This window comes from Trachemys scripta, chromosome 22 (assembly GCF_013100865.1).
Source record: "Trachemys scripta elegans isolate TJP31775 chromosome 22, CAS_Tse_1.0, whole genome shotgun sequence".
In the NCBI taxonomy this organism is placed as follows: Eukaryota; Metazoa; Chordata; order Testudines; family Emydidae; genus Trachemys; species Trachemys scripta.
Genome location: NC_048319.1, coordinates 10655352 through 10779854, shown reverse-complemented (window position 1 = coordinate 10779854; position 124503 = coordinate 10655352). Strand labels below are relative to the sequence as shown.

Below are 124503 nucleotides of genomic sequence, written 5' to 3'. Positions count from 1 at the left end.
CCCCCCCCCGACCGCCGCCGCCCCCGGGTCCCCGAGTGACCCCGGGACCCCCCCACCCCGACCGCCGCCGCCCCTGGGCCGAGCCTGCGACACCCCCGGGTCCCCGAGTGACCCCGGGACACCCCCACCCCAACCGCCGCCGCCCCCCGGGCCCCGCGTGGCCCCCGGGCCCCCCCCGCGCCTGGGACCCCTCCCCCCGCTCCCTGCCCGTCCTGCTCCCCTCCAGGCCCTGCCCCGGTTCCCTGAGTGACCCCGGGACACCCCACTCCCCAGGCCCTGCCCCTGAGTGACACCCCCAGGCACAATCCCCCCACTCTGTCCCTCGGGCTCCCCTCCTCCCAAATCCCTGATCAATTCCAGGAGAGCCTCCCCAGGAGCCCTCCCCATCTTCCCCCTCTTTGGGGTCCCCGAGAGAGGAGGTTCCTCTTAGCCACCCTGGGATGCAGGAGTGACACCCCTAAGCCCAGCCCCCTCACCCCCAGCAGGGAGAGCCCTTGCAAGCCCTCCGGGCGCCCTGAGAAAGCGAGGGTCTAGTAGGGTGACCAGATGTCCCAATTTTATAGGGACAGTCCTGATATTTGGGGCTTTTTTTATATGGGCACCTATTACTCCCCACCCCCTGTCCTGATTTTTCACACTTGCTATCTGGTCACCCTACCCTTCCCTCCTAGGCCTGCAGTGAGAAAGGCCCCGTGCCTAGTCTCTCAAGATAGGAACCTCCTGTGGGCACTTGGCTTTATGCACTGAGATCAATAAGTGCCTCTCAGAGCCTCTAGACTAGAGCAGTGGTTTTCAAACTGCGGGTCACAACCCAGTACTGGATCGCGGAATGGAAGGCACTGGGTCACGGCAGCTGTGGTCAGCACCGCTAACCGGGCTGTTAAAAGTCCCGTCGACGATGCTGCCCGGCTAAGGCAGGCTAGTCCCTACCTGTTCTGACACTGCGCTGCGCCCCGGAAGCGGCCAGCAGCAGGTTCGGCTCCTAGGCAGGGGGGCCACAGGGCTCTGTGTACTGCCCCTGCCCCGAGCTCTGCACTCCCATTGGCCAGGAGCTGGGGGGGGCGGTGCCTGTAGATGAGAGCCACACAAAACCGCTTGTGCTCCCTCCGCCAAGGAACTGAACCTGCTGCTGGCTGCTTTGGGGGCACAGCACGGTCCACGGTGCCAGGACAGACAGGAAGCCTGCTTTAGCACCCCTGCTGTGCCGCTGACTGGGAGCCGCCCGAGGTAAGCCCCAACCCCATGCCCCAATCCCCTGCCCCAGCCAGGGCCGGCTCCAGGCACCAGCTTCTCAAGCAGGTGCTTGGGGCGGCCGCTCGGGAGAGGGGCGGCAGGTCCAGGTATTCAGCGGCAATTCGGCGGACGGTCCCTCACTCCGGCTCGGAGTGAAGGACCTCCCGCCGAATTACCGCCGCAGATTGCGATCGCGGCCGCGGCTTTTTTTTTTTTGGTTTTGGCTGCTTGGGGCGGCCAAAACCCTGGAGCCGGCCCTGGCCCCAGCCCTGAGTCCCCCCAAACCCAGAGCCTCCTCCTGCACCCCAAACCCCTCATTCCCAGCCCTCCCCAGAGCCTGCACCCCAGCCCAGAGCCCTGACCCCCTCATGCACCCCAACTCCCTGCCCCAGCCCAGAGCCCCCTCCCACTTCCTGAACCCCTCATTCCCATCCCCACCCTGCAGCCCTCACCCCTGCACCCCAACCCTTTGCCCCAGCCTTGAGCCCTTCCCAAACCCCAAATCCCTCATCCCCAGCGCCGTTGGGTCACGGGCATCAACAATTTTCTTCAACTGGGTCATGAGAAAAAAAGTTTGAAAACCACTGCTATAGAGAGGAAAGAGACCCTCTAGATACCTCCAGGGGGGCTGGAACAATTTGAATAGTGGGGGTGCTGAAAGTCATTGAACCAAACTGTAAACCATGTATATAATGGAAACCACTTCAAGCTGCACCCCCCCCAGCACCCCTAGTTACGGTACCTATGGACATCTTCCATAGGCAACTGCTCAGCCTCCCTCCTCCCATTGGTGAGCGGCCCCATCTGACTGCATAGGGGCACAGTATTGCCAACTCCCACCTGTTCCAAAATTAGAATTCAGACCCCCAAAATTATGAGATTGGCATAAAAATTGAGGTTTTTTTTGAATAATAAATGCTAGCTAGGTTCTTTTTATTTGCCGTTGTGGGAGTCACGTTTTCAAGATTTTTTCCCCAACCAGAAAGGCTAGAAACTTACTTTTTAAAAAAATGAGAAGAAAGAAAAAAGAAGCTGCAATTCTCTTCCTATCCCAGGACTCCAGAAGCTGGGGCTTTAAGAAAAAGACAAAGTCTCATGCCAGATGGCAACACTGGGGAGGATAATCCTATAATCCTTCCATTGTTCAGTATATCTTGATTTTAGTAAGGCTTTTAACACAGCCCCAAGTGACATTCTCATAAGGGAAACGTGGTCTAGAACTCTAGATGAAATTACTATAAAGTGCGTGCACAACTGGTTGAAGGACCATGCTCAAAGAGTAGGGATCAAACTGGAGGGATGTATCTAGTGGGGTTCCACAGGTGTATCCTTGGTCCAGTACTATTCAGTATTTTCATTAATGATTTGAATAACGGAGTGGGGAAGATGCTTCTAAAATTTGTGGATGACACCAAGATGGGAGGGTTCCTAAAACTTTGGAGGGCAGGATTAGAATTCAAAACGAGCCTGACAAATTGGAGAATTGATCTGAACTCAACAAGATGAAATTGAGTACGGACAATTGCGAAGTAATAGGAAGGAAAAATCAAATGCACAACTACAAAATGGAGAATAACTGCCCAGGTGATACTGCTTAGGGTTACCATTCGTCTGGATTCCCCCCGCCATATCCGGCTTTTCTGAGTTAAAAAGAGCGTCTGGGGGGAATTTGTAAATGTCCGGACTTCCCCCCCATGCAGAGCGCGCGCGGCTAACAGGGCAGCCGGCCGGATGGTGCCACTTGCACTGGGCTCCGGCAGCCAGAGAGCCCCTCCTCCGCTTCCCCCTCCTCTCCCCTGCAGCTGAGATCACTCCCTCCCTCCCGTTTGGGCCTCCGGCAGTCTGGAGCTCTTCCCCCTGCCCAGCGCGCCGCTCCGCAACACTCTGCAAGGGCGGGAACCGGGCTATGCGCTGTTCTGAGCGGCACGGTAAGGGGGCCAGGGAGTCGGAGAAGGGGCAGGGAGGTAGGGGGCAGTCAAGAGACAGGGAGCAGGGTTGGATGGGTCGGGAGTTCGGGGGGAGGGGCTGTCTGGGGGTTGGGGGTGTTAGGTTTTGAGCAGTCAGGGAACAGGTAGGGGTAGGGTCCTAGGGGGGCAGTTAGGGTGGGGGGTCTCAGGAAGGGGACAAGGGGGACAAGTTAGGGGACAAGGAACAGGGAGGCTTAGGTAGGGGGTGGGGTTCTGGAGGGCAGTTAGGAGCAGGGGTCCCAGGAGGGGGCAGTCAGGGGACAGGGAGCAGAGGGGTTTAGATGGGTCGGGAGTTCTGCGGGGGGGGCTGTCAGGGGGTGGGGAGTGGTTGGATGGGGCGTGGGAGTCCCTAGGGGGTCTGTGGGGATGGCGGGGGGTGTCTCAGGAGGGGGCAGTCAGGGGACAGGTAGGGGGTAGGGTCCTAGAGGGCCAGTTAGGATGGAGGGAAGGTCTCAGGAGGGGGCAGTCAGGGGACAAGGAGCAGGGAGGCTTAGGTAGGGGGTGGAGTCCTGAGGGGCAGTTAGGGTTACCATACGTCCGTTTTTTCCCGGACATGTCTGGCTTTTTGGTCCTCAAATCCCCGTCCGGGGGGAATTGCCAAAAAGCCGAACATGTCCGGGAAAATAGCTTTGCCGACATCCCTGCCCCAGTCCCCTGCTTACCTTAGAGCGGCTCCCGCAGGCTGCGAGCTGCAGGCGGATTCCCCCATGGCTGCTGCTCCCCCCAGACACCTCAGCTCTGTGTAGCTGAAGAGCCGAGCTGCCCGAGCGCTACCGGCTTCACGGTTTGCCGGACAGCCTCCAGACCCTGCGCCCCCGGCCGGGCGCTTCCCCAGAGCAGCCGGAGCCCGGGAGGGGAAGCGCCCAGCCAGGGGCGCAGGGTCTGGAGGTCTGGGGGCTGCCCGGCAAACCGTGAAGCCGGTAGTGTTCGGGCAGCTGTTTCGCAGCTGGGAGGGAGGAAGGGGAATGCGGGGCGCTCAGGAGAGGGGGCGGAGTTGGGGCGGGGAGTTTGGGGAAGGGGTGGAGTTGGGGGAGGGGCCAGGGCCTCATGGAGTGTCCTCTTTTTTTAATGAGGAAATATGGTAATCCTAATACTGCTGAAAGGGATCTGGGGGTTATCATGGATCACAAATTGAACGAGAGTAAACAGTGTGATACAGCTGCTAAAAAGGCTAGGGGGTGAGCTAGGAATTGAATCCAGGTCTCTTAAGTCCCAGTCCAATGGTGTACCCCAGTGATCCCCAGCCTTATTACACAGGAGGGCCACATGAACCTAAGCACAGCCTTGGGTGGGTCAAACAGATTCTACATATACACCTCTACCCTGATATAACGCGACCCGATATAACACAAATTTGGATATAATGCGGTAAAGCTGCGCTCTGTGGGGGGCGGGGGCTGCGCACTCCAGCGGATCAAAGCAAGTTCGATATAACGCGGTTTCACCTACAACGCAGTAAGATTTTTTTGGCTCTCGTGGACAGCGTTGTATCGGGGTAGTGGTGTATTAATAAGATTTAAAGTCATCTGTATTGACTTACATGTTAAGTTCAGCTTGTTTCGTATGTATTTAGATAGATTGTTTCTATGTACAGTATTGTCTATTTGCACATTTGTATAAACTAAATGATGACAAAACACTAATGAATTAGCCGTTAGCGTATTGTGTTGAAGCAGGTTGCGGGCCTTATGAAATGCTCTGGTGGGCCGTGCATGGCCTGTGGGCCGTTAGTTGGCACCACAATCTACTCAATAGGCCACACTTTCTAAAAAAGAACTTGTCCCTTTTGAAAGATCCTGGATGGGAAAAGATCAGTATCTGTCTCTTAGGAAGAAATAAAAAACCAAACCCCAAAACTGAACTGACAATTGAGGTTGTGCAAAACCATGTCAACATTTTACGTGGGATGTGAACTTCCGAAGTTCTGCTGCTGGGACTTTAAATGAAGGAGATGTTTAAACAAACCAAGTGGGATTTTAAATGTCTCATTGAAACGGGACAAAACCCCTTCTTACATGACTGGAATACTTACAAATCCTGACCTTAAAGTGTACTCCAAACTAGTGAGATCTAGCAGGAATTTATGCTATTTGGAGATAATCTATGTTATTCAAGGTGTGTGGAAGGGTAGGATGAGTAGCCATCACATGAAGCTATGATAAGGAAAACGCAGGGTACAGTCCCAATCTATCTATGCACTGAGAAATGTCAGCTCCGTGGCTCAGATCCTCAGAGGTATTTAGGTTCCTAGCTTCTATTGATGTAATGGAAGTTAGAAGTCTACATACCTTTGAACAGTGGCTCTCAGCCTCTCCAGACTACTGTACCCCTTTCAGGAGTCTCATTTGTCTTGCATACCCCACGTTTCACCTCACTTAAACACTACTTGCTTACAAAATCAGACATAAAAATACAAAAGTTGTTGAGAAATTGATTATGTTCTCATTTTTGCCATATAATTATAAAATAAATCAATTGGAATATAACTATTGTACTTACATCCAATGTATAGTCCATAGAGCAGTATAAACAAGTCACTGTCTGCATGAAATTGTAGTTTGTGCTGGTTTGGCTAATGCTAGTAGCCTGTTGTAAAACTAGGCAAATAACTAGATGAGTTGATGTACCCCCTGGAAGACCTCTGTGTACCCCCAGGGGTGTGCGTACCCCTGGTTGATAACTACTGCCTTTGAGGATCTGAGCCCAGAACTCTTGGGGCTGTAATCTTCCGCTGCACAGAATGAACAAGACAATCAGGGCCTATGGTTTGCACTTCTACTTTTTGATGCATGTTTATGTCATTTTAATCTCATTTCCCTTCCTCCCCAGGCCCCATTCAGTTCATTTGCCATCATGCGTGTCAGTCTTTCCTATTCCAACTACTGGTACCTTGGAAGTTAATTCAAGGGGCAGATGAACATCTCTTGAGAGAAAAAGATTGTTTCTGTTTTACCTTGCCCCTTAGCCTTTGATTGTGCCTGCCCTTCATTAGCACAGATCCAACAGGAATGTGGAAGTTTTACCTGGCTCTGCAAAGAGAAACTCGTATACTAAAAGTTTGGAATCTGTTAAACGGTTCTGAGCTTGACGAATTGTAGCATTCAGAGCATTTCTATTTTAAATTGAGTTTTTAACGTTACTTCCCAGGGACCGCTCCAATGTCATTTTCATTTCTTTGGAATCAGAAAAGATTGGTTATTTTTTGGAATCGTCATTAAAATAAGAGATGATATTGATGAAATACGGTGATGCCACAGCCAGATAAAGGCCTCCTGCTGCTAAATGATCTCCCAGGTGAAAATGAGTCATGTTAAAAATGCATGGCAAAGTAAACCCACATTTTCTAAGCCAGAGGTGGTAATTCTATGAAAATATTCCTGATCACCATTTCTGTAATGGTCTCTGTGTTCGTCATTTCATTTGCATTCTGACTGGCTTAGAGATCTTTAATTCAGCCAATGCCATGTTCATCAAAACAGTATTACCAGCTGCCACGATATTTGCTGTTCTTGCTCAAAGCCTCAGCTCCTGGAGTCATAGGAATATGGGAGAATCTCAGCTTTCACTTTTGGTGGTTTTTTTAAAGTATGTTCCTACCCCTCGTGGTTGTATAAATACGTTCTGGAGGTTCTCTAAAGGCTCACAAAATAAGGCAAATAAAAAAACCTGCAAATGTATTATTTTTAAAAAAATCTCATGATTTTTAGGTGCCTCACTCCAGATTTTTTGAACACTTGGGATTGACAGTGCTGGAAAAGTGAAAGATTTGTCTGAAAACCAACTTGCTGTAGTTTTGAAGTGAAGCTGATTCAGTACAGAGAACTCACACAAGGCTGTTCAAATCACATAAGCCCCAAACGCAGCATTTAAATGGGTTTCAGATGAAGAGCTTTTAAACAATGTTCCTAGATTCTGTAGCCTGCACCACGGTCACTTTGAACAGAAATTTCACTGATCGTGCCTAAGTGTTCAATATTTCTAGTGACCTCAAGGCGTTCCTTGACTTCTGTTCTACATTCCCAGCTGTGGATAAGCTACATGAAATTGCAGCCAAAGTGTATGAAAAACTTGACATCCTGTTGAGTGGGAAAACGTACCAACCAGGTAAGTTAGTTGACTTGCAAAAAAGGGGATGCATCGTACAGAAGGGTTGGTGATCTGGGATGTCTGTTGCCTAGTGAAGAAGTGGAATGGGTCTCCATTGCAGGGCTTGCCGTTAAGTCAGGACGTGGTGATGACTATCAGCAGCTGGATGGAAAATAAATGGGAGAAAATATATTTAAATGGAAAAAAATAGATGTTGGGGCTTGATCTTGGGAGGTGTCAAATACAAAACTCCCACACACCTCATGGGATCAGGGCCATGTTCTGTATTTAATTTCACGGGTGTCTTTTTGTTGACCAAATATAAGCATTAGTGTTATAACTCGAATGAGGATCATTTCAGTGTGAGGGTTAATGGATGAAAAAAATGGTTTTATGCCATTTTTTATTGATGGTGTCCAAAGAGAGCCAAATAGTGTTGTTGTTGTTTTTTTAAAAAGTGTGTGTGTGTGTGTTTGTTTGTTTTAAAAGTGTGGTTTTTCACCCTGGAAAGATCAGGAATGCTACATCTGGTCTTCCCTGGTTTTGCTAGAAGACTCATGGTGATGCGTGGTGGGAGCTTTAAGGCACCTTTTCCCCAGTTATTTCTCAAGAGATTCCTTAAATAGGTTTTAGCAACAACAAAATACAAGTTTTAAACCATCTGAATAAAAATCACTTCCCCCCTAATTAATCAGATTTCATTTCTGCGTGATTTCTGATATCATAGCTTGGTCCCCCAGACATCTGTACAGTCTTCTAGGAAAACAAGATGACAAAACTTTCATGTCCAATGTTAAGAGGAAGCAGGATTTCCCCCCTTTTTTATTTTTAAAACTTTCAAGCTGCCCATCTTCATCATAAAGAGCCACAAACCCAGTTTGTGCAGGCCACCTTTAATACAGATCCAAGGCAATGCAGAAATATTTGCCATACCGGGATTAATGGAGATATAATAAATTATTATTGTAATTTACCGTAAATTATATATTAGCCTGCAGTGAAGTTCTATTTGTATTATTATGATTGTAGTGTGGTAGCACATAGACGCCACACTCATGGACCTGGGCCCAGCGTGCTAGGCGCTGTACACAGAATGAAAAGACAGCCCTGCCCCTAAGAGCTGACAGGCAGACAGATGGGGGAGCGCAAGGAAACAATCAGACAATATTGGTCACTTTCATTCTCTCACCTAACAGGGTCACTAAAAGCGACAGATTAATTGAAACAAAACAAAGCAAATTTCTGCCAACATTGTCATTGTTTCACTAGCTTTGTAAGCGTTCCTGAGAAGGACACAGCTTTCTTTCAGGGGCCAAGGATACAAGCGTAGCAGAAATGCAAGGTACTTGGCTTAGGATCTGGATGGATGGGGAATGAGGACCTGATTCTGCCACCATGTATGCATGCAACTTCTAAGCACATGAGTAGTCTCCCTGAAGTCAATAGGAATACTCACAAGCATAAAAAGAACAGGAGTACTTGTGGCACCTTAGAAACTAACAAATTTATTAGAGCATAAGTTTTCGTGGACTACAGCCCACTTCTTCGGATGCATATAGAGTGGAATAAATATTGAGGAGATATATATACACACATACAGAGAGCATGAACAGGTGGGAGTTGTCTTACCAACTCTGAGAGGCCAATTAAGTAAGAGAAAAAAACTTTTGAAGTGATAATCAAGCTAGCCCAGTACAGTTTGATAAGAAGTGTGAGAATACTTACAAGGGGAGATAGATTCAATATTTGTAATGGCTCAGCCATTCCCAGTCCTTATTCAATCCTGAGTTGATTGTATCTAGTTTGCATATCAATTCCAGCTCAGCAGTCTCTTGTTGGAGTCTGTTTTTGAAGTTTTTCTGTTGTAAGATAGCCACCCGCAGGTCTGTCATTGAATGGCCAGACAGGTTAAAGTGTTCTCCCACTGGTTTTTGAGTATTCTGATTCCTGATGTCAGATTTGTGTCCATTAATTCTTTTGCATAGAGACTGTCCGGTTTGGCCAATGTACATGGCAGAGGGGAACACAGGCATAAAGTTAAGCATATGCATGAATGTTTGCGGAATCGGGTGCTAATTTATGATACAAAGCAAGTGTAGAATATTTTTTCCCCATATGATCTGACAGAAGCAACCCTAGTCCGTAGCACTGCGAATTCCGGTTAAAGCCTGCACTTTTGGGGAGAGAATCCACATTTCTGAGGCCCACTTTCATTCAGTAATATTTTTCGTGTCCCGATGTTGACGTGCACATCGGGAGTTACAGACGTTATCGGTTTAAATGACGGCCCGAGACTGAGTTGAGTGCTCCCTTGTTGTCTAGAGGCGCTTTCTGATTACCTCTAAAAAGCTGGCAGAATAACTAAAGGGAAATAAAGTCAGCTAGAGTCGGCTGTATTGATTCAGGAACGAAGTTGAATTATAGCCAGGAATACGTGAGCCACTGGAGCTCTCACTTACGATTAGGGCCCTACCAAATTCACGGTCCATTTTGGTCAATTTCACGGTCATAGGATTTTTCAAATGGTCAATGTCATGATTTCAGCTATTTACATCTGAAATTTCATAGTGTTGTAATTGTCGGGGTCCTGACTCAAAAAGGAGTTTGAGGGGAGGGGTCACAAGGTTATTGTAGGGGCAGGGGGGGTTGTGGTACTGCTACCCTTACTTCTGCGCTGCTGCTGGGCAGCTGGAGAGCGGTGGCTGCTGGCCAGGAGCCCTGCTCTGAAGGCAGGGCCGCCGCCAGCAGCAGCGCAGAAGTAAGGATGGCCTGCAGGGCCGGCTCCAGGCACCAGGCAACCAAGCACATGCTTGGGGCGGCACCTGGTAAGGGGCAGCCAATCTTGGGGTGGCGGGGGGCAGTGCGGGGCAGCATTCCGCGGGGCACGGTGCTCGGCGCGGGGGGCTCAGCAGGGCGGGGCTTTTTTTTGCTGCTTGGGGCATCAAAAAAGTTAGAGCTGGCCCTGATGGCATGATATGGTATTGTCCTTACTTCTGCGCTGCTCCCTGGAGAGCTGGGTCCTCAGCAGCTGCCACTTTCCGGCTGCCCGGCTCTGAAGGCAGCACAGAGAAGTAAGGGTGGCAAGGTAGGGTATTGCCACCCTTACTTCTGCACTGCTGCTGGCGGGACGCTGCCTTCAGAGCTGGGCGCCCGGCCAACAGCCTCCACTCTGTCTGCCCAGCTCTGAAGGCAGCGCAGAAGTAAGGGCGGCAATAACGCAACCTCCCTAAAATAACCTTGCGATCCCCCTGCAACTCCCTTTTGGGACCCCCAATTTGAGAAGTGCTGGTTTCCCCCGTGAAATCTGTATAGTGTAGGGTAAAAGCACACACAAAAGACCAGATTTCACAGTCCGTGACGCGTTTTTCATGGCCATGAATTTGGTAGGCCCCTGTGTATGATTTAACTGATATGTTGTGGCAGCACCTACCTGCTAAGCAGGTCAGAGCCCTGCTGCACTAGGTGCCACCCAAACACAGTAAATAACAGTCCCTGTCCCACACCACTTATCTCTCTCTCTTTTGAAGGTCTTCTCCCTCAACTCCTGCAGTCCGTTTTTCAGAAGCAGATCCTGCTGCTGCAGCGAGCAATCATTGAAAGTGAGCCTCTGCCCTTTCCTCTGCATGCCACCCCCTCACCTTTGGTTTCTGCTGGTAGCACCTGTAGCTGTAGTAAAGAGGGAGTGGAAAAGAGCGCAAAGGTCAACACGGGGACACTGTAGGGTTCACGAGTGTTGCGAAGGGAGGGGGCTGGGGTCAAAGGGCTGCTGAGTGTTGACACGAGGCTGTCAGGGAAAGGGCCTGGTGGGAAGGGAGGGGTGTTATCAGACACTGAGGGCAATTTCAGAGCAAGAGCTGGAGCCTGGTGGGGAAGGGGCAGGACGGCATGTAGTAGCTGTGAATCGCCGAGTGGGCTGGGGCCGGAGGAGCTGTCAGGCAGGACGGGACTCAGCAAGTCTGCAGAAGATTCTGGGGCCTAGAAGGGAGATCTCATCCTGGGCCGTGGAGGGGAGATTTCTGAGTAGGTCTGGGATGGTCTCCAGCTTTGCGGTAGGGCTAAGGGGAAGCAGAGCTGCACTTTGAACTGCCTGCATGACACCATGAGAACTGAGACTCCAGGGAAAATGAGGGTGTTACAGTGCTTGAGGGGAGGGGATAAGTAAGATCATGGGCAGAGTAGCAGGGCCTGGTTTTCACACCAGGGAGCACTGAGGAAGCAGTGCCAAGTGGTTAGAGCACTAACTGGGGACTTCGGAGACCCAGGTTCAATTCTCTGCTCTGCCACAAACTTCCTTTGTGACCTTGGAGAAGTTCCTTAGCCTCTGGGCCTCAGTTTCCCTTCTGTACAACAGGGATAGTAGCACTGCTCCACACGGGGCGGGTAGGAAGGATATAACAAAGAGTGTGAGGCACTCAGGTGCTGCTGTGATGAGGGCCAGATAAGTACAGTGTCTGTTGTTAATGGCGATCAGTTGAAACAAGGGCTCTTTAACCCTAATGAACTCTCCCTGCGTTCCCTAGGCAGACTGGAGTGTGAACGTCACTGTGGTAAGTCAGGGGGGTTTGCGGGGTTCATTGTTAATGATTTAGCTCTGTGATTCTCAGCTCTTTCCACCTTGCAGCCCCCTTTCCAGTTAGCCATGTGGGGAGAGCAGGGTGGGTGTGACCTCTTCCAGTCCCTGTTTTGAGACCCCCGAACTAAACAAAAAGCAGGACAGTGAATCCGCCCAAATGGTCCCCTTAAAGTTAATGGCAGAACTCCCATGGGCTTCACGGGGGGGCTGGGATTTCACCCCAGACCTATAATCTCCACTGTTCCAGCAGCGACCAGAAGTTACTGCTGATATGTCTAACAGGCGACTTCCCCACGCAGTCAGTTTCACTCTTGTATGTTACAGGAATCTTTAGATATGATGCTGTCTCCTGCACGAATTGTAACTTCTCCAGACCGGCTTGCTTTGGATATAACTGCGAGTAGGGAGCACGTCTTTATATGGAGTGTGTGTGTGTGAGAGAGAGAGAACTGCCCATCAGCTCCGGCTGAGCCCTGTGGCTGTGCTGTACCCAGGCACATTGGTAACTGCCTAAGAGAGGGCAGAGGAAATATACGTCTTCTTTAAAGAGACTAGATTATTAACAGGGCTGTTGATTAACCAAGTAGCCCTACTAGAAGAGAAACATCTAAAAAAAAGTCCTTACCCCACCCCTCTAACCAGCTGCCTTCAAACTTTCCCTTTCTTCAACAGGTCATCAGAAGAATGGGAAACAGCCTTAAAAGGCCTTTTTGATTACATGTAAGTGTCAGCTCAGTGTTCGGCTTTCCAGGATCTGTCACGAAGGCTGTGTCTACACTAGGAGAAAGAGGTTAAAAACACATTTTCCTAGTGAAGACAAGGCCTTGTGGATGGTGTTGGTTTAGGTTTTTAGTTCATTACACAGGGTTTTTAAATGAGCTTTCCAAATACAATACAAGGCTCTGATCCCGGAACCTTTACTCACATGAGTAACTGGAATGGGACCTGTTTGAACTAGAGTAGATCGTTTAGAAAAACATCCACTCCTGCTTGAAAGATTGCGAGTGGTGGAGAATGAAAACCCTAACCAGTAGGGGGCAGCAGTTTGGGGGAAATGCACCGGGGCGGGAGAGGCCCCAGATTCAAGAGCTACTTTGACCCTCTTTGGTCCCTCATCTAAGAGGGCGGGCGTCGATGGGGGTGCTGTTCTGGTTTCTGTTTCCAGCATCTGCACGGCGTGCAGCGATGTAGCTGCCCTCACGCCAGGAAACCAGAGCCATGCACTGATGGCTTGAGACAGGGGGAGAAAATGATGGGCCCCGAAACGGAATGATGTTGTTACCTTTAAACCCGGTGTGGCTCTGAGATGGGAGTAGGAAGGCAGCAGCCCCGCTCAGATACTTTTGCAGGGGAGGAAAGATGTTGAAAGCACCATGCCTAGGAAAGCACTGAGCTTCCTCGCCACAGCACATGCTGGGCTGGTGTCTTCTGTCCCTATAGCAGTAGCTGTAGGAGGTAGCACTGGCCGGGTAGGCTCTGGATTTCCTCTTCTCTAGCACGCGAATGACAGTGTTAGTTTAACATTTGCTGCTGGAGACCTTTGCCCAGGTTCAGAGCTCTGCGCTCCGGGGGTTCTTCTAGTGGAACTCCACTGGAGGCCTGACTTGGCAGCCATCAGTGCACTATTGGGTTGTCTGTGTCCTGTCCAACCCTTTCACACTGAGCTCCCGCGGGCACCATGCTGGGCCGGCTCAGACCCTGTCTATAAGGTTGAGTCCCAGAGCGAGGGCGAGGTGAGAACCCACCATTCAACAGCTGGGGGAATCCCTGACACTCCTATTTCACTGTGTGTTTCTTCTTTTTCAGAAACAAAATATACCGGTAAGTGGGGCATTTTTTTCCCTTACCAGTTGGAAGGACTCCAGCATCAGTAGCAGATATTTTCTATCTACCTCTAATACTTTCCACGCTGGTGACTCCCTGTAGGGAAACAGGGACGTGAAATGCTGCAGCCCTTTCTCTGACCCCTGGGCTGATGGTTTCTAATGGGAAACTGAAGGCATCTGTGCTGCAGAAGGGGGAAGGGCTGCTACCTTGGGGTCAGATTCTCCTTTCACTGACTGTTATAAATCAGGGGTAACTCCATTGACTGCAACTGAGTTACAGCAGGCTAAGTGAGAGCTGAACTGGACCGAGCCTGGCGGTCAGGGTGTTAGCCTAGGACTTGGAAGACCTGGTTCAGTTCTCTCCTCGGGTGAATCACGTCTCTCTGGCTCAGAAATCAGTGGGAGTTGGGCCTATCCAGCTTTGAGGAGCTGGGCCTTAGGCCCTGTGCGGGTAGTAGCTGGTCTCTACCTGCATTGATCAGTGTCAGCTGGTGGAACAACCCGCCATTGATTCAGGGCTGCAGGGACCAAGGCTGCCTCTTCCAGGAGCAGTGCTCTGAACACGATGGCAGACTCGGCCCAAGTGAAGGAGAAACTCCCCCGTTTAGGGGCTCAACCCTCTGAGCCTGGATGGGGAGCTGCAACCCCTCTTCCAGCCCTTCCTGGGGCAGTGCAGGGGGCAGAGAAGGGGTGCTGAGCTGGAGTTAACCCCTTGTTCATGGGGGACCTGGTAGTGACTTGTAGCCTGGCTCAGGGATGAATTCTGGATGCTTTCCTCTGAACTGAAGGGTCTCTAATCTCATGTTTTCTCCTCAGGCAATCAGCAAGGTGGCTAGTTGCCTTGAGAAGGATCCCAGGATTCCAGTGAGTGTCTGTTCGGCTCCTGTTTGGGCTTCAGGGACCCAGTTCTTCAAATGGCCTCCCTGAAGGGCAGAGATTCCTTTCACCCAGCCTAGGGAGCCAGCTGCCACGAAGCACTCCAGGCCCATGCCAGGCCTCGGCTGCTGAGTGCTCCTCCAGTGCAGAGATCCACCCAGTTCCTTAGAAGAGGAGGACTGATCCTTCAGTTCCTCTCCTGGGCTCAGCCCTTTAACGCCTATGGATGAGAAATGAGCGGTTACTAGGCATTGGACAGCTGTATTCCCCATGCACTGCTTTGACAGTCCCCTCCCATTGCTTTGGGGAGTGGGATTAAGACCAGGCCATTCAATCCTCCAGTGACTGCTCCGCTTCTTAACTCATATGACGACTGTGCTGTGTATGGCTGGTCAGTGCAGAAGCAGCAGGCCACTGGCTGCGATTCCCAGCTCTGCCACTGGGACAGCTGGGGCAGTTCCCCCTTCCACCCAGGGTCTGTTGAGTCTGTAAGCTCTTCAGGGCAGGGACTGTCTCTCGCGGTACAGCATGACGGGGCTCTGACCTTTGTCTGGGGTCCGTGGGCTCTACCATACTGATCTGTAATCCCAGGATAACTAGACTCCATCCTATTCTGCTGAAAGCAAGCTAGCTTTCTGGCTCAGGGGCTTGGGGGCAGGGGTTGGTTTTTGACAGCAGTGCTCAGCTACCACCCAGCTCTCTAATCAGCCTCTTTGTCTTTCAGCAATTGCACATCCACCAGGTAAGTAGGCACCAGGAAGGGGACTCGTTAATTTGAGCATAAACTGTAGCCAGCTTCCTGCTCTCAGCAAAAGAGCCTCGGTATTGAGGGGAATTTTTCTGAGGGATGGGGCTATAGAAGAGCTAGATTATCATTTCCCTCCCACCTTGCTCCTGCCCTATGGGCCGCCTCCTGCCCTCAGAAGCACATTGCAACCATCCTTGGAAGCAGTGGGGGTACAGTTCCATGCAATTTTTAATAACTCTGAGAACAGACAAGCCTACTTTAGTATTGAGGTGCCATGGTGAAGCCAGAGAACTATATGCAACCCCCACTGAATTATTTCAGATTTTCCTCCCTGGCTCTTCCCCCTAGTGTAATGACCATGGCACTCCTGTCCCAGGACTGGCAAGCAGAGCAGTTTAGGTAAATGCAGCTCCCGGCCACTACGCTGCACTGCTGCCCACACCGTAGGAACCCTGGCTTTGCAGTCACTTTTGTGGCCAAAACTAGTCTTGGCCCTAGTACTTCCAGCTGAGACCAGTCACGACCCTCTAGATTTAAGGAGGTAGAAAACAATCTTCACAAATTGACTAGTTGTTGCTTTTAGTAGGGACTGTGTTTAGCGTCTTTCCTTCCACTGAGAGAGAGACACACATGCCCCTTTCAGCCCCTGCAGCATTTCATTTTTTACTAGAAAATTATTAATCTTGACTGTTTTATTCTCCCTTCCCTACAGCCCAGCAATGCTAAACTTTAAAAGTAAGTTTGCAAATAGAGGATTTCTTATAGCTTTAAGGGGCTGGGGGCTAGCTGCGTCTGCGGCTACAGTTGACATTTTCCTCCGGGTCTCCCTGGCCAATAGCAGCACTGCTAGAGATGGGAGCCGGTGTTTGCCAGCATTCTAACCATGGTGTGGCCCTGCTCACCAGGGACAGAGGAGATGGAGCCAGGGCCGGCTCTGTTGGCCCTAGATGGGGGGGTGGCTTGGGGATACATGTTTAGCAGAATCGCTAGTGTAAACACCAGAGGAAGGGCTCTCCAATCTGCACTACTGCTGGAGGTTATTGGCCTGCACAGAACAGTGGGGGATGCAGTTTGCAGACGTTTGGGGGACAAGGACGATGACTGGGGTCCCTCGTTCAGCCTCCTGGGAGGTAATGGTTTGTATGTGTTTTGCCATTGTTTGTCAGGCCTTAGCAGGAGTTGAAGTCTAAAAATGAGCGGAAGAGGGGACACAGAGGGTATTTCCTAAGGAAAAAGTGAATTAAAACTATCCAGTACGTGGAGCTGGAGCCAGCAGGTGTCCAAGTCTGAAAGGCAGAAGCTGGATTTAAAATGCCGAGTGGTTAGCAAAAGCCATAATCCTCACACCAGCTACACTCATGTTCTGCTTCAGCAGGCTGTTTCCATTTGCCCTTGGTTGCAAATGCACAAGAAGGGGCATCAGTGCTCCTCTAACCATGGGACTGATGCCAGGGCAGGCCTTCTCCATGCTGCCCCCCCGAGCTCTGCCAATGCACCTCACCTGTTAATTGTGGCTGTTTTATTAAATGGCAATTTTTCTTGAGTTGAGACTAGGTCAAACCCTTCCCTGCTGCCCTATGGCATATTGGAACAGAGTTCCGTTTTCTCTGCCCTCAAAACTGAAGCCACAGTAAAGATATACAAGCCTTTCTGCTCTCTGGTTATGAAGGCTCCAACCATTTGAGAGCAACTTTTCCTTTCTCCCAGCTTGAGTTTCATTGCAGATAGCGGATTGCAGCCCTTTGCTTCAAAATGATGTTTCCTCTACTGCCTGGGTACTCCAAGAGATTGCACTAGTTCCATTCATCACATGGGCTTAGCTGTGCTTTTCAGACCAGTCCAAGCACTGATGGGTTTTTGTTTCTTCTACCTCCAAGGGATAAAGGCCAGCATGTCGGAGACTTGGCACAACACGCTTGTGAACAGGAAGACTACTGGATGGCACAAACACAGAATCCCGCCCCCTAGAGTGATAGACTGCTGAGCTGTGATTTTTTAAATGAATACTTAGAATGTATTAGGTGTAAGGGAAATTAAACAGAAATGATCAGTGGAATGCTATGTTATACTTCTATACATCATCACGTTTCACACACACAACTCAAAGGCGATTTAATCAAAATGCATCAAGCCACTGGACAGCAGGAAATCACTTTTTACCCGAATACCTGCATAGTTTCCCTGCCACTTCAGTTGCATTAATGAGCTTCTGTATTCCACCCCAGAACTGGCTGCAATTTCAGTGACAGCTAAAATGATCTCTTGAAAATGGTTTATAAAAACCTCATCCACCACTCTTAATAAAAGGCTGTAAGACTAGAAAGGTATTACAAAAATCAAAATTAACTTTTGTTTTGAAATTTTATTAGATCATCTTGACACAAAATTGTTACAGCAGCTTGTGGTCTTTCTTCGTAAGGGAATGTTGATAGCAAATAAATTCTTTAATATAACACATCAGACAGTTTCAAAGGTCTAGAATCACTGCACAGGATTCTTTAAGAGAAGACTCTACATGCTAAAGTGACAGTTTTCATCCATTAATTTTTTAATTCCCCCACCCCCGCTAATTAAGGAACGTTATCATCCTTTAAGACAATTGTAATATGTTCAGTTTCTAATACACAAACTGGCTAACCAAGGGAGGTTGAGTGTCAATACCAAACCAGACCACTTCACCAGCACAGGAGCCTGCTGCGAAAGGATTCCGGCAGTACACAAGTGCAATCAGACAGCAGACGATGCTGGTCCTAGCAATAAAACCACAGCAGAGCCTTTTGAAAACGCCCTAACATGGGACGAGTATAAAGAGGCACAACGTGTCTAACAAAAGGTAAGATCGGGATCAGTTCTGATCTCACCCTTTGTCCCCAGGCTGTAGGGTTGTTATCAGTCTGCTGTGCAATACTGACATTTGTTGGAGGGGGGAAGTTGCCAAAAACTTAAGTGCAGACATTGTCCATGTCTATCTCCTCCACCGGAGCCCTTTTGGTAGTAGCAATTGACAGTTCTTTACCCACATCTCAAAGTAATAACCGTTTAGTGCATTCCAAGTCTGCTGGAAATAGAACAGCACAAGGAATTGAAAAAGGAGAGATTTTGGAAAGTGATGCCAGTTAGGAGTACGGTCCTCATTTGTACTTCAGTGACAGAAAACTCTCTTTCCAGTCAGTGATTCCAGGTGAACTCTCAACAGCACAGAATGGAGTCATTTTATCAGACCCTCTTTTATACCCTTGTAGTAACTCGTACCACAAACACAAGTGTGTAGTGTTCTCCATCCACTCCCGCTCGGCCCCAATTACACCTTGGCTGCTGGCAGCTGGCTATGTCCAAATCTACCTTCATGAAAGCAGGGCCAGCACAATGCTCCAGGGACCAATTAAACACATTGTCACATCTCAACATGGATAACATGGGGACAAACGTTTTGGAGCAGGAGGTATTTTAGGTAGCTATTTCTCCAACCTGCTACTGGTCAACCTCATCTGGTGAGCCACATTATAAACAAAATAAAAAACAGGAACAAAAAACCTTTGGATTTCCAGTTTCTTTGCTACATTCTAACTTTTCAGGAATGTGAAATTTCAGTGCACTTTACAAAGCACATCAGCAGAGATCACTTATGGGGAAATGTTTAATAGGCCTTGTTTTGGGGATGAACAGGAGCAGAGAGGACTAAGGAGTCAACACTTTTCAGCCCATGTTTTAGCTGTTGTTAACAGGAGGTAAGGCCCAAGGCAGCTACCATAAGCAGAAACCCAGGAGTGTCCCAAACTCTTACCAGGTGCCTACTGATTAGCTCTTACGATATCAAGGATGTTGATATTCGGGACCAAGTGAGCTTGAGAGTAGGAGGTGGTTGCCTTCAGGTCCAACACCAGCTTCTGCTAAAAATATTCACCTACAAAAGCAGACATATTCCATAGACCAGGGCCAAGGCAACCTTCTACGTTAACAATGCTACTGATAACGTTCTGCTCCATATGGGAGGCAGGGTGTATTGGATTGCTGGGAACTGCTGAATAAATAACCCCCCAAACATGTCAGGATCTCACTGGGCTGGAAAGGGTTAACATCACAGTTGGTAAAAAGATTCCAAATAAAAAAGGTAACATACAGCCTTAAAATGTCTAAACCGCAAACAAGGGTGGAGTTAACTGAAAAGCACGTGCCCCGAGATAGTACATGCGTACGAGGGAGAAACGTAACACTTGGATCTGTTTGTCTTACACTTCTTTAAGTGCATCTCCTGTAGTTGCAATATTTATAAAGACTATTCAGCACTTTGATAATGTCTCTTTCATCTCATCCAGCAAGTTGCTCAGCAGGGTGGAATCGTTACATTTTCCGTCCACGGATACTGAATTCTCTCCCTTTAAAAGAAGAGGGAGTCAGTTAAGCCCCTTCTTTAGTAAGGGCACAATTCTACTCCCAGTGGAGCGAGTGGGAGCCAAGGCAGGCCCTAGGTCTGTTCTTTGGGAGGGTCACTAGGCAGTGGCTCATTAGCCCCTGAGCCGATGGGGCCTGTGCACAACTGGGGGACGCCCCCGTGCCCCGATCCTGCTCCGCCGCAGCAGCGCCAGGCATGGGAATCCCTGGCGCCCCGACACCAGCAGAAGCCGCGGGACAGGCAGGGAGGGAGGGAGAAGCCCCAGCACCCAGACCCCTGCTGCAGCCCTAGCACTGGAGGTGCTCTCACTCCCCGCTGCACTCCAGGGATGTGGTGCAGGGTCAGAGCTTCTCTGGTCTTGGGACCGGAGGGAGGAGGGGAGGGGAAAGGAGCAAAAGGGGTTGTGGGATTGCGGAATGAGGGCGGACCCTGGGTGGAACAGGGGGCAGGGCTGCAGGCAGAAGGGGAGTGACCCCTGGTGAGCTCACTCTGCCCTTTACCAGGGCCAGGGCCCCAGAAAACCTGAATTCACCTCTGGTGATAAGGTGTGCTCTGCACAACGGCACTGGCCCCTGTTCATTCAGTCACAGGACAACATGAACAGAGGTACAGGGCAGAGGGGGCTCACCAGGGGTCACTCCCAAGCAGCTGTGCTGGCTGAATGAAGCCACCCTGAATCCCACCCTGTGCGATTTTTATGAACTGGGAATATTTCCACCTTTGCCTTAAAACGGTAAAAAGGCTCCCAGATAAGCTAGTTTCCAGCTGACTTCGCCATTGCAGAACCTTAAGGAGCACTCACCTTTTTCACCAGTAGGCAGACATGATGACCTTGGATAGAACGACTGTACATTGATGCACAAGAGTCAACTCGCTCCACAACTGCAGAAGAAAGCAGTCATTTTCATTTAACAGCTTTCTCTACCTTCTCCCAAAAGAGTAAATACAGCCGCTGTCTGGGACCATCCCGCTGACAGCGACCTGCCCCATGAGCTAAGGATGCCTTAACCGTCAATTTGATTGTTCAAATTTTTGGGCTATTTTGACATATTAAGTTTAATTATGATGTGACTTCACAAAACTGACCTTTTTGCAGCAAAGAGCATATTTATCCAAAAGCTGTTCATTTAGCCTAACAAACACTGGCCATTTTAAAAGCCACGCAGCGTTGGTGAAGAACTGCTGGGCACCAGGGTGTGGTGAAGACATTCCACTTTAGTCTAGGCATTTAGAATTTGCAATTACTCCAAGATATGAAGCTAAATTCTTCCCATTCCAATTAACTTTAGTGCTGGTGATTGACAGCACTGGAGGCTGAAGCATTCTCTCCACAGAACCAGCAGCACTGGCTCACTGAACTGGACAAATTATTTATACGGACCCAGTGGGAGCTGACTTTGAATGGTTCAGGCTTTAATTAGTTCCTTTTGGGACAGGACCGCTGGCTACTAAAACTGGGCCAAGATTCCTTCCTCCAAACTGGCTTCACCTGGACTGAATTTGAATCAATGATCTAGAGCTTAAGAGCATCTACCTTCCCTAGGCCAAGCTAGTCCCTTAAGTAGTAATTTCAGAACAAGAAACCTTGCAGCAGGTTGTGTGTTAGGAACTCACCTGAAAAATGATGATAAAAACAAATCTTTGCTAGTAGATGTTGGAAAGAAATGCTAATTCCATCTACTTTTATAGAACTCATGTGCAGATCCCCAGACTCCAGCAGCTTGGCGAAAGCATCACTGCAAAAACATGAAGGCGGGATCATGGTCTACACTTAGGCTACAAGCCCAGGCTGAGCTCGTTCGTGACAGCACCATGCAGGCTTTAATGGGTCTAATAGTGCAGCAGCTCATATACAATTAAGATCTAGCAGGAGACTCCGGTGTAGGAGTGGAACTGGGATCTAGCCTCCAGCTGTCTCAGGGTGTCCCTATGATCTCTGAAACAGGGAGAAGGAGAAAAATACGCTGCTTATTCAGCGACCTACTTTTGCTAGCCCATCACACACCACGATTCATGTTGTGTCAGGGTAAAGGGGGATGGGAGGACGTATGTTTTAAGTAAGGAGTAGGTTACGTTTTCCTCAGAACAGAAAAACTACAAATAGAAGCAACCACTGGCTGGGAAAGTCAGGAACATGCTGCACATCTGCAGAGCTGGCCCGCAGCCAAAGCTTCACGTGGGTGCCAAGGGTGCACAGGGGATGTTGGCGCCCCCTCGGGTGGCACTTACCTATAGCAAGGCGTTGTGATCAAGTATGAAGCGCAACTGAAGTGCAATTTGAAATCTAGTTTTTCGTGGGTTGAACCTTCATCGTTCTGCAACAGGTCAAAGAAAGGAGATGAAGGGGAGCCCGGAGGCAGCGAGAGAAGGTGCCTACCCCAACCTACCACACAGAGGCCTGGATGAGATTTCACTGACTGGCTCTCAGGTTAAGCATCCCATTAAGGCTCACGCCTGAAGGTGCTAGCTGGGGACTGAGGGGTGGAGTTACTGCCACGATTAGGGAATCTGACTTTGGCCACCCAGCGTATTAAGAGAGGAGTTTGGATTTTTTGTCTGTGCACGTAGAGGGGTTAAAGGACAGTTTAAACATAGTGAACCAGACGGATCTGGCCAAGTTTTAAACTCCACGTCCTGCTGAAATAAAGACTGAACAGACTGAATTTGGCCTATCACACTGTGATCAAGTTTCAGAATTTGGGAAACAACCTGAGAAGCAAACAAACATTTCCTGTTCCCCATCCTAGGAGAAGGGTGGCTTTGCAACAAAGCTTATAAAAATCGAAAATTGAGACAACAACAATGGCTCTCGCAGAGTTGGCCGTCTACTTGGATTTGGCGCTGCAGCTTTATGTTCAAATACTTTACTAATGTGACTACTTGTTGCAATGAGAATAGAAACAGCAGATTTTGAAAGGCCAGAGCTTGGTACTTAAACCTCTTAGCCAGCTCCACTCTTGCTCTCAGCATTACACCCAGTTACTATCCATTTTTCCAGCCCGTAGAGCTAGGGAGCCTAGGTGTCAGTGTAGAACTGATCAGGGAAAGCTGAAGTCATCTCCTGCTCGCCAGTGACATTGAGACTGACCTCCTCTCCTTCCCAGGCAGATGTCTCCCTGCAGTGAGCCGCTAGCTAACACCGAGCAGTGCAATCTGAAAACTGTCACACTGCCAGGAGTGACACTTCAGGACATGCTCATTTTATACTCAGGATGCTTTTTGTACATCATGTAAAATACTTCCCAGGTTGCACAATGGGCTGGTGTAGCAGAGGTGAAATGATGCTCCAGAGAAGCCCTAAAGCAGTGCCTTCTATCCACGGCAAGCTCCCCTACGCAGTTCCAAAGGAAGACAGGAGTAGAGAGTTTAAAGCTGCACTTACTTTCACTATAAAGGACAATGTTCCTTTTAGCTTCTGAGCCATAACAATGCTCTGAAGAGTAAACACAAACTGGGCTTCGTTAGAGATTCCTAGTGTGAAGAGAGGAGAGAGTGGAGTGAGGATCTAAAAAGTGATTTGTGTCTCTTATTACGTGGCTAAGATTTTAATCATTAGCGTTATGCAGCAGCACAGGAGATAGGCACTGAGCTTAACCAATGCCTGGTTCTGGACCCCGATCAAGATTGGGATTTTCAAAAGGAGCCTAAGGGGGTTATGCAGCCAACACACAGAAAATCAATAGGAATTGGGCACCTAACTCTTTTGGGTCACTGAAAACATCAGCCTAAAGCCAACTACCACCATCAGCTGATATCTGTCCAGTGACCCCTCCTGCAGGATATGTATTTCACTTAATGGCAACATACTGCAGCCAGTGTTAATACGGGATTCAGATACCAGTAATGGCATGCCACTTACAAGCAACTTTCTTAAAAAAAAGCATCACCAGCTGGCATGTTTGTGAGGCTGCTGCCGGGGAAAGAAGTGCTGGGATGTGCCCTCCCTGGCTGCAGCCCCGTAAACCTGCCTGCAGCTGGTGCTCAGGTCCTCCCAGTGCTTCCTTCTGGGGCTGCAGCCTGGCAAACCTGCCTGCAGCGGGCACCACACTGGAGGTAAGGGGCTGCAGGCTGGGAGGGGAGGACGTGGAAGGGCCACAGCAGGACTGCATCGCAGACACTGGAGCTGCATGGGACCTCTCCCCGGCACTCTCCAGGCCGTACCCTGCCAGGAGACAGCACACAGGGAAGGAAGCACCGGGACATGCTGAGCCCCGACCACCAGAGAACGCAGGGAGAAGAATGGTGCAGCCCCCATGCGCTCCCAGCATCCCTGCTCCCTATAGAAAGTCCCAGCATCTGGGCTGCAGCACCCATGCCTGCAACTACCCTATCCACAAGCAGATTTGCAGGGCTGCACCTAGGGACGGTACATCCCAGAGCAGCAGCTTCCTTCCCTAACTGCTGCCTTACAATCCCTTCCCTCTGCCAATTAGCAACTGCCTGATGACAGCAACCTTTTTGCTGGCAACCGGAACTGTTAATAAGCAGAATCTACTGTCCTATACAAGCCACTTTTACTTACATACATGTAATACTCTGCAGTGAAAGCACTTTATAAATATTAAATATTAGAGGGATGTTCCTATTTCTCATGCTTAGCTGTTAAAAAAAATCCACTACATACACTTGCATGTTAACAGTATGTAACAGTATTACTCCTTTGCCCTTCAATAGTGCTTTCCATTCACCCATCTGAAAGCACTGTAGTGTCTCTAAGCCTCAATACTCCTGTGAGGGAATGAACCCCCAATTTACCACAAGTGAAACTGAGGCCCAATGCAGTAAAGTGTCTCAGAGCAGCCAAACCCTGTGATCTTATCATGCGTCTGCAATCTTTGGTGTAAGTTTAAGGTCTGGATTCAGGGGATTAGGGGAGAATCTCAGCTTTCATGATTGCAGAGAAAAGCTTGAGAATGTGACCGCAGTGCAACCTAAAGGTTCAGCACCCAGAAAGCAAATAACTCCATACTATAAAAATCATCATTTTTAAGCCAATTGTCATTTTTGAGTGTTTGGGGTGGGCAGCCCTGGTGACATCCAAAGTACATCAGCCCGTGGCAGAGCCAGGAAAAGAACATAGGTAGCCTGATTCCCAGTCCTATGTATTAGCTCTAGATAGCAGAGTCTACCATTCCCTGTAAGTACAGATACTGGAGAGTGGGTACATCTCCAATCAATGTGAGGGGCTACCCGGCATGCAGACGAAGCAGCCCCACCAGATACAGTGGCAAAGCTACTTTCTGAAACGTAGCAAGTAACTCAGTTAGTTCTTCCCACATGAGGGCAGTGTGGGACTAGACACACTGAGACCCGCAGACAGAGCTGGAGACTGGCCATACCAGGGGGCAGCTGGAAGGGCACAGGTATCCCATCATGTACCGACGACCCTTCTGGCCGCAGCATTTTAGCGTTGAGAGAGTCCAGGACATTTAATTCCATGCTTTTCAGGAAGCTAGTACTCTTGTTTTCAAAGATCACGGAGACAGTGACTTGACTATCGTTCTGGAGGTTTCCTTGAATGTCATATGTCTGTGAATGAAGAAATCACAGGGAAGCTTTAGAAGCTGCCTACAGTACACATGGACAGGCTTCAGACAGCAGTGGATTGAACACAATTTAGGGATTACACACATCACTACTGCTGGTGAGCTTTGAGGCTTCATTTACCTGCACTGCAGGGCATTCAAGCAGTAGGATTTACCCAGACTTTTGTCCCGATAACTAAAGGGACAGGGATGGCTCTTGCTATGAACATCTGCCTGGTAGTTTCTAGTTGCTGGAATTGGGATGGTTCTCTAGTTAAATGCTGCTTATGCAAAACCGTTGCATCAGTAAGTTGTCCCAGGGCTATTTCTCAAAAGTGCTCAGAAAACGCAAGAGGGAGGGAAGTTAGAGAGACACGAACAACTGAGTTACTCACCATTTTCACGTATGAATTTTCAGCAAGAAGGCAGTAACTGGACATAGGCTGAAAAACAAGCAGGAAGTTATACAAAGAGCCACGTGTCTGAAAGAGAACTCAGCTCTACAAAGCAAGCAGACCTCCCTCCCAGGCACAATTCTGAACAGAGGGGCATTTGCTTGCACTTAACTGTAACAGCTCTGCCAGAGTGCGAGAATATCTAAGTTCACGTTCGAGTGTCAACAGCAGCCAGCAATTGGAGGCAGCACAGAAACCTCTGTTTACATTTAAGGGTCTCGCAATACGAAGAAATTGATTGAGTCCCTTGAACGAGGGAATAGGCTTAAATCAAAGCCCGAGGCCTTGTCTGGGCTTCCAGTGGCATGCAGGGTGTATAGCTAAACGTCACAGTGAAAGGTGCCTGGTGGGGGAGCCTTTCCTTGCTGCCTGCTGTGTCAGAGTCTTTCCCTGTGGCAGTGGGACACTAAAAATAGCAATGTAGACATAGAGGCACTGTCTGGGCATTAGAGACCCACGCAGGGTATACAGGGATCTGGTGTGTATGTATTCTACTCACCTAAGCAGTGCCTCGCTGTCTACACTGTTCTTTATCCCTGCGCTGTCTGGGTGTGCAATGTCTGTACTTTATACGCTGCTGTGAGTGTAGACCTACCCCGAGAGGCAAAGCAAATCAAGAGCTCATGGGGATCTTGTTTGAAGAGGCAGAAATAGTAGTTGGAATAGGAGACAAGCCCAAGGGAAGCCACCTACCCTGGGCTCACTGATTAACCCAACCAGCTCAGCAAAAGCCCCTCAAAAAAGAGTGCTTCATGCAGACATTGTTGGCAACCAGCCCTAGAAATGGCAGCTTCATATCCACATGCCTCTGAGCAATCCTGAACACCAAGGTTTTCAAGCCTAGTTTTTCTCTCCAGTGTTTGCTTAGTTGAAACTTTCTCTAACTCTGAGGAGGAAAGGACATTCGGCTAGAACAATGCATAGGCGTCATTCTGTGGAGAGCTGGCTGGTCACATGACTCCTCCTCCTCACTTTGCAGGAAGAGACAGCTAAATACACTAAATCCTCTCCTAATTAATTATCCATAGAAGCAAATTCTGTAGTTGCCTTAAGGTCATTTGATGGGAGGGTCTATAAGACATGCTAAGATGCTGGGGAAATAGGTACACGTGCGGCTCTGGGATAATGTAGCAAACACACCTCCCCCTCCACCCTCCAGACGCCAGAGCTGCACAGCTCCTCACCGGTAGCGGTTCATCATCTAGCGTTCCATTCTGTACCGACTCCGCTGGTTCTTCCTCACTGTGATGATGCTTCTTCTTGGATTTCTTTTTGTCCTTGGATTTCTCCTCCTTCTCCTTCTTGTGCTTTTTCTTCCTATGCTTGGAGGATTTCTACCATGCAACAGAAACAAGCGTCAGCGATGTGCTCTTAAAAACGACGAGTTTCCCTAGTAGTAATACTTCAACCCTTGGCTCCTGCTCTACACCTCAGTAATAATCCTGTTCTGGGTTCCTAGCGTGTCACTGCTGCCTGCCTCCAAGTTGCAAATGCTTCAAAACCAAGGCAGTGTTCTACAAGCAGAGGTCTGAATCTGTTAAATTGGAACATATGGCCATGGGTAGAAGCTCAGTGTTTAACATGGTACGAGGCATAACCCAGCCTCTATTAGGGGTTCAGAGATCCCTAGGGGCAGGTTATCCGATCACTGTCTACAGCAAAGCTTCTTACACCTTCCTCTGAAGCAGCCGTACTGGTCATTGTTGGTAGCAGGATACTGGAGCAGTGGTTTGATCCAGTCTGGTAGTACTTACGTTGAGATCACGACCGTTTGGCGTCAATTCTTTAACCACTCACCTTTCCTTCATCGTTGTCCTCTTCTTCCTCTTCCTTCTTTGCGTCTTCATTCTCCTCAGGTTCAGCTAGGACAGTGCTCCCCTCAGGCTCACTCTGGACAGGAAGCAATCAGAAGGGCTATGACACTAACTGAATGTAGATAACGCAAACAATTAAGTCCTGGGTAGAATGCAGCAATTATTGCTGTACTATCTTAGAGCTATCAGAGGGGTAGCCGTGTTAGTCTGGATCTGTAAAAAGCAACAGAGAGTCCTGTGGCACCTTATAGACTAACGGATGTATTGGAGCATAAGCTTTCGTGGGTGAATACCCACTTTGGACACTTTTTTACCTTAGAGCTGTTATTAAAGGTCTGCTAACGTGTTTGTTTCAGGGGTTTAGGACTTGGGACAAGACACACAAGAAAACTGTTTGGTTTTGTTACTGCTAAGCTCTGGGGGACCTAGACATGCCATGAACACTGCAATATCCCTAAAGAATGGGATGCAGTGAGGAAGGCATGTAACCCCCCCTCAAAACCCAGGTTTCCTTGATCTGCATGTTTCCAGACACACTCAGCTCATTAAGTTAGTCTGAAGGGGTTAGCGACATGCTGTATACAATGCAGGTAGTTGACTCAGCATACCCCTTTATTTCCATGCATTTACAGGTGTTTTTCAAACCCACGGCTCTCCCTCTGTAGTTGGGCTTGAAGCCTCACCCTACAGAGCAACTGTTAATTGGACGGGACTAATTTTCACTGTCTTATAGCAAAGGGATCCTGGTAGGACCATCAGAACGAGCTGGAGCCCTCATCTCCCTTCTCTCTTTGCACTAACACTGGGGTTCATTTCAGAGCTTGTAACTGTACTCTCACCCACAAGGAAAAGCTTTATTGGGGGGCTACTAACAGACCTACCTGTGTCTGTGTAACGGAGGAGGGAGGTGGAGCAGTGGTAAGCCAGAAATCCAAGTCTTCCCCCTGACACACACCAAAGCAAACAAACCTTTACCATTGCGTTAACATTAGTCTGTGGATTTACGTTTTAACATTTGCATTGTATTGCTCTCACGTACAGCCATGCAGCAAGTTGCTTGAAATGGGAAGATGCTGCAATATGTGTAGAAATGGGCACAACAGATGGCTTGGGGGGCCTTAAACCTAGCCCTGGTTGGAAGTAACCACAAGTCTATCATTTGACGGCCCTCATGAAATCAGTTGGTCAAGTCCAGCTTCATAAAGCTACCAGGACAATTAGCTTTAAATAGCATCTTTGTACGCAGTCTGAGCAGAGAGGCTGGGCCTAGTCAGTCTGCAGGCTGAAGTACCCCTTATCCCCACAAGTAGGCTCTCTAGGTCGACACCGGCTGCAATGTCTGGGGAAGCTTGTGCCACTGCTGTTCTCCATGTAAACTGGTCTGTGCAGAGAATATTTGAGTCTTCAGTGCAGCAGCCAACAACTGGCCTCAACCTTTGCCAGCAGGAAATTCACTTCCTTTTCTAAATACAAAAGTGGGGTTCAAGTGGCCATTTCCCTGCTAAAGCAGCTCAGTGTATTGCCCTTTCTTCGTTAGCTCCGTGTTGGCGTGTGCTGCCAGGGGCGAGTTTTGCAGGCTGCCAAGGCTAAGTAGCTGTTTACTTTTATTTGTGTACTTGTAACTTGTGGCAGGGGCACCTAGGCAGGTGCTGCTTTTATTACTGCAGAAATCCAAAGTGAAACGAAGTAAAAATAATCAGCTGTGACCCCCTAGTACCAGCCACAACTGACCACGGACATGGAAAATACCTGGCAGTATATGGCCTACTGCGGCACGTTTGAAACACAGATAATTACCGTTTTTCCTTCTTCAGTCACCTTCTTTTCTTTCTCTTTCTTCTTTTCTTTCTCTCGCTCTTTTTCTTTGTGTTTCTTTTCCTTCTTTTTGGGTTTCTTGCTCTTTTTTCCTACTAAGGGAGCTTCTGTGTCTGGCGATTTCAGGTTCTCAGCATTTCTGTGTCTCTGCACAGGCAGCTTCTCACTATCTGCTAAGGGTCTTAACAAAAGAGGATTAGTTACCTTCCAGCAAAGGCAGTTTCCCTGTTGCACAGAGCACTTACTAGATTCCCAGACAAGTTTCTCCTCCCCTCCCGCCACACGCGCACTCCACCTCAAAAAAGCTCATACAGAATTCTCCTAGGATCACATACAAAAAAATCTCAACTGACCCACACTTCAGAATCCCAATAAAGGCTCATTTATGCAACCACACAGACTGTGCCTCCAGGCATTAGACGTTAGATGAGCTGGCTACTGTGAGCTGTCAGCCCCGGGCACTTAAACACCCTTAAAAGATAGTGACGCACTTGCAGATTAAATAATGCTTACTGAAGAACTGAAACACACACACACTCGCAGCATTCATTATGTTGCAAATCTATGAAATTATCCTTGAGAAATCAGCGAAGATGTAAAATAGGAGGAAACGTTTGCAATAGAAATGTGACAAGCCAAGCAATGAATTGTATCTTATGAAGTGATAGCCTGGCTCAAACAAATCCCCAGGACAAGGACTCAATGTTTCTTGTATTTGAACCACTGTACAGGATCGTTATGATTGTAAATGGAGTTCTCTTAGCATTACTTAGAAGCAATTTCATTTTGGAAGGTTGTGCTGTGAATCACAAGCCCCAGCATTAAAATTAAAACGAGTCTGCACTCTAAACTGGAACACCCATATCACAACAGAACTGTGTCTAATAGTTTGGCTTTATATTCTATGCCCAGAGTCAAACATAACAGCTGATAGTGGGGAGGCAGGGGGAGGGCAGCCGGCTTCTGCAGTGTTACTAAGCATGCTAAATACAAGTCAAGCAACAAATCTGCGGGGGGGGAGGGAGGTGGGGAGTAGGGTGGGGAGGCACTTGACCCCCACATACATCGCCTCTGCATGGACTGTTACATTCAGATTTGTGTTTTTGTTCAATGCTGATTCGCATGTTTGTTGAACAGCAAGCATAAGATTAGGAAGATTCTGGATGAAGAACTGGACTTGATCTAACTTTACTTCAAACACAGACACTGTAAAACACAACAGGATCGTGTCTGATCAAGCAGTCAACAGATCTCAGTCTTAAAATAATTTCATGTGTAGTTGTATGGTGACAGAGGACATGGCTCAAAGAAAGCCAGTAAGGATGGGGGAGTCTCATTCATAGTTTGGGGGCAATGATTCTAATCCATCCATGATTCTGGAGCGGTTCACACTGCTCACTGGTATCAACCAACCTTTCAAAGATGACCATCTACTTAGTGATATACTCTTACCTGGTAGGCTTCCCTGAAACCAGACTGCGTGTGTGTGAGTGGCACAGACATAGCAGTGCAAGCACAGGGAGAAAAAGAGAGAGAGGACAGAGATATGAGAAAACGTGACAGAAGAGCACAATGACTGTGTGTAAATGGGAAAAGCATGAATAGAAATGGTGTGACGGCCCAATGACACCTCCTGGAACACTCCATTTAGAAATAGCTTTCTTAGTGTTTTCCACACTGGTCAGTTTAGCCTTTGCATGCAACCAGGGTCTTTCCTGTTAGGAATTCATTTCCTACTTATTCCTCTTGGAGTCAAACAGAAAGACGACGACTTCTTAAAGAATTCATCTGTTTCTTCATGAAGTCTGTTCTCCCCCATTTTTTATTGTCCCAAAGGGAAACAGAACAGGCTCTAAACAGAACATCCAACAATGTTCTGCAGGAGGCATCAGTGGGTCCTAAACCAGCAACTACAATGAATCCAATATCACGAGTCTCCAGAACAGCAGAAAAACCTCTCCAGGCAACATTTTATAATTGGTCTCTGATGGTAGCTATTAAGTGCCCTTTGGGGGTTTAAGATTTCCAGCAGGACACATGAGGATCCCAGCATTCCACTGCTCCCAACTCAATGGGCTGGGATAGATTACTGGTCACCTTCCACCAGCCAAAGCATTTTGAAGAGCTACTGGGAAGAGGCACAAAGGAAGAGCAACTGCTTAGTACGTGTGTAGTTAATAAAAGTGTGACTCTCCCCATTTCCCATTCCTCCCAGCACCCAAACAGGGATCCAGCCATGCTCTGAACTACTACTAATGGCAGAGCTGAGTCACTACATTCCTTGCAGCAGGTCTCGGAAATCCCAGAAGAAACAAGCTATTTGTATGTGTGGTGGTTTTCCAATGTGCACAGATTAGGCCAGGTGGCAGTCGGCTCAGGGATGGGTGAGGACTGATTGGCTTTGCCAGATTGGCCTTCGCATCTAGTGCAAGCAGAACCTAGATCCTACCGTAGGATCTTTAATCACCGTAACCTTTGTAGTCCTGCACTGACCTCCAAGACCTCATGTAATCTGGCTAACAGGCAAGAAAACCCACATATCACAGTTTTGTACTTACTTATCCAGATCGATATCAAGTGCCTTATATGGATCGTTGGGATCTTTGTCATCCTCATCACTGGGCAATGCATTCTAATTGGGTGGAGAGGGAAAGAAAAACTGACTGTCCACTGAAGACCCAAGCAGAGCACAGTTCCAAAACTAGAACAGTCCCATCCCAAATTCAATCTCACCGGATTGATACAAGTGACACAGACCTCCTTACACAGTTAGACATGAGCAGTCACATACATTGTACAATTTAATCCCGCATTCAGGCATTTATCAGATGAATTTAAAGTAGAACAACTATTTTTCATAAACCCCAGTATTTCAGTTACCGATGAATTTGGTTTGGATTGGAACAAAGACTACAGGCACAAGCAGGTACAATTAACTATATTAGCAGAAAGCCTGCTGATTGGGATGCAAGTTAAACTCAAAGTGAAGCAGTGAGACATCATAAATGAAACAGCTATGTGGGTAGCATTATTTCTACAGCAGACATGTATTGTGGGTTTAATATCAGTCATTTGTTTTTCTACTGGGTCAACTGCAGCCTTTGCTCGGTGCACCAATAGCGGGCTGGTAAAGGTTTCACTGGGGAAGCAGCATATGTTGCTATTCAACCAGCTTTGCAAAGAGAAGTCAGGACCCCCACATCACAATGACCCTGCGAGGCTGACGTTAGAGTCTAATTTTTAATAGGAAATGGGGAACCTTAACATATGCCTCGGTGGGACACAAACAAACAAGTCCCACAGCTCAGACTATCGAGTAAGCAACTGACCTCTGGCATCTCCTCCGTGATGATGTCCACGTGCTGAGCTGGGGCAATGTCCTCATCGCTCTCTGTGTGCAGGGAGTTATGGCGGCGATGTTTGCCTTTCTTCTCTTTTTTCTGTTTTTTCTTTTTCTTGTCCTTCTCTAGCTTCTGTTTATGCCTCCGCTCCTCCTCCAGTTTCACATACTGGTCAGACATGGGCATTCCTGAACACATGGACGCAAGTTGCTCTCAGGTGAGAGTTGCTTACAGGTTGACCGTCGCATTAGAAAGTTAGGAGTTAATATTTATTTTGCCCCCCGGCTTAGAATTATAAGAACATAAGAAAGGCCGTACCGGGTCAGACCAAAGGTCCATCTAGCACAGTATCCTGTCTACCGACAGTGGCCAATGCCAGGTGCCCCAGAGGGAGTGAACCTACAGGCAATGATCAAGTGATCTCTCCCATGCCATCCATCTCCATCCTCTGACAGACAGAGGCTAGGGACACCATTCCTTACCCGTCCTGGCTAATAGCCACTAATGGACTTAACCACCATTAATTTATCCAGTTCTCTCTTAAACTCTGTCATAGTCCTAGCCTTCACAACCTTCTCAGGCAAGGAGTTCCACAAGTTGACTGTGCACTGCGTGAAGAAGAACTTCCTTGCATTTGTTTTAAACTTGCTGCCTATTAATTTCATTTGGTGGCCCCTAGTTCTTATATTATGGGAATAAGTAAATAACTTTTCCTTATCCACTTTCTCCACATCACTCATGATTTTATATACCTCTATCCTAAAGGAGCAAAGCCCCACGCTACCCTTTCACTTCCCAGCTGTCCACAGAGACTTCAATAAAAGCCTCCTCCAACCAACTTCACAGCCCTTTGCAAGCCAGTGGACAAAATTCTGCTCCCATTCTCATCCACAACTGTTGCTGACTTTATTGTGAGTTAGACAGATCACTGAAAGAAGAATCTGGCCTCGAGACTACTCTCAAGCAAATGAATATTTGACAGCATTTTTCATATCCTTGGGAAACCCTTCACTAAATCCTAGGAGAACATTAAGGCTGTAAATCTAGTCTGAAAGAAGTCACTCATGCAAGGCTGCTGTGTATTTAGAAATTCTCTACCATGTGCTGCACTTCAGCCATAGTTTTTCAGCTCTATATCCGTCTGCCATTCAGAAGCGGCCTACAGCTCCTCAAATTCACTATCTCCAACCCATCAGCTCTGATCACAGCCTTTTGTCTCAGATATTAAATCGCAGCACGTGGACATTCTTAAGAGGAATGCTTCCTGACAAAATATTGGTTTGTTCCCATATTATGGGGTCAGACGGTGAATTACACCTAACTGTAGGGTTATTTTATTGTCTGAACTTAACACTTAAAGGAAGGCTGGCCTTACAATCCACAGGACAGTGGAAACTATGGTTAAGTTTAATAGCACACTCAGAAGTGACAGGCAATGTGGGAACTCGACACGCAAGACCAAAGCTGTTCGCCTATCCTCTAGAACTGAGAGGAAGTTACTACTCTTTTGTTGAATTATTAAATTCTTCATCTCCACTGTGAAATTGGTTTGGTCCATGTGCTTACCTGGAACTTTTAAGGGAACAGAAAGGTCAATCTGGACCACAGGTATATGCTCCACACCTGGGGTGTCTTGGTATTGCTGGGAAAATGGAAGATTTGATACATTAGCATTGACTCTACAATAGGAGAGCATACTGAGTTATTGTCCCTCATTTCAAAGCTTGATTAGGTACATCGGCCTATGCTGATGTTCAACCAAACAAGAAATCAATTCTGATTTACTACATTTTGAGTATCTTCATCAGAAACTTTTGAACATGTCTCCATTATATAGAAATAGTAAATAGAAATAACGGTTTAACCTGTGATGTGAACACTTCAAAGGGCAGATTAAATAAGACCGCCTGAAAAACTATTTGGCTCATTGGTGCTAATCATGTCGCAACAGGTGCATAGGACATGTGATTGTTTTAACATTACTTGTTACAGCCAAGAAAAGCACTGAACTGATGGCGAAAATCACGTGAGGCAGTTTCTATTGCTTACCACCTCAGAGGTCAATGCTGAGGTCCAGGACGTGGGAAATGGGGCAATGAAAAGCCCCAGCTCAAGGAGGAGTGGGGGAAAGAAAGAAGAGACTAAAAGAAAGGAGAGGCAACAAATCAATTTAATTAATGCTCCTTTGATGCTTCTGGTCCAGAGAACAGACACATGGCGTGTGCATTCAAGCCAGCCAGTCTGCTGAATTAACGGCTGAAGTTCACTGCTGCTGACCACACCAGGTCACTCATCTACCTCACCCTTCCTCTACTGCTCACCAAGCTCAGGGTCTGGCAACCTGCCGTGTTGCCAAGTGTATTTACTGCATCATTTCAACAGAATGTCCAACTGTCTGCACAGGAATTTGGGGGGGAGGGAGGAAAGGACTTTAGATACTATTAATTATCCTGATCTACAAAGGAAAACACGTATCCAAATTACGAAACCAGTGGATTCACCTGACTTGTTTTATTTTCACAAAGAACAGGCGTACTTGTGGCACCGTAGAGGCCACTTGGTTTATGTCGTGTTCTTTGCAGCTATTTACTCCACTTTTACCGGCTGCTCTTCAGAGCTGGAGTCTAAATTCTAGGCTGTACTTAAGAAGTTAGTAAGATGATTCTCAACTTCTGTCTAAAAGGAACAGCAATCATTACTGCTCCAGCAGTTCCCAAACAGTAGCCTGCTGGAAATCCATGGAGCGCTAGCTGCTCACACAGTGCTGACTGCTCCGGCCAGCCGATTCTAGTGGTTTTCGGGCTCTTCAACACAAAGTAGACCTATACATAGCTGGAGACAAGGAGGGGTCACAGTCCCAGCTGCCTCTAGACTAGAGACCAGTGCTATATTAGAGCAACCAATTGGAGATGCCCTCAGGAACCAAAGCTACTAGCCAGAGAGTACCGTGATTCAGAAGAGAAGGGGACTTAGCATTTGAGCACTATGCCCACAAAGCAGTGGGAGTAAAGGATCAAGTGGGCAGGGCAGCATGCACACAACAGGGGAGAAGGGAACCAAACCACAGTAAAGCATGAGAGAAGAGGAGGGAGAGAGGACCAAGTAAACACAAGAAGGGAACAAGAAAGGGGACCAGCCAAGGTGGGAGGGGCAGATCTGGAGACCAAAAGGAGATGGTAATTTAAAAATTGTGCATTAAAGATCACCACACATTAAATATCGTCCTTATGATACTCTGCCAGGGAAGCAATTGCTGCAGTTGCCACAACGATGTTAAGCTGTTAAGAGATCACAAATGGGGGAGAGGAAGTGGTTGGAGTGCTCCCAAAGAGAGGGAAGAGATCCACAAGACAGTTTATTAAGATGCGACTATGAAAGTCTGAGGGTCCTTGTACTGTTACATACACAGACAGCGAGAGAATGTTTTAACAAGCTAGACTTACCTTCTGTGGGGAAGGAGAGCTTTTAATATAAAATGGATTGTTTGCTTGTTCCTGTTTCCGGACTTCTCGGCGCTAAAAAAAGTATTTGGAGTTATAAATTTGAAGATTTTTCTCTGTGTTATTTCCAGACATTACAAAGTGTGTTCTTGCTGCATATTGGTAGCACTGCAAACAACTCTCAAGAGGCTCTGGGAATAACTGGGGTCTAAAGCTATCTAGTTCTCAAGTTGTGTAGTTGCAACAGAAACTAGAAAACAGCTGATAGGGAGCACTAACCTAAAAATATCCCTGCCCTATTCTTTGGCTTCTCTGCCAGGAGAGATGTAAACTTCCTGAAGGCAACAAGGTTTTGATGTCAGTTGGTTGCTTCTATCCCTATTTTGCAGTTGTGACGGGAAGAGGGAATTATTTGAGCCTAACAAGTAATTCTTGATCAAAATGGAAAAACGCCAGAAGCAGGGTGTTATAGGCATGACAGTTCTCAGCTGCATTGCAAATAGGAATTGTTAAGAGTTGGCAATTTCTGGACAGGTTTCAGAGGAGGCACCTTGGCTTCAACTCCTATTTAATCCCTGCATCTTCCTGTGGTACAAATAGCACACGTTGCAGGGATGGGTAGTGTAACAAACGTATGTGTGTGTTCACACAGTTTTTGTGAAAAACATAGGTAACAAAGCCCAACACAGAACTGCCAAGATTGATCATGTCTGCCTCTAACAGATTTCACACAAAGCGACAAGCCTCAAAGTCAACTGCAAATTGAGGAGGGTTGCCCATCTACAGTAAATAAAACCCACACTCCTATTTCAATTGAATGACCCTCTACTGGGTAGAGTGACCAGGCATTTCCTTCAACCATTTTTTTTTTTTTTTTTTTTTAAGTCTGTCCATCTTCTTGGCAGAGATCAGTACAATATATCCCTGCAGAGCTTACTGGTTAGATTTTTCAGAAGAGCTCAGCACTCCCAACTTGGGCCAACTTTGGACGAGATCTCAGCTCCCATTTAGACACAAAAATAAGCAGCTAGACTTTCAGAAGAGCTCTGCACGTTGGTTGCTGAGTCCTTTGGAAAATCTGTTCCAAAAAAACCCTTTGCTCTCAGCTCGAAAGAGAACAGCAGCATGGACCAAGACAACATTATAATAAGAAGTATGGATTTGCATACCGGCTCTGGAGCAGTTTGCAACGATTAAGCAGTTGAATGCAATGACTTCTATCCTTACTTGCTTTATAAAATGTTTCCAAGTGGGGAGAAAGGCATAGCTCCCGTCTGTGTTATGCAGCTATGGCAACATTTCCAACTTCTCTAGTGATGTTGGCTATATCATTTTATCATGCTTTTTTAAACGCATAAACTGTATTTTTATGTTCACTTACCCTGGCCAATTCTTCCTCATCAATCTCTGGCTGTCTATGTCTGGAATGCCTTTGCTCCTCATCATGGAAAATTGTTTTGGGTTTTTCATCTTCAGACTCACTATCTGATGGAGGCGCATTGATCCAAGCATCAAGGTCCAAACTGGCAACAATGGCAACATTTATAGACTCAGACTAAGGTCAAAATATATTTACTTACAACATATAGCTCTGTCCACATGCACAGACATGTGCAGTGTTTCTAGTCATTCAGAGTTAGCTTTATTATTGGAATTATTTAACACTTTTATTTATTATTTAAGCCTTTTGCAGACACGGAGGAAGGCATATTCCCATTTTCTAAGCGCTTACAATTAAAAGACTGTAGAGGAAAAAAATCTTACCCTTCCGGAACTGGGACTTTTTTCTGTGCTTTAGGCGCTACTGGGTTCAGTTCGCCTGCAAACAGGGCTATCACTTCCTCGGCTACAGGCACCTCTTTTATTTGTAGCTTCTGAATGTATTTAATCAGTTGCAAGATGCAAGAAGCCTGGAAAACCAAGTACAAAAAATGGTTTAAGAACTAGTGTCAATGCACTGACAGTCACTGAACCAGAAAACAGAGTAAACAGCGGCAGTAAGATATAGTATTTCGTAACTGTACAGACATCCTTGAAGCTACAGAGACTGGCAGAGGAGGATTACAGGGGGCACTGTGGGCTGCTGGATTAGAGCAGGGGGTTGGGAGTCAGGACTCCTTTCCCAGCCCTCCCACAGACTCACTATGTGACCTTGGGCATACAACCCAAACTGTGCCTCCGCCTCCCCTTCTGTAACATAGGGACAATGCTGATCCACCCTTACAAAACACTCAGATGCTAGGATGAAACGCATTGTGGGCGGGATTTTCAGAAGCTCCTAAGGGAGCTCCCAGACCTATACATCAAGTAATGTTGATGCCTCAAGAATACATTTAACACCACATACAAATTAGAATCAACTCTTGCTGTGCAGGTCACTGAATACTGAGCCTCAAAGGGAATTTTTTTCTACACTGCCTATTCTTCCTTACTAGGATTTCATGGCTTAGTTGGCAAAACTGACTGCATTGGTTATAAATGTCAGAGGATTTTTTTTAAAGCACTTTTCTTTATGCACATAATTTTCACTGACCATTTTTAATCTATACTCTATGCCCTCTGCTCCTTCCATACACTGTAGATAATGGCCTTTCACTCCCTTCACCTTGCACCTTGATTCAGTGGGGGGCTGTGTAATAGTCCTCACTCAGGGTCTGGTTGGGGAGTGTGGCTTAGTCATCATGGTCACAACCCCTGACTGCCAACGGCGTTGTGGGGAGGGGAGCCCAAGCCCTCCCACTCCACCGGGCTCCAACCCAGGGCCTTGGCAACCAAGGCTGTCCTCCCTGGGCCTCTTCCTCTCACCCCCCACCCAGCTTACTCCAACGCTTTCCCCTGGTGGGGAAATCCAAACCAAAATAAGAAAGGTGGTTACCAATGTCCAAGGTCCGCTGGATATTTCCCTCTCTGGTTGTCTCCTCCCTTTCCTCAGGGAGGGCCCTTTTGAGCAGCTATGTCAGAGCTTTTAGGCTTCTCTCGTCTCTGCACTGCTGGAGCCAGGGGCTGCAGGTCTGCTACCCAAATGGGCTAATTCCCTGCCTTTTAATTCCTCCAACAGATGGAGCATTTGCTGCACATGGGTTGGCCGAGCCCAAAATAATCCCTTAACCCCTTACACCCCATCAGAGGCTGCAAGAGTTTTTAGAACACTGATTGACAAACCACTTCAGGCATCAACATTTGTAGCAATTCTTTCTGGAACGCGCACTGATGCAGTGTTTGCAACAGTCACCTCTTATTTTGAGCTGCCTGCTATGAAGACTTGCACTCCAAGGTGCTCAGATAGGGTGATAAGTGTGGCATGGTACGAAATCACAGAGATTGATGCTGCTCAATATGCAAACACGAACATAGCATTTATAGATTTCTATCTTTGCAGGATTGGTTTGGGCTGTAACTGCACATTATGCGTGTGTCTTTTATTGGACCAACTTCTGTTGGAAGGTACAAGCGTCTGAGCTACACAGAGCTCTTCCTCAGGTCTCAAACGCTTGTACCTTCCACCAACAGAAGTTGGTCCAATAAAAGATATTACTTCATCTACCTTGTGTGTCTCATATCCTGGGACCAACAGTGCTACAACAGCACTGCAAACTACTATTTATATAGACTGAGATCGGTCTAATGGTTAAAGCACAGGACTGTGAGTCAGATTTGGGCTGTGCGAGCGATCTTGGGCAAGTCACTCAGTCTCCCCATGTCTCAGTATCCACATCTATAAAATAAGAATTGTTTATGCACCTGCATCACTGAGGTGTGCAAGGTACATAATGCCAGCAGAGATCTTGTATGACAGGTATTTATATAAAATACATGCATGACCCATGCAAGATTATGTTAATTCACTAGCACAAATTAAACCAATAGTAGAGGTTTAAAGATCATTTTGACAAAACCAACGAGAGTTTTGCTCCCTTACCCTCTCTTGTACTTCCAGATCCGCACTCTGTACAAACTGAGGCAAACGGTCGACCATCAGCTGGGTAATTTCCTGGGCTGCTTCCTTCTCCCCGGATTGCTCTTTCTGCTGTAGGATGGATGCATAAAGCTTTACCATGTTCTGGACATAAACTGCCTGGATGTGGCCTGGTAGAGTGGTCACTTTAGGCCTCAGCATTGCTTCTAAGGTCTGGTTTGATTCCTCAAGGTGTCTGAAATACATTGAACGGACGCAGATGAAGGCAGAAAGAGAGCGGAGCCAATTTAAGAAGCTTGATATTTCACCAAGTTTCATATAAATCTACAAAAACTGTTTAGACATTAAAAGATTTTCAGCAGAACTCTGTGTTGGCCTAACTCTATTCCCAGTCAGACAGCAGCATTTCCACCCCACCCCCCCTCCGCCCCACAAAACCAACAAGGAGTCCGGTGGCATCTTAAAGACTAAAATTTATTTGGGCATAAGCTTTCGTGGGTAAAAAACCCACTTTTACCCACGAAAGCTAGTCTTTGAGGTGCCAGCGGACTCCTCGTTGTTTTTGTGGATACAGACTAACACGGCTACTCCTCTGATTTTTGTTTTAGACTCTCATCACTAAGGCTATGATTTAGTCATGGGTATTTTGCCAATAAACAAAGAAAATCACAGCCCGTGACCTGTCCATGACCTTTAATATAAATACTCTTGACTAAATCTTAGCTGGGGGGCCTCTGGGGTGCTGCTGTTCTGGGGGTCCTCTGGGGCCAGCCACCAGGGGCCGCACCCAGGGCCACTTGCATCGGCCGCTGCTCCGACAGTCCCACGGGCCGCTCCTGCAGCAGCTGGTGCGGCTGGCCCCGGGCCCCTGCTTAGGTGGCCCTGGGGTCAGCCGCACTGGCCGCTGCAGCAGTGATGGAATCCAGGACTTCTGGACATACACACGCAGCCTTACTCGTGACTGCCTTCACAACCAGAAAGGATGGAATATTTGGGGTGAAATCCTGACTCCTATTTAAAATCAGTGGGAAATTTACCAGACTTCTGTGGGACCCAGATTTCACTATCTATTCTAAATGAAATTTTAGATCCTGAGGAAAGTATAAGGATGCGCAAGAAATCCATTCCTGTCAATCTGGTAAGTGACATAAGCGCTTCCTTTTTCATTAACTACCCCTCGTCTTTGCTTGTTTTGACTGGCTGGGGGTCTGCTTTCAGTCCAGTACTGTTTTAAATTTGCATTATGACCCAAATTTTTGGAGATGAGCACAAGAGAAAGAAATAGGACAGCAATATAAATATATATATATACAGCAAGTCCATAAAGGCTTGAGATCCACAATTTTTTTTTTCTTTAAACACAGTCCCAGGTTACAGTAATAATCTTATGTAAGCAATACTACTTTTGGTTCAACTCTGAAGAAGTGGCATTTTAGTTTCCATTTCAGTGATATCTATTAAAAGCGTGCTCAATTTACAAGTTTTTTTTTTTTTTTTTTTTAAATAAATGTTTGCTCTGCAAACTCAGCCTAGGATCCAACAGGAAAGCTATGTTTTTTCCATCTTATACGTCACCAGTAACAAAGGTTTGTTATACCTCTGCACACCTATTAAACAGAATGGAACTTAGTAAGTGATATTATTAATGCATAAGCAAAAACAGAATCCAGCTTTCACACTGCCGGTTTTTGTGGGTCAAGTTACATTTTCCTATTTAAACAAAGAGTCTTCCCACGGCTGTGTGGAAGACTTGCACAAAAAGGAGAAGCCGGCTGACTCTGTAGGGGAAATTATACATAAAATTCTGTCAAATGCAGAAAGTTATCAAACTGAACAGGAAAGTGTTTTCTATTACCTCTTATGCCTCTGAGTTTTGAGCTGACAGTATCCATTTAAATCAGACCAAGATTTATTGAGTTAACACCACCTTTCCCAGGGAATGGGCATGCTGCCTCTGTTACGTCACTTCTACCCATATCCATCCCTTACTTTCTCGGCTGGCAGGGATATGGATGCAAGAGACACGGACTAGCCCAACAGCTTTTCAAATGCAGTAGTTATTTTGGGTAGGAGCAGCTGCACCAGGCTGGGAAAAGCAGTGGTCACTCTGAAATACTGCTTTGTTGGCTCTATGGTTCATGTTCTGAGCTTCCATCACCCAAGACACCTTCACTTTCGAGTGACAGGAGTCTCAATCCGCAAACATTCTGCTTTTCACCTTTCAAAAGTGATTTAAAAACTTTCCCTTTGCACTTACTCTGAGAACTCCCCACATATCCAGGCAGCAGCATAAAGCACCTCACAGATGCCGTTCCTCTGCGTGTTGCTGGCTATCAGATGGGCATTGTCCAGGAGCATAGCCATCTGGGAAACAGCAAACTTACGAATGGCTTTCACCCTGATAGCTACATCCAGCATCTGAGCTGCTATAAGGTGACCGTGCCGAGTACCTTCCAACCGTGTCAGTTCCACCAGGATGCTTATGTACCTACAGGAGGTGAAAGTGATACAATCTTAATAGCAGGCAAGCAGATGGTGCCATCACTGCTTATTTCGAAGTCTAGATGCAAAAGTACTGACCATTCAAAGTTTGTGATGTATTGGTAGTTGGACTGGCTACATATGTCTATGATTTTGGTCAGCAATTCATCTCTGTATGTTGTCCCTTCGGCTTTGTCCACATGAATCATCAGTTTCTTCACTATCTCCATCAAGTTCTTTTTGGACACCTGTTTTAAGAGTGAAATGAGACATGAGCCACAGACAGGTAATGCGGACTTGCTGCCAGGTCTTTCCCATTTCATAAAAGTTGAGGAAAGTAGTAGATACTTAGTAGATGTACCTGTATCTGTTTGAAGGTGAGATAGGTATTAAGAACAGAGAGATACTAACAACATCTCTGGCTCTGGACTGCTGTACAATTTAGCTGCAGCCAGAGACTGAATTTATTTGTTGGGGCACGTCTCGATAGCGTTTGTGCCAGCCTAATGGCTGGACACCTGTCATTGGACACTTGATCTAGCAGAGGTTTATCTGCATAAGCCCAGGACTGAACTTGGTAAGACCCTGACCACTAGATCTGAATAATTTTCAATCCGTAACTGCAAGGGAGAGAGGAATAGCTCAGTGGTTTGAGCATTGGCCTGCTAAACCCAGGGTTGTGAGTTCAACCCTTGGAGAGGGCCACTTAGGGATCTGGGGCAAAATCAGTACTTGGTCCTGCTAGTGAAGGCAGGGGGCTGGACTGGATGACCTTTCAAGGTCCCTTCCAGTTCTAGGAGATAAAATAAATTAGTGGAGATATTGTATTTATTTTATTTTATTTAAGGATACTATGGTGATATGTTATGGATATCATAAATCACATTTTAAATCTGAGGCTAACCCCATACATTTTAAGAGCCTTTTTAATTTTCAGTATTTTCCCAATGACTGCTCATTCTGATTTCTACCCCTCAAAGTGCATTATAGGCAGAAGTGTGACTATGTAAATATGATACTACTATCTTAACAGATCTGCCCCGTGCGTGCATGCAGAGTCACATTTGACCATCGAAATCTGGCTATTACTTTTCACTCCTATTAGCAATGCTGATCCAATACAGCTCTGCAATCGTGAGCCATAACAGAACTCAGAATTAATATTACAGTACGGCAATGACACAGAAACCTGAAGGAAGACAGCTGACTTTTCAGCTTCTGGTTGCAGTTTGCCACGTTGAGGACTTGAAAAGACTATTTTACCCTTGTAAATTGAGCAAGTTTGATAGACTTATGAAAACACCCCTCTGACCCAAAAAACAGTGCTAACTTTATAAGTCACTTATCAGAGCATAACTGCCCTTTAACTTGCTCTGGGAACCTAATGTATTGACAGGTAGCAACCAGTAGGGAATTCAGTGCAAGTTTGTGACCACCAGCGTCTGCAGTCATATCCCCTCGTGCTATGATCACAGCACATCTCAGGCTTGATCAGGAAATAGATGGAGACCTTCCAGGAAGCGTAGGTATTGCAGAAGTGCTGTTGATGACTCAGTATATGGCACTTTTCCTTCTGAGTCAGTGTTCCAGCAGAATGCTAGGCAGCACTGCTGGAAGGGCTGTCTTTTGAATATGTAAAAAAACCATCTTGACCTTTTGTCAAGACTCCCAGGCAATTATAATTTGGTTAGAGACTCTCTGCCCAACTATGAAGCAACCAGAAAAACACTTTAAACGGGACACAATATTCTTTAATTCCACTGCCAAAATATCACAGCATTTTAGGAATGAAGTCTGCTACGATCCACCCATGTGGATGTATTTTTATAGAGCTTTTTGGATGAAAGGCACTTTATACACCAAGGTTGTAACCACAGTGCCTTCAAAAACCTACAAGATTATCTCCATTAAGCTGTATTTCTTTAGTCTAGCCAGCATTGTTAAAACTTCCTTGAACAGTAGCAAAACACAGAACACGCATGCAAAGGAACAGAGGCACAAGCACCTGGGATGAGATTGTGTGTTGCACCTCAAGGCCCCAGAGGGACATGGTGGGGCATGGCAGATTAAGGTGGCTTAAAGCCAACTTTGTGTCCTGATCGGATGCAGCTCCTCAGCTCCAGCGTAATTTAGACAGCCCTGGAGTCATGTTTGAGTTACAGCATCTATAGTACAGACAGTAGTGGTGCCGGGAATTTCCAAAGCATTGTATGCTACAGCCCCCACCCTCAACACCCTGCTGGTTATCTGGTCTGGTCTATGCCAAGGTTTGCAAGGGGTCTTCAGAAGGCAGACTTATAGATGTCTTCTACAGTGCCTGTGATCAGGGGAATCTTTCCATGTCGTACCAGCCCCTTCACCCTGCATAAAGGGGCCAAAGTAAGGGCAAGGATCTCACCGTAGGGCTTTTTTTTTTTTTTTTTTTTTAAGTGCTAACTAAGGAGGGGGGAGAAATGCACAGAAACATACCATGCCATATAGGAGATCTAAAGCTCTGAGTCGGATGGATTCATCCTTATCATCCAAACACTGGAGAATGAGATCCTTGTGGGACTGAACTGACTTAGGATGAGTTTTCAGGATTTTGGACATTGCTAGCAAACCCAGGTACTTCACTGTGGGGGGGAAAAAAAACAAAATACAAGTTTTCCACATATTGTACATACTGTATTGTGTCTTGAAAGCACAGGGGATTTTAAGATGGGCTGACTTTCCCATCTAACCTCAGATTCCAAATATACTGTTTGGGATCAACTTTGACAGAGGGAGCCCGTTTATCAGATAGAAAACGAAAAGAGCAGCCTAAGCTTCTATCTCTTCCTTTGCCCCCCGCGTGTATACTCTCAGCCGAGTCACACCCATTCAGGTTTTGCCATCTGTAAAGAGTGGCAGTAACTGTGGCACTTTGAGATGTATGCATGCACTCCAGGTGTGCAAGATTAGATTATATTGGCCAGCAGTGTCAGTTGGATTGTTTGCACCCTACATGCCCTGATCACCTTCTCCACCCTCAAAGACTTAAAAGGCAAAGCAGGTCCACCATTCCTCTACAGCAGCAGAGAAGGAGCGCAGGTCATGAATTCCATATAGAAAACACATCTTAAAGAAGCACAGTTATTGCAAAGTAAGTAACCGTTCCCCCCGCACTGGAGCTGGAGAGGTGCCTGATATAAACAGCGCCGGTAGCTGGTACCATAAAGGAATTAACGGCTACAGATAGTAAGAAACTCAGGCTGCATGGGCATAGCAAGATCACGCTGTACTGAAAATTACTATGGTGCCAGCAGCATCTGTACTGCCAGGTCAGCATCAGGTCATCTGCACTGCTTGCACCAATGTTGGTACTGGATGAAGTGCAGACCGCTGCCCAAGATGGTACCGCATGTGCTCCGTGGCTGGGTTCTGCCAGAGTGTTAGAGCTACGCCAATAGTGCAAACAGAATTAATATACTGAAAAGGGGCTGTTCTCGTCTGAAGGTGAGGAAGACATTTATAGTTCTCGCTACAGGTGCTTGGAAAAGATTCGTTACTAAAAAGGATTTAAATGGTGTTGGCTAGAAGTAACTTATGCCAATGCATTTCCCAGCACTAACAAGTCTGGCAGTCTTGGATTTTACCATTAGTCTATGGAATAACTAGCGTTTCTTGGCTGTGCTTCCTCACTGGAAGATCTATGAAGGGAAAACCCAGGAGATGGAGAGAAAATTATTTTTGGTTTTAAATTTAACATACCATAAATGGCACTATTATTCATCTACTTAAAAAACAGCTTGTTGTACATGTTTATGATTTTCACTATTCTTTAGTACCAATTCACACAATACTGGGCATTCTATAATACCGCTCATTGTTTTTAATCCCACTGCCACTTAGCCCCATCAGCTTGGCCACTGAAGCCTCTAGGAAGACAAGCAATACTTACAGTTCTGATCTGAATCTTCTATTAGTATTCGTAACTTCTGAACACAGAGCTGGAAAGAAATGCAAGTCAGGATTAACGTGAGCTTTGAGAAGAATACTATTTAAAATAGTCCCTTAATGGAGAAGACTCGCTATATTAGGGTGGGTGCAATACATGACAAAGCAGTGTTACCAGGATCTGTGACCACTGGTAAGACAGTATTGTTACATTAACCGATCATAAGATGAAGGGAACATGGAGCTCCAGTGATTGTGTTCTGAGTGGCAATTGATCAAAAGTAATAGCAAAGCCTCTCAAATTGAATCTTATTCTTAGGCATCTGGCCTTCCCTGCTCCACACACCCTTTAGGGATAGGGAAGCAGAAGAAAGCGCACACAAGCTGAATTTTAGAGGAAAGGAACTTTAGGAAACTATCTGAGAAATAACTAAATAAAAGCCAGACAATAAGCAAGGCTGTCCGATCGGCAGGCTCCTACTTCAAATATCTGAAGTATTTCTTTCCCCCAGTTTTCAGAATAAATAGGTATGACGTGGCAAAATACGAACATTAAGAGAAGTGCTGTACCTGGATGCTGGCACTGTGATTGGGCATCCCAGAGGATAGAGAGATCAAAACTGAAACACACAAGCACTAAAATTACATGTGTTCAGCACAACAAAGTATAAACAAGATAAAACTTAATACACAGTATCTGGCTTAGCCCTCACGTGAAGATGTGTTTGGTGGTCTCGCCCTAGTGCTTTCTGGCAGCCATGCACAAAAGTGCATGGTTTGGTACAATGTCAACACAGCTGTGATGTCTGTTCAAGCAAGGCCCCAAGAATAGACTAGCATGAGATTGCAGAGCAAAGGGAGGCATATGGGGGAGCTTTTACAAAGCCTCTCAAAGAGCTCTGTTTTCACGATGCCTTGCTCTTGCCAGGGTAACCTTAGTCTCCCTTTTACAGTTTCCATCTAGCAATCCAGACACTAATTAAAAGGTCACCAGTGACTGTACCGCTGGATTTTTGTCTGTAGTTCCCTGAAAAGATGAGATAGCGGTGAATCCTACTCAGAGTAATTACATTAAACCCAATCAAGTTAGCAAGAGCCTCAGAGGGCAAGGCAGGCTTTACTGTTGACTCCAGTGGGCATCTGTGCAGCTTTGGCAGTGTATGACTCCACGGCAAACAACTCAGAGCCACCTGAGTGCATCCATGTCCATGGCAACAGAATGGGCATTAAAAGGCAGGGAGAAAGCTCCTCCTTACTCAGCCAGTCGGCTCCCTATGAGTATTCAGGCATATCTGTGGACTGTAGTCACTTGAGAGTTATTTCTCTTTACTCCTACTAACCCTGCAGAGCCAACGTTTCTGGGAGAGGGTGCTGGGCTCTATTCTGGCTCATGCATCAAGAGAACTGTTGGCTTAGTTTGAGGGTCTGTGAGCATGCAGCTGTGGGAGAGTGCTTCATATAGGTACATAGCTTAATACTGTATTTGCTGGGTTTTGTGGGTTTAAGTTGTGCATTATTTAAAAGTGTTTGTATATTATTTTATTATTGGTAGCTAAGTTTTGTTTGCTTTTACCTTTAGCAAGTTTGATTTATATTTTGTTAGTTTATCCCCTATATATTGACAGCAGAGGATTTCAGTTTCAACTACATAGTGAGGCAAGTTCACTGAGCGATTTAATGTGGTTATATGAAGTTAATTGAACCTGTAGGTAAAAAGGGATTTTATAGCTGACGTTATTTAACTGCTGCCAAAGTTAAACATGCTCTTTTTTAGGTTATGAGTTTCAGTTCTCACCTGCTATCACTGTGTTCACACATTCATACAGAAGAGACATGGCTGAGGTGCTACAGGGAAGAAACAAATCAAGTATTTCAGATAAAGAAAAAATATCACATTATGAAGAGTTCTCAAAAACACCTTTTATTACACAGAAAATTACCAACCTTTTCCACCCTCCTCCATATATTTTTGAACTAGACGAAATAATTCTTATTCTTCAAAACAATCAATACCCAGTCTTCATTGAATCCAGTTAAATTTATGGGGGTGGAGTGGTAAACAACTAGTTTCTCAATCCATATTCCTGACACCTGAGAAATCCACAAGGTTCTACTTCACACCATTTTTATTCTGGGAAACAAGCAAGCAATAGCACCATTTTGAGTGGTATGGGGAAACTAAAAACTCAAGATCTCAGCATCAAGTACAGATCACTGCCCCAAACTTGGCTAAGAACTGAACGAATATAAGGGTAGGATCAAATTAAGACCACTAATGCATGTGAAACACAGGGCTGGTAGAAAGCCCTGAAATCTCTCTACTCCAAGACCATTAAATGCTGCTCAAGCAACTGACCCTTTCAGAAGTTTACTGGATTGTGTCCTTTACTCACCTCTACTAGAGAAAAATCTACTTCTTTAAAAGTCAGTTTCCCAAAATGTCTCTCTACTTGGGTCTGCGCCCAAAACTTTTGCCTGCTCTCAGTACTTTGCACGCAGCATGCTATCTCCAACAGAGGGTCTCAAAAGCACTTTACATAGCTGGTGTCCTCATTTACACAGGGTGGAAACTGAGGCTCAGAGGTGAGGTGACGTGCCAGAGTCAGTGAGCGTGATAATGGTAGGAGTAGAACCCAGAGGGATGGTCCACTGAGGTAATGAACTACCAAGTTAATTCCTGATGTAGCAGTCACAAATGACTCTATAAAGATGACTCAGCACAGAGGATCTAAAAACCCAGTACACCCAGGCTCAGCACATAGGATCTAAAAACCCAGTACACCCAGGTCCCGGATAAGATTTTTGTATTGTCTATGCTGTCAGCAGTTGGTGGCAGGTTTCTTGCCTTATGCATTAGATGACACTGGACCAGGAACACCATGACTAATACGATGGAAACCAACCAGACTTCAGGTTAAAGTCCTCACAAATAATTAAATGAATAACTATTGCAGGAGCAGGAGGAGGAGGTGGGAAGGAGAGGGGGTGTAGATATACATACTGTCCATCTCGCTGCTTTTCTTGTAGTAGTACTAAATTTGTATTTTTGCCAGTGCTGCAATGAACTGAACCCTCTTTAGGTATTTGGATGCAAGCCCGCTGGCTGTTCGAGAGAGAGATGGGTTACAGCAGACACTTTTCGTTCCTTAGTCTATAACTAGTAACAAATGGACTTCTCTTCTACCAGCATGAATGGTGGAAACTGAGGTAATGCTTTAATTTGAAGTTACTAACTACACTGAAGACAATGATTGCAGGTGAACTAGCCCCAGAGTTTCAACACTTCGGGTCTGACTGCTCTTGAGACTTAACTTGAGTTAACTGACTGCCAATTAATTCAATTTAACTTTTTGTAAATGCTATTCTGGACACGCCAAACATGTTTGCTGTTTACCCTAGGGCTCAACTGAACCCTCTAGAATAGAGGTATCCTTAGTAAATGGCTGCAAGAGGAATTTGATGCAAATACATTCCACGATATCCATGAAATCTGGGAGATCAAATAAAAGCATGGTGCACTTAGATGGACACAGAACCCACGGCGACAAAGTCTATTGATGGAGATACTGACAGCACAAAGCAATTGCAGCCTCCTTTTTGGGTGGCCATCACAATTCAGAAAGCAGGCAATACTGACCAAGCAATGGACCATTTCAGAGCATCCCTGTCGCCTGGGACTTCTATGGAGCTCTCAGAAAACTAAAGCTCATTCTGCAGAATCCCTGAGGGAGGTTGGTGTCAGCAATGTGACCTGACTTCCCTCCTGAATCTCCCCGGAAAGAATCTCTCTGGGACTCAGCATCCATTGTAGACATAACAGGTGCAGGCTGTGCTTCCCAGCCCCGGTAGGGTGAAATCTAGGTCTGTGCACAATTTTTCGAGCCATCTGACCAGCCCCTAGTACCGGCTATACTGTTAACTAAGTAATATTTTTATAATCCATGGGACTTTAACATTTAACTGTCTCGTTAAATACAAAATTAAGCTTCCACCACAGAGCAGTCTCGAAGAACATTAAATGGATGGAGAAAAAGTGGTTTGTTCGGGCACCGCTCCCTCCACTATTATACTATAGACGATACTGTACATGTTTGATTGAGAACTTGTTCACTCACAGCTCACCTCCTGTCTCCTCAACATAAACAATCAATCCTATCATGACTACTGCGAGCCTTAACAGAAAAGATCCCCTCCCCCCCCTAAAACAGGGGTTCCCAATCATAGAAGGGCAGGACTGGAAAGGACCTCAATACGTCATCTGGTTCAGTCCCCTGAACTGAAGCAGGACTAAGTATTATCTAAACCATCTCTGACAGGTGTTCTTCTAACGTGTTCTTAAAAACCTCTACTGATGAGGATTCCACAGCCTCCCTAGGCCATTTGTTCCAGTGCTTAATTTCCCTCATATTTACAAAGTATTCCTAATGTCAAACCTAAAATCTCCCATGCTGTAATTTAAGCCCGTTAGTTCTTGTCTTGTCCTCAGTGGGTACAGAGAACAGTTTATTCACCCTCCTCTTCATCCCAACCTTTTACATACTTGAAGATTTATCATGCCCCTTCAGACTTCTCTTCTCCAAAAGAAACAAACCCAATTTTTTCCAATCTTTCCTCTGAGGTCATGTTTTCTAGACCTTTAATCATTTTTGTTGTTCTCCTTTGGACTTTCTCCAATTTGTCCATACTTACACATCTTTCTAGGCTCAGCACAGAGGATGTGACTAGATGGCCTTTCTTACATCTCTTCCAATTGCCAGTCACACATTCACAAGAAGTTTTAAAAGGATATTTTATACTAGGGCTGCTCCAGTGACATAATTTTAACTTTTGATGCCTCGAGCCAAAAATTTCCAGATGCAATAAACTTGTGCTAGCATGAATGGAGTCCGCCTAAACAATGCTGAAGAATTAAGGAGGTAAAACAAGTATATTTTCAGACTTACCTATGTATGAGATTGGTAAGTGGCTCAATCAATTTCTTTCCCAGCCTAGGTTCTAATGGAGTAAGAGCACCAAACTATTTGAAAAGAAAGGGAGGAAGGGAAATTCTTTTAATAGCTAGCTTTCGCCAGGGTAAAACAGTACTATCGTCATTTATGTGTCACAACACAACAAAACAAAATTAAAAGGAGATATTTTGTCTCCTTTTGGTTGTTATGTTCCATTATAACAGATGTCTGTTTCTCTTCCTTGTCATTTGGATTTACTAGTAATTATCCCTCTAAGCGATAGCTTTATTTTCACACCCAAGGTGCTGTTAATGAGCACGCCAGCCCTGGAAAAGAGCTAATATAGAAGAAGTGGAATACTTGCCAACTTTATAATTTTAATGAGGACCCAATTATTGGTTGAAGACGTCATCAATTTAAAAAAGAGCGGAGCAAGGGAAAGGTAGTTCTTGGGATTGCGTCTGGCCAGCTCACAAATAACATTTACTGCCGCAGACTGGACACCTGGGAAACAGAAGTGGAAGAAAAGGGGTCCAATCAACAATTCAACTGTAGCTTAATTTTCATACTCAAAACAAACAGAGCAAGAGCAGCTCCAGATTAGCCTAGTACGGAGCTGGAAGTATTGCTTGTCCTCATTTGCAACGTTACTCCATGGAAGAAATTATATTCCAAGTATTTTAAATGGAACCTGCAAATGATTTTAAGAAACTGGGCTTGTGCCTTTTTTGGTTGCTTTATAATGTAAAAGGGCACAAATGTTTTTCTCCCCCCTCTATATATGTTTTCTACCTTTAGAAGTACCATGAATGTTAGCTCTGGTCTTCCCTGTTTCTGTTGGAGGATTTGTTCAGGGGGTGTGGAGATACAGAAGATATTCACCATTAATCCTCACACCTTAAAGATTTGACGAAAAGCTTCCTTTCTTCAAAGTGTTCATTAGGCATTTAAGTTAAATAGATGTTATACGTGACACAGAATGGTAAACAGTGACTAAAAATCCCTTTTCATTTGTTCCAACTCCCACTGGCTTGGTTTTTGATCATAGACTTTGCAGTCTAGACAGAACCTGGTTTCCTAACACAGGCAAGCAATGTTTTGAAGAGCCTTTCATGGTTCATCCATCATAGAACCCCAAAAGGAGCAAAAGCACAACCCTCCTTCCCCCTTTTGCAGGTTACCTTTTAACATGAAATTGATTCTTTCTTGCACACATCACTGGAGGGTAGGTCTTACCTTACCCTAATCAAATCAGGCCGGTGAATCTATTTACATTCTCTCACTTTAAACACAAATCACCTGAAAGTCATAGGCTTGAGTCTCAGATAGAACTCTCAAAATGAATATACAGCATTTCCATCCGGGGGGGGGGGGGGGGGGGAGGAAATAAGCATCCTAAATAAATTCTGGGAAGACTGTTTGGTTACAGAAATGTGAACAATAATTCTTACAGTTGGTGGACATAAATAAAGTTCTCCATGCTGCAGCTTCCTCGTTGCACTAGCTATGACTAAGGCTGCGAGTTTGTCATGTAGGTCACGGATTCCGTGACTTTCCGTGACTTCGGCAGAGGCCGGTGCGGCTGGCTCGGGGGCTGCCCGAGCAGCTCGGGCAGCCCCTGGGCCAGTCGCATCGGCCGTTGCTGGGGCAGTCTTGGGCCACTGCGGCCCCCTCCCCTAGCAGCAGCAGGAGGAGGAGTTTGGGTGTGGGAGGAGGCTCAAGGCTGGGGCACAGGAGGGGGTGAGGACTCTGGGCAGCGCTTACCTTGGGGGGGTGGAGGGGGCTCCCTGGAAGTGGCAACATGTCCCTCCCTCCGCATGCTGCCTCCAGCCCCAGGCACTGCCCTGGAAGTCCTCATTGGCCGCAGTACGCACGCGCGTGCACGCAGGCGCACACACACCCTCCCCCCAACAGCATTCCCAAGATTTAGTCAGGGATATAGTACAAGTCATGGACAGGTCACGGGCCATGAATTTTTGTTTACTGCCAGTGCCCGTCCATGACTTTTACTAAAACAGCTCGCGGGCCGTAGTTTGCTCACCCCTGGGCTAGGGCATGAGAAGCAAAAAACACTAAAGTTGACTACTGTATTTTCAGTAGCCAAGCTATGTGAACTACAAAACTTAAGAATGGTTTTACGTCATTAAGATTTAATCATTAATTCAGCCTAGTAACAAGTAATGGCCTTTTTATTTTTTTAAACACAAAATGTGTTTTTAATCTGATCACATCCCTTCAAGTGTTCAGGTGCCTGCCCATAGGTACAGCAATAATTTATAATATGTAACCGGTTACCTTCCTTTGCCTCCCATCAACCAACCACCACTAAAAATTCATGTCTTCACTGAGGTCCCGTTCTGCAATAAAAGTAGTTTATTAAAATTCACTAACCAGGGTCTGGATCTTCCAGTTTCTCTTTAAGGCGAGGGAAAGCAGGACGGAGGGACTCAGGGTACTTCAAAAACACTTTGTACATGATTAACACTGCCTTCTTCCTGATATAAGGCTTTGTGTGAGACATCTGTTAGTGAAACAACCACAGTCAGACTCTTAACATGCTCACATTCCCAAGAGGTTTCTTTCAATATATCATTTTTAGTCAACGCCTCCACAGCAATACCTATAAAAATTGATTCTGTTGGGCAGTCTTTCCATGCAGCTGCTCTTTTAGTGCACTCAGCGTTTTAAGATAAAAAGCAAAATACTGTCAGTCACGCAAGTCAAAACAAATAGTCAAAGCAGTCCCTTTGGGCTGGCCAAGGATGTGAGATTTACAAAAGACCAGGGTTCAAGGATCAACCACAAGACTCCCACTCTGAATGTGTGGTAAAGGCAGGTTGCCAGTCACCTTGTTCAAGTCGCTGCACTCAACCACTCCTATTATTCAATCTAACAAGCAGCATTAAACAGCGATCTTCAAGGCAGAAACGTGTCCAGCCTCAAGTACAGCCAACATGGACACGTTGCCAACATGGGCAGATGTGATAAGATGCAATCAAGCTAATACAGTGATAGAGGATAGAGGAAGCAGTGTCTCAAACATATCAAAAAGCTTGTTTGACCAAACTGCTCCTCCCTCACCATTAAATAGCACCTTCACCTTTGGAGTAGCAATCACATTGGATGTATTAATGCTTATCTCCATTACCATACCCCATCTGAAGGGGTTGGGTCACCCAACTGCAAACCTAGCGCTGCTGACCTATCTGAAGCATGCAGTGGTAATAACACTTGAAAGGAGTACTCATCATAAAAGTGGACAAAGGACAAAGAACAGATCTTATACCAGAAATATCACCTCTAATATACTGATACTTTAATGATGGTCCCTTCTGACCTTAATCATCTAGTCTGACCTGCACACTGAAGGTCATAGAACCTCACCCACCCACTCTGGCTGAGTTACTCAAGTCCTCAAAGCTGATCTCTCTTCAAGAGCCAAGCTGAGCATGGTGAAGTGGTAGGAGTAACAAGGAGGCCTATACTACCTGACCCAACGTAATAATAATGTCAGTGCATGAGTCTCTCTTTAAAAGCACGTCACCTACTTGTTTTTGGCAGCCTGTGGTCCCACTGTGACAAGTTTCTAAAATGAACTCTGGGTGCACAATTTGTTTGCTAACTTTGAGACATGAACTGTGAAAGAGATTACACAAGTCAGGAGCTGTAAAGCTCCCAAGACACTAGAACTGCTAACAACCAATTACCGACTTTTCAGGCATAGCGCTCGTAAATTTTACAAGGAAGAGTATGCTTCTAATAGTCTAAATATATTCTAGACACAATCATATGGAAAAAAGGTTTGCTCACTTTTTATCAACTCACCAGAGTCATGATGTCATTTGCCAAGTCTCTGGCAAGATCTGGAGTAACAAAACAGGACAAACCAGTCAGTGCTACTCCAGTATCATACTGGTTAGGGCTACTCAGATCCTAAAAAAGTAAAGACAGGGTTAAAAACTTCTGATTTTTAACAAAGAAAACTCAGGGTAAAAGACAAACATCTCAAATATAAATGAATAAAACTGCCCTGTTTAACAGAGACAGAACAGAGCTTCCTTTCTACAGAATATCTGCTCTGACATACTGGTTTGAGAGGATTTACTTATCTGATTTTTTGAGAAGACTGTCACTTCTTTAGTACACCTCTATCCCGATATAACGTGACCCAATATAACACGAATTCAAATATAACACGGTAAAGCTGCGCTCTGGGGAGGGGGTGGCTGTGCACTCCGGTGGATCAAAGCAAGTTTAACCTATAACGCGGCAAGATTTTTTGGCTCTCGAGGACAGCGTTATATCAGGGTAGAGGTGTACTCATCCTCTAGATGGTTAGGCACTAGTTTAATACATATAATAATTTACATAACTAAACTACAGAATATTGGGAGCACAATACACATGGCATTTCAGAAGCTGCATATGCTTCTGGAAAACATGGAAATTTTTCCGAGTGTTTAGGGTCGCTAAAAATCGTGACTGAAATTTTAACCCTACACAAATCAGTGGGAGTTTTGTCACTGACTTCAGTGGGAGTCCACTGTTTGATATAGTGTCTTGGCTTAACCTTCCTATACAGCTAAACTAGAATAAGTGTAGTTCAAGTCCCCATTAACTACAGTTTATCTTTCCACTAAAGACAGTACACCAGCTAAACCGCAGAATACATATTTTGTCAATTTTCTCTATTTTGTTTTTATAAAATATTGTATACTCTTTTGGATATTTCCAATTTGAGAGGACTGTTTAAGATTTGCATTATACTTGTATCTGAATTTATTTTGACAAGGATTTTAAAAACAAAGCAGTTATGGAAAAGATCAGTCCTTAAAAAATATGGCAATTGGTGCACAAAAACGCATGTTTTCCATAGGAACTTGCAAGCTTAATATTTAAGATTCCCATTCCGATGATGGATTGGGAGTTCCAGACATGTCGTTCAGACTTTGGGTACCCCACAGCGAGTGAAGGGAAAAGATTAGGCTGACAATATTATGAAATCACACTTTGGAATAAATGGAAGTGAAAGCTCTACAGTTCGTTTTGGTTTTAATGCTTTGGGAGAGGCGATGGTCCCCTCTTCTAAATACATAGTTGCTAGGTCAATGGAGCATAGAAGAGCCTTAACAAAGGTGCTTTTAGTACAAAAACATCCATAAAAAGAATGGAAGAGACTTGTAACAAAATGTGATTTAGAGAATACCAGTATAGCAGAGTCTTCATAACAGAGTTGAACATATTGTTATAAAATAAAGGACTTATCTGTCAGACCTGAACATAGTTTAAAATATAATCAAAGGAAGAACACTGGTTCCTTAGGTTAGAGACTGAACACAATCCCATTCTGCTGATTTTCTCTGGAGCAAGCGAGAACCATGGTCAGCCATTTATAACAAAGCTAAGCACAGACTAGTATCTGATGGAAGAGTTGTCCAAGTATTTAGGGTCCTCAAATTAAAAGGATGTTTATTTTAAAGACTGAAACTAAATTAACATTGGTTTTAAGATTTCTTATCTATTTGCAATAGCTGATCAGGAAAAGTGCAGATCCATTAATTGTGAAAGGAATACAAGTAACAAAATGAATGCCATGCCAAACCAAAAGAACACATTTGAGCATGTTAGTACAAGAATAAACAGCCTTAATGTAAACAGCTGCTGTTCACCTGTTTTCTGTACAATTATGTGGGAGAAGGTCAAGGGTCTGTCAGTGCTGGATGAAGCAGCCTTTCATGGATCCAAAAAGCAATCTCATTTCTAACTAGGTAATTAATCACTCAGTTCCTTTCAGATACTGCAGCACTCTCCCCACCCATCAGCCTCTTGCGTTGGCATGTGTGATATGGGGAGCATCAAGAAAAGTTAGGGTCTTCATGTTCACTTTGCACTCTGAACAAGCCCAGACAGTTGGGCCATGCACCATGGGGAAACAATCTGACAATGGTTGTCAATTTTCCGATCAATCTCTGGTATCGGGCTGGAATGTGAGCCAAATGATGACATACCTACATTCTATATGAAGCAGAGATTTTATACAGCTTTGAGGTGCCAAGTGGGAAGATAGAATAAACACCTTACAACAGTCTGAATTCCTTCCTATTGAAGCTAATACCTTACCTTTCTAATCTGATTGGTAGTCAGCATAATTACATCAGTCCCTTCATGAAAGCACTGAGAGGCAGCTAGGTAACCAATTCTCTGCACAGTTAAGAAAAACAGAAGGAAATGAGTCATTCACAAGTGCTGATTTTCCACAGCATCTTCAAAAGATTGGATACTTCTCAAAAGACTGGACTGGATACTCCTTCAGCAGAATTAGTATACTGCATAATTATATACTGAGAATATGTCATCTAATGGTTAGAGCAGGCAACAGCTCACTATTGGTTCTATATGATCAGTCCTTGTACAAATTGCTTGTGTGCACTTAGGCCAGTCACTTCACCTCTGAACTTCCCCATCTGTAAAATGGGTCTAATTTAGCTACCTCATAAGGGTTTTAAAACCACCGCTCCAACTGGCATTGTCTCCTTTGTCCAGCTCATTAAAGAGGCCAAGGCTTCAAGGAGCCAAGGAGACTGAACTCCACTCTCCCAACTGTTGATGGGCCCCCTGAGAACACCACAGACTCATCAGGAGGGGGAACTGGGAAATGCTGCACTTCTGCTGCCAATGCGTCAGGTGGAGTGAGGACTTCATTCTCTCGGGTTGTCAATTCAGTACCATTCACCAGCACTGAATTTACTTTAAAGAAAGTTGTCTGGTGGACTAACAGCAGCAGCAATATGGCAGATTTGGTTCAGACCCTCTGTCTCACACTGGCTGGAATGGTAATGCTCTTTTGGAGAGGTGGCCTACTTTCCTGGCTCTTGCGAAATACTCAAACAACAACTAGAAACCTAGAAGCTTTGTCCACCCTCCTTGGCTAGACTGTGGCTTTTCCCAGCCTCAGACACTAACTCATGAAAAAAAAATTCCAAAAAAATATAATGAATAAAAAAATACACCCACTGATGAGCAGCCTTAAGCAACCTAAACAGAAGAAGAGAGACCCGGGCTATCAAAAAACAAGGATACACCCCACATGTCTGGTTGAAGAAAGTAATGCTGATATTTTATGTCCTGTCTGACTGTCAGAAGCAAAGGTAGGACGACTTCAATCTATATTGAACGATACAGTTGATAATGGATGTGTTAGCTAGAATACTCAATTATACAGACCACTTACTTTGAATGTAAACTTTGATGCACTCATTACTTCAATAATATTGAATGCAGCCCAACTGATGTCATAGCCCAGCATCTGTAACTGTTAAAAAAGGAAAAAAATCACACTTCAAAATACAAGACCCAATACAACCAGGAAATTTTAAAGAACAGGGTAACTGTTACAAGTTGAAAACGTACAGTAATACTACTATAGAATATATGTTCTGGCCAGCTGAAAAGTCACATGGCTATTTAATTTTATCTTCTCCCACCCCTAGAATATAAAGGCTTCAAGTAAAAGTCCCTTTTAATTAAGCAAGTGTCCACAAAGAGTAATTTCAGATATTAAACCTACTCATACATCACGTATTTAAATGTTTCTCTTTCCTGCTGCTGCTTGAAAGGCCCATGCAAAGAGACGTTGACTGACTATAGAGAAAAAAATGGCAAAATCTTCTATGTACGAAGGGCTGTCAAAACACGAAGAAAATTTGTCTAACCTTTCAGATTCAAGTAGCACTAAAACTACTGTAACACCAGTAGGTATTCTCCAAAGAGGAGTGTTTTTTTTTTTTTTTTGTTGGTGACCCCTTTAACCACTTTCAGAAAATATCATGCTTAAGTCATATTACATAAGTAAAACTAAGAAAAGTAACTGAAGCCACAGTTCACACAGTCAGTTTGAAGTTAGCAAGTAAAATAAAAGGTATTGTTACATTATAACCTAGCAAGGTACTTACATATGTAAGTTTGCAAACTGCATTTGCTTTCACTGCAATGTTATCCTGCTTGAGCTCCTGTTTGATCTCATCGATGCACTGGGAGATGTACTTTGCCTAAAGGAAGAGAAAGTTATTATTTTCATACTCAGTTACATGATCCATTCTTCATCCTGTAGATTGCATGTACTTTAGCAGGACCTGACCTTAGTCTTTGTTTGCTCATTTCCAATTTGTCACAAATTTTCATAACCCACTGTTTTGATAAGCATTCAATTCTTAAGAAACTACTTGCCAATCAAAACCATTATGCTAAATGTTACAGCCAAAAGTATGCTGAAGTGTTTTTTCAAATCTCTTTTCAATTTCCTGTGAATAAATCAATTCAGCCCGGAGCCACTCTTTAAAATCTTAACAGGAAAGAAGCTTTAGGAGGTTGTGTATATAACAGTAGGAGCAGATTCTACTTTCACCATTTGTAGATCATACTAGTTATCTGCCTCACTGGGGAGTTAGGACAATTGTTTATTACGTGCCAAGAGAATTTAGGATGCCAGGCACTACAGAAAGCACAATATTAGTTTCCTTGATTAAAAATAATTGTATGCTACTCTTAGTTATATTTTCTTAACAGAACCACCTACACATTGGAGGATCCCATTTTCAAATGCTCCATCATACATCTTTAACTATCTATGTTACAGCCACAATTGTTCTGGCTGAAAACTAGATAGGACTGCCTTTGGAGCCCTTCAATGCTACTGCTTGCACAGCAGAAGGGGTCACTATTGAGCAACTTAAGACACTTGTTTCTCAGTACCCCCACCCCTAAATGATTTCCCAATGAAGCTGAATAAGCCACCAACTCCAGAGGGAGCCAATAACCCAGTCTTTCTTTGCGTATTTATACACTCAGCACCCCAAACATGCAGCCCACATTCCCATTATTCCTACCAAAGTGCCAGGGTACAAGAGTTTTAGGAGGTAAATCTGGAGCAACTGTTAATTTCAAGTAAAAGCAGCAAAGAGTCCTGTGGCCCCTTATAGACTAACAGACTATATAGGTGCCACAGGACTCTTTGCTGCTTTTACAGATCCAGACTAACACGGCTACCCCTTCGATACTTGTTAATTCCATCTGATTTCTACCCTTTAGACAGCAGTATTTGGGCTACTGCCTTGATAGTTTGGGAATTTTACAGTCAGAGAGGTGTAACTTTGCCATTTATATTATTTGATAGCTGTTGCACCTGCTTACTCATATGTACATCTCAGAAACTCCAAACAACCAAATGTTGTTACATTACAGCTACGTGTTTGGGGACTATTTCTTTCTGAAGGATCATGTACTTGCCATGTCCTTCCTGCACACACACTTCATTTTAAGAAGTCTGTTGAAGCAGATATTTTACTCTATAAATTGGCTTTTATTCAGTCAGATATTCTTTCAATTCATGATGATTAACTCTGATTAAAATATTATTATAAAGGCATCTACAAGTTACCACCCAAGATTTCAAAGGAGGAAAAAAGCCTTCCCTTAAAAAGCCACACACACACCAGGGTATTTATAATTCCAAATAAATTAACTGTCAGAGGAATCTAGTCAAAGACAGATATCTGAATTATCTAGTATTAATACGTAGTTCTCCCTAGTGACTTACTTCCTACAGCAAGTTACATCTGAGAAATGTTGGATATGGAAATCCATTGGTCTGCTGCCATTACTGAATATTTCTCCCCTTTATACTGGAATTACTGCATAATCCTGACTGTTCTCGGGCCTTTTTTTAGAATGCTAGAGTGATGCTCTTGCTTCAAGTCATGGGAGTTAGTCACTAGATAGTGAAGTAGGGAGGCTGTATTATCTTTAATAAAAGAGCAGATCCAGACAAGAGAAAAAGACATTTATAATGCAAAAACAAACCATGGAGTGATCCTAGTTAGGGCAAGTAGCAACTGCATATTAATTTAGGGGCTTCACATTCCAAAGCAGCAACATTATGGTGGCAGTTCACATCGCTATAGCACCATTTCCATTGGAAGGATACAAGATTACTAAGCACAGATCCATCTGGGAACAGTTCTGCTGGCTCACCATCTTCACAAAACAAGTGTTACAAAATGTGTAAGTTACAAGAGAGAAAAACAGAAGTTGATCACTTCTGATTCTAGTCAGTTCAGCTAGCCCTCACAGTTTTGCAACCATTGGGTAGTGCTGTGAGAAGTTTGGAGGGGAATGAAAAAGGAATGCTATCTCCCTTCAAGGGTGAAAGTGAGCCTGTACGGGCCAGTACTGCGTACCGTAAGAAACCGCACCAGCCCATACCCAGCCCACATTAAAGCTTTAATATTCCTGCCCCTTTTGCCTCCTCTGTCGGTAGGGTCCATACCAGCAGGGCCGCCGCCCCCCGCTCGGGGGGGGAGGGAGAAACACTGTTAAAGCACAGGACGGTCTTTTACTGCGGCAGCGCTTTAAGGATCCTTTAAGGGACATTAAAGCGCTGCAGGGTCCTTTGCCGCGGCAGCGCTTTAACGTCGCTGCCCCTTCCCCCCCGTCGGCAGCCCTGCCAGTAGGGTCAGACAGGGGAGACAAAAGGGGCAGGGGCATTAAAGCACTGCCGCTGCAGTGCTTTAAGGATGGTCCTTTGCCAAGGCAGCAATTTAATGTTGCTGCCCCCCACCCCCTCATTGGCGGGGGAGGAGGGACCGCAGCAACATTAAAGCGCTGCCACGGCAAAGGACCCTGCAGCGCTTTAACGTCCCTGCCCTTTTTGACCCCCGGCCACTGATGGGCGGGGGAGGAGGAGGCAAAGGGAGCAGCTGCCCTGGGGCACCTTAATTTAAAAGGGCCCGGAGCTCCAGGCCCTTTAAATCAACATGGGAGCCCTGGGAGGCACGGGCCAGGCAGCCCGGAAGGGCTGGCTAGGGGGATCATAGAATGTTAGAGTTGGAAGGGACCTCAGGAGGTCATCAAGTCCAACCCACTGCTCAAAGCAGGACCAATCCCCAGACAGATGCTGACCCCCAGCCCTGCCCCTTCCGGGGTGAGGGGGGGCACAGAGCCACGCCTGCCTCCCTCCCCCTCCCCCCCAAACGGGTAAGTGTCCTCAGTTACTTTCACTCCTGTCTCCCTTCCACAAATACAAGCCATTTAGGAAAAAAAGACTTAATTTCAAGAAATTGCCCTATACTTTTTAAGCAAATCATGCAAGACAAAAGCTTCAGTACATTTGTAATTTAGTAATTTATTTTACTATCAGTATTTCTCATTCTTTCAAAATAGAATTAAAGTAAAAGTAACAAGAGGAACAACCTTGACAAAGACAGAATGATGAATAAATGCTGGAACTTGGGTTCCGTTTCTAGAGCTTGAAACTATGTTCAAAAGGGTTTTAAAAGGGATGTTGCACTCAAATTTGATTTAAAACTCAGTTTTTGTAAAAGCGAAAGTTAATAAAAACCTAGTTTTTATTTAAAATGCCCGACGTAAAGCTTTGATTTTATATAGCAACTTCCCCTTCCTGCTGTGTTTGGAACCTCAAATGTGCAGTACTTTAAAATGAAGCAGATTAAAACAGAAGTGAAAGAGACTTCGTTGTCCACACAAATGCAAAACAGAAGACAGCATAATTAATGAAGGAGATCCTTTAAAATTCTTTCACTCAATCTAAAATGTTAGTATCAGTAGTACTGAAATTTTTTAATAATATTATTTAAACTGACAGTTTCCCTTTAAGGTGAACTATGAAGCAAAAAAGTTTATTAGCCTTTTACAACTTAAACAAAACCCTCGTGCTTCATTTCCCTTTAAAGATCAAAATATCGTGTCTTCACTTCCCTACCTTTGCTGAAAGACCTTGAAAGATCGAGGCCCTAAACAATGTCACCTAACGCTGTAATAAGTTTATTCTGATCAAATGAGATATAATGAACAAGTCCGAATTAAGCAAAAGTTGCAAAAAGTTTTACTACATTTAAAAAATCGAAAAGGTGTATAATTCAAGAACAGGTCAGAGTGAAGTTTGCAGCATGTGGTGACTGAGTGCTTAGCTAGAGCAGGGGATCTCGAAGTTTTGCACTGGTGCCCCCTTTCCCATAGCAAGGCTCTGAGTGCGACCCCCCCCCTTATAAATTAAAAACACTTTTTAATATATTTAACACCATTATAAATGCTGGGGGCAAAGTAGGGTTTTGGGTAGAGACTGACAACTCGCTACCCCCCCATGTAATAACTTCGCGACCCCAAGTTTGAAAACCCCTGAACTAGAGGAACCCAAAAAAAAGCAAAAGCACACAAATTTTTTAAAAAGGAGAATTTTTTTCATGTTTCCTTTGCCAGCCTAACATTTTCTTAGTAATATTATATTGAAAATTCAATTTTCCTATTAATCATTGTTCTAAACTTGGAGACCAAATTCATTCACAAATGCCCAAGACAGAGGGATTGGCCCTGCTTTAAAGCACAAATCTCAACTGTAACCTTAACCATTCGGTCTCTATAATATGGTTATTCATTCTACAGAGGTTTCCTGTCTACAGGGGTATCCAGGTTGAATTTAAAGAACACCATGACCTCACTGTCTCACCCACTGTTTTAATGTCCTAGGATGCAAGTTTGCCTTCATACACTGCATTCTGAGTATCATAATAATTGCTTTGTAAATATCTTTCAAATATCCTAGTATGAAAGACTATGTAGAAAACAATCCCATTCAGACAGATTGGAGAGAAAACATAATTTAAGAGTTTAAAACTAAAAAACGTTTGATATTTATAAATATGCACTTGACAGGAGATGCTGAGTTTCTCTTATACAATGGACAACTGAACTCTTAAGCAATACATTGTACCTTGCCTTAAATATTTTATGTTCATGTAGCAGTGTGCTGGAACAAGTGTCATTGAATCTTTCACATGCGTATCTAGTTCCCGTATCCTGGCAAGCAACATCAGTGCTAGCTTTCAATGCAGGACTATAATGCATTCCTCAGCCCAAGAAAACAGACACCATTCTAGCAATATCTCAAAACTCTTTATGGACATTAAATTAAGCCTGACAATACCCTGGGAAAGTCAATATCCCCTAGGCTGTCAATAAAGAAAATCATAATTGAATGATTAAATGGCTTGCATGTGTCTTCATAACAGGTTCCTAAACAGAAAAGAATATTGGCTTTTATGTATCTGGGCTCAATCTAAACATGACTGAAAAGAACAAAATCCTGAGTCTCAAATTCCCTCCCTCATTTGTAGCATTAAAAACTGAAAAAGCCGATTTCTACCTCAAATTAATATTTGTGAATGTGGTTGTGCCATAGGTTACTGCATTAAAGTGACAAAACCACAGAAGTTTATGAAACTGAGCACAGAACATTGGCTATTTTTAGAGCCCCTGCACTTCTGTCCTCCCAGATCAGCAATCACAAGAGTTTTTGCACATTTGGATTGGCTTGGTTGAACCTTTAATAGATTAGGTGCTGAAAAATCATACCAATTTGGAAGCACAGAAGCACCTCCGAGATACAAACACCAGAGCTATGAACTGACCAGTCAACCACACCACTCATTTGGAACTGGAAGTACGCAATCAGGCAACAGCAGAGCCCCTCCCCCCCCCAAATTAAAGCAAATAGTACATTACTGTGTTAAATGTAAACTACTAAAAAATAAAGGGAAAGCAGTATTTTTCTTCACAGTAAAGTTTCAAAGCTGTATTAAGTCAATGTTCATGAGTAAACTTTGGAAAGAATCACCATACTGTTTTGTTCAAAGTCATGAACATTTCAGAGTTCCTAATAACCTCCATTCCCAAGATGTTCGTAACTCTGAGGTTCTACTGTATATCAGAATCTAAGCGCACATCCAAAAGCTATAAGCCTAACTAGTTAGTAAACTAGTGATTATTATTGTGCTTTGTTTTACTTACAGAATTGCAACCTTTTTATTTTGGCCAATGTGTGCCTTTTTACATTTGAGGAATAAATATGCTTACAAGTGAACTATTTGGATTACAGAGCACCTAGGGATCCCAATCATAGAGAGTAGGACTCCATTACCCTAGGCATTTTATAAACACACAAAAATACAGTTCCTGGCCAAAGTGCTTATTGAAGAGTATTTTGTTTCAGAAAACCTTTGCCAGCCCTCATCCTCCCAACTTCCACCCACTGGTTTATTCAGTGTTTTTTAATCAAGGAAATAAAGTGTGGGGGTTTTAGGCTAGTGGGCAATATCAAACAAACCCGTGGAATCTTTGGCATGCAAAAGTTATCTTTGAAAAGGCAAACTAATTCCCTACTTTGTGGTTACAGATTTCATTCTCATGAAATTGTGAGTCAGTGTCCCTCTTTCACAACTCATATCTAACAATGAAAGGGAGGAGTGAAACAAAGACAACAAGCCCAGGAATATATTTAATTGCCATTATTAACCTCTGGCAGCTCAACTCAGTTTGCTTCTGGCCTGAAGTCTCAAAGTGCTAGAGGTCCATTAATACCAGGGCTATTATATTTTAGTGCTCATGTATGCTTTTATTCTTCTGTTATGAAGCAAACAGAGGTCACGTCAGGAAAAGTCTGGTGACGATGTTTGCCACAAGGAGAATTTGAAAAGAAACCCCAGTTCATCTTGTATTACTCAGAGTACCAAATAAATCCCATTCTTTCTGGCAGCTATATATCACTCAAATCAGTACATGAGAAGTAAGCAAAGAAACTGATCAATGCATCTAATTTTGTCCATTTGCTGATAGCTTTTTTAAAATTGATTATAAATGTCCATTAAAAACAAAAGTGCTAGAACAGGAAAGACTCTCAGGAGCACATTCAAAGTGAAAGCTGCCAGCTAGGGATACACACCGTCACTAAGCCTCACAGGTTATGTCTACACAGCAAAGAAAAACCCCTGGCACAGGCCAGCCGACTCGGGCTCGTGGGGCTCAGCAGCTGTTTCATTGCTGTGTAGACTTCTGGGCGTGGACTGGAGCCTGAGCTCTGGGACACTCCGGCCTCACAGGGGTCTAGCACCAAAGGTTTTTCTTTGTTGTGTAGACATACCCTCACTGTTTAAGAATGAAAGTAGTGGTGAACACAAAGGTATTTCATTAAGGCCTGGTCCCCACTAACCCCCCACTTCGGACTAAGGTACGCAAATTCAGCTACGTTAATAACGTAGCTGAATTCGAAGTACCTTAATCCGAACTTACCGCGGATCCAGACGCGGCAGGGAGGCTCCCCCGTCGATGCCGCGTACTCCTCTCGCCGAGCTGGAGTACTGGCATCGACGGCAAGCACTTCCGGGATCGATCCGGGATCGATTTATCGCGTCTAAACCAGACGCGATAATTCATCCCAGAACATAGATTGCCTGCCGCTGGACGCTCCGGTAAGTGTAGACGTACCTTTAGTCTACAACCTAAGCCATCATTCACTACAGACATCCACAAGAGAGAGACAACTCCCATACTGTCCATATTAGGACGACTCCTCTACCACATGAACTATACCAGTGTAGTTAAAGCAGTATAACGTTTGGGCTTGTCTACACTGGCACTTTACACCGCTGCAACTTTCTCGCTCAGGGGTGTGAAAAAACACCCCCACCCCGAGCACAGCGCTGTAAAGCGCCAGTGTCGACAGTGCACTAGTGCTGGTAGCTACGCCCCTCGTGGAGGTGGTTTTTCTAAATTGCTGGGAGACCTCTCTCCCAGCACTCTGCTGCAACTACACAAGCCATATTAAAGAGCTGCTGTGGCAGCGTTTCAGCCTTGCCAGTGTAGACTAGCCCTATGTGTTTAGGCAAAGCCCGAGTGTACAACTTGTGGGGTAAGCGGCACTGAACAGCACTAGGTAAGGGAAGGATGACAAAGCACGAACCATTCTGTAACTGTCTTCCATTTCACTTATCAATCTCTAATGTAGTTTTAGATTACTTGTTCCTTATGTGAATTTTTACAGCCTATTTGTACAGCGCCTACTGTAACTCTCTAGCTGGTGCCCCATTAGATTAATATGAGTTCAATAACGTTCCTTTGAAGAAAAATATCTAAGTGTATGAGAGACTAAGAATCAGATCTAATATAGCAAAACTGAATTTAAGTTTTGGGGGAGCAGAATACCTCATTCCAAAATATCTGCTAAGAATAGAAGAAACCAAAGACCCTATAAATAGAAAACATTAAGGGATCAGTAGGTATTAACTTGTTAATCTCTGTGGAATAGCACTGTCTATGAATGAGGAATATGGAAAAAACTGATCTATTTAGCTTGCCATTACATTTGTATATCCAAGAACTCTGTCCAAGCCACATTTGTTACCATATTAAAGGGGACAATGTTTGAATGAAACGTGCGGAGGAATAGACCATGCAGGAGTTCATCCCTGTTCTCGAACTCAAAGCACGTTTGGCTTCTAAAGCACCAGATGTTAGGTTTCAGAGTACTTTCAAAGAGAATGATCAGATCCTCCCATTGCCACCTTCAAGCTGCACAATTCAGACAATGAAATTGAGAGTCGAAAACGGAATAATCACTAACTTATGATGAAGAACCCTCAATTTTTGAAGTCTACAGGCGTGGGAGTCCCCAAACAGCGCCTGGGAAGTTACCAAAAGAAGAAGATCTAGTTAGAACAGAGGCTGAAGAGTCAGGACTCCTGTGTTCTATTCCCAGCTCTGCTACTGACCCATTGATACTGCTATACAGAAGTGATTAGCATAAGGTATCCCAGTCTGTTAAATAGAGTTAATGCTTAACCTCACAGGGATTTAGAGGCTCAGGGTAGGTCTACACTGCAGCTGGGAGGGTGCCTCCCAGTCCTGGTAAACAGACACATGCTAGTGTGGCTTGAGCTATTGCATGAAGGACAGTGGTGTGAACATTGCAGCACAGGCTAGCAGTCTGAGTTCAAGCCTGACTGACACCCTGGGTCCGTACTTGAGCAGCTAGCCTGTGCTGCTTGTTTTTAGCACACTAGTTCAAGCAGATCTAGTGCACATCTGCCTGCCTGGGGAGTAAGGCATGCTCCCAGCAGCAGTGTAGACATACCCTTAGTTTTCTGTGAAGCAATTCTGAGATGTTGGGATCAAAGGTGCTATACATTAAATGCAGGTAAGTGCTTTTCAGAAAGGAGTACGCAGAGCTCATTTAAAGCACTTTCTTTTTGGGTCCACTCCTTCCAAGTATAGATTAGTCCTACCAGAGAAGGCGAACACACTACACTCTTAAATATCATATTCAACAATGGTCACAGCTTCAATTTTTAAATTCTGTTTTGGTCCCATAAAAGCCTCTTTTTAAGTGATCCAAGCATGCTAGTCAGCTGCTCATACGTTCTGGCTAGTTAAACGGAAGCACCTATAAGTCATGATATTTATGTATCTTGCCTTTTAGGCACCCCCTGTAAGACCACCATATATTGGGGCACAAACTAGGTCATTAAAATAGACCTTTCAATCTCTGAGCCAGTTAAGAACCTGAGGAGCCACAAGCAGCAAGCCCTAATAGAATCATCTCTATGCTTTAGCAGAGCACTGCAAATCCAGCAAAAGATGGACAACTGCAGTCAAAAGTTGACGTTTACAGGGAAAAGGAGACTTCATAGTAAGTGAAAGGTAAAAATACTTATGATCCTTTAATCTGGCTGGTATCCCAAGAGGAACACTCCCCAGGCAAAACACTGCTGCAATCACCTTGGTGATTGAGAACCATATGAGAAAACAGAAGGGAAAAAAAAAGATTGCAGAAACATTTTCATGGCAGTAAAGCAAAAATTCAAGTGAAAAATGCAGATGTACCACAGTAATGACTTAGCAAAGCTGGGGACAGAGCATGAAGTCATAACAGCTCTCTCCTAATATATATATATATATATACACACACACACACACACACACACACACACGTGGTAAGCATTATTTCCACACTTATAAAGATATACAAACACTGATTCAAGAAATTGCCTAAATTCCGAGAGTCCCAAGAACTCATCTTGAAAGCGCAAATATTTAAAATTAATGCAGAAAAATGAAATTGATTATATTGGAGAGGCAAAGCCGGGATGGATAAGTGAGATCTTTGACTGTCAGAATCCCTTCAAAACAGTTTGTTGTAAGAAACCAAAGCACAAACTCAGACTTTCATTTCCCCAGTGTTTCATTTTCTCACAAGTCACACTTTTCTTGCAATATCACACTTCACCCTGGCAAGAATGAAGCATCTAAAGTGCAGGTGAATTTTTGTAGCTGATTAACATTTATTGAACGGTCTAATTTAACAGTTATATCCCAGAGTACGTGCTCCTTTACATTTAAGTCTCTATTCACATTTGCTTAAGACTTAGTATTTTAGAGCAGCTGCAAATGACACCAATATTTTAGAGCATACATCACCATGGCAACTTACACAAAATTTAACACATTAGTGCGACCATTGTCAGTAATTTTAAGAAAACAGGACAAGCAACCATACAACAATCAATCAAAAATTGCTAAACTAAGTGTGACTTGCATCGTGCCCTTAAGGCTGCTATGTTCTGGCAAAGCACCACAGGCAGAGAAAGGTCTGAAGTCAAGGCCCTGCACTAATCCCTAGTATCGATCAATTCTTCAGACCCCAACCCCACTGGAACTGTCACTATTGATTTGTCTTAGGGTTTTACACTGCTGCCCATCAGTGTGGTATCAAAGTGCCCTCCACATAAGATCAATACTTCATGGAGTATCTGACATTTCTCTTTTCAGGGTTGTTTGTTTTTTGGGAGGGGCAGTGAACACTGGTCAATACTGTGAACGTGGTAACAAGTGAGATGGTTTCTCAAATAAGTTGTTCCCATATCATGACTGAGAGACAGCCAAGAGCTGGAGAGGAAGAAATAATAGGAAGATGGGAACAAAGAACTGAGGTCATCTATAAAACCTCATTCGTGTTTCATCTGCTTTTATTTAAACATTATGGGTGGGGGGGCTATAGAACTCAAGAGATTTGTTTAAAGTTAAAGTGAGCTCCCAACAATGTGGAAGCTTTGATTTGTGAGATCACATGACCTGTCATATGATTTCTGAAAAGCCTATAGCAATGGCAACCAAGAAATCATCATCGGCTCTATTTGACAGCCTTAAGAAATATTATTTGGATACTAGCCATTTGAGAGTACTACAATGCTTGGAAGCAAAACCACTCTCAAAACTGCTTCTGCTTTAAACAAAATACAGTCTCATGTATGCTGGTAACAGTGTTTGCTGCCAGATAATCCAATGAAGCAGGGCTGTAAACAAACAGCAGAAATTGCCTGCATGGCCTTTGGCTTCTCTCAAAGAAGGGGGCATTTCACATGGACACACAATCATCATTAGAACAAATCTGGTTCAAGATTTAGGCTTTAAAGGACAAGGTTTTACACAAACCAATAATCCCCTACAGTGCTTGAAACTCAAACACTGCAGTATGACAGGGCAGGAGAAACTAAAGGTAAAATTAAGTAGTAACTGACAATGAACAGAAGTAAAACAGATCAGCATATTTTCGTTGTCCAGAGGAAATACAAGTTAACAGCCTAACCCCCACAGCGTGGACAGCACGACGCCAAGAGCCGTCAACTAGCTAATGTATCTCAGGGAGGTGGATTACCTATAGTGACAGAAGAACCCCTCCTGTCGCTGTAGTGTCTAAACTGAAACTCTACAGCAGTGCCATTGTAGTGCTTTAAGTATAGACATAGCTTCATTCTATCCTCTTTCTCAAATATAGCATGATTTTGAATTAGAGAACTTAGAGGTGTCTTCAGTAAGGCAGCTGCACTAAACACTGGAAGGGCGTCGTCTTTGCTGTATTGCATATTTCGTGGTCTCTATGAAGCCAACATTTGCATGGCTGGTTACATTTAACTTTATAATACAAGCATAGCGTTGAATGTTTCAACCACCACTCAGGATTGCATCAGAAACCTTGATCACAATTCCTGGAGCACAGGCAGTGAAGCCAAGTTTTAAGAACTGTGATTTATTTCACCTACAAACTGATGTTCAGTACTTTTTTTTTTTTTTTTTTTTAATAAAAAGGTACAACTACATCATCACAGCTAGCATATCAGTTTCTGTACTGACAATCAATAATGTGACTCCTGGCATGTTGCTCTAAAAATGAGCAGTTTTACTATAACAACACAGATCCTATCAAATGCAGAGAAAGTGCTATTTACAAATAGATAAAGTAGTGACTACTTGGTGTGGTAAAGTCATCATTCAAGATTTAAACACATCAAGAAGGCTATCCCAATGAAAAAGGGGACTTAATTTTTAATCGTAATAACTACACAAACAAATCTCTCTTATTTGACCAGATCCTTTACAACTTTGGAAATGTATTGAGGAAAACTACAGTCATCATATAACACTCAGATAAAGTACACGTTGTACTTGATCTCACGCCTTTCCCATTAAAGAATCTGGCTGCAGCTTTAAATACTCTGCAAAGCATTTGTCTACACCAGCATTTCCCAACCAGTGGATCATGACCCCTAGGGAGGGTCATGAGGTGTTGAAATTTTTATTACATTCTGAAACAAAAATCTCACTCTCTTACTGTCCCACACACAACCACACTTCAAAGTCAAGTATTTTCTATCAACCTCTTGAAACAGACAAGTTACATAGGCTTATCGGTGATATATTTCTTACACTTTCTCTAAGAGTAGATGCAGGGGGGTCATGATTTTTTTTAAAACACTTCAAATACAGTGGTTGACTATCTGAAAAGGTTGACTTTAAAGATACACAAGTTTTAATTATCTCACTCTACTCCAATGCAAAACAACACTGTGTGAAAATGCTAATTCCAGGGTTTCTTGCATGCCAGCAAAGTTAAATGGAGGACTGACCATTTTTTATTGGGTCCTGCAGATAACCAAACACACCTGTACTATAACATCTCCTTAGACCTTTGAAAATAAGAAGCTAGCTTCACCATTTTGCTTTTCTGCAGTTTGTAAACACTGATGGCCCTCAACATCCACATGGAACACAAAATAACTTCTTTTGTGTCTGTCAAAAGCAAAAATCATGTTATCAATGACTTCAGATTCATGCTGCTTCTTTGAATGGTGCCTCTACAGCTGCAGAATCAGAAGCATTACAGGTGTAACAGCCCAAAATCTAGAAACTTCTTGTGGTTGCGTGTCCTACTACATAAATGATCACCTTAATATTAATGAATTGAGGCTGAATAAACCCATCTCTCACACAGGAACACAAGTTTCACTACAAGTAGAATTCCAAATTGATTTAGACTCAGACCCATATGCAAGTATTCCTATTACAATAAAGTAGAAAGAATGAGATGAGGTTTAGAAATGCAATGGGTCAGATGTTACAGATTCTGCCTGTACAACAACATTCTGGAATGAGAAAAATTAATTATATTTTTTAGGCTATTGCTTATAGTATGATGGCCTAAAGAGAGAATCCTATTGACTTATTTTTGTTAGATCTACCCCAGATGGCTAATAAATTACAAAGTCCAAGTTAACAGGTACTATTCACATCGTAGACAAAAATAAATGCTGATCAGTTTCCAGTAACTGTTTTCACCTGTAGGGTTACTGGAGAGCAAGTATAGACTGTAAAATAAGATGCATTCCTAAAAACCCAGAGACCATATAAAGTGAGATTGTTGATGCCACCTGCCATTCTAAAAGACAGCACATGTATTACCTTTTAAAACAGGTGTCGGAATCTGCAGTCAGACTCCAAATGGCCTAGTTCACACCAGAACTGCTTATTTGATTCCCAGGTGAAATTTCAATCAAAACAAATATTTTATCACAACTATCTTATTTTAAGATATCTTGTAAACTAGAGGCTGCCTGCAAGAAAAGTCAAGAGTTTACAGACACTCATGTTTTCCCAACTGTAGATTTGAGACAATTAGGCAGGTGAAAGATTAGTTTAGTTCCCACTTAAAGAGGCTGATTAGGAACCTTCCAAACTGCTACACACCTGTGGAACAGGCAAAACAAAATATTTGTAGAATACTAATAATTCAAGTGAGAATATGCTAGGAAAAATAATTCTTAAGACAATTCCAATATTAATTGAAAAGCAATATACAAATAGTGATATAAGCAGGATGGGGAGGTCACCTACTATTTAATACCTTGTATAGGCTGAGTTTATTGCACACACCAGGGATTCCTGGCAGCTGTACACTCCCCGCCTCCACGACCTCTTTGTGGTTGTGTTACATAGCTGGCAAGGGCTTCATAGGTCCCCCATTTTTCCCCATTGATGCTTAGAACATTCCCTGAGGTGTCAAAATTGACCTGGTATGGCAGCCTAATTTATTGTGTTACATACTGACAAACAGGAATGCCACTGAGTTGAGTGTAAGGACCCAAGTTCTGCCAGTAACAACACACATTTGAGGGAATTGCATGGGGAAAATGGAGGCATATTTGTCCTCCCCGCCCCATGCCACATTTTATCCAATGCCCAATTAAAAAGGTATTTCTATCCTCCAAGTATTAAAGACATTGGCTGACAGGCTATTTCATGTAGTGACTTTTCAGCTTCCCACAATATTCCAGGGCTGTTTTATACTTTTAAATTTTTGCTTGGATGCTATAAGGCTAAGGGCTTGTCTACACTGGAAGGACTACAGCAGTGCCGCTGTAATGCTTTAGTGGAGACACTACCTATATTGACTGGAGCAGTTTTCCTGTTGGTATAGGCAATCCACCTCCCTGAGAAGCGGTAGCTACATTGACAGAAGAACTCTTCCATTACCCTAGCGCTGTCTACACTGGGGGTTAGGTCAGTTTAACTACCTAACTACAAAGGGATGTGGACTTTGTACACCACCTGAGCAACACAGCAATGCCAATTAAGTTCCCAGTGTAGGCCAGTCCTAACAAACAGTGACCCTACTTCCTCAATGCATTCACATTTTGACTTTATTCTATTAATCTTATTTCTCCAAGCTTTTTAAAAAAGAGGAAAATTAGGAAAAGAGCTCTAAGATTGTGGAATACTACCCAAAGGAAAGGATTGGAAGCCCCATCTTTTAGAATTTTAGGAATAAACTGGACAAAGCACTAGAATCTGTAATCTAGATAGAGAACAATTCTTGTCCATTCCTTTATCAGATCATCATCATTTTAACCCTCAGGAGCCCCAGTCATGGACCAGGACCTCACTATGCTAGGTAGGCTCTGTACAAATACAGAATATACAGTCCCTCCTCCAAAGAGTTTACAATTTAAGTACAAAACAAGAGAGAACAGATGGATACAGACAGGGGATTACAAGGAAACAATGAGATAATACTGGTCACAGCACACCAACATGATCTAATAGATATCTTCCATCTCTATTTCTCTGATTCTCTTCTGAATGGAGAGGACAAAAAAAGTTATCTAAATATCATGTAACAGCTTTCACAATATATTCTTTCCTATAAATGGCAATAGGATTTGACACCAACCTAGCTAAACAATCATCCACCTACATGAATTTCTAAAATATCCATCACATTAACCTCTACATAATCTCTCTCTCAAAAGACAGTAATTTGTCTAACTGAAGGATGCTCTTACTTTTCACAACGTATCATCTTCATTTCTAAGTTGCCCATTGCCATATTATATGTTGAGGCCTAGATTCATATACATATTAAGAATATATTGATTGGTAATTTTTGGTAATACAAGTCTGCAAATGAACACTGTCAATACGTTTAGGATATACCATTTAAACACAGATAAGTCTCCAGTAGATGTCAACTTGAGTGTATGGCAATTGATTTAGTGATCAGTATTCCTATTAAAAAGGACAGGAATACTTGTGGCACCTTAGAGACTAACAAATGTATTAGAGCATAAGCTTTCGTGGGCTACTGCCCACTTCTTCGGATGCAGTAGCCCACGAAAGCGTATGCTCTAATAAATTTATTAGTCTCTAAGGTGCCACAAGTACTCCTGTTCTTTTTGCGGATACAGACTAACACGGCTGTTATTCTGAAAAGTATTCCTATTAGACAATTCTCAAGAGTCTTAGTTGTTCCCCACTTTGCACTACAGCAGAGAGAAAAAAAGAAAAAAAACGTACAAATATATACATATGTGGCAGATGAAAGCACCTACCATTGTAGACATCTGTTTGATCAAGCTTAATTGATCTCTGGAATATTTTGCAGAAGAATATGAGTGGTTTTACAGAGTATTTTTAGATATATATTTGTTAATTCTGTATTTATTTTACAGAGTCAAAGATGTCCACATGCAGAAGCAATAAGTTTATAAATTAAGTACAGTTTACTCAAATAAGCACATTTGCTCAAAATGAACCCTTAACAGTAAAAAATGCAAAGACAAACACTGTATAAAGACACCAAGCAGAACGAGTAAAATTGGCACACCAGAAATGTCCACACTTACTACAAAAGAAAAAACAATAAAGAAAAAACTCATTCTGCTCAGGAAAAATAATTCAAGAAAGTGAGACTACCTCTCACAAATATCCCAATTTCTCATTGGCAACAGGTGGCTCATTTTGCTAGGTAAAACAACAATGACATCAAGAACAAAACCCATTTCAGTTCAGGCAACAGATGTAAAGGTAAAAGTTAGTTTTGCCTTCTTCACTTCTTTCTAAAAGGGTTTGTGTGAAGCATTTTAAATGGTTACAACTACCTTGTTTTTTGGGGAAGGCTATGGATGACTGAGGAATTAATAGACTATGATAGTTACCAAGCAAGTGAAACCTGATTGAATCAAAAATCACTCAGACTTTAAAGCTCTAAATGACTTATTTAACCCAAGAGCTTAACAAAAGACCTCAGTTACAGTCGCTTCAATTAAGGTCTGGGAAAGCTGAAAACCACTTTTCTGGGTCCACCAAGGAGCCCTCTACAAAAGAAGGATGACAAGACTTGACATGCCTGATATTAGAGAGGTAAAAAAAAAAAAATTTTTTTTTAATGTTAAAGCCCTTTTTTTTTTTTTCTTTCTTTTTTAACTAAACAGCTATTCACCATTTCCAGACTCAACTTTGAGGCCAACAGAAAATCAAACTGAGTATTTCCTAAATGAGCAACAATTTGTGGATGGATTTTTAAGAAAAAACATTTCACACATCAGAGTTTTCTGACTCCCTTGAACCTTCCACTAAGCATCATGGAACCAGATATATTTCTACACTTCTGTACAGTATATCAGGCTTTGGTGAAAGCATGCTTAGCCACATACAAATAAACCTTTTGTCAGGGGCAGTTGTGCTTATTAACATTGTCTAAATATACAAAAAACAGACAAAAGATTAAAAATATATACAATTTGAAACATAGTACTACAGTACATGCTAAGCCACTGATGTTCTAAATGAGAACGTTGAGCTCGATAATGAAAAGGAGAATGGCTCATGTCAAGTGGCTGTTCTTTATAAGTCCACTACAAATGCTTTTTTGCTGAGTTCTACAATTCAAGTCTGTAGAACAAGCAGCAGATGAGATAACTGTCCACCCGCTCAAACCAAACTTATATCCTTAACACAGCGAAGGCGTATCACTGCCAGCTATAACAAGTGAGTGACTCAATTCATTCAGGCTTATGTGTATTGTGAAAAACAAAAACGGAAGAGCTTTCTTATACAGCTATATTAACACCCACTTACTACACCTACTAACATTTTATCAAATACAAACCACACAGGATGGAAAAGTTACGTTTAACTATTAGATCAACAGTATCTAAAACTGAATGCAAAGAAAGACTTGTCTGAACAAATTAGCTTCCGCTGTCTGTGTAATGAAACAAAGAAACGTGATAAAGGGTAAAATAATAGCACTAAACTGTGTACCATGAACTATTTCTGTGATTGACATCTTGGCCAAAGGTTAGAGACACCCAGACATTTTCCTGAAGCCTTTTTCACAGATATATTTAACGCGATTCTAAAATATTGCCATAGCCATTTTCACAGTTCAGGGCAACTGTACCTGTGTTTTCCACTCATGGTCCACCAGTGGCAAACATTCTAGGCTCCCAGCTCCTCAGCTGCCAGCCGTCTTGGCTGATGACCCATGTCTCTCTCCTTCTTGACCAGGATTTTTCCTGGCTGCACAGTTCATGAGTTCCCCAGCAAGTCAGACTGCCTAAGGAGGCCTGTTTTGCTTTCTCCTCAGAGGCTATAATCAGCATAATTGTTCCTAGTTTTAAGACAGCACACAGCCTAAGCAAACACATTTATTCTTAAGGTGAAAGCACTACAAAGAAAACATTAACAACAATAAACGAACCTAAACAGATACTAATAAGCTTACCAGAGATCACCCCCAATTCCAACAAGGGTTCTGACAGGTGATCAGTCCAAATCCCACCAAGGGTTTTTTCCTGTGGTTGCAAGTTCATAACAGCTGTTAGCACAGAACAAGAACCCCATGAATTGTTCACTTTGAACTTTATACAGTTTGTGCCTTTGATTTTGGACAAAACTTTGAAAAATTAAGTCTTTATAAAACTGAAGGGGGTATATTTGCATACACCTCACCCTACAGATTTCCTAGGAAACCCACCTGTTTGCTCCAGAAGTTCATTCTTGCCTGGCACATAGTTTCAAATAGTACTTTGTAAACTCTGGGAAGTGTTATGAGTTCCATTGGTCATGTTTCCCCCATATACAAGTTACATACAATCCCATAATACTACCTAAACTTTGCATTTATAATACAAAGGACTCAAACTATTTTAAACTTAATTCAGTCAGATCTCTCAAAGATATTGCTGGATATTGCTATATATGTCACAGCCATTTTAAACAGGTCTTCTCATAAGAACATACCATTATTAGCTTCTACTAGGATGAAGTATCACTAGTGGGTTGTTAACCATATACTTCCTGTACCTTTTCCTTGTTCAAATATCTCCTTAATTGTACCACTTATTTATTTATCTTCAGAATATACCTCAGTGCCATTTTTCAAAACAGATACTGTCAGCTTTTAATAAGTTAGTGAACACAGAGGCTTCTTTATAACTGGTCCCATGATTCAGTCTTTTTGATGCATGCAAATAGTTTAATACCTCCTCTGCTGCTCATTATGCCACAGAAATGCAATATACTGCTCAAGAACATTTCTATACTAACTACTCTAAAGTAATCTAAGTACATGAAAGAGCTTCTCTAATCTGCAGCGAAGAGGAGGAGCCTTAAATGAGGATTGTGAACAAGTGCCAAGCCAGGAAAGATCAGAAGCAACAGAGCCTCTCTCTCAACACAGAGCAGAGACAGCTACTACCATCTTTAATCTCTCCTGTGGCTGCATCAACAAGCCGCGGGGAATACAAAACAGCTCTCAAGAGCCATTACTGAAGAGCCAAACTGAGTCTACAGCCCTTCTAAAGGCTCCCTACTCCCAAACTTGGATGTGCAGATTCTCCTTAAGAGCAGCCATAGATGCATGTCTATCGCAGCAATACCAGCAGGAAGGTTGAGAATGCAGGAGCAGCAACATAAGTAGACCTGCTTTGGGATTTCAAGTGACGGAGGTGTACACCAGGCAACGTGGCACCCTGGATGCAGTAATCACCCACACTGGCCCCACCAGCATCCTGCAGATCTGTGCTTAACAAATCACAAGTCTAGACGTTAGTTTTTAATGGGGAGGTTACAAAGCATGAATTAATGAAATGCCATTGAACTAAGTATTCATGGTACAGTTGACATCTTATTTCTGTTGAAAGTTTCTGGAAGTTCTTCTCCTCAGCTTGCAAAATTTGTCTTACATGCTCTCCAAACTTGCTACTAGCAAGAAGTTTTGCAGAACTCTCCTCACCTGCTTGCCCAAGAACCACCTTTACTTAATCTATGAGTAAACTGATTTTGCTAGGCTGTTTTAAATACACAGGTGAGAGAGCTGCAAGATGATCCATTAGCCTGGCTGATTCAAACTTCTTACTCCCTAATAAAGCAATCATTGTTGTGTGGCCAGAGCAAGTTATGGGTACTAGCTGTGCCTCAGACAACACAAAGGTTCAACATAGAATGAAAGCAGAAACGTAATGAAGGCTAAACTCGACATTACCCTTTATAATTATAAAACACACAAAAGTCACTTGTTTCTTATTGTTGCCAGAACCCTCCCCTTTGCCAACGCCACAAAAGAGCTAAGTAGGGACACTGGCTCCACTTCTAAGGTGGAGACCAGGATTTTTGCAGACTGGCAGGTCCTTATCAAACCCTCTTTTGTGTAGCATTTCCAATTCTGGGTTAAAGTACTTGACTAGTAGTAACTCCTTTGCCTTTTGCAGGGATTCAGCAACTCTCAGCCCATTCAAGAGTAGATGGAATAATGATCTCCTTCAAAGATCTTAACACATAGGAACTGATCAAGTATCAGTGACCATAAGTACGGTACAGATATGTCGGATGAACTGCTTATTTCCTACCGGTAATATTTTTCCAGTCAGATTTCTAGCATTCCTCAGTTTCCCTCATTTTATACCCCACCCTGTGCCCATTACTATGTATAATACAGTATTTATAATACAGTAGTTCCCAGAGGCCAAGCAACCAAGGCCCCATTGTGCTAGATCCACAAACACAGTTAATGACAATCCCCATCCCAAAGAGCTTATCATTTAGGATGCCTCTGAACTCCCTGTTGAGACTGGCATTTTTCCAGCTGAAGACAATTGTATTAAACTTTGCAACCAGTCAATACAGGTCTTTATTCAGTAAGAAGGGGGGCTTTTGAGAAATGTAAATCCATTGTCTCCAAATACACATCAAGAAGGGGAGCAGGGTCACCAAAACCCACCTAATTCTTTCTGGCAATTAAACCCACCATTCAGTATGGAGTACTCCCATTAGACCATTGGGTTGATTCTAATTCAGGTCTTAAGTTTTTCCATCCAGACACTGATTGCTCCCTTCCTCTTAAGATGGTTATGTAAAGGATTTTGTAACTTTGTACCCTGCCTCTTTCAGGAGTTACAACCCCTCAAGTTACTCATTGTTGATTTATCACTTTACATTATGCATGGAAAGATATGTTTTTCAATACTTTTTATGTTAAAAGAAGTATTCTGTGAAGGATTCATACCTCAGTTTTGCCTACTGATGAAAATTCATGCTCAGACATGAAAGATGGCTTCTGACTAGCTCTAAAGTGCAACCAAGGCCAAAGTGATCCTATTACCATATAACTGTTTTTTTCTTAAAGCTGTCAACTGAAAAAATATGAAGTCCTAATCCTGTCATTCAAGAAGTCTGTCCTATCAAAGGCAGAGCATAAGAGCAATTTTATCCACCAGTTATATGCAATCCTTCAGACATTTTGTGCAGATTTTGCCACAAATACACAAAACCACTCCAATAAACCTAAGGTACCTGAATTACAAAGACACATGGTCAGAGTGTAAAACTCCTCAGTAAGTCTCTTTACCATTTTGCCCCAGTTGCTTCACCTAACCAGGTTTTTATAATGGCACCCCTCACCACAGTATCTATCACAGTACCAGATAATACTGCTCTCTCATGGGAGTGACAATATTTATAACACACTGAAGATGCAAAGTGATATGCAAGAGCTAAACAATTTCAGTGCCAAAATCCTCCTGCAAGCAGATTTCAGGTATGGAACCATGTATCTTTAACCACATCAGTCCCAGCTAGGAAGGCCCAGAGCAAACATCCAATACACTTTCACATCATATGGTGCACAGATTCCTTGAAAAGTTTTGCCAGACACAGCAACCCACTTCTTCCTTTAGTCAGCTGTGCTGCAAGTCCTCCAGAAATGGACACCTATTGTGATAACTTATTCCATATGATATAAATTCACCTAACACAAAGGATAAAATTAAGTTTTACGTCTGCCCACCGCTCTCACTGCCAGCAGGATGTGTTTCCCTGGTGAATCACAAACGAGACAGAAAAAGAATGGCATGGCAGAATGAGACAGATTATCTGTCTTCCCTGCTTGCATGCGTGCGTTTCCCTAAAATTTTATCCAGGTACAGGGAAATGCTGCAGAGATTCACATGCCACTGCATGTATTCCTCAAAAGTAAAGATATGTGAGGGGTGGCCAACCATGGTTCGTGAGCCACATTATTTACTCCTTCTCATAACACAAGGACTAGAGGTCACCAAATGAAATGAATAGGCAGCAGGTTTAAAACAAACAAAAGGAAGTATTTCTTCAAACAACACACAGTCAATTTGTGGAACTCCTTGCCAGAGGCTGTTATGAAGGCCAAAACCATAACAGTGTTCAAAAAAGAACATGTAAATTCATGGAGGATAGGTCCATCAATGGCTATTAGCCAGGATGGGCTGGGATGGTGTCCTTTGATAATGACCTGTTCTGTTCATTCCCTCTGAAGCACCTGGCATTGGCATTATTGGTCTGACCCAATATGGCCATTCTTACGCTGTTTACTAATGGAACTGTGCTACTGGTTTAATTAAATTGCACTTACAATGGCAAATGTCAGCTCCTGCAGAGGAGTGGGGAGCTGTCATATTTAAGAGCTGGAAAGATGGAAGCTTATAAGGTTTATTTCAACCAGAAAACATTACACAATCTTGAAGAGAAAAGTGTTGCTTGGTGGAATTGCTGCATGCTGATTTTAATGTAATCCACTGTTCCCCAGAAGACAAGTATCAACACAAAATGAAAGTTAGCCAAGAAAGAAACATGCTTCATAAAGTGTAACTGAATCCACAGATAAAAGCCAGGACAACGTTTTTCATTCAATCTCAGACATTTTTATTTAACCTCCATTAGACCTTCTTCCCACAGATGGAATCATGGAAACAGGACAAAGTGTACCAGACCCAAGATGTTCCACTACAAATGTAAGGTAAAGTAAAAGTTTTTACATATATTAAAAATTAAAAAATGATTCAAGGGTTAGGCAGCAGCTGGCTGGTAATAGGCGGATATTACACGCATGTTTTATTTTGGCAGAAATTAGATGAAAATATAATGTAAATGCCAAACAAAAAAGTTAATGCTGCAAAATGAAAACAGAGGGAATCTCACCTTCAAAAGCTATTAATCAATAAGCAACGTTATAACAGTAGTACTTTTATAGTATAGGGATAGCTCAGTGGTTTGAGCATTGGCCTGCTAAACCCAGAGTTGAGAGTTCAATCCTTGAGGGGGCCATTTAGGGATCTGGGGCAAAAATCTGTCTGGGGATTGGTCCTGTGTTGGACTAGATGACCTCCTGAGGTCCCTTCCAACCCTGACATTCTATGATTCTATCTTCCTGCTCATATCAATGAGGAAGTATACTCAGCAGCACAGCCAGTGGGAAGAAATGCTTTTACACTTTTCCAATACATTTTTCAATTCCCCTAATTTATGCATTTATGTTACTACAGTTAAAATAAAGTAAGTGAAACCAGAATTAGATAAATTAAGCCTGCTTCAAAGTACTGTATAGAAAGCCATGAAACTAAAAGAGAAAGGATTTATAAGACTCCAGCCTTGCTAAGGGGAATAGAATAAAGCATTATTTTTTATTAAAAAACTTTTCCACAATGGACACTGAAACCATGCTTGCTACTGCCACTTTTTCCCCAGATGACTACTGAACAACTGTTTTCAAATATGGCTGTCACTGTTACAGTCCTGCTCCCAATATGGACAGGGGTTTTGTCATTAGAAATGGGATTTTCAAAGGAGATTAACTGACTTACATGCCAAACTCCCACTGAAGTTAAATAGGAGCTGGGTGCCTAACTCTTAGCCTCTTTCAAAAATCCCAGAGAAAGAAACCTCTTCATGCACACAAAGCAAGGGCCATGGGGTCACCACTTCCAGGATGCTTTGTCCAACAGATGCTTAGCTTATGTCTGCCAGCAACCCAGTAAGGAAAGTTTAACTGGTCCATTCATTTTGATTAGTAAAACCATTATGACATTACAAAACCCTGCGTGAAGACAAAAGGCAAGAAACATCTATTTTTCCATTTTAATATTTGCTTTCCCTGTGTGTCTACACTTGTTTTTTTTCCTAGCATATCCCACTAGTTCAGCTCTAGCATAGAAGAGACTCTAAGCAGGTCTTGCCAATGCAATGCTAAAGATGCTGCAGTCACCAGCAAACTTTGTCTACAGTAATGCTTCCACCATTGCTACCCATGGTGGAGACAAATTGCAGATATTAATGGTGGGAAGTTGTAGGGAGGGAAATCCTAGTGTAGACAAGGCCTAAGAGTCACTGCCGGGCATCCATGATTTATAATGCTAATTGCTAACCAACAACAAACACAATAATAGACACCAGCATAAAGTGTGTGTCAATATTTGTTGACAAGTCTGTGTTAGTAAATACCTGCTCTTTTGGACAGGCCAAACCCTTTAGTTGACTTTTAGATAGTCTTGTCTCAAGGCAATCTGAAGATGTACATCCAGACTTGTCGGTGTCTCAATGACACTTCCTAAACACTATGAACAATGGAATCAATGGAGAAGAACAGAAGAGTTTTTACTGCTATTCCTAAAGTACTATTTTGATTATTACGGATTGGTACTCGAACACTGGAAAAATATAGTGCTTTCCATCACCATTTGGGAAGCTCTGGTTCAGTTCCCAGTACCTCACTCAAAACTAGCATGTGTTCAAACTGCTCTGCAATGAAATAGGGCAGGGGAAGGAAGAAAGAAAAAATACCTTACATTGTTTAACAGCAACTTCTTTCAGTGAATAAGTAGCATCTTTGATGGTCTCCCTCCAGAGGGACTGTATATTGTGGAGAATCTTTAGAGAAATAACAGTCCCAGTAGGAAATATGCAATTAAATTGCTCAATGATCTGTACATATGGTTGCTGAAACTTGATCAGTTCTTATCCTACTGCATGTGTGAAGATCTAGAAAGGAAGTTATTCTATCTAGTTTTAAATGGTGAAGAGTTACACTATTCATTCTTTGACTCTCTAGATCCCTACAAAAGGACTTACTTGTCAAGTACTTATTCTAGAACTGGAAATAATATACAGTATTCAGTTCTCCTTGACAAAGATGATGGGAGTCACAAAGTAAGGCCTAGGGCCTGCATGAAGATCATAAAGGCATTGATATTTGCAGAGATCTACTGCCAAATAATATGGTGCTCAGTATCTTAATAGGCCTAGCTGTCCTCTAGGAAATTTCTAATTGAAATCTCCACAGAGTTATTCATCGAGTGTTTATCAAACTCAGTTTTGAGTGGAATAATAATAGCTCAAAGCATGAACTACACAAGCATGGATAAAAGGTTAATATACATATCACCATCTCCACAATAAACATTCACATAAACACTTGTAAATAATTTATGATATGATCTAACAAAAGCTGGCTCTTTCATTAAATACTAGAAGCTGCCAGGTGCTATTTTTTGTGCGCAGAACACTGAGTCCTTGATAGCAACTACATCTTCCTATGCCACCAAAGCAATACCAAACAGTATTTAAACTACATTATGAAACTGAAAGATTCAGTAGTTTTTCATGGTATGTGGCTCTAGTAAATACTACCTTGTACTGTGGAGCATCAGTGTGAAATATCCAAATCTAAAGCTATCTGAAAGTTACTGTCTATTGGAAACAATACTGCATTTTATCCTGAGATCAGCAGTGATAAAGAACATACAACACAAATGAATTTTACAATCTATTTGTCCTGGCAACAAAATCTACATTTGTTTCTTAATCCCTTCCATGGTCAATATTATTTTGGTCTTTGCTGTATTTTGAAGTTGTGATATGCTATCTACTAGCTTGTCCCAGTACTATCATACTAAACTCCACACCAAGTTACTAATTTTCTGCCAAAAAGATAATTATGGAAGTTGTACACATAAAAGTTTCCAACACCAAGTTTGCTTGTGCCAAGCCTCCAAGGACTTCCTGATTAACGTATACCACATGACAACAATTGATAAAAGAATTCTCATTTCTCAGATAAACCAGTTCTTGATGAGTAATTATTTACTTTCCATCAGTTTCCTGATCTAACTCATAAATAATATAGAATATATCAGGTGGTGACATCCAAGTGCTTTCTACCTTAAATGAATGAATTAGGGCATCTACGGAAATGTGTTTTAGACAGAAGCTAAATGAAATTATTTTAACTAAAAAGCTTAATTACACTTGAACTCACTTTTCTTATACTCCAATCGCACCTTAGAAAATAGTCACTTATCTCTTGAAAGCAGCAGACAGGGATTTCTTTACATTACAAATCACATGATGTAAATACCAAAGCAATCTCCCCTAACACTATAACCAAATACTGAACCAAGAACAAAGATTTCCCACCTGCCAAATCTGTCTCCTCCCTTTTAATTCTCTTTCCCCACTGCTTCTGGCAGCTTCCCTGAATTGGCTCCCCCTTTTAGGCGACCCCCACCAGACTCTTCTTTCTCATTTTCATTTCTACTTGCCCTTTTCCCCCTGGACAACATCCCCTTTTCAGCAGAAAAGAGAACACCTTTTATTTTGATGGGGTGTGTGAGAAAGAGACTCAGACTCGCCCAGCCCAGAGAGGGGCAGCCGATGTGAGTCACCCCCTCCAGAACCACGCACCGGAGACAAGTCCAGCGTTTGCCACTAGATTTTTATTCTCTTGTGGGCAGCCCTGGTTTGACTGGGAGAGAGTCATCACCCCCCCCACCCTACTGAGGGGGGGCAGCCCCAGGTGAAGCGAGAGGAGGAGGAAGGCAGCCGCCACCCGCCCCCCAAACCCCACCGAGTGAAGGAAGAGGGGCTGCGACCCCCTTCCCCCCAGGAGCCTAGATGGGAAAGGCCCGGGGTTAGCTCTTCTGAGGAAGCAACCTCAAGCCCTCCTCGGCTCGCTGGGGGGTGGGGGGCTGTGGTTCAGACCCCCCCACCGGATCCTGCAGCGGGAATTTCCCCCCCCCCGGCCCACTCCCCTCCTCATGACTCACCAGGTCCTACGCTGCCCTCCTCAGCCGCCCCAGGACCCCCCCCACCCCGCCCTGCCCCCCCCAGCCCAGACCCCGCGCCCTGCTCCCCTCCCCCCCTCAGCCCCACTTCCCCGGCCCCAGCCCGCCCTCCTCCCCCCCGCCGAGCCCCGGCCCACCTCGTCCTCCTTGTGGTTGCGGATGCCCCGCACCAGGTCCTGCAGGTTCTTGTCGAACATGCGGTCGATGCTGCCCTTCACCATCTTCAGCGCCATCGCGGCGGCGGGGCCGGGCCGGCGGGGCCTGCGCTCGAGCGGAGGGGCCGGGCCGGGGCGCTGCCGTGTGTGTCCGGGCGAGGCGGGCCGGGCCGCTCACATCCCGCTCGGGGCCGGGCGGCGCGCGCGCCCCGGGGACGCAGGAGGCAGCGGCGGCCCCGGCGGCTGGAATCGCTCAGCTCCGGGCTCCGCTCAGCCGAGCGCCTGAACAAAATGGCGGCCGGTCAGCTGAGGGCTCGGCCCCTCCCCCTCCGGGCCGCCACACGCCACGCCCCGCCCTCACCGCCGCTAGCCCCGCCCCTAGCCCGGCAACGCCCCGCCCCCTCACCCATATCTCCGCCTACATCCCTTCCGGCCCCGCCCACTCCCGCGAAGGCCGCGTCACTGCTCCCTCTGGCTCCGCCCCTGTGTGCCAGAGCCGCGCCTATTTCCCCTCCCCGGCCCCGCTGGGCGCTAGCCCCGCCCCCTGACCCTGACCCCGCCCCCCGGCGGTGATTCCCCGCTGCTGCCTCCACGTCACCCGGCCGAAGCTGCCAGCAGGCTTTGGGGCGGGGCTAGGGAACAGCTCCCCCCACCCATGTCCCCCAGCAGGGCCCCTGCACTCCGGGGCGTGGAGAGGGATCAGCCAGGTGACCCCACCCCCCACAAGCTCACCTGCTCCGACCTAAGCACCTGCTTCCCTTCAGGCACTTGCTGAATAGGGGTGCCCTTCAGCACGTGCTTAGGTGCCTTGCTGAATCGGGACCCTTAGTGCACAGTGATGCAGGGATGCTCCCCTTTCCCCACCGCCCCACCATCCTGCTGCAAGAAAAGCCGAGCCCCTTTACTCCTGGTGCTGTGACCTACACGAGGTTCCCAGCGGTATAGCGGGACCACTGCATGTGGCAAGAGGGCCATGCCTTTTGGTTGTACTGAAAAGTGCCTGGTTTCAGAGGAGCAGCCGTGTTAGTCGGTATCCGCAAAAAGAACAGGAGTCCTTGTGGCACCTTAGAGACTAACACATTTATTAGAGCATAAGCTTTCGTGGGCTACAACCCACTTCTTCGGATGCATATCCTGCCTGGTACATGGTAAGGGCTGTATGAATAAAATACTATTGTCTGAGTGTGTCATTCATAATAACAACAGCAGCATGATAACAAATGATATTGTAACCTGTTATCTTCTGTAATAATAAATACAAATGATGTGACAAAAGCTAAATAGTAATTCATGACAACATAATAAATATAATCCAAATCCACTCCTGCGGATGAAGAATCCAGGTGGGGTCAAAATGCTAGTCTCCGAGAGTGTAAAAGGCACAAATGTACATGCCACTAGCGGATATGAAAGCAGCAGCAGCTTCAAAGCCACAGTAGAGCATTGTTGTGGTGCTCTTATTTTATTACTATCCAGCTAGGGATCAGGACCCCATTGTGCAACACACTGTGCAAATGTAACACTGACAGATGCTAGTCATCAGCAGGTGGGATCAAACCTGGGACCTTTGGAGCTTAGTGCATGAGCTAAAACCCAACTGGCTGTTAGCTCAGGCTGTAGAACAGACCTATTAATTGCTCTCTAAGTGGTCTCAGTGCCACTAGATGGGCGAGAACACCACACCCAGGAGGTGTGTGGGTGACACAAACACACAGCACTAAGTCATAAATGGCACTTCAGAGTTAAACCCCACCAAAAAGGTACACATAAAGTGGCCCCTGGAGCCACTTCGATTTTCAAAAGTGACTAGTGGCTTTGGGCAGTGCAATGTTTGGGTGCCTAAACTGGGTCACTTTCATGGAGAATGGTTTTCCGAAAATGCTGAGCCTTCACCTTCTGAAAATCAGGCCTCTTTAAGATGTCTCCATTGGGCACCTGTGATGGGGTATATGAACCTCTCACTGGCTGAGAAGGGGTTCACTGAGCTTGAGAGGGTATGGCAGGCTCTGGGAGGAGTTCAAAGGAAGGAGTTTAGAGTCCTTGGAGGAGGGAGATCCAGGAGAGTTGGGCGTTCTGGCACTGTCGCAAGAACCTGGCAGATGCAGAACTGTGGGAAAGCTAAAGGAGTGGAGTGAGATCCTGCGGAGGCCCTTGAAAAAGGGGCAGGACTCCAGGGAGGCATACCTGTGCTTTGGTGTTCTGTAGAAGAGCAGAGAAATGGGAGTAGGTAAAACGGATTAAAGGCTCAAGCCTGAGATAGGTAAAAGTTGCTTAGTTTGTATTTTGTCTGATTTGGGGTTTTGTCGAGGGACTTAAGAGAGAGTCCAGAAGAAGAATGACTGAAGGGGTGGAAGGGACATTGATTCCCCAGAAGGAGGGAAACCTGACTTGGCTGGAGGGCCAAGCCATGACTATACTAGACTATTGATGTAGGGTTGCCAACACTCTACTGGCACTAAACCCAACACCCTTCCCTGCCCCCTGTCCTGCCCTCCTCTGAGGCCCTGCCCCTTCTCAGAGGCCCCTCCCTTGTTCACACCATCCCCCCTCCCTCTGTCGCTCACTCTCCCCACCCTCACTCACTTGCTCATTTTCACTGGGCTGGGGTGCAGGAGGGGGTGAGGGCTCTGGACGGGGGTGCGGGCTCTGGGGAGGAGCCAGAAATAAGGAGTTCAGAGTGCAGGAGGGGGCTCCAGGCTGGGGGTTGGGGCACGGGGGTGCTCAGGGGTGCAGGCTCCAGGTGGCGCTTACCTCAAGCAGCTCCCAGAAGCAGCAGCATGTCCCCCCTCCGGCTCCTACGCGGAGGCGCAGCCAGGCGGCTGTGTGCTGCTCCGTCCGCAAGCGCTGCCCCCGCAGCTCCCATTGGCCCACAGCCAATGGGAGCTGTGGGGGTGGCACTTGGGGTGGGGGCAGTGTGTGGAGCCCCCTGGCTACTCCTACGCGTAGGAGCCGGAGGGGGGACATGCCACTGCTTCCCAGGAGCCCCGCAGCGCAGAGGCTAGCAGGGAGCCTGCCAGCCCCGCTGCGCTGTGCCGCCAATTGGACAATCAATGGCCAGGTCAATGATGCTGACTGGAGCCACCAGGATCCCTTTTCGACCGGATATTCCAGTTGAAAACCGGACACCTGGTGACCCTACACTGATGTCCTGAGGTGCAGAGCGGTGTTGCTAAAATGCCAGGCAGGTCCCACTAAGAGAGAACACTCCAGAATGATGAGTCTATGACAGCACTTAAACTCTGAGGCACCCACCATCACTAGCTGCTTTGGAAAATCTTGACCCTGCAGAGCACCATGAGGAGAGATGTATGCGGTGCAGATGTAATGCTGCTTCTCCCATTGAATGGCATTGTGTGTTAAGCTTACTGATCAGAGTTGCTGCTAGCAATTCTCCAAAGCAGAAAATAATCTGGAACATCACCCACTGTGCATGCACATGACAAAAGCTGCAGTGGTCTCCATAGTAGGCGATGTCTCTTATAAGGCAGGTGATGCTCTGGATAAGGAGTGACAGAGTAAAGGGAAATGTGGAGGTAACAAATACGTGATTGGGGTCCATTCTTCCATCCAGTCCTTTTCTTCCAAATATTAAAAAGGACAGGAATTTAAAGATGACCTTGCACAGGTAAAAATGTCCATGTCCTCCTTAGCTTCTTTTTTATGGATAAAGAAGGGATGAACAATTTTTTACCTTTTGCTTTTTGTTTCTACATGGCTTTGACAACGTTCAGGTCTTATTTACCCTGTTTTTGCCTGAAGGAATCTATGTACAACTGGAGCACTAACAAGATTGTGACATCAGAGGAACCATAGTGAAACTGGCTTAACTGAGAGAGGAAATTATACAGGTTGTCTATTTGTTTACTTGTTTTGTTTTATTCAGATCACTTATAAAGTCGCCACCCCCTGTTCATTCAGTTGGGGCCTGCTCCTGCCCCCATTCAAATAAATAAAAAAATCTCACACTGACTGGCAGAGGAGCAGGATCAAACCTTTAACAACTGACTATGAAAACCCTCAGTCCCCATCTGAGATCTACAGTGAGGCTTCTGGAAAAATCAGAATTCACTTTCCTGATATTTCTAATATTAAAAAAAGATGGGGGAAACTATTTTGGATTTTAAAAGTATTTAAACATCACAAAGAAGCAAAAAAGGACAAAATCCCGATTTTTCTTGTCCTCTATAGGTTATAAAACTCTCCTCCCTTTTCAAGCTGAAGGTTTGATCAAAATATACACTGACACAAAGACATAGGTCAACAACCTTAACAGGCTTACAGAGGAGAGAACAGCTACCAGACCCAGTTGTGGCCAAATTCCCATAAACACGGGTTGGCTCAGATTACACAACTTGGATCCAGTACTTGATCTGGTTTTAAAACACTCTACATTTTGAGGACCTGGCAGCTTTGGTTCCTGATGGAGATGGGCCACAGACTTTCCTATTTGGTTCAGCTCATTATAAAGATTTCTAAACAATTGGGACAGAACCAATATCTTGGATGCCACACCACTCCCAAACTTCGGTTGGTTTGAAATCTGCTTGGGATGATCCCTAATTAAGACCCTGATTTCACTCATTGTCCACATTAATGTACAAGGGCCTTCCCTTAGCTCTAGGCTTCTGTTCCTATGTGACACTAGCAACCCTGATTTTATGTTATAAATAATGTCACCTTCTGCTTTTGCTGATGTACATTTCTAGCAGGCATCCTCTGGAGACAAATGTTACCATTTGTGCCAATATCTCCATCCACCTCACCCCAGCCTGTTCACATTTCAGTTATGGGCTCTGGCATGAGCAATACAAGATCCCCAGGAAGGCACTGCAGTTATAACCCACTGTAAACAAATTAGAAAACAGCTAATGCATCCTAATATCCTTTTATGAGGGAGAATTACTGTTAACAGCCTGTCTCCTCTTAGGGGAAAAACCAAAAGGGTGGCATTATCAACCATTGTTTCTTTATACTCCCCCATCTATCTGTCTATCCCTCTGCTGTCTTTTGTATTAGATTGTAAAATTGCTGGGGCAGGGACTGTCTTTGTTTGTGCATTTGTGATTGTTGTGTTTGTGCAGTGCCTAGCACAAGGAGGGGCTGGTCCTTGATTAGGGCTCCTAGTTTTAGTTTCTGATGGAGATAGGCCTGAGCAGTTCAATTCAGATCCCGATCCATATTTTTCCCCAAAGAATGCCTGGATCCCGGGTTTTGGCTCCAAACCATCTTTTGTGTCCTGTTGAAGTATCAAAATTTCAACCTTAAGGCCAGATTGGATCATAGCTATGCTTAAAATTAAAGACCATCCAGGCAGGAGGTGGGGTGGGGAGGAGGGAATAATGAAGACATGTTTTTTTATGCTACATAGTTTGAAAGAACAAGGGTTTATATGACTGATTGAACTGTAGGCCCATAGAAGTTAGAGAAAAGGTTTCTATAAGCCACCTGCTAGAGGTAGTTTAATATTTTAAGAAAGATTTAAAATGTGGAAAACAAAATAAACAATTTTTGGTGGATTGTTTTATCCCTTGCAGCCCTCCCACTCATGTGTTTGGTCCCATCTAATCCATCTCTCCAGCCAGTTCAGGATTGCTCCCAATCTTCTACTGTCCAGCCCTTTGACCCATCTAGCTTCAAATAGACTGGCTGGCTTTGCCCTTGTCATCAGTTGTGCTAATCGAGATCCCTGTATAAACTGATCCCCCTGAGAAGAAACGTTAAAGGAGCGCTATTGCTCAGAGCTCCCGTATGAAACTGGAGAAAAGCCTGTTGAGAGTCTTTGGGTTACGTCTAGAGGCCAGAGCAGCAAGGGTGATTTTGTGGTGGGCGTCTGCTATAAACCACCACACCAGGAGGAGGAGGTAGACGAGGCTTTCTTTGGAGAACTAACAGAAGTTTCCAGATCGCAGGCCATGGTTCTCATAGGGGACTTCAATCACCCTGACATCTGCTGGGAGAGGAATACAGCAATGCACAGACAACCCAGGAAGTTTTTGGAGAGTGTTGGGGACAACTTCCTGGGGAAAGTGCTGGAGGAACCAACTAGGGGCCATGCTCCTCTTGACCTGCTGCTCACAAACAGGGAAGAATTGGGAGAGGAAGTAGAAGTGGGTGGCAACCTGGGCAGCAGTGCCCATGAGATGGTCGAGTTCAGGATCCTGACAAAAGGAAGAAAGGAGAGCAGCAGAATACGGACCCTGGACTTCAGAAAAGCAGACTCTGACTCCCTCAGGGAACTGATGGGCAGGATCCCCTGGGAGGCTAATATGAGGGGGAAAGGAATCCAGGAGAGCTGGCTGTATTTTAAAGAAGCCTTATGGAGGGCGCAGGAACAAACCATGCTGATGTGCAGAAAGAATAGCAAATATGTCAGGCAACCAGCTTGGCTTAACAGAGAAATCTTCGGTGAGCTTAAACACAAAAAGGAAGCTTACAAGAAGTGGAAACTTGGACAGATGCCTAGGGAGGAGTATAAAAATATTGCTTGAGCATGCAGGGGTGTAATCAGGAAGCCCAAAGCACAATTGGAGTTGCAGCTAGCAAGGGATGTGAAGGGTAACAAGAAGGGTATCTACAGGTATGTTAGCAACAAGAAGGTCAGGGAAGGTGTGGGACCCTTACAGAATGGGGGAGGCAACCTAGTGACAGATGATGTGGAAAAAGCTGAAGTACTCAATGCTTTTTTTGCCTCTGTCTTCACAGACAAGGTCAGCTCCCAAAGTGCTGCACTGGGGCAGCACATTATGGGGAGGAGGTGAGCAGCCCTCAGTGGTGAAAGAACAGGTTAAGGACTATTTAGAAAAGCTGAATGTGCACAAGTCCATGGGGCCAGATGCACTGCATCCGAGGGTGCTGAGGGAGTTGGCTGATGTGATTGCAGAGCCATTGGCCATTATCTTTGAAAACTCACAGCAATCGCGGGAGGTCCTGGACAATTGGAAAAAGGCAAATATACTGCCTATCTTTAAAAGAGGGCAAGAAGGAGAATCTGGGAGCCTCACCTCAGTCCCTGGAAAAATCATGGAGCAGGTCCTCAAGGAATCCATTTTGAAGGACTTGGAGGAGAGAAAGATGATCAGGAACAGTCAACATGGATTCACCAAGAGCAAGACATGCCTGACCAATCTGGTTGCCTTCTGTGATGAGATAATTGGCTCTGTGGATATAGGGAAAGTGGTGGACGTGATATATCTTGATTTTAGCAAAGCTTTTGATACGGTCTCACACAGTATTCTTGCCAGCAAGTTAAAAAGTATGGGCTGGATGAATGGACTATAAGGTGGATAGAAAGCTGGTTAAGTCATCGGGCTCAATGGGTAGTGATCAACGGCTCGATGTCTAGTTGGCAGCTGGTATCAAGCGGAGTGCCCCAGGGGTCTGTCCTGGGGTCGGTTTTGTTCAACATCTTCATTAATGATCTGGATGATGGGATGGATTGCACCCTCAGCAAGTTCGTGGATGACACAAAGCTGGGGGGAGAGGTAGATAAGCTGGAGGGTAGGGATACAGTCCAGAATGATCTAGACAAATTAGAGGATTGGGCCAAAAGAAATCTGATGAGGTTCAACAAGGACAAGTGCAGAGTTCTGCACTTAGGAAGGAAGAATCCCATGCACCGCTACAGGCTGGGGACCGACAGGCTAAGTGGCAGTTCTGCAGAAAAGGACCTAGGGGTTAGAGTGGACGAGAAGCTGGATATGAGTCAGCAGTGTGCCCTTGTTGCCAAGAAGGTTAATGGCATATTGGGCTGCATTAGTAGGAGCATTGCCAGCAGATCAAGGGAACTGATTATTCCCCTCTATTCAGCACTGGTGAGGCCACATCTGGAGTATTGCGTCCAGTTTTGGCCCCCCCGCTACAGAAAGGATGTGGACAAATTGGAGAGAGTCCAGCAGAGGGCAACGAAAATGATTAGGGGTCTGGGGCACATGACTTACCAGGAGAGGCTGAGGGAACTGGGCTTATTTAGTCTGCAGAAAAGAAGAGTGAGGGGGGATTTGATAGCAGCCTTCAACTACCTGAAGGGGGGTTCCAAAGAGGATGGAGCTCGGCTGTTCTCAGTGGTATCAGATGACAGAACAAGGAGCAATGGTCTCAAGTTGCAGTGGGGGAGGTCTAGGTTGGATATTAGGAAACACTATTTCACTAGGAGAGTGGTGAAGCACTGGAATGGGTTCCCTAGGGAGGTGGTGGAATCTGCATCCTTAGCGGTTTTTAAGGCCTGGTTTGAGAAAGCTCTGGCTGGGATGATTTAGTTGGGGCTGGTCCTGCTTTGAGCAGGGAGTTGGACTAGATGACCTCCTGAGGAATCTTCCAATCCTATTCTTATTTCCTTTTGTTTGGAAAATGTGTTGTGTTGTGATTTCCAGGACATGGTTAATTTCAAAAAGCCTGCTGCTTCCAGGAACAGTTAGTGTACATCTACACTATTGAGCGACAGTGGCACAGCTATGGTGCTGCAACTGTGCCACTGTAGCGCCATAGTGTAGATGCTGCCTACATCAACACATGGGGTTTTCTGGTGATGCAGTTAATCCACGTCTTAGAGGTGTTAGGTAGGTCAATGGAAGAATCCTTCTGTTGATCTCACCAAGTCTACAGTGGAGGCGAGGTCGACCTAATTACGGTGCTCGGAATGTGACATTTTTTCCAGCCCTGAGTGACGTATCTAAGTTGACCTAAGTTTTAGGTGTTGATCAGGCCTCAGTGTCTAACCCTGTGAAGCAGCTGACATGTGGTCATGCTGCTTAATGTGCTCCCAGAAGGCACTCAGCCAGCCTGGTGATGAGTGCAGTATAAGAACTTACAGAGAAGTGAATAGCTAGTGCTGACCACTGTTGGAGACAGGATGCTGGAATAGGTGGACCCTATGTCTGCTCCTATGATTACAAAATGCTCTACAACCATCTGTTCATTTAGCCTTATCTAACACCACTAACAATGGGGGAAGTATCACCCTCTTTTATAGATGAGAAAATTGAAGCAGAGACTCAGTGACTTGTCCAAGGCAGTGTTGCTAGTTCTCACAGCTTTATTATAACTAGCTGTCTGACTGTAGCACCTAGGAGCCCGAGTCATTGATGAGGACCCCACTGTGGTAGAAAAAAGTAAGTTTCTAGCTCCTGCTGCTTTGGAGAAGAGCTTGAAACCATCACATGCACACGCATGTGCGCACGCACACACATGCATGTGCGCACGCACACAGAGCAAATAAAAAAACTGGATTTTTACTATATTTAATCCCAATCTCATGATTTTGGGGGCCTCTCTCATGGTTTTTGAATACTTGGGGTTAGTGGTAGTGCCAAGCTCACATGGGAAGCCTGGGGCAGTAATAGATAATTGGAATGCGGGGCTCCTGCCTCCCATCCTGTCCCTTAGCCATAAGATCACCCCTGCTCCCATGCTACCTGGAGGGACATGTCTATTTATCTAAGGTATTTGTAAGTGATTATACTGACTGCCTTAACAAGGGGAATTCTGTCTCATGGTTAGAGCAGCAGACAGAGAATCAACACTTTTGGGCAATGGTGCTGGAACAGTTTGTATAGTGGGGATGCTGAGAGCCACTGCATCAAACTGCAAACCCTGTATATGATGGAAACCACTTCAAGAGGGGGGGTGCTGTTGCATCCCAAGCACCCCTAGTTCCAGCACCTATGCTTTTGGGTGCCGTTCATATTCTGTGGATAAGTCCAGTGGCGCTGGAACATTTTTTACAGTAGGGGTGCTGAAAGCCAGGGGTCCCCACCCCAAACTTTTTGCCTCATTCCCATCCCTCCCTTAGGTCAGTCCTTCCTCCCTATAATACAGAGAGAAATGTGTCTTCGTATAATGCCGGCAATAGCTTTTCAGCAACATAAATGCGGAAGATACAGATGTTCTTTTCCACAGGGGTGGGCAAGCATAGGCTTATTCTAGGCCAAAATGACTTTAAGTTACTCCAGATTTACACCACATAACTGAGATCAGAGTTTGATCCACTACCTGTTTGTCAAGGAATGAGCACGTATGAGCTTGAAGCGATTTCTCCTTTGTTGTGGCCTGGTTTTCAGTGGATTACTCAGCGGAGGTGTCCTTACTCTTGGCAATAAGCCTATCCAATTCCTAGGGACTTCTTGTGTGGGGAAGGACCATCTGCATGAGTGAAGGGTTGCAGGAATGGGCCCTATGAGGTTTAATTTCTTTGACTAAACAGTCATTTTTTAGCTACCCCAGCACGCTTAACACTCTCCCTGACACACACACACACTCACTGGCAGAGACGAGATTCACACAGTTGATTGCATGTTATAAATAACTTCATCCCCGCTCCTGCCGACAGGAGTCTCTGACGGAGCTTTAGGAGAGAAACGGGGCCAACGTTTGAAAAGGGGACCTTGGAAAGGTTTGCTCTAATCCAGCGCATGCCTCTGCGTGCAATGTGCAAGTGACGGCAATGCACCTCCAAGGAGCTCTCTGCAGATGAGAGGCTTCAGGGCCACTCTGTGGAATTTGTAAGTGTAAAATATGGTTTAAAAATTTATAACCTTCAACATCCTGGGGCCAAGCTATGGCAGAGGAGCACATGCAGCAGGCAGCGTGTTCCGGCTCGAGATGGCCTTTGTGGCTTTACCCTGCAGAAAGGGCAGGCGGGGCTAGGGGGCAGATTTTCAAGTGCTTGGGGCCTGCAAACAGGGTCAGATTTTCAAAGAAAACTCAGCTGTCATTTAGCCTCCAAAACAAGCAGCCAGATGTATAAACTACTCAGCACGTCGGGTTCTGGGTGGTTTAGAAAAGCCAGCCCTCGGTGCTGAGAGCAGGGGACCGGGCATCTGAATAGCCTGCGCCCTGTTCCCAACCCTTGGAGGGAGGCAGGCCTAGTGGTTTGAGTATGCGAATGGGAGCCAGGATTCCTGGGGTCTGCTCCCAGCTCTGCAGCTAACTCACTGGGTGACCCTGGGAGTGTCTTTTTTCCTCTCTGGGCCTCAGGTGATGTTGCAAAAGCACAGAAGAGGCTCAGGGTCCCAGCCACCCCCTCAATTAGGAGGAAGCTTCTCCAGGCCTTAGCAGAACTAGCCCTGTTATAGTTAGGTGCCTAACTCCAGAGATGAAAGTAAGCCGGTACGGTCCTATACGGCGTACCGGCAAGAGCCACTACGCCGTGCCGGACTGGCTTCTGCGGCGGTGATTTAAAGGGCCCGGAGTACTGCGGTGGCCAGAGCCCTGGGCCCTTTAATTTGCCCCTGGGCCCCGGGGCTCCCAGCCACCTCTGCAGCTGGTAGCTCCGGGGTGATTTAAAGGCCCTGGGACTCCCAGCCGCAGCCGGAGCCCCAGGGCCTTTAAAACTGGAAAGGCCCCGCCTCTTCCGGTTGAGGCCACGCCCCCGCTCAGGACTCCGGCGTACCGATAAGTCTTTTAAGTTACTTTCACCCCTGCCTAACTCCCATTCATTTCAATAGGAGTTAAGTGCCTAAATACCTGTGAGGATCTGGGCCACTGTCTCCAGCATTGAGGGATCTCCTACATGGTCCAGCTCTAGTGGTCAGGTTTCCAAGGCAGCTCGGTGCCCATAATCAGAGGTCAGCGTGCAGGGCCTCCTTGGAAGTCTGGTCCCAGCTGCGGCTTCCAATGATTTGCTGAAGGGATCTCAGCAGCAGCCCAGGGATTTCTCTGGGTGCCTCTCCGCCAAGCCCAGTGGCTTTGGTTCACAGGGAGCAGGTGTGTGACCTTAGAGTCTATAATGGCTGTGTCCCCCCAGGCAGGTCTGTAGCCTCAGAGCCCAGCCCTACACCATCTGACACCGGTTCGGTGAGCAGAAAGGAACCTGGGTGGAGAAGGCAGGCTGCAGCTCAGGGAAGAGGCACTAAACAGCAGCATGCAACTAGCTGTTTCTTTCCACGCAACATGCAGGGAGAGACTGAAATCAGTCCACTGCCTACAAGGGCCGGCTTCCCATCAAAGAGCTGGACGACATCCCGTAACCGAGATTATGGCATTGTAACCGGGCTGTCTAGGCAGCACTCCCTCGTGGCCCATCACGGCATAACTTCCTTACTGTGGGTCCCCAACAGTCAGGTGCTGCCCCCAGCGCTGGGGTGCATTAGCCCTCCAGTTAACACACGCTGGAGTCCGACCCCTTCCAGACCGTTAGAGCCCAAAACAAAAAGGAAAACAGTGAACTAAAAAGTCAGTTTCATTCGCAGCTTCATTGACCAGACCCATCCTTCTGCTCCGGGCTTGTCTCTGGGTGACTAGATCCTTCTTGTCCATCTTCCTGGGCCGGGTTGGTTCATCCACCAAATGGAAGCTGTCTTAGCCTCTTAGCTGGGTCCTAGGCTTCCCTCCCTAAGGAAGTAGCAGCGCTCTGGTCTCCTTCCATCCTGGTCAGCCCTGAATGGGGCTGGGTCTCCTCCTTTTCACCTTGTCTCCATGCCTGTCACTACAGGTGTAGCAGGGTGAGGTGAAATGGGTCCACAGGCTCTCCTTAACCCTCTCCTCGCCAGCGGGGAACCTGCCCGCCTCGTTAAGCCCCATCGTTGGCTGCGTGGGGCCCATCTGCCCCATCACAGGCCAGCTACAAGGAGTGCTAGTTGACAGGTGTCTTCGGCCTTGGCGACACTGGCGCTGTACAGGTCTGCAACTTGCTGCGCTCAGGGGTGTGAAAACGCCCCCCCCCCGCCCCCCGAGCGCAGCGCGTGCAGCTCTGTAAAGCGCCAGTGTAATCAGCGCTGCACGCTCGCTCGCAGCGCTGCAAGCTACTCCCCTCGGAGAGGTGGAGTACTTACAGTGCTGCGACTACACTCGCGCTTCACAGCGTTGTGAATTGCCAAGTGTAGCCAAGGCCCTTGAGCACCTGGACTGAGATTGGGAGCTCGTTACACACCATCCTCTGGAAGATAATACAGTGCTCAAAGCGGTGCCGGTGACCTACAGGCAGACGGCTCCATAGCCCATTACTGAGCCATGGGCATGCAGTCCCACCCGGGGAAAAGACTCCTCCTTCAACATGCAATATAGCGTCTGTGCTAACGCTTGGCCTGCAACCTCACAGAGCTGTGCCAAGGCACTTCTGTGCTGAGCCGACCCACCCCCTGCTATCCCAGTCCTGCCCCCCGCCCCGCCTCTGCCGACGCCCCTCAGTCCTGACCCACAGTTCCCCACGGCACCCCTCATGCCTTCAGTCCTCCTGGATTCTCTTTTTTATTATGATTAATTTTTCACCGTCCTTTCGCACCGAACACTTCCCGAGGGGACTGAAAGCGTCTCACTCAGCCAGGCTGGATGAAGGGGCAGGACTGTAAATCAGAGATGGGTCCAAACTAAAGCCCTTGATGGGAACTTGGGGGCAGTTTGCCTCCTGACCTGCACTATGCAGTTCCTGGCTACCGACAGTTCATCATCCTCCCCCATGTTAGGTGTGGGATGGTGTGTTTGACTGCCCTCTGGCGGAGCGTACTATGAAAAGCAACGCAACACTTCCATTTGCCTTCTTCTAGTAGGCTGTGAAACGCAGCTGAGCCAGCAGGTTCAACTTTGCATTGCAGTCCTGAGCGAAGGGAATTATGCTGAATGCACTTTAGCTAGAAAGCGACAGAGAGTCCTGTGGCACCTTACAGACTAACAGATGAATTGGAGCATGAGCTTTCGTGGGTGAATACCCACTTCATCAGATGAATGTAGTGGAAATTTCCAGGGGCAGGTATAAATATGCAGGCAAGAATCAGTCTAGAGCAGTGGTTCCCAAACTGGGGTTCGCGAACCCCTGAGGGTTCACCAAACTTTACAGGGGGTTCGCCAGAAAAATTTCACTAATGGCTGACAGAGGACCCTGGGCATTGGAGACAGCAGGTGGGACTTGGTTTCAGGGCAGACACCTCGAGCCCCAGGGAGAACGGGGCCGGGCAGTTGGGGCTGGCAGCCCAAGTCCCGGCGGTCAGCAGGGAAGCCGGCACCCCGAACCCCAGCGCTCCGCGCGGGGCTGACAACCCAAGCCCCAGGGAGAGCGGGGCCGGGCAGTTGGGGCCGGCAGCNCACAGGGCTGACAACCCAAGCCCCAGGGAGAGCGGGGCCGGGCAGTTGGGGCCGGCAGCGGGGGAGCCGGAAGCCCAAACCCCAGCGCTCCCCATGCAGCGCTGGAAGCCCGAGCCCCAGAGAGAGTGGGGCCGGGCAGTTGGAGCATCCATCACACTGAGGAAATTTAAACTTAAATCCCTGAAAATATTCATTTTTAGGAGGGGGTTCACGAGATTTCAAAGTTTAGTGAAAGGGGTTCGCGGGCTGTTAAAGTTTGGGAACCACTGGTCTAGAGATAACGAGGTTAGTTCAATCAGGGAGGATGAGGCCCTCTTCTAGCAGTTGAGGTGTGAACACCAAGGGAGGAGAAACTGCTTTTGTTGTTGGCTAGCCATTCACAGTCTTTGTTTAATCTTGAGCTGATGGTGTCAAATTTGCAAATGAACTGGTGGAGTCTCCTTCCGTGGAGGTTTTTAAGGCCCGGCTTGACAAAGCCCTGGCTGGGATGATTTAGCTGGGAATTGGTCCTGCTTTGAGCAGGGGGTTGGACTAGATGACCTCTTGAGGTCCCTTCCAACTCCGATATTCTATGATTCTATGATTCTAACTGAAGCTTAACAGTTTCTCTCTGAAGTCTGGTCCTGAAGTTTTTTTGCTGCAGGATGGCTACATTTAAATCTGCTATTGTGTGTCCAGGGAGGTTGAAGTGTTCTCCTAAAGGTTTTTGTATATTGCCATTCCGAATATCTGACTTGTGTCCATTTATCCTTTTACGTAGGGACAGTCCAGTTTGGCTGATGTACATAGCAGAGGGGCATTGCTGGCACATGATGGCGTATATAACATTGGTGGACGTGCAGGTGAATGAGCCGGTGATGTTGTAGCTGATCTGGTTAGGTCCTGTGATGGTGTTGCTGGTGTAGATATGTGGGCAGAGTTGGCATCGAGGTTTGTTGCATGGGTTGGTTCCTGAGTTAGAGTTACTATGGTGCGGTGTGTAGTTACCGGTGAGAATATACTTCAGGTTGGCAGGTTGTCTGTGGGCGAGGACTGGCCTGCCTCCCAAGGTCTGTGAAAGTGAGGGATCGTTGTCCAGGATGGGTTGTAGATCACTGATGATGCGTTGGAGAGGTTTTAGCTGAGGACTGTAGGTGATGGCCAGTGGAGTTCTGTTGGTTTCTTTCTTGGGCTTGTCTTGCAGCAGGAGGCTTCTGGGTACACTTCTGGCTCTGTTGATTTGTTTCCTTATTTCCTCGTGCGGGTATCGTAGTTTTGAGAATGCTTGGTGAAGATCTTGTAGGTGTTGGTCTCTGTCTGAGGGGTTGGAGCAAATGCAGTTGTACCGCAGCGCTTGGCTGTAGACGACAGATTGTGTGGTGTGTCCGGGATGGAAGCTAGAGGCATAAAGCTATGTCTACCTTCATGCATGAGGATCCATGGGCCTGGAAGATGAATCTGCTGGTTTCTGGGCACCAGCTAGGGTGACTAGATAGTAAGTGTGAAAAATCGGGATGGGGGTGGGGGGTAATTGGCACCTATATAAGAAAAAGCCCCTATAAAATCAGGACATCTTTGATAGGATAACGAGTATTGTGGATAAGGGAGAAACTGTGGATGTGGTATACCTAGACTTTAGTAAGGCATTTGATACAGTCTCGCATGATATTCTTATCGATAAACTAGACAAATACAATTTAGATGGGGCTACTATAAGGTGGGTGCATAACTGGATGGATAACCGTACTCAGAGAGCTGTTATTAATGGTTCCCAATCCTGCTGGAAAGGCATAACAAGTGGGGTTGCGCAGGGGTCTGCTTTGGAACCGGCTCTGTTCAACATCTTCATTAACGACTTAGATATTGGCATAGAACGTACGCTTATTAAGTTTGCGGATGATACCAAACTGGGAGGGATTCCAACTGCTTTGGAGGACAGGGTCATAATTCAAAATGATCTGGACAAATTGGAGAAATGGTCTGAGGTAAACAGGATGAAGTTTAACAAAGACAAATGCAAAGTGCTCCACTTAGGAAGGAACAATCAGTTTCACACATACAGAATGGGAAGAGACTGTCTAGGAAGGAGTACGTCAGAAAGGGATCTAGGGGTTATAGCGGACCACAAGCTAAATATGAGTCAACAGTGTGATGCTGTTGCAAAAAAAGCAAACATGATCCTGGGATGTATTAACAGGTGTGTTGTGAGCAAGACACGAGAAGTCATTCTTCCGCTCTACTCTGCGCTGGTTAGGCCTCAGCTGGAGTATTGTGTCCAGTTCTGGGCACCGCATTTCAAGAAAGATGTGGAGAAATTGGAGAGAGTCCAGAGAAGAGCAACAAGAATGATTAAAGGTCATGAGAACATGACCTATAAAGGAAGGCTGAAAGAATTGGGTTTGTTTAGTTTGGAAAAGAGAAGACTGAGAGGGGACATGATAGCAGTTTTCAGGTATCTAAAAGGGTGTCATAAGGAGGAGGGAGAAAACTTGTTCACCTTAGCCTCTAAGGATAGAACAAGAAGCAATGGGCTTAAACTGCAGCAAGGGAGGTGTAGGTTGGACATTAGGAAAAAGTTCCTAACTGTCAGCGTGGTTAAACACTGGAATAAATTGCCTTGGGAGTTGTGGAATCTCCATCTCTGGAGATATTTAAGAGTAGGTTAGATAAATGTCTATTAGGGATGGTCTAGACAGTATTTGGTCCTGCCATGCGGGCAGGGGACTGGACTCGATGACCTCTCGAGGTCCCTTCCAGTCCTAGAATCTATGAATCTATGAATCTGGTCACCCTAGCGTCAGCTATGTCCATGCTGCTGCCCGACAGCTCTGGTGAAGTGGGGTTCAAGCAGCGCTGGATGTGCAGGCCCAGGCACAAGATTTACGCCCCAGGGAAAACACCTGGAGGAAGGGCAGCTGGAACAATTTCTATAGTGGGGGTGCTGAGAGCCATTGAACCCAACTGTAAACCCTGTATATGATGAAAACCACTTCAAGCCAGGGGTACAGCAGCACCCCTATTTCCAGCACCTCTGCCTGGAGGTTGTCTATGCACCTAGTGCATCCTTGGCTTGCCACTGCAAACAGAGCCCGCTGTGCACTCCTGATACCTCACCTTGCTCCTGGGTCCTAGCGTTAGCAGCAACGACAACATGCTTAGACAAGGCAGGTCCGGCACGCCGAATGGCCTGGCCACACTACCTGGCTTTGTTTCAGGTGTCTGAAAGCTCCACCGGGGAGTTACTGATCTGAATCAGCCATGTCAATTGCGGACGACCGCATGGCTGCTTCCAGTCTGTGGCTGGGCAAGGTCTCCTCCTGACTTTGAGTCCTATCGTCAGGGTTCAATGCGTGGGGGCTTTGTCTGAGATGGGCTAAGTGACCCAAAAGTGCCAGCCAGCGGTGACTGATGGGGACTTTAGTCCTCTCAAGGCCAGTTCTCAATGACATCAAATCAAACCCTTTTATACCCAGGAGTTGCCGCTGGCAATGTGTATGAAATGCCTCCAGGCGCCTGATGTCTTGTTTAAGCAATGCCCATGTTTCAAATCCGTATAAAAGGATGACAAATGGTCCCAGCTCTGCTCCTGATACCTGGCCCCGCTCCTAGTCTTCAGCTCTGCTCCTGACCCCTCATCCTGCCTCTGTTCTGCTAACCCTTCTTTGACTAACTCACTTGGCTCTGATCCGCTGCGGCCCATTGACCTGGACTCTGGCCTGATCCTACGGCGTGCCACTAGTACGGAGTGCTGCTTCTGGCCTTGAGCCTACACTGAACTCGGACCATGTCCGCCCCTACCCAGGCTCCACATCAACATGGACCCCCATAGCTGGGAGCCTGACACGGGGAAGGGGATACACTGGGGTAGTCCAGAGAATCCGCTTTCTAGGTGCCAAGCTGGTGTGCCATCTCAGGATCTAGCCAGATTCCCCCCCAAGCCAGAGCAGCAAGGACCTTGGGGAGGTTTTCACCTTTCTCTGCAGCATGGGGTGTGGATCGCCGGCTGGCATCATCTGGGTACATCTCACCTAATCAATTCCCTGCCATTGCAGGGGCATGAGGCATTGGTGGCCCCTGGTCTCTGCCTGTGGCACCCAGGTTAGCCCCGCTCAAGTTATCAGGCTCATCGCGGGCCCTGTGCTATGCAGGAGGTCGGATTTGATGATCTGCTGGTCCCGTCTGGCCTTAAACTCTGAACTGATGGACATACCCAGGGCCTTCGCTGTCACCCTGCCACTTGTGCCATCCTTTATACCCAGGCCAGGGAGGGGTAAAACGCCACCCGGCAGATCTCGCTGTGCCTCAGTGTGAATGACACGGGCAGGTTCACAGCGACCAGGCCTGCAAACTCCAGATGCATTTTTTGACGAAGACGCTAAGATCTAACATCTTGGCGGCAGATATTAAGCTGCCGTGCTACTCTGGAAAGAAATTGCCTTGAGGAAGCAGCAATCGTCACCCACAAAGCAGCAGCTCGGACTCAAAGGACAACGGGAATTGTTTTCATAGAGAAAATCATAGAATCTCAGGGTTGGAAGGGACCTCAGGAGATCATCTAGTCCAACCCCCTGCTCAAAGCAGGACCAATCCCCAGACAGATTTTTGCCCCAGATCCCTAAATGGCCCCCTCAAGGATTGAGCTCACAACCATGGGTTTAGCAAGCCAATGCTCAAACAAAACATCCCGACACTGTCACAACATCTTTTCCAAAAGATTTTCGAGTTAAGCAATTTGCCGAATCGGCCCATTTCCCGCAGAGAAGTTCTGGTTCCAACGTCTCGGCGTTTTCTGACTGGGAAAAATTTCATTGAAAAATCCCTGACCAGCTCCTCTCCCAACCTCCTCTGGTGTCAGCATCTGATACAGTGAATGCTCCTTCTGGAAGGAGAGAGAGGGAACAACAAAAGCTTAGCTTAGCTCACGCCCCTTCAGACCTTTTCATTTATTTATACTGTGTTCATGTTACGTAATGAAACGACAGCCTGTAGCCTACAAATGCAAAAGCCTAGAGCGTGGTGCTGATGGATAGAAGAGGCAGTGAGGTCCAGTGGGTAGAGGCACAAGAATTGGGAATTAGGAGATCTCAGTTTCTCTCTGGTTCTCTTGGCTTGCCGTGTTTCTTTTGATTGTAAGTGCTTCAGGGCAGGGCCTGTCCCTTACTGAGGTCAGAATACAGGATCGTAATGGCCCTAATAATCTACCAATGTTTGTACAACACCGAACGGACTGGTGATCCTGGGTGGGGTGGGCCTGCCCTCAATGTGTTACTGTAATACAAACAATAATAGCAGCTAGAGCACCAGCTTGATAGGGAAGAGTCTGGATATAATTCTGTCACTGACTTAGTGGGTGAGTTGGGTGCAAGCCCCTCCACTTCTCCGTGCCTCAGTTTCCCCATCTGTGAAATGGCCTAATGATACAGCCCTCCACACTGAAGGGTTGAGAGTTAATTAATAAGCAGTTGTGCAGGGCGCTGAGATTCTTGGAGGACTGATGCTATATAAGTACACACTAGGCAGTGTGGCCTAGAAGATAGAGGACTGGGCCTCAGGCAACCCGGGATCTACTCCCAACTCAGCCATGGCCCTGCTGGTGACCTTGGGCAAGTCACGTTCCCCCCGCCCCATGCCTCAGTTTCCTACACTGTAAAACAATGGGGATAATGCTTTGTAATGCACTTTCAGACCTACTGATTAAAAAGCACCAGAGAAGAGTTCGGGATTATTGTTGTTATTATTATGTCCTGCCTCCGTTCATGAGGTAAAGTAACCGGCTGGAGCCTCCATTTGCCTGCACTTTGTACCAGTACAAAGCAGGTATAAAATGCTACCAGAACGGTAGTGCTTTGCAGTAGTGCAAGTGACCGCACAAGATGTAGGGCTATGGAGAAGGAGGCCACCTTAAGCTCCACGGTGTTTCTGAAATTGTCCTTTTCCTCTGAGTTTCTCCGCCAGAAACTGAGGTGAAGATGGTCAGGTCTATGAGCTGGAGTGATGGCAGTGGGGCCTACAGGTCAGAGCTGCAACCAGGAGTCAAGAGCAGGGCTGGAATGAGGCCAGCGTAGGGCTGGAAACCAGAGCAGGGCTGGAGCAGAACTAGGGACAGGACTGGAGCCAGGGCCTGGCTGGAGCAGGCTGAGGCCCAGGGCCGGCTCTAGGGTTTTTGCTGCCCCAAGCAAAAAATTGGCCGCCCCAAGCTCCGAGAGTGCAACTGCCCAAGCAAAAAAAAAAAAAAAAAAGGGTGGCCCCTGGAATTGTGCTGCCCCAAGCACGTGCTTGCTTTGTTGGTGTGGTGCCTAGAGCCGGCCCTGCAGAGGCTGTCCCTGCTATCAGGCAGAGGAGACATCCCTTCTAAGCAATGACACAACCTCATTGATAAGACTGAGCAGCTGGTTCACCTGTGAGGCTTATATACCTGCCCTGAGAGCCACCAGCCCAGCTCCTGGCTTGTGGATTGGCTGGAGCCTAATACAGGAATGACTCATCCCTGCCTGTGGCTTAATCAGCTAGTTCAGGGATGACTCACCCCCACTATGAGAGTCCCAGGATGACGCCTGATGGCTAAAGGGATCCTATTTTTGAGATCAAACCCCAGGGTCATTTGAAGGGCCACTTTGTAGGGTTGTGAACTCTCCCTGAAGACAGAGGTGCCTTTTTAAAACATCACACACAGCTGCAGCCCCATGGACAGGAACAGATTTCTCCGAGCAAGGAAAATCCTCCCCTAACTTCATGAGTTTACCAAGGGTCGTTAACAGCCACTCTGAGCAAAAGACAGCTCGGCTGGCACCTGCGTTCACGCCGCTCCTCTCTGCACCCATGCTGAATGCTCCTTCGAGTCCTCCGCTGGGCTCCGTGCTCCTGGCAGAGCCCAGCCAGTTCCGCTCGCTGCAAACGTCTCTTGGACAAACATTTAGTACTTAAAATATCCAAAATGTTTCAATTGTTGAAATGAAAAACCAGGGTCCCCAACGTTGCTCCCGAGACACAGGGAAACCAGGACTGTCCTGGGTCAGCCAGGATCAACAGTCACCTCACTAGCTGCATTGGCCACAGGGGAACCCGCTCAGTTGCTGGGACCCAGTGCAGTGGCCAGCAGCTTCTGCCACAAATGCCCTCCTGTCTCTTTAAAATGAAGCCCGGGTTGGATCACACCCTGGCCCTGTCCTGCCTGGCTACTCTCAGCTCGGCAAACCTGCTCTTTGCAGGAATTTTCTTTCTTCTTGACTGATTTTGCTGCTGCGTTGGGGGCAATGACATAGAGACCAGTACAGATGCCAGCAGGGAGCCAGCTGGAGGGGAAGGATGGTCTAGCACACATGGAGCTTGTGTGACCTCCGTTCACGTCTCTGCTCTGCCACAAACTCTCATTGTGACCTTGGCCTCAGTTCCCCATCTGTGAAATGGGGAGAATAGCCTGCCTCCCAGTTATATGGTGGGGATGAGGGCCCTAGCAGCACCATAGATAGAGCCAGGAGGCGAGCGGCTGGGCAATGCTCTGAAAAGAGAAGCTGGATTTAGGAGAAAGGGCCAGATCCTCAAAAGTATTGTTATGAGCTGGGTGAATTAAAACCCCATTGAGATTGGTTGGTGAACAAATCCTTAACGTAACTGTAAGCATTAGGCCAAAGGTTAGGGTTGCAAATTTTGTAATGGCTGATAACTAGGCCCCTGAGGCCCTGCCCCTGCCCCTGCCTCTTCCCCCCAGGCCCCGCCCCGCTCCATCTTTCCGCCCAGGCGCTGCCCCTGCCCCACCTCTGCCCCCGAATCCCCGCTCCTGCACCGCCTTTTCCCTCAGGCCCTGCCCCCGTCTTTGGTTCTTCCCCCAAGGCCCCACCCCTGTTCCACCTCTTCCCCTCTCCCCCGTACATCACTGCTCTGCCCCCCGCCTTCCTCCTCTCTGGATCATCTCCACCTCCCCCCCCAACTGGGCTCCCTCTGTCCCAGGGCTGGGACGGGAACTGCTGAAACCTGACAAGGAGCTGATCAGGGGCTGGTATAGGTTAATGACCCGACCCTTATCCCCGCCCCGCAGTAACCTGACTTTTGGTGTCCAGTCAGTACATTTGACCGGACACCACCAGGTCCCCTTTTCAACTGGACTTTCCGGTCAAAAACCGGACACCTGGCCACCCTACCAAAGGTGTGTGTGAACCCATCCAGATGCTTTTGTTTTGGGTGAGGGGGTGTGTGGGGAGGAGCCATCTGTAGCGAGGCGGTGGGGTATCCCTGCTGCTGGGATGAACCTCCCCTAACACCAACATGGGCGGAGCCACTGGGTCCTGCGCCCACCCCTCAGAGGTCACGGTGCAGACCTGGAAGTATAAAAGCCCGCCTGCAGAGCTCAGTGGAGCACTAGCCGCCAGAGAGAGCAGACGTCTGTGGCCGAGCCCCCAGCTGGGAGACGGCCGCGGCCTGAGGACTCACCAGGCCAGCCGAGCCTGCCCCTTGCCAGCTACCCCGAGGAGGAGCTGAGCCTGCCCCTTGCCAGCTACCCCGAGGAGGAGCCGGACCTACCCTTCGCTACCTACCCAGAGGAACCGATGTTGCTGGAGACCGCCGAGGACACTGGCACGACCCAGGTACCCTACGAGGGGGAGTGTGGAAGTAGCCCGGGGGCAGCCGACCCCAGTCTGGCTGCAGCATTGCCAGAGCCTATGTCTAGGGTTACCATTCGTCCGGATTCCCCCGGACATGTCCGGCTTTTTCAAGTTAAAAATAGCATCCGGGGGGAATTTGTCAATGTCCGGACTTCCCCTCCTCCCCACCGCATACAGAGCGTGCACGCGGCTTACAGAGCAGCTGGGGCTCCGGCAGCCAGAGCCAGAGCCCTTCCGTCACTCCCCCCTCCTCTCTCCTAAAACTTGACACCAGTCCCCTCCTCTCCCTCCCTCCCTCTCCCTCCCTGCATTCACAGATCGCCGGCCCTTCGCCGTCTGGAGCTCCGACCCTGCTCCCCTCCCCTGCTGCCGAGCGCGCTGCTGTGCAGCACAGTAAGGGGGCTGGGGGCCAGAGAAGCGGCAGGGAGGTTCTGGGGTGGGGGGGGTGGTAGTCAAGAGACAGGGAGCAGGGGGGAGGGTTGGATGGGTCAGGAGTTCGGGGGGGGCTGTCTGGGGGTTGGGGGTGTAAGGTTTTGGGCAGTCAGGGTACAGGTGGGGGGGGTCTTAGGAAGGGGCAGTTAGGGGACAAGGAACAGGGAGGCTTAGGTAGGGGGTGGGGTTCTGGAGGGCAGTTAGGAGCAGGGGTCCCAGGAGGGGGCAGTCAGGGGACAGGGAGCAGAGGGGTTTAGATGAATCAGGAGTTCTGGGGGGGGGGGTGGTAGGGGGTGGGGTTGTGGATAAGGGTTGGGGCAGTCAGGGGACAAGTAGGGGGTAGGGTCCTAGGGGGCCAGTTAGGATGTGGGGAAGGTCTCAGGAGGGGGCAGTCAGGGGACAAGAGGCAGGGAGGCTTAGGGAGGGGGTGGAGTCCTGGGGGGCAGTCAGGGGACAAGGAGTGGGGGGGAGGGTTGGGGGTTCTGAGGGGGCAGGGAGTGGGAGGGAGTGGAAGGGGCAGGGGCGGGGCTAGGACAGGACGGGGGCGGGGCTAGGACAGGACGGGGGCGGGGCTAGGGCGGGGCTCCTCCCGTCCTCTTTTTTGATTGTTGAAATATGGTAACCCTACCTATGTCAGTGTGTTGCGGCCAGGATCCCCACTGACAGCAGCGAGTTTCCGACACTGCTAGGGCCCCGGGCTGGGACGCAGTGGACTGGCAGGGCCTGCGTCCCCCCTGCCACCCACCCCTTGGGTAGCAGACTCCCCCTTTCCCTGGCCTGGAGAGGCTGGGACCTCTTGCTATTGACTCAGCCCCTGCTTAAGGGCCTGAGTCCCTGACTGTTTGGTTGCCGCCCCGCCCTGACCTAGGGCCTGGGCGTCTGTATAGAACTAAAGGGCCTGAGCCCCTAACCGTGTGTTTGCTGTCCCACACTACCGCAGGGCCAGGACTGACAGCCAACTAGAGCGACTATACCCCACTGCCCCGCTGAGGGACGAACCTCGGCCAAGCCCCATTACACCATCACACGGAAACTGCAACCAAACAAGAACAGACAGCAAGAGACAGCTTGAAGGAGCAGCTGAAAGGTCGGTGGCTGACCCTGGAAGAAACCTGGGAAGAGGTTTGGTTTGAGGTCAAGCGTACAGGCTAAAAGAGGCTGGGAGCAAACGAAGCTGTTTCCTGCTGCTTGATTCCTTCTGCGTTCAGAGACAAAGGGCTTGGTACATTCTTTGTAATAAAAAAAGCTGCACCAAAGAAAATACCAGACTCCATCACTTGGTACGTCCCCAGCCGGGACAACCACAGGGCCCCAAACTTCGACTAGCCGCTCGGGTCAAAAAAAGGGCAACAGTATTTAGGCTCCTAACTTCCATTGATTTTGGCAGAAGTTAGGACCCTAAATAGCTTTGAGGATCTGGACTAGGATTGGGCAGGATAGGGACTAGTCCTCACCCTTCCTGCTCTCTGCTTTCATCCCACTGGTTCCCCACTGCCCATCCTTAGAGAACCTCAGCTCCAGGGGGTCTGCACTGACTCAGTCTCCCACGTGTTCCCCAGCACTGCAGGGCCCAGCTGGGAACAAACGCCCAGCTCTCTCTCTCTGCTGGTCCATTGCCCTGCCAGGCGTTGTGGATTGCTCCCCATTATTCACAGGGTGGTCGCTGGAAGAGGCTAGCACAAAGAGACAGTGCATTTAGTGCTAGCACCGGTCCTGCTGGAACTCACAGCAGCTGAGAGGATGCCAAACTCGGGAATGGTCAGCTAACGAGATGATGGCTCCGAAGTCCACCAATACGGACTCAAGCAGCACACCAGCCCTGGGTGGTGGGGCAGGACTGTTCTACTGACCTTCTTTAAAAGACGGGGAACTTAAGGCAGGGGAGAAAATGACTTTGCTCAAGTTCATGTGAGTCATTGACAAGAGCCTGGGAATAAAACCCAGGAGTCCTGCCTCCCAGTCTCTTATTCTGATCATTAGATGAGAGGCGAGGCTCTGAGTCTGTGCAGTACGTCTCCCGGGCTCTGCCACTAGCGCATGCAGGCCCTGCCATGGGGATGCTCAGCTGTACAAGACCAAGCAGCAAACAAGTGCCGCTGGCTGCTATTTCCAGGGCGACCAGCCCTCCCCAGAGACACCCTGAAGCATCCATCTTGGAGCATCCAACTCTTGCCTGTCCGTGGCCTCAATGTCCACTAGATGGCGCTGCTATTCCAAATTGTGCCAGGAGGACAAGCTCTGTGCCTGGCCTGACTCATGCCCAGGCAGGGGACAAGCTAGGAGCTGAGATCTGCTTGTAGCCTCCAGGTGCTGTCCAGCAGGTGTGCGGAGCGGGAAGCTCCCTGCCTGGCGGACGGTGCAGCACCTCAGAGGTGGCCAACATGGTGCGGAGGCGCAGGACTCCTGGGTTCTATTTTTGGCTCCGCCACTGGCTCGCTATGTGGCCTGCAACGCGCTGCATCGCTGCCCTGTGCCTCGGTTTCCCCATCTGTAACCCGGGGATCCCTTGCCTGTCTCGTGCTTGAAGGGCGAATGAGTGAGGGTTGATAAACTGCTGCCGGGTCTTTGGATGGAAGGCGCAATGGACCAGGTAATGTTATCGTCATGGCGATGTCAGAGCTGGGTGGCGTACCAGGCCTGGGGTAGCAAAAATCGGGACTGAAGGGCATCAGCAGAGCTGGGGTGGTCCAGGACTGGACTAGCGAGGGGTGCTGCAGGTTAAAATCACGGTGCATCAGCAGAGGTGCATGGGAGCTGCAGGTCAGGATTGAGTTGCTGTGGGCGGGGGAGCGCAGGGCTGGAGTAGGAGGGTGGGGGCTGCGAGTCACGACGGAGGTGCATCAGCAGAGCAGGGCGTGGGGTTGCTGGCAGGCTGAGTTGGATATTGTACAAGGGCTCTATTCACACACAGCACAGCTGATTTCACGTTACTCTCAGCCACACAGTGAATGTCTCTGAATCTGGCATCTATTGAAATTCTCTCCCCTCACTGACAGGGCGCCACTGATTTTTTTTCCTTCCTTCTGCAGCTTCTTTGTCTTCAATGATCCTCCCCTTTCACACAATCCCCTTATTAAATGGGAGGACAGAGCAGGCCTGACTCCTGCACACGACAGCATCTTCCCCTGACAGTAATGCCATCCGGCAAATCCCCCTCGAGTGCATACGGCTCCGCAGACTGAGTGTTAATCAGCCAGGGGGAGAGGGGTGCTACAGCCCCTACCCCCTCCTTGCTGGGAGCCTGGCCTCCTTTGTGCTACTAACATTGCTTTTCCGAGTATGTGACTTTCATTGTGTCACTGGAGGAGTGAGATCCAAGAGAGATGGCCCTGTACCCACCTTTTCCCCTTCCTCGGGGGCCCTGCTCACCATGCACCGTCTGACCTTCTGGGAACTGCAGTGACCCACTGAAGGCGATGGCATGAGAGCAGGGTAAGCCACAGTCATGCAGACACTGGAGCAAAGGGCTGCAGTCCGGGGCCAAAGAGGAGCTCTGACAGTGGGAAGAGGAGAGGCCGGATGCTCAGCTGCTGTAACTGGTGTAGCTCTGCTGATGTGGATGGATCAACTCCCCTTTACAGCAGCTGAAGGTCTGGGCTGAGCCATTCAAGATTCAGCGTCTGCTGAGAAAGCCCAGTAGCCCCGCACGGCCTCTGGAGACATCCAGGCTTTTCATGCAGCTCTGCGGGGATGGGGTTTGGGTTTCTCCTTGGGTCACCTTTAACATTCATGGGATGATCCGATTTCCCAGCACCGCGCTCTGGTAGCTTCCTTTCCTTAGCCAGGAGCAGGGCAGGCTGCCCCCAGCCTGTTCCCTGGCTAGCCCTTCTATTTCCGAGATACCTGTCACCTTTCTACCCTGCCAACACATCTCAGCCCTGCTAAGGAACACTCATCTCTGGGGATGAGCATTCAGCCCCCTTTCACCCCCTCTGTTAACACCACCCAGTTATGATGGGGACTCCTGTCCCACTAGGAACTGGATAAAGGCGCCCACCTCATTAGAATCACCGAAACGTTACGGAGGGATGCAGCGGACCTCAAGAGGTCATCTAGTCCAGCCTCCCGGGCTGAGCCAGGACCAAGTAAAACTAGACCATCCCTGACAGGGGTTTGTCCAACCTGTTCTTAAAAACCTCCAATGACACCTGGAGCGCAGTTGATCACCGTCCTTTGTAACATACATCAGCCCTTGGCATATTGGAAAGCTGTTCAGCCGTGGAGTGGATGCAAGAGCCTAATGTTAACGTCAGGCTCCCGGCTTTGAAAATTGTATCCATTGTTGGTGATCACGTGCAGCTCAAATCACTGCGGAATATTTTATGCGGCATGTGGGGATAGACATTTCAATACGTGCCTGGTACTCACGCAGGCCAGGATGTAACAATCAAAAACTTCATCTGGCTCCCATAAAGGGGAAGGCTGCGCAAGGCCAAGCAAAGTCTGCAAAGAGTAACGTGCCGTTTCGGCTGAGCCAAAGCTAGCCCGGCTCCCGCCGCCTCTGCCAGTAGCTACAGCAGCCTATAGCCTCTAAGGCTCCTGCTTCCAGGCCCATTTGTAGACGTATTCAGGAGACATGTGTGGGTAGATCCTGCTCTCTTTGGAGGCAGAGGTAAAACTCCTGATGGTTTCAGTAGGAGCAGGGTGGGCCCTGTAGCAAATCCAGTCATGGGGGAGGGATGCTCAGTGGTTTGAGCATTGGCCTGCTAAACCCAGGGTTGTGAGTTCAATCCTTGAGGGGGCTATTTAGGGATATGGGGCAAAAATCTGTTGGATGATTTAATTGGGGATTGGTCCTGCTTTGAGCAGGGGGTTGGACTAGATACCTCCTGAGGTCCCTTCCAACCCTGAGATTCTATGACTCTTGAGAAAAGCACTTAAGCCCATGCTTAACTTTAAGCATGAGTAAACCCATTGAAGTCAATGGAGCGTAGAATTAAATTTGTGCCTGTGCTTTGCTGGACCAGGGCCTGCTTTGACTCTGAATTGTGAGTCAGTGCAGAAGTGGGCTTGGCTCACATGTTCCCTCGGGCGAGCGAGAGTTCTTCCTTTCTGCACTTCCCCCCAGCGTCCTCCGTCATGGGACCATGAGGCCCCAGATCAGCTGATGTGACCTGATTTGGTCAGTGGGAATTGGCTGAATCTACCACAGAACATGCTCTGAGGAAGAAGTCTGGGATACACCTCTTAACACACTTAAACCCGCCTTCACCAAACTAGGACACTCCACCAGAGAAGTAGGTCACATCATGGAACTGGCCACCCAAATACCCCGAGAGAGCCTGCTTCAATACAGAAAAAAAACAACCCAAACCCTCTTTCTGCACACCCATGGTTGTAGCTACTACCCCATGCTGGAACCCATATGGGGTATCACTAAACAGTGATACTTGATGGGGACCACGTCCTGAAGAAATCGTTCCTGAATCCCCTCTTCTGGCCTTCAGACACTTACATTCCCCCTAAACTGCGCAGCTGACTATCAAGGCCCATGCAACCAGCAAGAGGCACCTCTTCCCCGGCCCCAGCCCCGGAGCTGCTGTGGCTGGCAAGTGGCACCCCTCCCCCAGAGCTGCCGCGGCTGGAAAGAGGCGCCCCTCCCCTGACCCCAGCCGCAGAGCTGCCGCGGCCGGGGAGAGGCACCTCTCCTCCAGTCCCGGGCTGATGCAGCGAGAGAGGGCTGGGGGTAGTCCTCTCTCCCTGCCACAGCCCCGGGGCAGCCTGCACCTCGAACCCCTCAACCCCGGTCCCACCTCAGAGCCTTCACCCCCAGCCAGAGCCATCACCCCCCAATCCTCTGCCCCAGCCCTGAGCCACCTCCCACACTCCGAACCCCTCAGCCCCACCCCCACCACTCATCACCTCCATATTGGTGCACATAACATTCATTCTGCACACGGACATAAAAAATTAGAGGGAACATCATCCAAATCATCGCCACAGACCAGGACCCACCAACTCAAAGCAGCACCAGCCCTTGTCATAACAGAGGCAAAACCTGCAGACCTATCTTGATTGCTACAGTGCTCACCCCCTTTCCCCTACAACACGTCTTTCAAGATCCATGGGTCCTACACATGGCCATGACAACACGTGGTCTACCTCACGCTGTGCATTAAATGCCCCAATAACAGCTGTGTGGGTGAAACCAGACAATCACTACGCTCTTGAATGAACTCACGCAGACAAAAACACCCTATGGGCAAACCCTTTTCACAAAACAGTCACTCCATATCTGACCTCTCAGTCCTCATCCTCAACGGAAACCTGCCCAACACCTTCAAAAGGTGAGCCTGGGAGCATGGGCGGTGGGTATAAGAGGCCCAACCTGCCGCCGGATGCCTGGGCCGTGGTGGCCCTGCCCTTTCCCCGAGGCCCTCACTGCTTGCTGCTGCTGCCTTCCAATAAGTCCTCCCTTCCACCACCACCACCACCCCTCCGGAAGTCCCCGCTGCTCGCCGCGTCCCTCTTTCTCTTGGGAGGGGGAGTGAGGAGGGATGCGGCAAGCCAGCAGCCAGTGGCGTCTGGCGGGGGATGAGGTGGCTCATCCGGGTGCTGAGGCTGGCCCGGTGCTGGGGGGGCTGGTGGCTTGGCAGTGGGGGGGGACACTGGGTCAGGCACTCGGGGGCCAGTGGCTCAACCGGGGAGCCTTCAGGGGCAGGGAGCCAGCGGCTCGGCCCAGCGCTGGCGCTTGGGGGGCTGGTGGCTTGTCCAGCGCTGGAGTCGGCCCGGACCAGCGGCCCGGCATTCAGGGGACTGGCAGCTTGCCCACGCTTGGGGTGGGGGCTCGACCCATTGTGGCTGGGGTGGGAGGCCCTCAGGGTTCCTCCTGATAATGGGGAGGGGGGTTCAGCGCTCCGGTGTGCAGGAGCAGGGCCTCAGGGGGAAGGGGCGGGGCCGGCATGCTGGCCTCCCAAAGCGGGGTTTCACCCGCCACCCATGCCTGGGAGTTTAAATTCATAACTTTGTTAGATGCTAACAATCATGAAGTTAATAAAGATACGGGCTTCATGGCTCATTACAGCAATCTGTGACCCACTCCCCCTCCTCTGTCCTGTGACTGTAGAAGTGTTAACTGCCCACTTCACCTTACGCTGAACAATCTAGTCCATCGTGTATTTAGCTGTGGGACTCCGAGTGCCTTCCGAGGCCACTGTTGCACTTCACTGTGATGTCCCAGAATATGGTCCCTATCCCTATGGGAGGGGTTCTCCTGTCCCCGTAGTTAATCCACCTCCCCAAGCAGCGGGACGGAGTTAGGTCAACCGGTGAATTCTCCTATTGACCTAGTGCTGTCTACACTAGGGCCCCCCTTGTTCTTACGGATTTTGGAAGGTGATGTGGATCCGCTGATTGAATAGTACCAAGAATTCTCTGATTGTTAATGTGTATTTTATATGCTAATCACTGACGTACATTATTACTGCTCACCTGTCTTTTTGGAGCGATAATTATTAGTGGGAAGTTGACACAGCAGCCCTGAAAGAACAGGGCTTGCAAAGCGGTTTGTGGACTCCTGCTGCAATGTGTATACTGAATCCAGACCTGCATAGGCCAACATCTCCGGTCTGGGATGTGGGCCTGGTTCTGTCCTGAGCTATGGAGACCGATACGCACGCCAGAACCACCAGAGTGGGTTTCTCTCCTGCTGCTAGGTCTGCAGTGAGCTCTCTCTCTGGATCTGAGGAAAGGCCTTTCAGCATTTCCAGTCATGCATGGAGTAAATGGGTGGAGAAGGCAAAGTAGGCAGGGGCCATTTCCAGATTGCTACGAGGCAGGAGTCCAGCATGCATGGGTGGCTGCCCTTCTGCCTGATGCCTGCCGGGGGGAACACATACAAACTCAGCGCAGCTGAGGACACGCCGAGAGCCAAGTGAATATGAGGAAGGATGTAGCAGTGGGAGGAGGGAGCAGATGAGGTTATTTATAGTCATAGGAACAATATAATAATCATGATCACAGATAATGACAGAGCTATCCCTGAGTGCATGTGCAGAGCAGAGAAATCCAGCTGGGGACGTGGTATACGTGATAGGGCATAGAATCGTCGTGCGGGGGGGATGGCTGAGTGGGAATAATCCCCAGGTATGAAATAACTGGAATCCTCAAAATTGCAGGTATAAATCCAAGCTAGCTCTGCCCTTCTTCCTTCCAAGGCCGGTATACCGAGATCCACACAATTTATTGCATGTTTCAGATAAAACCTTTCCAAGCCAAGGCTCGGTGTGGTCATTAAAAAACCCAAGCACATTTGATAAGAGCAGGTGTCTGTGCCTTGTCCCCCTTAGCCAAAAACATCCCTTCCCACCCGCAGTAGATGGGGCACTAGGTGATTCTTTCCACGGGTGGCACTGCTGTAATCAGATAATTCCTGTGGGAGTCTAGGGTATAAAATGCTGTGGAGTGAAATGTTGAGGAAATAAAGTGGGAGCCTTCCAAGCTCTGGTCACAACCCCGGAAGGGCTGGATTCTTCTGCTAAAATGGTCAGCAATGAAAACATTTGTGCTGATGTAATGCCAACAGACCCCGGTCGTTGTCGGGATCGAACCGATGGAGCTTAGTGCATGGGCCTCTAATGCATGAGCTAAAAGGTAACTGGCTGTTAGCTAAGGCTGTAGAGCAAACTCATTTTATCTCTCTCTTTAAGTGGTCTCAGTGCCACTACATGGGCCAGAACACCACACCCAGAAGGTGTGGGGGTCACATTGTTGTCATTAGGCTCCAGAGTTGAATGGGGCAGGCTACGCCTCTTAGAGCTATCGAGTCAGTCTGTCTATCAAGGCGCTGGAAAATTGTATTTACAACAGCAAGGAGTAGAAACCTTTCCCCCTCTTTAGACAATGAAAGCTTAGGTTGTGCAGAAGTTTGATGGGACCTCCAGAGAAGCACTGGAACTTCTGACTTCCATTAGGAGTGGGACAGTCCCAGTTCTTCCCATAGAAAAATGTTGAGGGCCCACGCAAAACAAGTGATTTCTCAGTTTGGCAACATTTGTAACTTACGATTTAGTAGCCTTGATGACGCAAATACAATCCAGAAAGGACCGCAGTCACAAAGCAAACCACCAAAGATGGACCTCTTCCAGGAGGGGGAAATTTACCAGAGGTCACTGTCCTACATGCAGTTTGAATGACAAGTTTCTGCACAACCATTAGAACTTGGAGGAGCTACAATACAAGAAAACTCTCTTTTCTATAGTGGTCCTTCACACAACTCTATCCCCGAGCACTTCACAAAGTTAAACAGAAAAAAAATCACTCCTGGAAAGAGAACATACATGCCAGGAAGGTTGGTTGTGGTTAAAGCAAAATACTGGCCTACAGGAGACGGTAGGTCAAGTCCCAGCTCTCTCACAAACTACCTGTAGAACCTTGGGCAAGTGCTTACTTTGTACCTCAGTTTCTCCATTTGAAATAGGGATTATCATATGATCTCCCTGCATCAGAGGTTCTGTTTATTAATGTTTATGTGCTACCATGGTGATGCCATATGAGCTCCTAAATAGAAATGTCAGCCACAACCTGCATGCTGCCTCGGTCCCAAGATATTAGAGAGACAAGGTGGGTGAGGTCATATCTTTTCTTGGGCCACTGTTGGTGAGAGACACAAGCAAGAACCTCTGTAAGTTATAAGACATTGGAAAGGAGTTTCCAGAATGAAAACCTGTGGGCCCCTTAACTACAGCTGTCACTGTGCCTATAAAAAGCCAAAAGTAAATACAAGTAGAGAGAGAGAATTTAAAAGGCAAAGGCAAGAGTAGGAGGAGATGAGGAGGAGCAGCAGAAGAGAAATTACTGTCATCCTGTCACTGGATGACTGCCCATTTAAGGGGAGATGGGCCCGGGCCCAGACCCAGCTGTGACTAATCAGCTGTCTCTGAGGGGTCAGGTGATCGCCTAAAGAGCACCTGGTCCTTATTAAGGGCAGTGAAAAACCTGCAGGGAGAGATGGGAAGATGGTGATTGCACGACTCCCAGATCGGAGCTACAGCGACGGAGAATTGAAAGGCTCCAGTGGGGGGCGCTAGGCCAGGGCAAAGGCCCGAGAGAGGGGAGGGACAAGCCTTTGGGAACTGCGCTCATGTTGGGTGGAGGAGGAACTACTCTACTTTGGTCCTTTGCCTAAGTTTTCTGTTTAACCAATAAAGCGTGTGCTGGGTGGAGAGGAGGGATCCTGCCTTATGGAGGATTTTGCTATTGTGGAAACCTGGTTTGGTTCGGATTTGGAATGCCAATCAAAAATCTCCAGTCTCTTTGAGGGGAATGGCAGTGCCTGGCCGTGGGGCAGTCTGCCTGGTAGGTTGCCCTGGAGCGATGAGCCCCGTAAGCCTGGGCTGCAGTGGGTGGGCAGGCTGGCAGGAAATCCAGGTACATTTTTGTCAGAACCATGCCTGCTTTCCAGAGGCACTGAGCTGAAATGGAACCGTCTCCGTAGAACATCTCACTTTGGCAAACTCTGACTAAACTGCTCGGGGGAGTGGAGTTGGGGGTTCTGACCCGCTCTGCCCCCGAGGGAAGGGCCTGAAACATTGCTGAGGGGGCATTGATGCCTGAGGGGCTGGTGCGCTACCCCACCGGCTTACACATCCCTCTTGAATGGGGGAACTAAGGCAGAGTGGCGATGAGTTTGAGGTACAGTCAGACATGGACCTATAATCCACCCTGTCGGCGTTACTGGCCTTGGTCACAGTCAGCATTGGGTGTTCCCTTTAACACTGCCCCAACGCAAACTGTCCATAAGGCGTGTTCTGTACCCCACAGTCCTCCTCCTAAAATCATCCATAGCCCCAGAATCATCTCGCTTCCGTCACGGGAACACATGTCCTGACTCCTTGGCATGTGACAAGACACGCTTCCTCTCCATTTAATTAACTGCCATATGGTCCTCCCTCAGAGGGGCTTAGTGCACTGTCCAGCTATTATTCCTTTGAAGCCTGGGGCTATCACAAGAGATGCTGGTAAAATGCTTTCTGGGCACCTGACAGCTTGAGGGTTAACCACTTTCTTGTCTCCTCCACTTAGTGCTGGGGAGAGTCAGTGGCCATAATGGAGGCGCTGAGGAAGGAGAGCCTTTGCAGAGCACAGCTGCGGCCGTGCGTAGATCTGCTGTCGAGCTGAGCTCATACGTTCAACAGAGGGGACCCCACCTCTTCTGGCTTCCAGTGCCAGGAAATGTTTCGGAACAGCTACGCTATCCATCAAACTGGGTCAAGTCCCCAGACCCGTGCACCCTGAGTTTTGTCCCGGGGGGGCCCTGCAAGCAGGAGGCAGCATGGCTCCAATTCCTGCCTATCCCCCCACCCCGCTGCCATCCCCTTGAATGGGGCGTGGGGGATCAAATCGCAGCTAGGAACCCCGGGCAGCCCAAGGAGTCGGCCTTGTTCTTTAAAGGCTGGGAAAAAGCAACACAAACAAACCCAAACGGCTTTCATGCTGCATGGCTTGTTAAACCAGGAGGATTGGGGGTGGGTAAAGGAGCTCACAACGCCAAGGGTTTGACCCTGCCTGGCACATGTAGGTGCCACACAGAAGCACAACGGGCGAGCAGGGCAGGGAGTTCCAGGGACCCTGATGCTGCACACCAAGCCCTGGCATCTTGGCCTGGTGGACCTGCCATGTCCCATTCCCTCCAGCTGAGATGAAGTCAGAAGGAGCTGAAGGTCCGACTGTGGCTTTAAAATAAAATTTAAAAAAGTCCGGGTTGAGTTCGGTAGCAAAGCAAATCTGCTGATAAATAAACTAACGAAAGGGAGGAGCTTGGGCTGGAAGCGTCCTGTGGGGGAGGTTGGAAAGAAAATCAAGTTCGTCCTGTTAAAATTGTGATGGCTTTTAAACAGTAACACAAACCAGCCAGCTAGCTCCACATGTTCCAGGACTCATATGCTATTGGACACCTATGGGCCAAAGCCAGCCCTGGGGGGAACTGAGCAGAACACCCACGGGAATGGCGGGTTACCATGAGGTCCCAAGAACCTTTCAGCCCAGCAATGACACTTCACCCTTCTCCCACGCCTTCCACTTGAGGATGTGAGAGCACTTTATAAACACGAATGCACAGTAAACCTGTGGAACTCCTTGCCAGAGGATGTTGTGAAGGCCAAGACTATAACAGGGTTCAAAAAGGAACTAGATAAGTTCATGGAGGATAGGTCCATCAATGGCTATTAGCCAGGATGGGCAGGGATGGTGTCCCTAGCCTCTGCTTGCCAGAAGCTGGGAATGGGCCACATGGGATGGATCACTGGATGATTATCTGTGCTGTCCATTCCCTCTTAAGCACCAGGCATTGGCCACTGTCGAAAGACAGGATACTGGGCTGGAAGAACCTTTGGTCTGACCCAGTATGGCTGTTCTTATGTCTTAGTCCTTTCTGGGAGACTGGTGGTGAGTAAGTACCCTTCTCCTCCTCCTATAGATGGGGAAGTGATGTCCCAAGGTCACAGATTCGGCCTGATTCTGATCCCCCTCACAGCAGGGCAGGATCAGCTCCACTGAAATCAGGGCATTTATGCTGCTGTAAAACAAGTGAGAGAAAAATCCGACTTGGTGAGGCCTTTATTACCCTGTACCATTAACCAGAGGGGCAGGGCTTCACACAGGTGTGAATGAGGACACATGGTACAGGTCAATGGAGAAGCAGGCCCACTAAGTCATAGACAGTGCAGGGAAGGAAAAGCCAGACATCCTGATTCACAAGTCTGTGCTTTTAACCAGCAGACCATGTTCCCTCTGCATGCAGGGTTTCACTTTCCCAGAAGAGCCTATCAGCCCGGTTGCATAGATAGCATTATAGCTCTCAAGGTGCTTCTCTAGCCACTGGGGCTGGGGAATCAGCGGGGTTCACCACAGAGCACAATTGTCCGAGGGGAAGTTTAGCAAGGGATCACATGGTTGATTACCCGGGGCTATGAGCAGTGGTTCTGCTCTAGTCCTACGATGAATTTGCCATGGGACTATTCCAATTCCTTGAGTGCACTGTCTCAGTACCTCATTCCCCCTCTCCCCATCTGGGGGAGGTTACAGTCTGCAATGTAAACCCAGGGCAGGATACTGGTCTCTGACCCCTGTTAAAGGGACTGTGGCAATAGCTTGGTTTAGACAATACCCAGCATTTTCCAACATCTGGTGGAACTTACCTTCTGGTTTACCCCAGACAACCCTTGCGCTTGGGTTTGGCTAAGGACATCTTCACCTCCTGCCCTTGGACATAGTGTTGTGCTCCTCCCCAGAGGAGGCTGCAGCACACATTCCCCCCCCCCCCCCCCCCACCTCCCACATGCATCTCTCTGAGCTCTTGAATTCAGGAAATGTTACCATCACATCCGACAGCTGATTGTGGACACAGCCCTGTCCTTTAGCTGACACATTAGGTTAGTATACAGCAGCTGGGGTGGTTTGGAGGACCTGGAGTTCAGGAGACCTGGCTTCTATTTGCAGCTCTGCCACTGACCTGCTATTGTGACCTTGGGCAAGTCCCTTCCCCTTTCCGTACATGTTTTTTCCTGCTGTCCTTTGTCCTCTTTGTCTATTTAGAGTGTAAACTCTTCAGGGCAAGGACTCTCTCGCCCACAGAGAGATTTGCTCTTGCTCTGTATCTGTACGGCCCCTGACACAAAGGGGCCTGCCTCTCAGTGCTGACAGTTACAGTACGCTGTCCTATTCAGTGCTGGGCGCTGATACAGCCAAGGTTAATTGTAACATCCTGGGGAAATAAAACGTGCTTAACTTACTTCCCCATTCCTCAGTGTGGTTGGTTCCCTAATGGAAGGGATTTAACTTCTTGCATGAGGCCTCCTATGCAAGCTACAGCATAAAGGCTGTCTGAGCGTCCACATCTGTACCCCCACAGCAATTCAAGGTGCTTTGCAAGCATCCCTGTATCCATTATTGCAACACCTGGGTAAAGATCTTCAACTCAGGGCCAACTGAACCTGCACTGGCCACAGCATACGGTCTCCAGCACAGACAGAAAGCTTCCCAATAGCAATCAGTTCTTGCACGGCCATCTCACAATGCCATGCCTTCATTTGGCATCTGCCACAAAGCCCTGTTCCCAGCAATAAAGCCAAGCAGCAGTGACAGGTGCTTCGGGAATCCCCAACTGCACTCGATCAATAGATTCCAAGGCCAGTGGGGATCAATGTGATCATCTAATCTGATCCCCTGCGTCACACAGACCAGAGAACTGCCCCCACCATCATTCCCAGAGCAGATCTTTCAGAAAAACAGCCAATCTTGAGTGAAAGATGTCCAGTGACGGAGACTCCACCATGACCCTGGGAAAATTGTTCCAATGGTTATTTACTCTCACTATTAAAAATTTACACCTTATTTCTAGTCTGAATTTGTCTTGTTTCAATTTCCAGCTACTAGATCGTGTTATTGCCTCTCTCTGTTAGATTGAAGAGACCATTATTAACTATTTATTCCCTGTAAAGCCTTATAGATTGTAATCAAGTCACCCCTTAACCATCTCTTCATTAAGCTAAATATATTGAGCTCCTTGGTTGTGTCACTCTAAGGCAGGTTTTCTAGTCCTTGAATCATTGTCGTGGCTCTTCTCTGAACCCCTCTCCAATTTATCACCATCCTTTGTGAATCGTAGGCACCAGAACTGGGGACACACTTCCAGCAGCGTATCAAATACCAGAGTAAAATAACCTCTCTAGTCCTATTCAAGATTCCCTTGTTTATGCATCCAAGGATTGCATTAGCCCTTTGACCCACACCATCCCACTGGGAGCTCATGTTCAGCTGATGATCCACTATGACTCCCAAATCTTTCTCAGAATCCCCCATCCTGTAAGTATGACCTACATTCTTTGTTGCTAGATACACACATTTATATTTAGTCACATTAAAACGCATGTTGTTTGCTTGCGCCCAAGTTATCGTGATTGCTCCAAATCAGTGACCTGCCCTTTCATTATTTACCACTCTCCCACTTCTTGGCATCTACCGACTTTATCAGTGATGAGTCTACATTTTTTTCTAGGTCATTAATTTTTTTCCAGAACATTAAAAATGTTAAATAGTGTAGGACCAAGCACTGATCCCTGCGGGACCCCACTAGAAACACACC

At 46.5% G+C, this 124503-nt stretch overlaps 1 protein-coding gene and 1 long non-coding RNA gene across 5 annotated transcripts; one reads left to right on the top strand and one right to left on the bottom strand.

Annotated features, from left to right (window-relative positions):
- The first annotated feature begins 5661 nt into the window (after positions 1–5661).
- LOC117869018 lies at positions 5662–17362 on the top strand. 2 transcript variants are annotated; one of them, XR_004643757.1, is made up of 10 exons: positions 5662–7304; positions 10814–10885; positions 11807–11833; positions 12184–12259; positions 12532–12579; positions 13666–13680; positions 14502–14549; positions 15286–15303; positions 16022–16044; positions 17187–17362. It is a non-coding gene; the product is annotated as an uncharacterized LOC117869018 (long non-coding RNA). The 2 variants fall into 2 exon arrangements; XR_004643756.1 differs by lacking the exon at positions 12184–12259 and having other exon boundaries at positions 5670–7304.
- A 289-nt stretch (positions 17363–17651) lies between these two features.
- On the bottom strand, positions 17652–86552 carry AP3D1 (adaptor related protein complex 3 subunit delta 1). Of its 3 annotated transcripts, XM_034755476.1 has the most exons (32): positions 86380–86550; positions 59309–59404; positions 58588–58668; positions 57477–57557; positions 55182–55289; positions 53748–53877; positions 51721–51860; positions 51351–51424; positions 48203–48252; positions 46978–47027; positions 46412–46460; positions 44959–45104; positions 42589–42737; positions 42266–42496; positions 40012–40243; positions 37857–38002; positions 37474–37615; positions 36096–36167; positions 34219–34294; positions 32641–32840; positions 31870–31943; positions 29294–29492; positions 28378–28440; positions 27480–27572; positions 26867–27016; positions 25623–25670; positions 25042–25231; positions 23085–23173; positions 21932–22017; positions 21317–21438; positions 20505–20584; positions 17652–19685 (listed from the first exon to the last, which is right to left on the bottom strand). In XM_034755476.1, exons 1-32 carry the CDS (start codon positions 86473–86475, stop codon positions 19590–19592), a joined length of 3639 nt encoding a protein of 1212 aa, XP_034611367.1. In that variant the 5' UTR covers positions 86476–86550; the 3' UTR covers positions 17652–19589. The 3 variants fall into 3 exon arrangements, 2 of the variants coding, with proteins under 2 accessions (XP_034611367.1, XP_034611368.1); XM_034755477.1 differs by lacking the exons at positions 58588–58668; positions 59309–59404; positions 86380–86550 and having other exon boundaries at positions 55182–55219; positions 57477–57548; XR_004643755.1 differs by lacking the exons at positions 17652–19685; positions 20505–20584; positions 23085–23173 and having other exon boundaries at positions 21424–21438; positions 86380–86552.
- Positions 86553–124503: the final 37951 nt, after the last annotated feature.

Bases quoted from the DNA above. Each gene is read 5' to 3' on its own strand.
- AP3D1 (XM_034755476.1), bottom strand. From the start codon at position 86,475: ATGGCGCTGAAGATGGTGAAGGGCAGCATCGACCGCATGTTCGACAAG. The intron at 51,425-51,720 runs GCAAGTATTCCA...CTTTTCAAATAG, and splicing joins TCATTAAAATTATAAAGTTG to TTTGGTGCTCTTACTCCATT. The intron at 37,616-37,856 runs GTAAGATTTTTT...CATTGTTGCCAG, and splicing joins AAAGTCCCAGTTCCGGAAGG to TTTGGACCTTGATGCTTGGA.